The sequence below is a fragment of the Helicoverpa armigera genome, chromosome 24 (genome assembly GCF_030705265.1).
Source record: "Helicoverpa armigera isolate CAAS_96S chromosome 24, ASM3070526v1, whole genome shotgun sequence".
Lineage (NCBI taxonomy): Eukaryota > Metazoa > Arthropoda > Insecta > Lepidoptera > Noctuidae > Helicoverpa > Helicoverpa armigera.
Window position 1 is genome coordinate 3,756,999 of NC_087143.1, and position 120,058 is coordinate 3,877,056.

Consider the following 120,058-nt stretch of genomic DNA (forward strand, 5'->3'; position numbering starts at 1 on the left):
TTCTTCGGTATTTCTATGATCCTATATCCAGGTGGCACGTTGAGTGCAAATTCGTGAATAATGTGACTTGGTTCACCGTTTATAAACGAGCCGCTTACAATATCACATTCAACCCTGATCACAGTCGTAGGTAAAATGTTGACTGGAAACTGTGATACATGCCATTTATTACCTTTTAAAATCTGCTTATTAAATCCTAACAGTCTTCTGAAAGAGCTTTCTTTGCTAAAATCAATGTCTTTTGTACAGAAAATAGTAGTTTTTAACGTATTATTATTGCACAGTAGTTTTATTGTTGCATCCTTAATTTCAGATTTTAAATAATCACTGATATCTTGCAATTCATATGTACCTTCCGGTATTTCAATAACTTCGTTGGAACCGTAGTAGAACTTGTTATTCGTTTTGTCAATGTTGGGAATAGAATTAAATGTTGAAAAATGCAATAAGGCGCACTCATAAGCTCCATCTAGTTGCAACGTATTTGGATAGTATGTAGATAAATTTGACGAATTTCCAGTTATTGACAAAGTGAGTGACATTGTGGAAATGATTAAAATTAAAGAAAAACATACATTTTATATTTTTTTATTCCAAAAAGTCATCAAATACTCTAAACATAAGTGACCACAATTTACTGCATTGAATCTTTGATATCTTGTGTAGTTATAATAAACATTACAATTCTTAAAATATCGCATTAATTCTGTTGGAGGTTTTAAATCTCCATAGCTATCAAAATATTCACAATGCTTGTATAATTTAACATAAGCTACCCAATGAGTTCCTTCGTTCTTAGAATCGTCTAAGTTTACGATAGCGCATTCAATTTTTTTCGGCTTCCTTGGTAACTGATCCTTCATGTAGATTCCCCGGAAATATGGGATGTCTTTTGCATACTTTTGAATATCTACATTAGTCAGAGGACGATTGGGTAGCATACTTTTAGTTTTTGATGGTTTTATAAACAAACCTTTGCCATTTTTGTACGGCTTAATGTATAAACCCTTGCCCACCACTAAGCCTTCCATAACCTTATTGTGTCGTTCTGTTTCTCGTAAATTTTGCTGAGCTGCTTTGTAATCATTCACAGTTTTTGCAATACCAGCGGCACCACCAGCTAAAGTTCCTAAAGCTGATAAACCAGCGAAAATAGGGATTAGAGGCAAAACCCCTCCAGTCTTTGGCAAAGGTATTACTCGCGGTACTCGAATTCGATTAATTCCTGGAAACATTTTTTTTGCTGCTAAATAAGCAACTTTAATCAAAGTTTTACTATTCTTGGGTTTCATTTTTTAATTTTTGATCTAATTTTGAAACCAAGCTTCTAAATGTTTTACACCGGAACCAGACTTCAGTTTTGCTTTCATAACCTTGCTCACTAGCCATGAGCTTAACTTTTCACCTTTTCCCGCATCTTTTGATTTAAGTCTTTGTTTAACCATGTTGAGTAATTGTAAGTCAGCTTTGTGACGATGGGATAGATCTGTATGATTTGCGTAAGCAATGTCGTGGTGCATACAAGCTTCGTCTAGCTTATTCACGCCTCGATCACCTCGCAACAATCGTTTTTGAAGTTTAGTTCCTGGTCCGCAATAATTGTATCCGGGCAAATGAACTTCGAACGGTAGATTATTAATTATGTTATTTACTAGTCCACCACCTTGCATTACTTTAAGTGTACTGATACAAATATTACATCTGTATTATTTATATATTTTAACTCATTATTGCAGCTTTATCAATCCAACTGTTTTCTTCATCATTCAGACCTAACCACTTCACGAACAGTTTACGTCCTCTTCTTTTTAAAACTTTTTCTATCAAATAAACATCAGAATAATTAGATTTCTGAAGTTCTTGCTCATAAAATGCCCCAATATTATTTTTTCGCTGATCTTCTATGTGGTATGTTACTGGTATGGTTTTATTAATCTTTTTAATAGTAAATAATTCAGTTGACCAATTGGGGGTGTAACCTTTCTCGAAATTGTGTTTGTATTTACTGATGCGTACATAATCGCCTACTTTAAACTTAGGTTTCTTTGTATGGAGAGAAGATATTTTCTTTAATGTTCTGTTAATATTTTCTTTTATATCGTGTTCATTATATTTATTTACTTCAGCTGGTTTATATTTAATAGTCTGATGCTTTGTATTATTATATGTCTTCAATATTACTTCTAACGGTTGTCCTAACCATTTGTAGTTTCCGTTATAGCTAAAAGATTTATATAACTTGTTTTTAATAGTTCTTATTAGTCTTTCAACAATCGAAGCTTTTTTGGTTGAAAACGTTGAGTAATGGTTAATATTGTTCGTCTTCATAAGATTCTGAAACGTATTGTTATAAAACTCGGTCCCCATATCCGTTTGTAAATTAACAGGTCTGCGATTACTATCAATCAATATCCTTTCAAATGCATGAGTAACATCTTGTTTATTTTTTGATTTCAATGGTTCCGCCCAAGCATACTTTGAGAAGCAATCAATAACCACTAGCACATAATTGTAACTTTTATTATACTTTTTCAAGTTTTGCATGTCCATCAGATCGGCTTGCCACAAATCATCGATTCCTTTTAAAATAACTGAACGCCTCAGGAAATTTCTTCGTGCGGCTTTATGTATTTCATTAACTATTTGCTGTTTTGCCATTAGGGAAATTTTTAATTAACTTATCTACCTCTGCTTTAGTATAAAACTTGTCTTCGAAATGAGTCAAAACGTCTGATGACTTTGTTTTTAAATAAGACTTAACTGCATTTTGCCCATCTATTATAATTTGAGAACGTAATGAAGAAATCAGTCTATTGAATTCTTGTACTGTCTGAGCATTCATTCGATCTACATAATCCTTGTTCACAGCTTCGTCTCCTTCTACAGGAGATCTTATTCCTTTCAATCTAATTGTTTTTAAATCATAGTCTCCCGTTTCTGACTTGCACAGGGCGTTCTCATTAAAGTCAAGTAACTCTGTTAAACGTAATCTTTTATGAACGTGATGTCCAAATTTGTCTACGTTCATATTTAGGTGTATATTGATGAAAGGTTAACAATAAAATGAATACATTTTTTAAAATCATTTATTTATTATTTTATTTTCACGCAATTCTTCAATGATAGATATAATTTCATTGTTAACTCCAGTGTTACCAGCATCTCGAGAAGCTATCAGTAATTTTAACCTATCCACTAGTTCATTTGGATCATCCCAATATACAAAATCTGTGTTCTTTTTCCACATTTTGTCAATGACAGTCCTTTTCCCTTCGGAATACTGTCTTGGATGGTACTTTGTAGTTTAAAAGTGGCTTAATAACTTGTAAATATTTCTGCCCTTATTACTTTTATTGGTTTACCGGAATCATAGTCTCGTCGATGAGCATTTGTATCGAGTAGCATTGACTTATAATGTTGCATATCCCTGTCGGTTACCAAACTTAAATCTACATCTTTCTTTAGCAACAACTGTTTTAAACCAGGTGTATTTTGATATTTGTGACCAGACACATTAATATATTCATCGCTGATTGTTATGCGAGCTGAACCTAGCATCAAGTTCCCATCCACCACTCTGACACCATATGGGACCCCGGCAAGTGCTTCTGAGGTTATTGACCAAGATGATGTATCACCCTGTTTATTTTCAACCAATGATTGAAACGAACAATCACTGTCCTTGTCGGATTCATAGTCACCGTCGACTTTACTCAGGTTTTCTTTCTGAGAAGCTGAATCAATAAATGAAATATCTGCTTCTTCATTTCCCGTAGCATATAAACGAGGAGGTTGCATGCTTGCATTTGCAATTAGGTTGAGAGGTTCTGTTACAGGCTTGAACATTGACTCCAGTGTCTGATTATTATCAATCTCAATGTCTTTCATCTTTCGTATTTTTTTCTTAACAGCTTCTGCAGCATCAACAATTTGTTTTTAATGTTTTTCCATTTTTATATCTTGATAGGTTAAGCGTTGTTTAACGAATAATAATATTTCTGTGGTAAGATACTTAAATATTTATGATCTTAATCAAAGATTACAAAAGTGTCAAATTTATTTCTGTAACATCCTTTATTTTGGAACAATCCTTATTAATGACTATATAATTGAAAGGTTCACTCCATATTTTTGAACACATTTCACGGAATTCGCTCCATGACATATCAGTGTTGACATGTTCTTCATAAATATGTTTCAAATTAATTTCATCTTGTTTAAAAAGTATAATTAAGTTAGCATTGTCCCGAACTAACTGTTTAGGAATTTTAGTATATGTTTGGTTAAGATAAAAACAATCAATACATTTATGTCTTCCCATCGCAAAGTAATCACGCATATTGTTTTGGTTTTCGCAAGCAACATCATCAAATATGATCACAGAATTAGGTTTTGCCTCCTGGACACTCAGTACTTCCTCATTACCATGATATTTCTGGAATGATACACCAGGAACTCGTTGCAAAACTTGTTCTAAAAAAATGTATTTGGGTTGATGTAGAGTTTTCGAATAAACATAAACATTTTGAAATCTTAATCCATTCTCATGTATGAGAAGACCTATTAACAAATTAGTTTTTCCAGAATTGGAAGGCCCGCAAATAATGCAACGTACAGAGTTGGGTAGTAGGTCTCCATGACGAGAACCAGTATTTCGAGGCTCAATACAAACTGTATTCACATTTAATGATTGTGGCTGTTTGACAAACTTCATGGTTACTACATGAAACGAACAGACTAAAAATGACTCAATTAATTTGTAACATTCACATTTATAAGCAACATTACGCCAGCAAACACTAAATAGTCTGTTCTCATGCTCGTTTTAGTTTTAAACTAATAACCAATTGGAATGGCGCCCAATCCGTTTGCTGATCGATCAAGGTAATCCATTTATATTATTGGGCATTCTAATCCACCGAGAGCGACGGAGGCGAACGGAGTGAGCCGTAGGAACGGAAGGTGGATTAGAATGCCCAATAATATCCTACTCATAAATTATTCAAAATAATAAGTAGGTAGGTGCCATTTCAATTTCGAAGAAACTTTACCTGAGAATTAAAAGTTGAAAAGCAGCCACTGCTTGATATCTTAAGTTTTGAGAATTAAAATAAATTTAGACATGGTTGACGCTGTGCAAGTTTCTGAGATCACTCATATAAAAGAACAATTTAAACATTAGAAGCTCTTTCACAACATGATAAACTGCGTATACCTAAATCAAGCTCAAACCTGTTTTCTATAAAATAATAATCTAGAGAAGATTATTCCTTTTCCGTCAGAAATTGATAGAGAAAACAGAAATCAAAGTTCATTTCAAAATCCACGTGTATGAAGGTAAACCTTAAGGTGCGATTCCACCAACATTGTTCCCGCACATTTGTTCGCGAACATAACTAAAGAACTTCACATGAGTCCACTGCTAGAATGTGTTCGCACACAATTCAAAAATGTTCGCACGCAATTTGTTACTGTGTGCAACCACAAATTAGCTTCACTTGCACTGTGTAACTTTCTGAAGGATGACTTGTACGGGTCGAAAACTATTTTAAACACTTGCTTTTCTTAAAAGAGTGTTTATGGAGTGTCTTGCCAGTTCTTCTCCATGAGACCCACTCCTTAGAACCGTGGAACTAGGTACCTAAATATTTTGAAAGAGTTGTGTGCACGGTACCGTACACCGATGGGATCCCGCCTTGATATACCAAAGTTCTAATCAAAATACAAACAAAAAGTAATCCCACAACATAAACAAAACAAAACAAAGCAGGAAGCTTCATATATTTACTGAAATGGGATTATTCGAACAAGCATAATCCTTGTATGGACAATGAACACATTCTCAATTCATATGTACGGACGGACGTCTGATAGCTAAGGGTCGTATTACACTTATCTATGGATACTTCTTTGCTAACATTATAATAAAGAGTAAAAATGATTTTGTTTCTTTGTACCTACCCTAAAGGCTCCGAAACTTCTGATCCGATTTGAAGATTTCTTTCACAGTTGAAAAGCTACAGTCTTTCCGAGTAGCTTAGGCTATATTTGACTCCGGTGGTGTAAGTAGTTCCCACGGGACGCAATTAAAACCGCGGTAGTCAAAATAATGGTCCAATGTGTAGGTATTATTTTGATTACTTGCCAACCGCATCAAATATCAACAATTCAAATAGCGAAAACACTGATATTTGATCAAGATATTCAAAATAAAAATGCCAATGCAAGGGACGATCCAAAACCATTATATCCAAAAAATCTTGGACCATCATATTTGATAAGTGTAATGCGACCCTAATCTGCGTTCACATTGGGCCGACTTAATCATTTGGCTGATCCCTAATTGTGTTTTTAATATTAAATGTCGCTTTATTAGGTTGGCCACGAATTTAATGAGGTTTATAGGCCTTCTATGTTTATCCAATTTGGCTGGCTAATAGTTATTGGACAATATAATAATCTGGTTTGCAAATGAAAAGTGTGTTGTGTTAGGTATTTGAATTTGGAGTTTCACTGAACGCGTTTTATATCTATAGTCATTCAGTCATTTATTTTTTCAAAACAAAAAATACGTCTGAATTATAAGATACATACTAGACTACATTACAGTACTTAGTTGGATAAAAGTTCTCATCCAACTATTTTTAACCGACTTCAAAAAAGGATGAGTTTCTCAATTTGTCGGGTTCTCAATTTGTTTTTCACCCTTCCATTATTCCTTTATTTCGTCCATTTTTATTTGTCTATTCCAAAATATAACACTAAACCTGTCACATTTAATTTTATCCACCAATATTGTCAAATAATTTCATATTTGAACAAAAATAAATTTCATTGTTTGTGTTTATTAACTTAGCACGTGTTATAAAGTTCTGATTGATCACATAAGTATAGTTAACGTTTGACTTTAACGTCCAAATTCAATTTATGCTACACAACTCTGAACTTTTTATTCATTGGTTTAAAGTTTTAAATGCAATTAGTGAATGTTTGATATTATTTTTAATATAGCTGTCGTTATTTATTTAGCATATAATGGTGAACATTTTAATTTTCAGCTATTCAATATATTATGACGTAGCAGATCACAGGGAAAATTAAATTGTTTTGTTATACATAACATATTGTTAGCTGCCAGTGGTTACATAAAGGGCAGCAGAGACGAGCGACCATCGACACCCCACCATTCAGTCGTGTATCTCTGCTTGGAGGATTCCATTTTCGAACGTCATTGTGACAAGACGTGTTTTAATTTGACGGGAATACGATTTTGCCGCGCTTTTGAATACTTTTGTTCAATCGTAGTTGATTTTCATGTTAAAACTATTTCTTGTTATTTCCTTGTTAAATAAACCTGCTTCTGGTTCTTAAAATCAGAAGTGGGATAGTCTCACTCCCACTATAAAGTTTTTGATTTCAGTTTAGATTCATTGGCACTTTTTATTAAGTACGACGCGGTGTAAGGAAACCCGCCGACCAAAGTTTTTGCAATGGATTGCAGTGCGCTGCATAGATTGGTATATTCAAGATGCTATGCAGGCAGCGTAAGTGATACCAATAAATATGTTGGTTGGTTTACTTGTTGTGGAACAAAAACAATACGGAAAGTTTATCGTATTCTGAAGAGTTAAATGACATCAATGACCAAATAACTGGAAGAATACATGAAGGATAGCATTAATGTGGACTGTATAAATTCCATTAGTGGAAAAATCACAAAGGAATATTGGTTTTATTTATTTTTATGGAAATAACAGGTCTGGTAACTATGATTGTTTATTGAACAAAATTGATTGAACATAGTCACATGATAAATTACTAATCAAAATGTTTGTGTTATAGCCGAATTAATGATTGCTTTTGTTTTCATGAGGATATAACAATGGAATAAGTCGAGAAGTTATGATGCTTCCGATTTATAGCCCAAGCAATGTCTATTGCTTGAGTTTGGTACACTGTTGCTGTTGGGACTGTTGTGTGCTTCGGGTGGAATGAGTTTCTGCTTATTTGTTGCTCTGGTGTCTGTGAACAACATGCCTTGCTCCCACTATGCTCGAGATATTATGAGAGGTATCCTGTAATGTACCTGTATGTAAATGGTGAGATAAATCCAGTTTTATTTAGCCTTTATGCCATACATGACTTGTAATCCATCTTGGTGGCTTATTGGTTAAAAACATACTGAAAGTGTATGAGAACTTGAGTTAGATTCTCAGGTGCCACCGCTAATGACCAACGGGTTGATTTTTAATACAAAAGTTTAGATAAATGTTTTAAAGCTTGAACAAAGTGTTATACAAGCTGAAATAATAATGTGCATCTTTTGTTTGCATTTGAAATGTTTTTGTCCCATGAAATTGAATAACTAACAGGCTTATTATGTAAATGAGCTCAGTAATGTTTATTTCTAATCTTTCTGCTTAAGAGTTTCAACAAGTACACAGAAATATAAAAGTTTACAGCTGTTGAGATATAACTGCACACTGTTTTGATATTGACTTACTCATTTTTCTTACACCAAAGTGGAATAGTTCAAATTGTGCATCAGCCTCTAGATTTGTTAGTTTGAATTATTTATCTGTTTCTACTTTTGATTCTATTGAGTTGTGCAGTATTTATGATGGATATCAGGGTGACTTGGAAAAGACCCATTGGCCTGTCTGATGGCATTGAGATGACTGAAAAGAGACTGTGTAAACTCTTTGGTACAGTGGGTGTTATGCCGTTGTAGTTGTGGCCTTCGAAGGCCTGGAGAGCTCAAGAAAGGGATACAACCAATATCTAAGATCCCAATGGAAGGCAATGGCGTAATTTGCATTTTATAAATTGAAAGTCTGTTTACCTACCTTGGTTATTATTTAATTTTACTGATTATGTAATTTGGGTGCATTAATTGGTGATGTCAACAAAAGTTCAAATCTGTAACATGACAATGCATGAGTCTTTCAATTGAATGTTTGTTTGCTTTAGCCAGATGCTTACTTGCTTGTCTTTTGACTACAGGTATTGAGGATAAGCCTAAGCCAGGAAACATTATGAGATCACTATTGTGAGAACTATGCGAGGTGATGGTGTAAGCGCTGCAGGTGTTGTGCCAATTGACATACTACAAGTGCTGTGACACTTCAAGCGCCTCGGGTGCTGTGCTGCTGCACGAGCTTTGCATGCTGTATAGGGTGCCAACTGCCAGTATCTCGTTTGGCATACTCCAGTAATGATAGCCAGTGTATATCATGCATTGAGGTCAGGTGATCTGTTTTATTTTTCATATGGCATTTTGATTCCACATTGGAAGTTATTATGCTCTTAGCTCTATTAAGAGGAAAAATATGTTATAATGTACCAACCATTGGTATTGTCACTCATGTGTTTACTGTGTAGCAAAATATGAAGTGAAGTTACACGTAATTTACCAAAACGTAATGATGGTTGTGTTTTGAGTGTTGCTGACACATGATTAGTACTGACGCTATTTCTGAGACATAGTTCCAAAGTTGAGTTTGTTTGTCATGGTTATGCCTAGAATTGATTTCTTTAAAAGCGAAAAGCTTTCCAGATTTTGATGGTCAGAAGTGGCCGAGCGAAATGTATGTCGTGAGTGCTTGTTCACAGAGTTGTACACAAAAATATGTAACGGCGGTGCCGCAGCAAACCAGCGCTGTTGTACCGGTGCGGCTGGTCTTAGCACCAGCGCCGCTGTGTGGGTGCTGCTGGTCGTGGCACGAGCGCTGCTGAGCCGGTGCTGCTGGTCGCGGCACGAGCGCTGCTGAGCCGGTGCTGGTGGTCGCGGCACGAGCGCTGCTGAGCCGGTGCTGGTGGTCGCGGCACGAGCGCTGCTGAGCCGGTGCTGCTGGTGGCGGCACGAGCGCTGCTGAGCCGGTGCTGCTGGTCGCGGCACGAGCGCTGCTGAGCCGGTGCTGCTGGTCGCGGCACGAGCGCTGCTGAGCCGGTGCTGCTGGTCGCGGCACGAGCGCTGCTGAGCCGGTGCTGCTGGTCGCGGCACGAGCGCTGCTGAGCCGGTGCTGCTGGTCGCGGCACGAGCGCTGCTGAGCCGGTGCTGCTGGTTGCGGCACAAACGCTGCTGAGCCGGTGCTGCTGGTTGCGGCACGAGCGCTGCTGAGCCGGTGCTGCTGGTTGCGGCACAAACGCTGCTGAGCCGGCGCTGCCGGTCGCTGGTCAATGTGGAATTGAAAGAAGACGACTCTGGTGGTGGAGTTGCTGCCGAGTCGAGTGGACGCTGTGGTCTGCTCAGCCTTATTGAAAGTTGAGAGCACGCTAGTGGTACTGATGTGTTGGGCCACTGATTGAGGTGGTATTGTTGCGATAATCCATGTTGGATTATATATCACGTTGTTTCACAGATTCTGTCATTCACGATGCACTGAATTTTATCTATATTCGTGTAAAGTTTGAAGTATTTTGTTCTTAATAACATTTTTCTATAGACCTTTGCCCGGGGGCGCTTGAGTGCACGCTTGCACCCACGGTATAACTAACAAGTAAAAGTGAATTTTATTCCTTCTTACATTTTTCTTATGATATATGCTTCAGCCTGATACACGGTACCAAGTTAATAATTACATGATTGATATTTAATAATTTACATGATCTATACACGGATTGATATTGAATAATTGACATGATTTCTTTATATGTTGTATGTGTGTACGTGTATGAGTAAACACTGGGAGGTATGCAAACTTTGGAGCCTATGCCTACAGTGTGGAAGCCTTATACACGGTACCAAGTTAATAATTACATGATTGATATTGAATAATTTACATGATTTCTTTATATGTTGTATGTGTGTACGTGTATGAGTCACTGGGAGGTATGCAAACTTTTGAGCCTATGCCTACGGTGTGGAAATCTTGCGCGGTATGCAAACTTTTGAGCCTATGCCGGCGAGTCACTGGGAGGTATGCAAACTTTTGGAGCCTATGCCTACAGTGCGGAAACCTTGCGCGGTATGCAAACTTTTGAGCCTATGCCGGCGAGTCACTGGGAGGTATGCAAACTTTTGAGCCTATGCCTACAGTGTGGAAACCTTGCGCGGTATGCAAACTTTTGAGCCTATGCCAGCGAGTCACTGGGAGGTATGCAAACTTTTGAGCCTATGCCTACGGTGCGGAAACCTTGCGCGGTATGCAAACTTTTGAGCCTATGCCGGCTAGTCACTGGGTGGTATGCAAACTTTTGGAGCCTATGCCTACGGTGCGGAAATCTTATGCGATATACAAACTTTTGAGCTTATGTCGGCGAGTCACTGGGTGGTATACCAGTGTTTTGTTATTTATTTTGTACCAATTATTTGATTTAAAGTTGATGTTATTAATTTTCGAGTCGCTGGGTGGTATACCAGTGTTCTGTTATTAATTTTGTACCTGTTATTTGATTTAAAGTTGATGTTATTTATTTTACATTGTTTAAATGAATTAGTTCTTTGTTTGAGGTTTGTAATACCTCGAATAATGTTTATTCTGAAAGTTTCATGTGTCCACAAAAACGATGACGACCACGTTAACCAATCGAGATTCAATTATGACGAAATTGAGCCAGGTCCAACTCGCTTATTGAATGTGCAGGTGTTCCGAGACACAACCAGGCTCAGCCAGATCCTGCCGAGGACGTCAGGAGAGGCCGTGTTAGCTGCCAGTGGTTACATAAAGGGCAGCAGAGACGAGCGACCATCGACACCCCACCATTCAGTCGTGTATCTCTGCTTGGAGGATTCCATTTTCGAACGTCATTGTGACAAGACGTGTTATAGTTTGACGGGGAGACGATTTTGCCGCGCTTTTGAATACTTTTGTTCAATCATAGTTGATTTTCATGTTAAAACTATTTCTTGTTATTTTCTTGTTAAATAAACCTGCTTCTGGTTCTTAAAAATACTCATATTATAAAGAGTAAAACTTTGTTTGTTTGTTTGTTTGTTTGGTTGTAATGAATAGGCTCAAAAACTACTGGACCGTTTTTTAAAATTCTTTCACCATTCGAAAGCTACATTATCTACGAGTAACATAGGCTATACATATTTTATCCCGGTACGGGCAGTAGTTACCACGGGACGCGGGTGAAACCGCGGGAAAACGGCTAGTTTAACATAATTATAATGGTGAACATTTTCATTTTCAGCTATTCAATATATTATGGCATAGCAGGTCATGGGTAAAATTGAATCGAATTGTTATATCTGGTTGTTGTACCTACTAAACGAAAAATAATAAATGAAACAACAATATGCAGTTGGTAAGTGTACTTATTTTTCCATTATAAAATACTTAAAATAAAAATTACATTAACATTAATTATGAAAACTAAATAATATCACATATCGTCAACGACAAAACAAACCTAAACATTTTTTGAAAATGTTTCAATACTACTTTTTGGTCGATTCGTTTAAAACCAATCACAGACTTAAAATAATCTCCTGTTGTAAGTATTAATAATTGCGACGAAGCAGAGTAAAATGATGAACAATAATAAGTACTATTCGATAATACAGAAATAGGTTATAGCACAGAAATAACACAGACAACTTTATTTTGACAGGAACTTCTAAAAACAAAAGAAGAATCGTATAAACAAAAGGTTGATTTTGTTTAGAATGATGACAGCATTTTCACACCAGCGGATTTTCCGACCGACATTGCTTGATACACATGGTTTTATTACGCGCGACAAAAAGCCGCTAGTGTGATAGTAATTATATTAGATTATTCAAATTTTCACTGGGAATGGAAGAACAATATTAAATTCAAATTTTAAAACAAAATATCTTATTTTATACTCGTATACCTTTTTTGTCCGACTGCTGCGAAACATAAAAGAAAGCCTACTTTTGAAGACAGTACGTTCAGATTTGAACGGGGCAAGACAAAAACGTTGGCATAGTAAATAAAATCAACTTCACTAACATAACAGTGGCTGAGACATGACATAATATTATAAAAAAGCAATTTTTGACAAAAATATTATTTTTATCGCTTTACTACATCAACAGTTTTATCAGCTATGTCGTCATCATGTCAAAGAAATACCTAAACTAACACTTTACAAGAAATAAATAAAAATCAAGTAAGTACATGTTCCAATAGTTACCGCATACAAATTCTTAGGAAAATTGCAATTGGACTATTCACATCAACAATCTAGATTATTAACTCTTAAAATTAGACTACGATAACCAATTTAATGATGCTATCAATTTAGTAAATAATATCGCTAATACAGAAGCTTGAACATTAGTACTAGATGATGTACTATTGTTAATAAACACTACAGGCCACCAATGTGATATAGAAATTACATCATCACTCTTTGGTTTCTCTGTAGTAGCATGTTCCAACATATTGTCTGGTAAATAGCTACCACACGTTGGAAAATCTCTAGGTATCGGAGCCATATCTTTGTGTTCACCAACCTTGAATACCAAAGCCATTCCAATTTCAACGTGGAATTCTATATGACAGTGGAAAAGCCAGTATCCAGGATTATCCGCTTTGAACCTGATAACTGTATAACCACCATCGGGTACTGTTACCGTATCCTTGATTGGAGCATTCTTTAAATTCCTTTTAAGCAGACCAGCTTTGTCGTACGCTTTGATTTCATCTATAGTTATATCCTTAGCTAGTCTTCGGAGTCCAACTACTCTGAAGCTATGTCCATGTAAATGGAAGGGATGGTTAGCATCAAAAGTCACTCCTTCATCAACGATAATGATTTCGACTACTGAGTTGAGCTTGACTGCTAAGACGTGTGAACATTCGCAGTAGCCTTCAGTACAAGCTTCGTCAATGCTTGAAGAGTTGCAGAAATTGTCCGTTGATGGTCTGGCGGTGAGGAGAGGACTTGAGGGCAGCTTCATACTGATGTGGTTCAGCTGTGGTGTGTATAGACGATTTTCTTTCTTTGGGACTGTGAAAAGAAATAAGATGTTATTTTAAAAATCTCGAATCATCATTGAGGTGATTCACCTATGTAGGTATATAGAAAATTGATATCTTAGTGCTATTTTAACAAAAAAAAAACTCTATATACTATAATCTCAGTGCGTTAACAAAAGTTATATTATTTGTAAATGCTATCATTTCCCTTCGTTGACAAAACCTAGCAAAATTGAATTTATATTCTCAGTTCTTGGAATTGAATTTGGTCTATTTAATTCGTCATTTGTACAAATACAGTTAATTAGCAACACCTTGACGTGTTAAATGAAAGCTATTAATAGAAGTGTTACTATTAATGAATTATTGTTGGTTTAATTTAGCCTTTTAAAGCACATTATTATATCAATCATGTTTTGTTCAAGTTTTCAACTGTTAATTGTAATTATGTATCTTTTCTCTTCTCTTTTTCATTGTCTTTATCTAGCTGTTCTCTTTTGATTGTAAATACAAATTTTCTTTCTGGCTTCTTTTCCTCAAAACTTTAGCTATATCTTGATCTTTCGTATAAATCAGTTTTGCGATTTTCGAGTACCACACAAACTCATTTTCTAAAGTCCAGAAGAACGTTATTCAAACTCACCCTGGTAATATCCATAATAAGGTGACCTATGAAAGTGGGAATTATTCTTCGCATAGAAGTCATAAGCCACGTAGAATTGGTAATCAGCCACTTCCTTAAGACTATCGTCGTAGCCCTCCAGAGAGCGCATCTCGGCCACGCTAATGGTTTCTTCATCTTCCTCACCTTTGTTCAGGGCGTTTAGTTGCTGTGGAAGAAATTGATCGGTTAGTTTTGGCAAGTTGGCCTGAGAAACTAGAACTAGAAAATCTTCTAAGGTTTGAGTAAAACATCGGAATAATAATTTGCCTAGTTATAATTCCTGACAAGGTGTATGAAAGTGTAACGATAAATAGTCATTCGATTATAAGTCGCTTTCCAATTAACCAATAATGCACTAGGTAGTCATTTTACTCTGTGCTACAAACTGAATAAGTAATAAGCAAGGGAAAAAATTAAATTCAAAATTTTCTTTCAAAAGGTTCTTTTGGAAAGTCACAAACTAGTTAAACGGTTCCAAATAGAAGTAACTCATCACTATCGAAAAACTTTTCATTCCTTACTCCATTAATTTTCAAGTAGACATCAGAAACCACCTAAAAATACCTACACCACTGAAAAATCTTCCGCACTCGTAATACTCCAGCGACATTCACTAAGAAGCTTACCCAACTAGAACTGAACGAGGTTAATGCTACGTTCACGATGTACTCCACTTTTATAGTACCATAGCAATGTAGCTTAGTCCGTATCAGACGGTATTGATCATAATGTTAGGGTATTAGAACGATATTAAGTTTTTGAGAGGATCCTTGCGATACAGCTTGTGGGAAATGCCAATTAATATAAACTTATATTTATAGTAAAATTGCTCAACAAATTGAAATGATATTTGTAAGTTCTTTAGTCTATTGAGATGACTTAGCAAGCTACATCAAACCAATGCAAGAAAAAGCAAAAACAACCATAATATTTGTAAACCTTCTCATTAATCTCCAGAACTTCCAAAGCATACCATTAATTTAAATTACTCGTAGCCCACACAATAATTCTGACTTAGCCTAACCAAAAACATTTCTCAACGAAGAATCCAGGCCAAACGCATTACCGCAATCGATCTTCCAAAGAACTCAGATAGTAACTCCAGCATATTTTACTAGGAACCAGTACATTATTCTAATCGTTCCATGCAAAGCCTTCGAGATGGTATCTATCTGGCAGTATGCCAACTCCGTCGTTACGACGAAGGGATAATTTTACCGCATCTGCAGACTATTTGATTTTGTGACCTGCCTAATATCCTCGTTGTACAGATAAGGGAATAATCTTATAGTTTTTTCTAGCATTAGGAGCTGGTGTGCCGAAATTGATTGTGGGTTGGGAAGGGTAAGAAATTGTGTGAGGCATTTTTCTTGGGTGGGATTTTATCGGGTAAGTAAACATTGGCGAAAAGCTTGTTACTGAGAGTGATTTTGGTAGACTAATCTTGCAGCTTTGGCATATAAGTAATTTATAAAGTGGCATTTAACCTTCATCTTCTTCGAAAATGACTTAGTAAAATTGAATTAAAATAACAAAGGAGCCTTAAAATAAATCAACCATAGATAAATTAATTGTTCATAAAATTGAGTCTAAAATCCCGCGTAATATTATCCCTCACTTCTCGCCTTGTTGGAATTAGTATCAATTGATTTCTGAGGTAAAAATCAACGCTCCTACAATACCTAAACTTTTTTCAAAACAAATGAAGATCAACTCTTCAAAACTGGAATGTCATTGTCAAACCGAAATCCAAACACAGAGCACAGAGCCTTTATTCAAATCCCATGCATGCCATAAGACAAAGGAGATTATAACACGTCGTCACTTTAACAGTCGCAGTGAAAATCAGTTTTAGCAAACCGTTGCGGTTGACAGCCGGTAGTCACGCCGTGCAAACGGGAATTCCGGCCGGAATTTCAAAATATCAGGAATATGCACGCTTACTAATGAGCACACTGACATCTACGTTTAAACGGAGCTGCTATGAGACTGGGAATATGGTCTTTAGTTAGAAATGGTTGTGTTGGCTCTGATATTTCTTATTGTCATTACCCTTGTTAGGATTTCTTGTGCTTTTGGGTTTGTTTTGTGCAGTAAGTATGAAGGTGTGGAATATGGATAACAGTCTGTTATGGTCATGAAAGTTAAGTAACAAATTAATAATTTTGTATTTTTCTTCGTATGAACATTTTTTCTGCCAAATAAAACGAGACTTCAAAAAAATATGTCTACACAAGTATATATATGCCTGATGCTATTGATTAACGTTAAACCAAAAATCCTAAGAACCTACAGACTAGCAAGTTAATATGATATAAATTATGACTCGAGCAAGCATGGTCATTATTCTCTCTTCCCTGCATAAGAAGTCACGCTGACTCATTATTGAGGTAGCTCTGATAAATGATAACAAAAGATAGGATTCAATTACATAGAAGGAAACTAGAGATACTATACACTCGATACTCCAAACTCAAGTCTTTATTAGCATTCGTATATTATACAGTTTGTTGTTTAATGGTATATTTTACAGTCTAGAGACAAAGTGTTGAACTTCTTCAACTTATACTTAAATACTACTTAATAACATTTTAGTGTAGGTACCTTTATGTGAGTAGGTGTGTGAGTTTGTCTGTATATATGCACTCTATAATTCAGTCAGCATTCCACTGAAATATGATTCCCGAAGAGTCGATCTGTATACAATTTCAGAATGCGTTTTGCTAAACCTACCCGTTACAGAGCTATTTGGAGAATATCTTAGACTTGGAGAAGATGCAAGTCGGTCCGAATATTCGTCTTACAATCGATGTTAGAATTTCGTCTTACATTTCTGCGATTCTGTGGTATTAGATCGAGGGATGGGACTCCAAGATGGAATAATCCAGTTTAATAATTAACAGTTGACTGCTTTGATAAATAGTAAAATTATTGTTACGGTGTTATTTGTTTTTGTAGTGGAAAACAAAATAATTCAATAAACGGGGGTATTAGGTTTGATTCCCGGGTCGGGTTGAAAATGCTTTGTCGATTTTCACTACAAAGTCTAGCCGGAATTGACATACATTTTATTATCTTTCAAATATATGTATTTCCTTCAAGGTCATTTTATATTTTTCCAAGGTCATATTAAATCTCTTCCACTTCGGGTTAAAATGACAAGTTACCACAATTAATTACAAACTTTCGTCTGTGTTCTATTTCTTTTGAAACTTTGAACAAAACTCGACAAAAACTCTGACCTTGGAAAAGGTTAATGAATGAGATAATACGGGTTGGGTAAGAGCGTGAAATTTAGGGTTAACACTTCGAAATAATAATTATTTTAATGTTGTCTTTCGTTCTTGGAAATTATAATCATTTTTATGTTTTTACGGTACAGTAATAGTTAGAAATAAAAACTTTATATTTTTCGCAATAAACTTCACCACTAAATACTTATTTGAGTTTTCTGAACATAAAAATCTTAAAGTTTAACAACGCTTGACTACCACTAATTTGAGATTTTATTTTGCTCTCTATTACTTACTTAAAACATTGACACCCTAAATTTTTACAACAAGCCGCTACCCCTATATATTATAACCAAAAAATGCCATAAAAGAAAAAAAAAACAAGAAAGCCAGTAGATACACTCCCCTATTCAATTCGCCATAAAAACTTGGATCCCCTAAACAAGTATCCGAACCACAAAACAGATGGCTATAAATATAGCTTTATTATGCGAATCTTTGATAACCGAGGAAGCTGTCATATCAAGATAAAGTAGGTAGACCCCACTATCCTTAACTTTTTACGATACTTTTGGGAGCAAACATCGATGTATAGAAAGTGTACCCTCAACACTTTTATATAGTTAAAGCACATATTCACCAAGTTCCAAGGTCACTTATACAGGGTGTTAGTGTGAACACCGTTATCTTTGAAACCAGAGGTTTGGTTTCACTTATGTATAACGTAAATTAACTTAAATGAAGGCAAAAAAAATAACTTACATTTTCACTCGTCAAGCTACAGTAGTAGGTATTTTTGCCTGTCCTAAGCCATTAAAAGTATGAAGGGAAGTTGCATCACAGGTTATTAAAAAAAAACTTATTAAAAAATTTTTTATGAAAGAAACGTTCATGTATTTTTAAATTCAGATAAATAAAATTATAATCAAGTCAACTACCTATGGTTTCAAGGATAACGGTGTTCACACTAACACTCTGTATAGCGTAAGTGACCTTGGAAGTTGTTGAATATGCAATGATATGGCTCTTAAGGAATTTATTATTTAAATATTTGCATGGGAGGGTAGTTCAGGTGTTAAATGAAGGGTTCGAGTAATGTGTCCCTTTTTGGGAAGGTATTTACCTTTTTGTGTAGGTAGTATTACCTATGTGTTTTGTTTCTGTGTTTTTGTTTAGGAGTGAGGGCAGAAACTTAGCAGTTGAATTGTTTGAGTTTTGGTCTTCAATACAAATATTGACAATTAGATTATTGATGTTAAGATCTTTCTTTTAGCTGTTTTTATGCTTTGTATTTTACATTAAGATCAGTTATGGTTGAAACCTAAATTGCACAAAAGTAAACGACATTTGCCTCACGCCTCTTGCAATGATTGATCCTCTGTGTACCTAATGTTAAAATTTACAGGTTACGTCAGCAGTAGTACGTTGGCTATTTGGAATGCCATGAACATTGAAATATTAGATCTGTTTGTTGTTGTTACAGCCTTTTTTATCGTCCCACTGCTGGGCACCGGCCTCCTCTCACAAGAACAAGGATCTTTTTGTATAATTTTTAAAGTACATTAGCAGTAGTATCTCAATACTCAATACTTTTTTTGCTTTCCACATGTATTTTAGGTGGTAGTACTTATAAATAGTCCACAAGGACCCTGTCGGGCACAGCAAAATAAGTGGGTTAGGAGAGAGGAAGCTCTTATCTTATCTCTGCTACTATGACGTGTTAGAACTGTTGGATCGTTATATAAACTTACCAATCCCTCATTATGCAGCTCCTCCCATGTCGGGTCACCGGGCGGTTCCAGATCCATGGCGCCTTCGTAGTGTAGGACACCGACCTGCTTCGCCTTTGTGAATCTGTGGTCAAACATGATTTCATTAGAATGGGGCGTAGGTATATGAAGTAGTGACAGATTCCATGCTGTTTTGAAAATATTGACTGCTTGGTATTTTCCAAAATGGACGAAGCGCCTTTCAGGGATGGAAAAAAAACTAAATATCTCACATATTTTTTCTAGTAAAAAAGGGCGACTTAAAGGGATCGAAGAAAAAACGAAATATTTCACATACATTTTGTGTTTAAAAAGTATGTCTTAAGTAGATAAAAGATCACCTTTGTTACACGAACACAAACGTTTATTTACACCCGACATGAGTGTGCCCTGATACTGAATACTGATGGCACTATTTCAGACTTTTACTTATTTCTATGATCTATCTTCCACTCTACCATTGTCAAAAATAATGCGTAGGTTATATAACATACTTTTTGAAACACAATACTCAATAAAAGAGGCAAAAAGCTACTCACACTTCGTCACAATCCATAAGGCCGCGATATCTTATCCAGTAGTTGTCTATCTCATTGTTGGCTTCCAATATGAAGTCGTAACGCTCTCCCGCGTACGTTACTAGCGATGTAGCTGTAACAATAGATAGGGTTTAAATATAGAACTGTGGTAGTACTGTAACAAAATATTATCCGTCGTACCACAAAAATAATTAAACTATTTGTTGAACACTTGTCTAAAAAAATTACAGATTATGACGTTGAAATAAGGTCCGTTTTGCAGCCACACGCTTCTTAGACAAGTTTTCAACAGATGATTAAGTTTTTTAGTAAGGCTGTATAAGATTAAAATATAGAACTGTGGTAGGCTTTTGTTTTTACTTTTAGTGGTGGTTTTTGGTTTCATATGGGGATGAAGTGAAGAATGTTCGAAAAAGTTGTCAAAAAGTTATATGCATTCTTCTTGTTTTTTAGGGTTCCGTACCCAAAGGGGCCCTATTGTTTCCGCTCCTTTGTCCGTTTTTGCTGTATATGGGTATTAAAAAAGTGACAGTAAGTCATAGCCGTAATGTAAAAATTTAAGCACATAATCAATAGCTCATAGTTTCTATTCTACTTCTGAACACAATAATGTTTAAATCAATTTTATGTAATAGAACAACGTCAACATAAAAACCGGGAATCAAACCGTTTTTATGACCATAGTAAAGTTACTTGAATATAGGTCAGTGAGTCAGGAAACAAACTAACCCCAAACATTAATATTCCTTAAACTATAGCAACAGCATTACCCTCTATCCGACCCCAAGACGTTTGTATAATCTAAAACCATTAACAATAAGGCTAAAGCCAGCTCAAATCTCAACTAATTGAACTGGACAAGACAGCAAGAAACTGGCAGAATGGCCGCCATTTTACACTGGACACTGTTATAGATGTCCCACGACGGTAAAGTACACAGAGTAAGATGATCGGAGATACCATAATGCAGGTAGGTCAGGCACCTTCTTGTAGGTCAAATTCGTATAGTTATCGGCACGAATCTTGAACTCTGACCTACATCTGCGCAGAAGTAATTTATTAGCAAAGAACCAATCCCGAGTGAAGGCTATGACGCGATGCACTGCGGGCCAACCACAGCTTTAGCCCGCCTCACTTCATACCACAAAAAGGACCCAATAAATTACTTCTGCGCAGGCGAAGGTCAGAGCTCAAGACTCGTGCTGATAACTATACTATAGACATGACCAAAACGATCGGTTACAAGGCGTTCTGGTACTTTGAGACATCTCTCAACGATCTAATGAGGCGTTCGTGTTATTCCAGACATCTGCCTACTATTTCTGCTATTACATAAATTGGTCGGTTCCAAAAATGGCGTATAAGGACGAAAACAGTAATGTTCCTAGTACCTCTCTCTCCCGCGTTTTGGCGCGCTACTTTCTTAAGCGATTTTCCGCTATGGCACCTCCGCTGTCATTTTGTTCTCCACCACGGTAACGGATTACAGGTGCTTGTATTTCTGGAATTAAGCTGGATTGGGTAGGATTGGGTAAGATTGCGCTACGTTCCAATTGAATGTTACGCTTATCTGGAATCTGATGTACCTAATGGGGCTGTTGTGTAAGATGACCTAGGTTTTGTTGAGCTAGCCTCCACAGACATTAAAGTTAGCAACGTGGTACATTGCTTAAGAAAATGAAAATTATGCTTAGAAGATTTTTTGATGTAAATGAATATTTTAATGTTAAGTAGACATTCGTAGGTACTACGATATCGAGATATTTTTGAATTAAATCTCGCTTCTTCATATTTGAACATGCTTCACATGATTTTAAATAACTATGATCAATCTTTGCTTCGCTATAATAAGTTCAAATATTATATGGAATGTCTCATTAAAACGTACCACGTTCAAATATCAGTATGGAATGTCTTTTGAATATTGTTTCTAATTCTTTATAAAAAACGAAAACAAGGATAAAACTGTATTTCCTTTCAGTAGTGAATACATAAGATTTTTCTTTCAAGGAATAAATAAACGCCTACACACGAATCGAAAAAACTCCGAGGAAATCACAATTTTTCCGCTTTTCCTTTTTGCAAATAAGATTTCAGCACACAAGTGGCTGTTGAAGTGAATAAAAACCGCTCAGGATTTTGAGTACGATACAAAATTTTACGAATATTTTCAAAAAACATAGAAGTAAGAAGAAAAAACAAAAGAAAGTTGGTGATTATTGAAAATGTTGCCATGATATGTCAATTATGAATCACATTAGCTTAAATTTTTGTAAATCAAAATTCATATTTTTTTTTTGGATAAGCCTTTTGCTAAACAAACGGAGAAGTAATCCAAATAGCTGGATATTTAATTAAAAATTGTGGGCACATATAACAAAAATGTACACCCATAAACACAATATAAACCCAATTTGCAAAAATCCATTTGTCAAAACAAATAATGGCGTGTGTTCGAGATTTTTAATTAAACCCTATCGATTGGCGAACTAATCAAAAAGCCAGCCAATTTGCGATTTCCCGCCAATTAAAGGGTTAAAAAACTTTGATGGGTCTGTCCTTTCATATTCGTTTGCCGTTTAATTTCGATTCGATATAAGTTCGAGTCGTGCTCCACTGACTCTTCAAATATGGCGGAATTTCATAGAAGTTCAAGGAAAAGTTTATCAGGAATTATTGTGAGCTACGTTTGAACTGCGTTTCTAACTTTCTGAAGTGAGGTTATTATTTTAAATGGTATTTCCTCTGGTGTTATCTTATTTCTTTACCTTGAGTTCAGCTTAAGCTTAGTAGGAACTGTTCGAAGTTTGAGCTTGGCGGTTTCTTTTCAATCTGTTCAATCGATTGAATTCTTAATATTTTGGCACTTTTTCATATTTTATCGGTAGATTGATTTCCAGTTGAAATTCCACACATTCCAGTCTTTAAAATAGAAAGATTTTTTTAAATAGACAAACTAATCTACGTATACGAGTCTCGCCAAAAATCCGATTGCAAAAATTCAAATTCTCAAACCGCCGAAATGAAACCGACAACATTCATCTTTTTAAAATGTTTTCACTAAAACCTTTGACATCTGCGTATATTTCATTTCCTCATGCATTCCCTCGGGTAAATTGAATTGCGGTAAACTCACAACCTCGGTAGGAGGTGAGCCACGGAGAAAGAAAAGAGAATGGAGATGCAATAAAGAAGGTAGGTCAGGCGAAATATGGTAGGCCAAATAACGTACGGCAGACATATTCAGTTACTAGAACTAACGAGGCGTTCGGGTTCCTTATCAAATCAAAACGAATCTGTCAAGGATTGTTCTAGTTTAATTTAAAAAATGGCGGGTGCTAAAGAAGGCGTACGACGGTGGAGCTAGTAACGTTCCTCGTCCCCCAAACACCTGCATTTTGGCGCGCTACTTTCTTAGGAGATTTTGCATTATGACATCTCCGTTCGTCATTTCATTCTCCGTGGAGGTGAGCTTACAAACTTTGTATCGAGATGTTTACCTGAAGAAGGTAATGTTCTGAATGTGGAGTAAATATATACGGCTAATCTTGTAATGGAGTAAGATGCCTTTGGTGCAGCAAATGGAGTTAGTAAAAGACTAGATACAGATGATATTTGGTAAGTAAATTCACCTAATCGGAGTAATACGAAGATTGTTGAAACCGAGATTGTAGGTGCCGAGTTTTAGAAAATATTTATACTTAAGATATTGACGAAATAGCTTAGATTTTTATTTATTTACAACAAAAATATTTACAGAATTTTTTACACTAAAACTAAAAAGCGTCAAAAAAACTTCACGAAATATAAGCAATAATTGAAATATTTCTCCACATTACCTACAGCTAGGGCTGCCATCCGTCCGGGTTTCCCCGGATTTGTCCTCGTTTGGAGGCCGTCCGGGCGGGGTTTCAAGAAGTGTCCGGGGAAAACCCGGACATTTTTCATAGGGCCATCTTAACCTATGGTGCCTGGGTATGCGAATAACCCGGGCGCCTAATAATGCAGAAGTCAAAGTGTCCCAAAACTCAAAAATTTTCGCGCTCGCTTCGCTCGCGGCTTCTTTTCTTAGCACGTTTTTTTTTACGTTTAGCTACTTTAATATCCCAATATTAAAAAAATTTTGCGCTCGCTTCGCATGCGGCTTCTTCACTTTGCGGATTTTACAAGTTTAGGTGCTTTAGTGACCCAAAACTCAAAAATTTTCGCGCTCGCTGCGCTCGCGGCGACTTCACTTTACAGTTGTTTGTATTTTTCAACATTTTTTTGTCTAACCTATCAAGAAGGTATTAACTCCTAGTTTCCATATGAGCTTTCTTAATTATGACCTTCGAAATACATTAAGTCACAATCTTTCAATACTAGGTACTACATGAGCTAGAGACGGCCCTGACTTTTCATGTAAGGAAGGACCTCATTGAATTTAGGTAATATGGTAATAAGTATTAAAAATTAGGTCTTGTTTTGTTAAACAAAAAAAATTGGACTCGTCCGGGGAAAAAATGCGATTTACGCAAAATGTCCGGGTTTTTTTTAATATTTGTCCGGGTTTGGCGAAATTCGAAATGGCAGCCCTACCTACAGCATTTAATATCCAAAAAATATCTCTCATTTATCTAACACAGTTCAGATGTTCAACGAAACGCTTTTTAATTACCGTTTGCTAAGTCTTCATCAAACATTAATTAATATTCTCTCGAAACAAATAAATTCACTCTCCATGTTAGCAACTAAATGGAAAACCGCCGCACTAAAATTCCATTTACAGTAACAATGTAATTATTTCACTAGACTAGGCTAATACGGTACCACAAGCACTAATTGTTGTCGCAAATAAGAAGGATTCGAATTTAATTAATTCTCTAGGCGGCTGGTTGACGCTTCTCGTGACCAGAAGGCTGGCTATTACCTCGGACAAAGAATCAGCATGGCGATCCAACGAGGTAATGCTGCCAGCCTCTTGGGCACGCTCCCAGTTGACAGCGATGGGGACGAATTTTTTGACGCTTTTTAGTTGTTTGTTTTACTAGGATACTTATTAATTCGTAATTCTCTTCTCACTTTTATGTTAAGAAAATCAATTCTGTACAAAGAATTCATTTAGGACGAATAGTGATGGATGAGACTTTGCGGAGGCCGAAACTTTTACGATACCAAAATTTATCCGAAAAATTTGTACCAGGAAAATGCTGAATTAAATGACGGTAAAAATAAAATCATTCTGTGGTCATTCAATCATTTCATAATAATTATCGTTAATCTTGCATTGCATAATGCAATAATTATGTTGTAATTTGTTATTTTCAACTATTACATAAACGTTCACGTTTCTTTAAATATTCCGTTGATTACTAGGCATATTGTAACAGAAACTGAATTTAAGATCCCAGATTCGACTTAAATCCGAACTAGGATTATTGCTGACTTCAAGGAAAACAGATAAAAATCTTCTAATCAGCAATTGGAGTTTCAAATATTATTGACTGTTGATAAAAATACACAACTTGTCAAAACGACTTCACCAATCATAAAATACAATAAATATATCCTACTTGCTTGCTTGTATATCAATTGCTTAAGCCTTTTATATGCAGCCCCAATAAACAAATCCTTTTTAGCCGAAAAATAGCCGAATCGTCACGTCCCTGATACTCGGTTTCGGCGAAAGGTCCACCACTAGTATCCAGATAATCTTTTGTAGATAACACGTTCTTTGCACGAGTTTCTTTTAGCACTGATTTGATTGTTTTCTTTGTGATAGATAGAAGATGATATCTTTACTACATAGTATGAAGAAGTTTGGTGTAGTATGAAAGTAGGTATTTGTTCCAAGACAATTGTGTCCTATAAAGTTGTCTGTTTCGAGATGTTGTTTTGTTTTTTCGTGTGAAGTAGCTTTTGTTTTGGGTTATTGGTTAATTGGTACCCTATATGTGTGTATATGACTAGTCATACTACAAGTCTGTATTTTGTCCTCAAATAAAATGTTGTCCACAATTAATTTGCCTTTACATATATTTTAATTAATTATTTTTACAATTAAAATTAATAACTATTCTAGTAAAAAAACCTACATATCCTACCTAGTCCACTTATTTACAAAAGTAAAAAAGGGAAAAATAAAAATAAAATGTATTTGCCATAAAGAAACTTCTTTTTATAAACAAAGCTACAGCTGTTCATAAATCACATAAAACATAAATAAACCAATCAAAATAAAAACTAAAAAATCTTCGCAAAAGAAGCCAGCCACTTAATCACGACTTAATACAGAAAATATTTTCCCCAACTCGAAGTTTTTCAAGTCAATCGTTCCACGTTCACTAATGTCCAGATAACTTGAATTTTCCAATAAGCATTTTAAAATATCCTATCTGGTAGATTGGAAAAAGTTGGACGTGAAACGGAACGGGGAAGTAACTACATTATGTAGATGTTAGTCCGTCTGTCTGTCTGTAGAGAAATAGAGGGAATTCAAACTAAATGCGGTTGGAATTTATTCAATCTACTGACTCTGTTTACTTCTGGCTTCGGGTGTGTGGTTTTTCCTACAAATAGATCGGTCACTCATTTATTGAGAGCTTTGTGAGTTCATTTTGTAATATTCTATGGGTTTTATTAGGTGGTCTTTATGATAAAACGTCTACACGAGGTCATGAAGGAATCATTGAGGTAAGTACACAAAAAAAATGGTTTAGAAAACGATGGGCACATGTATCTATGCACAAATGCACATGTGAAATCGCTAAGCTAACACTTTCAGCGAGTGAGCATTAACAAATGTATAACCTTTATATGATTTCACATCATCATGAACATAACTCAAAAAACTATACACTACCAAACACTCAAAAGTGACCTTTTCTGGAAGGTGCCATAATATCCAGCCCATTTCTCAAATTAAATCATCTTGGTCTTACACACCTCTCAGGCTAGTACACACTTATGTTTGCATACAAAAGCTAGCCCAACATCCTCCATCAAACACCAATTACTCACAGAAACCAGTCAAAAAAACTGAACAAACATCGCAAAGGAAATTAAAATCCTATATTTGCTCACTACCCGACTACCCCGAACTAATATTAGAATTAAAATCAACATTAAATTCTAGTAGCAGCCGTTTAGTTGGACGGCTTTGCTCATCCCCTTTGAAATTTACATATTCAAATGTGGAAGCTGGATCAAAGAGGTAGAGATGTTACATAGACGTCGAATACGTTAGCCGGCCCAACGAAATTGGCAGCTAGTGTAAAAATGTTTGATAGCCCCGATACTAACGGTTTATTTGAGATATCGCTGGTTGTATTTTTTAAGATGGATTTTGTTTATGCTGGCTTTTTTGCTCGTAAGTGTGTTTAAAGTTGAGTTTGAGTTATTTTGTCCGCTTTGTGGTATCGAATTTCTCTCTGGTGTAAAACTTATAATAACAAGTCATTCTCTGCTGCTTAAGGTATAGGAAAGTATGTATGTTTTATAGATTTAGTCTGGGTATTCCTCTGTATATTATTTATTTATTTATTTATTTATTTATTTATTCTTAGAGAAGGCTTACGGACTAATCACAATATTATAAGTAACATATTATAAAACTAAATTGCCAACAACAAGCCTCCACAGATAATTTCAACCTATCAATAATTTACAACTTTAACATAGTGTTTACAGAACAGAACATTTTTTAACATACTGTTACAGTCTTTATGCCCTAGATACCTTCAGTTTGAGTACAATTGCTAGCCAGTTACATTATTTACAATTTTATTTAAAATCATTCGCAAAAGAACAATTTTGCCAAACGTCGCCTTACTACGTTAGACTTTGTGCAAAAAAGGTCTATGTCGAGATCCCGCGGTAGTGAATTAAAACTACGCGCACTACGTGAGAAGAACGCGTTACGTCTATACTTCGTGGAGGCAAAAGGTACGTGAAGCAGCGGTCGCTGTCGGAAGCCAATATGATTGGTACGCAGTTGTACTTTTCCTAGTAGTTCAGGACAGTCGACCGCTCCATTCGCGATATTTATCAAGAAACATACGTCATTTATTTCACGTCTTTTTTCCAGGGGTAAAAAGTGGTACCTCTTACAACGATGAATATAATCATCCGACCATTGCTGTGCCTTGTAATCTAAATATCTTAGAAATTTACGCTGAACCCCTTCAATGCGTGTCTTATATATTGCATATTGTGGGTTCCAAACCTGGGACGCATACTCCAAGTGACTGCGTACGAATGAGCAGTATAATATCTTAATAGGCTTTAATGATCGAAAACAGGCTGTAGTTCTGATTATGAATCCAAGGGCTCTGAATGCTTTATTCACAATAATATCAATATGTTGGTCATATAGTAACTTACTATCTTGTGTGATTCCAAGATCTTTCATTGTTTCAACTTTGCTGATGATTTCATTGTTAATCGTATACTTGGAATCTATTACATATTTTCGACGTGTGAAGGCCACATGATAACATTTTGCTACATTTAATTGGAGCTTATTGCATGTGCAGTATGCAGAAAATCTGTTAAGGTCGTCCTGTAGTTGTTGTGTATCGCTAAAATTACGTATGACTTTGTGTACCTTCATATCATCTGCATAGAGTATGATGTAAGAGTGCTTAAAACATTGCCTAATATCCGAAATGAATAAATTGAATAATAGGGGTCCCAAGATTGAGCCCTGTGGCACGCCCGAAGGGATTGTGCACCATGCTGACGTGTATCCATGAAGTACCACAGCCTGAGTCCGATTGTTAATATAAGAGGTGAACCAACGAAACAGGTCACCGTGTATACCGACTGATAGTAATTTCTCTAAAAGTACCTGATGATCTATACGGTCAAAGCACTTACTATAATCGGTATAAATCACGTCAACCTGTGCGTGCCCTTCCATACCCGAAGTTATGTATTCATGTGATAATATAAGATTAGTTGTCGTTGAACGCTTTTTAAGGAAGCCATGCTGTTCATCGCCAAAATTAAATTGTAGTGCCGAGTAAACGTCATTATATACTATTCGCTCCAGTATTTTTGAGAATAAACATATTTTGGATATAGGTCGATAATTTTTAATATCTGATTTATCCCCTTTCTTAAAGACTGGAGTGACGAATGCCGACTTCCAAATTTTTGGCACATACCCCTCACTTAAAGATCGTCTAAACAAAATACATAAAGGCTCCACTACGCTATCAGCACAATTAACTATAAAGATGGGTGGTATAAGATCAGGGCCACCTGATTTAGAGAGGTCTAATGTCTTTAACAGTTTTAACACATGTGACTTATCTACCTCAATGTTACTTATAGACATAGTCCCATCCCCACGGCAAGTACTGTTAAAAGAAATGTTTACATCTGGTTCTTGGAATGTGGAATAAAAATAATTAGCAAACAAGTTGCTAATCTCCTCACCAGAATGCGCTGTTATGTCGTTATATTGCATTACATTGGGTAACGTGCCAGATTGCATCCTACTCTTAACATACGACCAGAAAGCTTTAGGATTTTTTATTATAGATGATTCAATTTTATCCATATAAATGTTGAAACATTTTTTATCCATATCCTTTGCCCTTGTACGCAGTATAGAAAATGAGTGATAATCTGATAGGTTGCCGTATTTTTTATATTTTTGATGATATTTATATTTTTCTTTAAGAATTTTAATTAAGGCCGAGTTATACCAAGGAGGATAAGTGGAGAACTTTGTCGATTTTAATGGTATGTGCTTGTCCCTTACTTCATATAATTTATTGTAAAAATTTGCTACGGCGTCATCAATTGACGTATAACCTTTATGCAACAATGGGGTCCAGTTTACCTTGTTAAGTTCGGACGCAATGGCTGAGTAGTCACCGACCGAGTAGTGATACCGATTAGTTATATTGTGGTCTAACTTATGAATTTCTACGAACTCGGCAAGAATAAGTAATGGTTTGTGATGTGAATCAATGGGGATATCTAACGGGTCAGCATTTTCAGTAACACGCACGATATCGTTAGAAAAAACGAGGTCTAAAAGTCTGTCATTAACGTTACGTTGACCGTTATACTGCGATAAACCATAAGTCTGAACAGTATCAAAGAATTGTATAATATGCTCACCTGAACTAATCCGTGGTAATAACTCCGTATTGTTAGTCGTACTTTGACACCAATCTACATTTTTTCCAAAATTAAAATCACCCAAAATCACAAACTTATCCAATGGATGAGTTAGCAATAAATTATTGAGTTTATTTGTGTAATTAGATAACTGAATGTTGTACGAATTACCTGTGTTTTCACTGCAGAGGTACAGCCCGCATAAATGTAAACTATAGGTCACTTGAGGTCTAGATCGTTTTAGTCTAAGGGACACCCAGATATCTTCAGCAGTGCTACACCAACATTTTTTACCAATTGCCGTTATTTCACTTTTGACCGCAATCAATACACCACCACCTCGTTTTTGTGCGGTACGAGAATAATCGCGATCACGTCGCCAAACAAGATAGCGATTGTCAAATAACTCACTACTATAAATACTCTCGTCTAACCATGTTTCGGTTAAAACTATAACATCATACGACTTAGAACAAACACTACGAAAGAAATCAACCGTCTTCGTACGCAGTCCGCGCACATTTTGATAATAAATATTAAGTGGAGCCATTCCCAAGATGAACTATAGCGAAATTAATTACATATTCATAATGCAAATTTACGTAGTATTTTAAAAGGCACAGCAAAATTACATCATTTACTTCATAATCAATACTATAATAATTATAAATGTAGGTAGAAATAAGTAACCTAACAGAAAAGATTAGTAGGCACAGCAATACACAGTAAACCACAAATGAGTATTTTGAGTGCAGCTTTTGAATAGAAACAAAAGGCGATAACCGGTAGCAAGTCGACGGTGACCAGTAACATTTAGTAACAAGTGTTAATGAGCGGTGTGGGAAAAAGGACTTTATTGTGAACGCATTTACGCTGATAATGTAATGGGCCAGACTAATATTAGAGAAGTTTAACGTAAGAATATTGCATTGACGCACTGTGACACTGTGCAGCGTCAATAGGAAAACACGATTAGCACTCCGTGGGCAGTGATTCTCAAACTGAAGATAATAAACAACTAATGAATACAAATTAAACAATAAAACTAAGCGAATGTTATGTAAATATATGAAAATTATACTATTTTTGTTAGATCCTTTTCTGATTTGACCAAGATCACTGGGGTGGTATCCGATTTTCTTACGTGGATCTTTGCGTGTTTGACCCACACATACTGAAAATTCATTTCCGCCGCGGTCTTCTTTGCTTTTGACAAAAGATTTTTGTTTTTTGGGGTAAGGTGGTCATTTATAAATACTTTTTGATTACCGGACAGCCCTAATTGACTGACCGTGAGTGGCGATGTCTTCAGTTCATATCGGGCCGCAGCTATGAAGTCTTCTTTTATATATCTGTTACAAAATCCTACTATTATAGGTTTGATGTGTTCTTTTTGCTGAGATGGAACTCTAGATATAAAGTTAATTAGATTTTTAGATACCGGATAATTAATCCTAGCTCCAATCTTGGTCACAATATCAATAAGGTTTTCATTGTGAGACTGTGGAACTCCCTTTAGCTCGATGTTGTTCATGCGAAGCCACTGTTCATTCCTATTCGAACCTTCCTCTAGATTATCTATTCGTTCCTGGAGTTTATCAACTTGACATTGGACTTTTTCCATTAGGACAATGCGCTGCTCCATGTCATTAATTTTCGATCTGAATTCATTGACGACGTCGGAGAATTGAGTATTCATAGAAGATTTAAAGTCCAGAAATTCTTTTTTCAGGGCTAAAACTTCCTCTTTTAGGCCTTCTAATGGTGCAAATTTTGCCGACAGGGCACGTATCTCAATCAGAACAGCTTCGGTGCCTGTGGGGTCCGATTCTGAGTCAGGTCTAGGAGAGTTTGGTGGATGTGCAGATTCTGTTGGTTTGCACTTCACGCAACGCCAATTAAGTTTTTTGTCCTTGGAGAGCCTCTGGTAGCCCGACTTGGTGACTCCTGCACATTGGTAATGCAACCAATGCTCACATGTTGCGCAATGAGCACCTTCCGATAAATTTTCACTGCACACACCACACTTTTCCATTTTATAATGTAGTGGCTGAATAACGTATTCGAAGGGAAAAAAAAAAAATCTTTGAGAAACACTGGTTTTCTATTAGAAGCGATAGTAGTTTAAGTTAAACACGACCGAAAGCAGCGGGGCTTACGACCGAACTGGTATATATATATATATACATAGATATACTTATAGGTATATCTATGTATTTAAAAAAGTATACAAGCATATTAAACAGTTACCTATCTAGTAGCCGTAGAATAAGCTCCACTTAGTTTATGACTATATCACTTTGTTTGAATGTGTGAGGAATATTTTTCAATGTAGGAATTTCACAAAAATCACCAAGAAACGTATGCTATCCCCATAGTTGCCAGACAAATCGTTCAAACACGCATGACAACATAGAGCGAAAATCCGAAAAAATATTCAACCTTTTTCGTATGTTTGACCTCTGATTACTTTCGTTAGCCTATTTGTTTACCCCCGGGATGGTTCACCTTTTGACCTTAAAAGTTTAACCCAAGGTGTCACGGGGATATAAGTAAAAGCAAAATTTACCGTAACAAGAGCACAACAGCTTAAAAATATGCACTCATGAAAACTGTTAGGATTAATTCTAAAAAACATAATTTTAAGGAGAATAATTTTCAATTAGACGTAGTTTTTAAATAAAAGAAATACAGCCAAATAAAACAACCAAACCTAAATTCTACTGCCATTATAATCAACATTTCAAATCAAAAACCACCCTTAGCTAGGATGCCTTCACTATTCTAAATTAAATTACCATAACTACTTCACTTGGTAAATGGGGCGCGCTATTAAAAGCCTAAACTCGCACCGAAATGGAATCAATCTAAATTCGTTGTTTGTAGTTCAATCCAAAAATAACCCCAGCCAAATGTTTAGGTACAGTCTATTCTGCTTCCACTTTTCACAAAATTAAAGCTAAGCATCCAAAACAATTGGCAATCTACACAATTCCATTATATGCACCACAAAAACTCCGGAGCCAGTCACACGAGAAATTCTGCAACAATTTATTTCTAACGAACAGTGCAGCTCCACATATTTCCGAGCACAATAATAATAAAATAAAGAGCGCGTCATGTAATTCGTCGCATAACACCGACCATTCTAGTGGCAACGCCATCTACAACAGTCGTTATTTTAAAAACCCTCTGCAACTACACGGAAATATAAAATTTTGGATGTTACATAAACAAATTATAGTTTTTATATTGCTTGGAAATTCTGCACTTGCTTTGTGCGGGCTTGGTTTGAAATATTACACACGTCTTGTTTCTCGCATGTGAGAAAATCAGGGCAAATGGAGTTACTGTTGCGTACATAGAAGATGAGCTGCCAAGATACTACTATACTACAGCTTACGTAAAAGTTCATAGATATAATCTCAAAGGAGAATTTTGCAACATACAGCTACTAAAATAATAGAGTAGCTATTGGATTAAGAGAATAATATACGGTGTATACGGTTCATACACAAAGGACTTTACTAGAAGTTACAGCGAGATTTTCTTCAAGTAGTAGAAAACCTAGTATGCACACAGGTAAAATAATAAAAGACTAATCAAATGTATTAAATTAAAAATACAAGAGCAAACCTCAGCAGACTTGTTTTAATCTAAAAACCCAGATTAAAAAGTCTAATTCATCATTAAATTTTCATCAGAAATAAAACACAAAGAAAAGTTTCAAGGGAAAGCTAAGCAAACGAGACGTTAGTAGTGAATAATCAATGAATGTTTGATCTGATTTTCCTCGAGTAGGTGTTAGAGTAATCTAATAAAGCAAAAGTGGACCGCTCTTAACTGAAAATAGGGTTGCGCTTCGCTAAATGCAAATGGCTAAAGTAATAGATATTGCAGCAGCTTGAATTTCGGATATTGGAGGGAAATATCTTTAGGGTTCAGACGACATTGAAAGCAATTTTGGAATTAATCTGAACTCCTATCTAATTGCAGACACTTTACACTTAATTGTTAATGAAACGTTTAAACGGGATGATATAATCTGAAACACGGAAGATAATTACGGCTACTTATTTTTTAATATTTAAGAAGGTTAACAGTATTTAGCCTTTTCAGGGTAATCACCCAGAGTCGTTTGTGAAAGTACAGTCTCACGACTTTTTCAAAAACGTTCAAAAAAATCCAAAATTCACCAACCCTTACAAGTTTGTCTGGATAGTCAACGAATGAATATATTTTGCATTTAATAACGAGACGACAAGAGTTTCAATTTAACGTTTTTTCCTATTTTTCCCTTTTCAGCTTTTGTTAACTAGATGCATGCATTTTTCCAGTTTCTGTGTTCCCGACAATTTGTTCTACGGCCCTTTACCGAACTTACATTTTCAGTTTGCAGTTTTCGATTCGCTGTTTTCCTATTAGCCGACTGGTTTGGTCCGTCGATTGTATTATTTTAAATTTTTGATTGTGCCCCGAACGGATTATTGGAAAATGTTTTGGCGTTCAACAAATTTTCAATTTTTGAAAGTTTTTATTTTGTGTTGGCAATTTTGAAGGATTAAGAGCAGAAAAATATTATGCAGAAATGAAAATGTTAAATGCTGCTTTTGGACACTCGCAAACTATACATAACATGCAGATTAAGGTTATGGTTTTTGGCAGATTACTTTAATGATTATAAGTCATTATTTTTTTGCTAATACGCTTATCAAATCGATCATGCTAATTACAAAGCATAGCGTTAACACTGATTCACAATATAATAATCAGTATTTGACCAAGAATCTCTCAGCTCAAAGCTACACGAAGTTTCTAGAACGTATGTACGCAAACGATGCGATAGCGTATCCGGGACTGCACTAATGCGCGCGCAAATTATTCTATCTCTTGGAGTTTTGCTAGTTATGGTAATGATTACATTACATGTGAAGGATGCAGTTGATTTAACTGAGTTTGAATTTAACTTTGGATTTGCTATTGAGTAATTTATGTGTATAATGTTGTAAGTAGAAGATAAGTACAGCTAATCTACTTAATTGTTTGCTTCCTATCAGAAAAGTTAACTTAATATCGACTAAGCAGCTACACACACATTCAAATGAAACGTTCAATGCTACATTTTTACCTATGACGTCATATTTGACGATCCACCTATGACATCTACAATCTGTCAATGTACCTACTACGTGTACTACTAAGTCCCAAAGCTAAATTGATATATTCGTAAATCAGGCCATTCAAACTTCATATCACTCTACCAATAAATCAATAAGCACTTACCACACGATTTAAGCCAGTATTTCACAATCCCATCAACCTAAATCTACTCCGAACATATCTAAGCTAGCCGTCAAGCGCGAAACGTTGTTAAATCCGGTAAATTTGCACAAACGATTAAAAAGCAGTATTACTGGCACACTGGCTCGAACAAAGCCTAGGGCTATCGACGCCACAATGATGGTCCATCATGGAGATGAATACAGCAGACCAATTATTTATTATTGGGAATTTTATTAAATTGCATGTTGTGGTGAATAAACGGTGTCATATTTATAGTAGATTTTATTTCAGTTGCACTTTTTTTTTTCAATCGAAAAATGATTACGTTCCTAATATGATTCTTCATTCTGACAATGCTTCAAGAGTCATCAATAGCAATGATACAATATTCTTATCATATAATCGTGATTATATATGGCTTATGATAATGCCTAGGAAAACTCAGAATAATAAATACAAAAGATAAAGGACCCCAGACTCCCGATACGCGACGGCAAAATTTGTTGTCCCACAATTTAATTCTCATCAGTTCCAAACTTTTCTTGGATTTTCGAACGAAACTTTTGAAAGAATTTACATAGTGGCAACACCAAGAATGGAGATAGGCGGGTAATGAGGAAAAAATAGCGTAGACGACCCCGGGCCGAGCGACAAAAGAAACCTCAGATTTGAATGTAAATGAACACAAAAATGAAAAATATCAAAGCGAGAGTCCTGGAGGTTTTTTGTGCCTCCTAATGGACGTTTCAATTCATTATGTTTGATATGGCCTGTGATCGTGGGATTTCTTTAATGTTCTAAGCTTTTATGTGTGGGCTGCAATGACTTTGTATTTTTTTCTAATTTCATATATTATTCTTTGGGAGATGTTTGTTTGAGGTTGTGTTTGATGTTCAGGATTAAGGGCCATCTCTATTCTTTCCTTTGTGTACTTAATTCCAATTATTTCACTATTTTTGTCTTATGTACTTAAAATAACAATAGCAATATGTCACCAGGGAACCATATGTGTTACTAGGGAAACAATATCATATCACAAGTTCCATAGTATTAGCCCAAGATACTATCTTACTCAACACCTAATACAGTTCACAAAATGAACATCAGTTCTCTCAATATTCCCGATCCAAGCCCATTCATTTCAGCTGCACCTATTACAATAACTGTAACAATGATCACTTACTTGTAATAGGCTGCAAGTCGTAACCGTCTGAAGCAATCACCGTGATATTATGACCATCCACAGACAGCTCTATAGGGCAGTTCAGGAACTCAGCATTGATCACGCGGAAACGATACTTGTAACCCTGAAAATAAGGTTCGTTTTAAATTGCAGGTTTATAAGGCTGGGAGTGATTGCTTTGAAGGCATTGCTTGAGTGTTCGAGTTAAGTGATAAAGATTTGGTTGATGAACTGGAAGGTTTAATTTGAAATTAATCTGTTGATAGAAGTCTCGGATAAAATGAAATGGTAAGAAAACTTTTAAGGCTCATTTTAAATCTAGTTTTTTTGATAAAAACTGACACTGTAGCAAATCAAAGAGACATATAACGATTGGGTTGATTTGACATTTATAAGCTTTAGCTATTATTTTGTCTGACAATTTAACACGAGATTATATTTTTTGTGATTTTATAGTTTTCTGAAAAACGTGCAAAAATGGGTCTCCTTATTAATGGTATAAAATTCTACCTTAGTTTTTACATCGTTAGCATAATACTGTTAATTATGAGTCCATTATAAGAAGTCTCACCTGCTCAACATTGAATCTAGCAGCTGGCATATAAACAGGCTTAGCTGTATCATTGAAGAGCTTGAACCTTCCAACTCCATTGATGAGCAGCGTCGGAGGCTTGTTGTCTCCCGTAGAGTGATGGTGATCGGTGAACATGCCGATAGCCAAGTCGTGGATCCAGTCGGTCACCAGCATAACGTGCTCGGACCTGTGAAGGAAATTTTACTGTATTTGATGGGCTGTAAGGTTTAAAATTGAGCGTCTTGAAAATATTTTGTGGTATGATATAAAGAAGATGAAATATATATGTGTAGGTATAAACTATGTATACAATTAAGGACCATATTTTTTATCAATAGAACGTTTTATAAACAGTTATTTACTTGGGAGTGCTTAAAAGCATTAAACTTCCTTTGCATATATCGATATGAGAAATCTGGATTTTATGGAAACCTCCAAAAATATTTATAACGAAATAACTCCAAAAATTCAAATTAAATTCTCTCATTACTCCAATTTGACGACTAAAGACCACTATTACGTTAATAGTCCCAAGACCACTGGACATAATCCCCCTAACTCAGCTACTAAACCGGTAACCAACTAAATAGCCAAACAAGTAAAACCAACACCGACTTTTCCAGTACATTCACCAACTGTTTATTTGTCCGCACCTTTCCGTACACTCTCAATATTGACACAAGCGGATCCAGGGGCCGGAGCTACTAGCTAATACAATTTGCTCACTAAAAGATACACCCTTTACGGCAAACTATTGATTGTGTTATAGAACCCTTTGAGATATTGCTGGATTTTAAATGGGTTAAAATGAAGGGTTACTGGTTTAGTGCCAAGGTACTGTTTAAATGAATTTAGAATTTTATTTACTTTGGTACTATATAATTAAATTTTAATCTGAATTAAAGACTTATACATAAGGTTGAAGTGCAGAATATGACGCGTAAGCATTCTTACCAATTCACCAGAGTGAAACATTATTTTCTCCCTGTATTTTTCATCAGAATCTTCAAACAAAATATGAAAATGCCTCTAATGTATGTAATTTAAGCCTATAAGAATACCTTAATACTCAATATTTTATTGCACTCACTAATTTTCATAAAGGTGTTAAATAGAGGTAGGTACCTCAACCATGCTTCTTTCACTAAATGGTCTTCTAACTCACCTGTCATAATCATACAGCCTTCCATGTGGATCCTGGGACTTGGGCTTCCTGACGATGAAGACGCCGGCAGCTCCATCAGCTCGCTGCATACCAGAGTGGGAGTGCCAGAAGTGAGTGCCTGCATGAGTTGCGTTGAACTGGTACCTGGAGAGGAAGAAAAAGCATTTGAAGAATGAAAAGAAATTGAAGAGAGAAGGAGAAGAAAGTTTTTGATAATGGAAACAAAAGAATGGTTTGTAATATGTTTAACGAGATTATATTCTTGTGACATAATACGTATTATACGTAGCTTCCAAAGGTATGAACACATTTCAATGTGCTTTTATCATAAACCGAAATAAATAAATAGGTAATAATAAACTGTTCTGATTCAGAGAATCCATGGCATCATCTACATAGGCAACAGAAACAACGGGAATAAAAAAAGAATGCAAAAGCTTGGACTTTTAACATATCTTTAAAAAGAAAAATCCTTACCTGAATGTAGTCTCAGGTAATATAGGGCACTGCGTCACATATGGCGTTCCATCCATGTAAGGAGTTCCTCTCTGGTGCTGACCATGCCAATGTACTGTAGTACCTTCCGTCATCAGGTCATTTTCCACGTCCACTATCACACGGTCATGTTGGCATACCTTTAAATTAAAGGATAAAAAATATATAGGTATGTACTTTTTTAAAATCTAACGTCCTTTAGTCGTGGTGGCCTAGTGGGCAAAGAACCAACCTCTCGAGTGTGAGGGCGCGGATTCGAATCCAGGTCAGGCAAGTACCAATGCAACTTTTCTAAGTTTGTATGTACTTTCTAAGTATATCTTAGACACCAATGGCTGATACGAGTAAAAAGGTGAAGGAAAACATCTTGAGGAAACCTGGACTATATAGTCTGAAATCACCAACCCGCATTGAGCAAGCGTGGTGATTAATGCTCAATCCTTCTCCGTGTGAGAGGAGGCCTGTGCCCAGCAGTGGGACGATAAATAGGCTGTAACTAACGTCCTTTAAGCCAAAATATTTTTAAACCTCACAAAAGCTAAATCACTATGGAGCTACATATTTTAATTCGGTTTATAAACTTGCCAAAATTGGACCCATTTCGCTACCCACTAAAATATTTAGTAAAATCTCTCTGAGCCAATAAAGTAATAAACAAAACACTAGCATAAAACCAGACGACAATTCCAAAGTGTTAACTAACAATAGCTTTGCCATACTTTTATTTAACGAGGGCCAATTAAAACGAGCTCACAATTTCACCTAAAATTAAAACTACCACACTAATTGTCACAGTATGGTTTGCATTCTGAAATTGGTCCAACAACATTTTTTGTGAAACGGAATGGCATTTTTTTACTCTAAAAGTTCTCTACAAAAAATGTTGCAATATTTTATGCTCACCTCTACAGCGGGTCCTGGCATTTTTCTATTAACAACGTTCAAAGGTCTGTTCATTCCATCAGCTGGGATGCAGTCAGGGCGGGAACAATCCGTCACGTTGTACGGACAGTCGTAACAAGCTTTACTCATCGTCTGATACCATTCAAGCACAAAATGATAGTAGCAAATCATCGGTTCCTCTCCTTCCCTACATTCTCTATGACACGGGTGATCTCCATTCATCAGTTCTCCAGTAACTTCGTCATATCTTACATGTGCCCTTATTTTTGCATCTTTCACATTTCTGCTAATGGATGGCTCTCCACTCTCTTGTAGCATTCTGATTGGATGCTTAGCAGGAAGATTTGGTACTGTTTTCAGATTTGAATCCACGTTTAAATGGTTGGTGTTATTCGGCTTGGGAGCAACCAGCACTCTGGAAGCACTTTGCGGTGCATCGTGCGTAAAATCTTCTGAAATTTTGACTTCTTGTCCGTTCTGGTCGGCTATTTCTGCAAACTGGTCTGTAGTCTGTGGTTTGTAGTCGGGTTCTGTGTTTTGTGTGAAGTTGTAGTCTAATGTTGTTGTTTCATAGGTTTGTGCTGTCTCCGCTTGTGTGTTAATCCCGTGGATATCTGTAAATTTAACGAAAGAAAAATTATTAATAAAAATTACATATAGATACGTAAAAGTTCAAAACAAACATGATCGAAAAAACAGTGAAAATGAAATAATTCAGGCTAAACTTTTGGTTTTACTAAACAGTTCAAAGTTCAATAACCTTTCACTGAAGTAACAATAAATCCTATTGTTTTACAAAATTGAATAAAAACCTTAATTTCTTAAAAACACACGACTACCTCCACTGTCTTTTATATCTTCAACTCCCCGAAAAAAATGTTCCCTCTAATTTCTCACATTTTACATGATCTCAAAAATCACTCGTCAGTGCCGTAGATAAATCCCCAACCGATCACCGATCATTATAGGAGCATTTGCATTGTAAATCTGGTACCACCCAATTGACTCAACCCGTCCGTTATTCCATTAAACATTTAGCAGGTCTTTAGAAAACGATTTTGTTTTTAACCCTACAAAAGAGCGGATTATGTTAATTTAGTGCTTAGGGTTTGGCGACATTACTTTAATTCTATGAAGTACTTTTAGTGATTCAGTTTTTTTGCTGTGTGAAATTCATCTATGTGCCGGAATTTTTAGGATTTTATTTGACATGTATGTATGTTGTGCCCTATTATCTGACTGATTTTGATGCGATTTTCAGCATAGTATTTGTCAGACTTAAAAGAAGTGTTCAAGTATATTATTGAAGTCGGTTTAATTTTTTGTAAAAGGTTTTTGTAAGCAGACTAATAGTGTGAAGTTTCGACATAATTAATTAGGTCTTATTGTGATTGATGATGATTCAAAGCATCATTGTATACTGTCCAATTCTAAACACAAATTCTAATTCTAAACCAAAATATGTTCATACAAAATCGATTTCAATAATTGAACAGACATTATTCGGTAGCGTTTTCGATTCAACACCAATTTTCTAGTATCGATATTACGGAATCCTTATTTATTGGTCTGTATTTTGTTGTAAACAAGCTTATTTATCGACAGTATAGACATTTAGGAAATGAAACGTATGAACGGAATATTTATAATATCTGTTTTAGATGTTGTATTTTATAACGACACATTAATACCATTTTATTTAAAGTTTTATTTAAAGTATTCTTGGCAAAAATCGAACTTTTAACTAAATGCAGCTAGTATTTTTGTCACGTACCTATCAAATACCTACCGTACATCATCATCTGCTTAGCCTTTTCCCAACTATGTTAGTGTCGGTTTCCAGTCTACGCAGATGTAACTGTGTACCAGTGTTTTACAAGGAGCTGCTGCCGATCTGACCTCCTCAACCCAACTACCCCTGATACATGCCATACATGCATAAAGTAAATAACCACTAGAGAGCGCACTCGCCAATTTCTTCTAAGAACACGACTCACCACTGCGGGCGGGGGGACGCGGCATAATCCGCGGCTACTATTGGTCAGTTCACGGTCGCTACTAAAGGATCGTACTGATCGTAGCCTTATAGTACGCGCAAAATCACTAACTTTTGGCGAGCGTCGGGGCACTGTATGCGCAGTCAAGTGGTTTTATAGTCTTTGCATACATGTGATACATGTAGGGCTGCCATCCGTCCGGGTTTCCCCGGATTTGTCCTCGTTTGGAGGCCGTCCGGGCGGGGTTTCAAGAAGTGTCCGGGGAAAACCCGGACATTTTTCATAGGGCCATCTTAACCTATGGTGCCTGGGTATGCGAATTACCCGGGCGCCTAATAATGCAGAAGTCGAAGTGTCCCAAAACTCCAAAATTATCTTTAATATCCCAATATTAAAAAAATTTTGCGCTCGCTTCGCTTGCGGCTTCTTCACTTTGCGGATTTTTTTATTATACAAGTTTAGGTGCTTTAGTGACCCAAAACTCAAAAATTTTCGCGCTCGCTTCGCTTGCGGCGACTTCACTTTACAGTTGTTTGTATTTTTCAACATTTTTTTGTCTAACCTATCAAGAAGGTAACTCCTAGTTTCCATATGAGCTTTCTTAATTATGACCTTCGAAATACATTAAGTCACAATCTTTCAATACTAGGTAGGTACTACATGAGCTAGAGAGGCCCTGACTTTTCATGTAAGGAAGGACCTCATTGAATTTAAGTAATATGGTAATATTAAAAAATAGGTCTTGTTTTGTTAAACAAAAAAAATCGGACTCGTCCGGGGAAAAAATGCTATTTACGCCAAATTTCCGGGTTTTTTTTTAAATATTTGTCCGGGTTTGGCGAAATTCGAAATGGCAGCCCTAGATACATGGTATTTTAATGCAGTTTTTCTAGTATTGCCTAAGAAGTTTTGAGCTTGAGCGTCTGAACAAATGTGTTTTCTTTTGAATCATAAATTGAGAATAATAATTAAGAAAAACACTGCAACTAGAAGGTCATTTACAACCTCTAACCCAATGTTTCGGAACGCATTCCTCAGTCGAGCATTCCCAAAAGATTCCAAAACTCGAAGTTATAAAAACTTTTTCAGACGACTTAAACGGCCGGAAATTTTGTTTCGGGAAATTTTAATTAAATAATCCCGCTTTCGACTGTTGATTAAGTTTTAAAAGTTATACAAACATCTTAGGTGAGTTTGTTGATCGGCACTCGTGAAGCTCGACTTCAAATGCTCAACTTTTCTTAGTCGTATCTTCATACCAGAATTGACTTCAAATGCTCAACTTTTCTTAGTCCTATCTTCATACCGGAATTGAGCTATAATTGCTGAACAGGACTCCGTTTGAGCAAATAATGTTATTTGAAGATTTCGTTTGATTGTGAGTTTGTGTTAATTAAACTGTCTTTACAAATAATAGGTTGAAATTATTATTAAATAATCAGCTTTTCGAAAATTAACCTGGTTGAGTAAATACCACTAACCGCCTCTAAATTTACTGTATGACCCTGAATAAAAAAGATGATGCAAGTATTCAAAATGCAAACAATTGCAGCAAGATTTTCTACAGGCGTTAAAACTCGCTCGTTTTGTAAACTATGTTTTTATAATTCTAATTTATATTTTGTGTTTAATCTAAATAATATTCAAACGTATTATTTAATTTATTCTGAACAGATGCATCTATAATGTAAAAGAATAAAGTGGTTATACATATTTAAGTAAATAAGTAGGCACTTAGATGAAATGGGGTAGAGATACTAAATTCAGTACTTATTTTCCATAAGTACTGAATTTAGTATCTCTGGTTCAATCTGAACGGTGATTTTAAATTGGAATAATAATAATCATACTGCCTTTGTTTGTTACAATGATTATTTCGCTAATTCGCTGATTTGCTCTAGATATCAAGGGTGCTGATTTGAACATTTAGTTCATAACTGGCACTTTTTCACCCAGGCAGCAGTGGCATAAGAAAATTGCTTCGTGAACTCGATAAGATCCAGCCTATTAACTGTCCCTACTTTTCGTTCAAATCTGTTCAGTTGTTTTACTATGAAAGTGTAGCAAAGATATTTCACTTTCGTACTATATAACATACTAGCAGCTCCTGTGGTGTCCACCCACATCCCACAACCGGATAGTGTATATCCATCCTCAATAAATGGGCTACCTAACAGAGAAATCATTTTTCAAACCAGTCCATTATTTCCTGATACTAGCTTTTGCCGGCAACTTCGTTCGCGTGGAATAGTGACTACCAGCAGTTTTTTGATTTGACCAATAGATGGCGCTATATGTCCGGATTTTTTTTTTTTGTAATAAAAACTATCCTATGTCCTTTCTCAAGTTTCAAACTATGTCTGTACCAAATTTCACACAAATCGGTTCAGTAGTTTAGGCGTGAAGAAAAGACAGACAGACAGACAGACAGACCGACAGAGTTACTTTCGCATTTATAATATTAGTTTGGATTAACGCATCCAACCAAACTCTTCAGCTTTTTAGTACATAGTTTATAGCACATCTTTCAATAGTCCGCCGACTTAACATTTAAGTTACTAAAGTCAACGGCTCATCTTCAAATCCAGTTTTTGCAATGACGTCATTCTTTTATAGTCACGTGGTGGCCAGTATGGTTTTTTGGCTCGGGGAATTTATTAAGTTATGTAAAAATTATAATATTTATGATGTTGTAGGAGCTTTGAGGTTAGTAACAGACGGACAGACAAAACGATGAAGATTTGTCTTTGGTAAACTCGGTAATTCTTTGGATGGATGCTTATTTATTTCATAGGTTTCAGGGTATCTGAAAATACGTTTTACAAAAGGCAGTCTCGGAATAAAAGCTACGTAATCAATTCTTTTAAATGACCATACATCCAAGCTACAGTTTAGTATCCAAGTTACCTCTAACGAGATTCTTGAAACCTCAACAGAAGAGTGAAGATAAGGTTGAAAGTTTATATGAGCTAAATATCAATAAAGAGATCACACCTTTACATACATATTTAGGTACCATCATAAGTTTGCTTGCTTCAACGAGCTGATCTTAGAAACTACTGAAGTGTTTTGAAAAATATTTCATCGTTAGATAGTGGTCGAGGAATACAACCTTTTTTTAAATAAAAATGTGCTCGAGATGAGAACAAAACCGTGGGTGGAAGCCAGTATGTAATTAATTGAGAAAAAAAATAAACTTCTTGTGATTTACCATAAACAGGTTTTTAGTTACTCACGTGAATCAAAACGTGATACCAATAAAATAGAATTGCCATAATTTTATGTAAAAACTGCGGCTCATTAAAATTATGGGTTTATCATTAAAAAAAATATAGGTATAACACGTTTCCGATGTCTAATTCTTTAAAAATGTTCGATTCTTGGAAAATAGATTGTGTTTCTGTTAACCTGTTCAACAGTTTAAAAAAACTCAGAGGAAAAGGCTACTTTGGTTTCATTGGTTTAAAAAAAAGTGAAGAGTTATGTTGGTCATTTGTTTATTAATTAAACAAACAAATAAAATGCTTTAAAATGACCTCCATTTTAAAGAGGATGAGAGCAATCTCTTTATATCTAGTTTTTTTAAATGCCGAATATAGGTACGCGAATTTCATCAAACGCTTGCAATCAGCTGAACGAAAATTAACAATGACAACGTCAAACGCTTCTAAAGTTCATTGACCTAGGATTATCTGCAAACACAAAGGAATCTCGAATTCTACTACTACGATCCCAAAGATGAGGTGCAAATATCTTATATATTTCAGTTATACATAATATTATTATGACCTTCAAAATTGCCACATTGCTTGACCGTTCAAAACAGGTATTGATGGTACCTGGTACTTCCCCTAAAGAATTCCTTTTGTGAGAGATCGACTGCTTTACACATTTTATTCGATAATAAACAAGATATCTGTGAATCATATCTCCATAATCAGACATATATTATTGTTTGCTAGAGAACAAATCAAATCAAATATTTAGGTATATGGTTCATAAGGTGTTAGTAAGATTGTTTCAGTATTATTCAGCCAATGAAAAATGTAAATTGTCGTGCAAAAGTATTCATAAAAAGCAATGTTAATTATTCTACTTAGAAACAGCAGCATGTGTATATCGACTTTTCTTCTAAATAATTCTATATTACCTACAAAATATTCTAACACAAATAAATTCCATAGGATAGTTTTGGCCTAATCCATCCACAAATAAAAGGCACGCTTACTCGTTACTAGCCAAACAAACCACGATTTACTGCATTTAGTCGCCACTCAATCGCACGACAGTCGCGCGACTATCGTCCCCTACCAATCAAGGTTGTACCGACTCTCGAAGTAATCGCTCCATTCATCTCCGATCCGATAGTCGGACCAAACAGTTTTGATACTTGCGATCAAATGTGAAGGATTTTATGGGTTTTATTTCATCATAATGATAGTGTTAGATTAATTTTGTGCAATCGTTAAAGGTCGTATCTGATGAGTATGTTTTTAAGTTTATAATTTAAGTCGTTTTCCCGCGGTTTCACCCGCGTCACGTGGGAGCTACTACCCGCACCGGGATAAAATATAGCCTATATATATGTTACTCGCAGATAATATAGCTTTCTAATGCTGAAAGAATATTTAAAATCGGTCCAGTAGTTTTTGAGTTTATCCATTACAACCAAACAAACAAACAAACTCTTCAGCTTTATAATATTAGTATAGATTAGCTTCCGCCCGCGGCTTCGCCCGCGTAGAGTTCGGTTAAATCGCGTTTCCAAGAGAAATCTTCAAAAAGTCCGGGATAAAAACTATCCTATGTTCTTTCTCAAGGTCAACTCTATCTCTGTACCAAATTTTATTAAAATCAGTTCTGTAGTTTAGACGTGATAGCGTAACAGACAGACAGAGTTACTTTCGCATTTATAATATTAGTAGGATTAGTAGGAATAATGCTAGTGGTAGATTAGTTTTGTGCAATCATTAAAGGTCGTATGTGATGAGTAAGTATGTTTTTTAGCTTTATATTAAAAACAAGAAGTTGGTCTTTGTTAATAAAGATGTTAATTGACGTCTATTGTTAAAGTAAATATTGGAATATAATAAAGGATGTTTGCTTATTTAATTTACTTGCAAAATGTATGTGCAGTGCCTTTTGTTATTTATTTTTTGCTTGTGTCTTTCGTGGCAATGTTTCCTCATACTTCTGTTAAGTGGTTTATCGAAATCGCAAATAAATATTATGTTTTTATGCAGTTATCATCATGATATTAAAATACTTTATCTGTAATTACTTATACGACCAATAAAATATAATAAATGCTTAGATGGCGCGATTTGTAAATAATTTTTATGCAGTAAATATAATAAACCAGTTTTAGCTACCAAGTTTTATTGTTCATAAATTACTTTCATACATTATTTCATTTGAATTGGAAGTTCATTACTTTTTTTCTATTGACATTATTCTATTTCTGTGGCAGTAAAAGTGATCTTTATACTCGTAATTAACTAATTTGCTATACTTCATTTCGTCCAGTAAAACAGACTATTACTTGAGAGTACAAAGAAATTACTTTTTACACAAAGCATCGTTAAAATATTTAGTGGTAGACAACATCGTTGCAGATTACAGTGTCCTCATAAACATCTTTAACTTTTAATTATATTTTCCAAGGACTTTCAAGGTTTTACAATTTGCCACAAAGTAATTAATAAATAATAAATAAGTAATAATATTTCCAGTAAGCATCGAGAAGATATAATAATATGTTTATGATTCGACTTACTACACTATGACATACCTTGCACTATATACTATTTTGTTAACTAATTGAAAGTATCAAGCCCATCCAATCGTCGTACATAGATTTCGCAATACATTGAGAGACTCCCGCGGTGTCCGAAACGACTCCACGAGCTCACGTGTTTTGTTATTGGTACAGCCTAGTGTGTTTAGTAGACTCTCATTAGAATAGGCTTGTGAGGAAGCATGAAAACGCGACGATTGTATGTGACAAAAATAACCTTTAAACCTGAACTTAATGAGTCGCTTTCATAATAATTTATAACATCTTTGTATTTTTCGTATATTATAAAAATGTCAATCAAAAGCAGCGGGAATGTTGCTTTTATTGTATTGCAGTACTAATCATTCTTTTTTTAAAGGAATATTTAAATAGATTTGCTGCTAGTGTGATCACAGGAGCCGTGATCAGTCATATAAGTATATCAAAATGGGCTCAAACATTGACCCAAAAAAATGAATAATATAATTGGAAATGAGCTCAAAGTAAGCGCCAAGCTTATTAACTTACGACTTCCACTTCTCAATCATAAAGCTTAGATAACAGTCGCTAACTTAAACACAGAATACCTTTATGCGTCGGCAGAACATATGCATAGATCAAATTCATGCGAATACATTGGCATTCAAGCTGCTACCAATCTAGTCTTCCAGAATTGAATTTCACACTATTCTCGGATGAGCTAAAGGAATTTGAGACTTAATGTTAATGATGATAGAAGCTAATTTATATAACGTGTGTTATAAGCAGCAAGCATTTGTTTTTGTTATGATGGGGGTAGCGTGATTGTTAAAAAGAGTTATCGCGGGACTGGTACATAGAGGACTTAAGAAGGAACATGGTGGGTTTTAGTCAGTAAGAGTCTGACACTCCCTCACGCTGCACCCGTAGCGGGCCACTTAATGATTTCTGGTTAAAAAAATGTTGATCGAACCTACCTCATCCTGTTTTTATTTTTAAATTGAGATAATTTGCTTTTTCAATATAAAAAAACATGGTTAAAGGAATTCTTTTCAAACAACTAGAGGCCAGAAAAATACGATAATTTATTGTAACCAAAATTCGTAAGCTGAGCCCACACTGACATTTTAAGCTAATTTTTCGCTGAGTACCCACGTATTTGAATGGAGAATTTCTCAATATAAGTGGGGTCGAACACTTAACCCCAGCTTTAAGGAGATTTTCATAATAATTTGAGAGGCCGATACTGTGTACATTTTTTTGTATTTTTTTTTCGTTAAGGAAAATTCGGGTGAATTGTCAAATTGGGTACCATTTTCCGTTTTGTTTCCATTTAATTTAATGGGTCAACAGTATTTTTGTTTGAGTACGTTTCCCAAATTTGTGGAGGCTTTTAGTCAGAATTGTTTCAACTTATTGTTTTGGATATGAATAGTCCGTGTTATTAGAGCACGTGTAGTTTTGAACATGTCCCATTTCCCTTTAATATAATAACGAAAATTGTGGCGTTTATTTTTTTCTTTTTACTATCTAATGGGTACTAAAAACAAAAAAAAAACTGTCCCACATGCTATTTTTTATAGTCTGACCATATTTCTTCGATCATTAAGTACATGTTTTTGTCAATATATATTATTGGTATATAAAGATGATCCTGATGATCTCGATGCGTACCTTTTTTCTATTTATAAGTACTCAGGCCAATATTGATAATGGCAAACATTTACAATCCAAACTTGTTTTAAACTTTAAGAACTTTTTATTATAATTAAGTCTATACGTCAAAAAAACTTGATCAAACTTACGTCACAGTTTAATCTTTAGAAATTGCAATAAATAATATTTTCGCATTTAATAAATCATTAGCGAAAGCGAAATAGTAATGTAGAATTTCTAGAAATTATCCTCTGATCTGCGAGTAGATTATTTTTACAATATGAGGATTACGGGTAAGTACAAAATTATTAATATCTCTATACCTACTTATATTATAAAGCTGTAGAGTTTATTTGCTTGTTTGCTTGAACCTTAGGAGATACTTTTACTATTAAAACTATTTAAGTGTTACATGTCCCATCGGACTAGCAAGCGCAACGTAAAACGTCTACCAACAAGATGGACAGACGACCTTATAAAGGTTGCCGGAAGACGCTGGATGCAGGTCGCCTCCAACCGGTATCTGTGGAGACCTAAGGGGGAGGCCTATGTTCAGCAGTGGACATCCTATGGCTAAGATTATGATAATGATGATGACATGTCACATTTATCGAAGAATCTGACCTACTTTTTATACGGGTTCGTGCAGAATTCCACGGGATGCGGGTGAAGCCGCTGGCAGAAGATAGTTTTAAAATAAAATATCAGGCTTTTCAGTATTCTAGGAAATCTCAAATAAGCAGCTTATAGGTTTATGCTTTTACTATTACAGTTGTTATTTTGAATGCAAATACCAGTCGAGTGGTTGTAAATCCCCCATTTTTTTTTTATAATCGTTCCACGAAACTTGACTTTTGAATATATGTAGGTTTTGAAAAAAATGTTTGTATGTAATGCTCGGAATACAAACCTCAATATAAAATAAGCTTTTTCAAAAAACATGAAACTAGGTATTACCTTCTAAGTTTGACAAATACTATGCTGAAAACAACATGAAAATTGGTTCAGTACCTACACTTCTTTTTTGAAGTCGGTCAATTAAATATGAGTACAAAACATTTCTATATCAATTCACATAAAATGTAATAATACCTTTTTAGGTCATCAATAATTACAGTCAATTAAATATAATAGATCCATGCGACCATTATTTGATTTCAATAATTCTGATCATAGTAATATTTAATTTAGGTTAACACGATACCTCATTAGGTGTGAGTTTTAATTAACATCATAATTATTCACAACACTTTCCATAAACGCCCGCTGCTAACATGGTTACATGACAGTTTTTTAAATGGGGTGAGTAGAAATTTATAATTTGAAATTAAGATTTTTTTTTTCATAGGGTTATAATTTCATTATTGCTATTGAAAATGTTTGTGATCGGTGTGTATCCTTAACTAAGAAAATTATGGAACCGAGGTGATTTTATTCGGTGATAGCAAACAACAATTTTCTGTAGATATAAAAGAAAGTCGTGTTAGTTACACTACTTATAACTTAAGAATTACATGACCGTTTCGACTGGGAATTTATATTATTTTAGTGTATGAGGACTCCCATATTTAATCACTAACAGTAGCCCGTCACATCACTTTATTTCAACGTATCAAAAACTTCCACTTTATTTAATACCGCGTCTCAAAAGACCACAAAAATTTAGACAGCATTTATTTAACAAATCAAGGTAAACTAAGATGAATCATATTGTTAAAAAAATAAAGCTATTTTTAGAATGACCTCTCACTTTATGAACTCTATACTTTAGGAACAAGGCTGTGTTTAGATAATTATCACTATGTTGCATCAATTTGCGTGGTCACTTCACGTTATGTGAATATCGTGGTATTGTGTAATGTGGACTGTCATACAACTGTTTTATCACGTATGTACATTATCTACCGAGCCTTTTCTCAACTATGTTGAGGTCGAATTCTAGTCTAAGCAGATGCAGCTGAATATCAGTGCTTTACAAGGAGCGACTGCCCTATCTGATCTCCTCAACCCAGTTACCCGGGCAACCCAATACCCCTTGGTTAGACTGGTCAGATTTACTGGCTTCTGACTGTCCGTGTCGTATCGTATCATGTATGCACATATACATGGTATTAGAAAACGTAGTTATAACTAAATGTTTCAAAGAAATTTAATTAGTCGAAAGTAGATTGCATGCGTGAGTGGAGTATGCTCTCGCTCATTCCTTCACTGAATGAGAAGAGGCCTTTGGCCTGCAATTTGACATAAAAGGCTGATGAAGTACTTTAGGATATGTTTAAAAGACACGTAGTTTTTAGCGCATTAACTAGTTAAATAAATAGTCATAAACATAATGACAAAACAGACAGACTTTTTAGTCGTTTTAGTAGGATATATTTAAACAAGATTGTTCAATACTCTTTGGAAAATCTTAGCTTAATTTTAGCTTAGTATATTAAACAATCTAAGATTAGCTATTCAGGATATTTTTCAGATTATTAAGTCAACAGAAAAAAGATAACATTACTTACTTATAAGCGCAATAAAGAGAATCGTGGAGATGAACTGGCTAAAGCTCCGTTGATTCATCTTGGCGGAACTGAAACAAAGATACACATTCGTTATTGGATGCTGCGTCTAAACCTTAGGGATTAGAGGGGGAAGAAAATGTGAGTTGGTAAAGTATCTATAGGTACTTAGTTCTGTACGAATATCTACACTAATATAATAAAGAGGAAATACTTTTTCGTTTGACCCTAAAGGCTATATTTTATCCCGCTACGGGCAGTAGTTCCTATGGGACTAGGGTGCGTTAAGCTGAACCTAAACCTATAAGTATCTCAGAACTGTACAACCTTAACATGCAAATAAATATTTTGAGTTAGAGTTTGAAGTCGGGAAATCGGCTAGTCGTAAATATAGAAGATTATTTTCAGGGTAGGATCTGCAATTATTTGTGATCGTATAGATTGATGTAAACTTTTGAACGGGAGATTCAAGAAATAATAATAATCTTCTTTTTAAAAGGACATAGTGTTAAAAACAAGGTTATTGCAAACTGTTTTTCTATGGTATTCAGTGAGAAGATTAGTTATATTCAACATTTTATATCAATCTATTCAGCCATTTTGCAGTTAAAGTGTCACAAATTATTAAGTTAGTAGGTACCTAATTTTATTTCATCAAAAATTATATCACAGATTTGAGAATCGTTTTGTGTAAGTTATTCTGAATATTAAGAACCAATATCAGATAAATTTGCCATAACTAATATTTTCCCAGACACGAACTTTAAGCTCTATTAAATAGAACTAAAATAATAGTCAATAGTTTGGATTTTCGTAGGCAGTAAAGTGAGACCAACCATTGTTTTAATATTGAGCTATTAGTCTGGGATCAAGTAAGTTATAAAATCACCTAAAACAAGTCTCAATTATTTTTTGGTTAATAAAATATTCTAAGAGACTAGACATTATTTACACAATTTGTAGAAACTCCTCCACGCACGCAGATAACATGTAACTTATAGCCTTCCTGGGTATTTTAGAGATTAGCTCTAGTAAACAAACAAAAATATTTTCAGCTTTATATTGAGTATATAGATGCGTCGGTAAGACTATTTTGCAACTGTTGTTTCGTATAGCAACAATCAAAAATATTTATGGCAATTTCAAAATTTGGTCAATCCAGTTGCGGGGGATTTACCAAAAAAAAAACCAAAAACAGAGTTCAAAGACCCCATTATCATTTTGTCCTGTCCTGAGCCAAAGTTTACGGTATTTCACATTGGCGAACCAAAGAGGAAAAACGCTAAAATCGTAAGAATGATAAATGATAATTATTTAAGCAATTTGAAGATCTGGCTATTAGGTGTGGTCGTAAAAAAGGGTAATGAGTTTGAAATATTTTGTTTATTGTAGTATAAATTACATTGGAGCTTCTTATCGCTTTTACAGCTGTTTTCACAGGTTTCTAATTCGTAATTTTCATTTTTTTTAAAAGCAAAATATTGAAATTAATTTAGTATCTCCCCCTTTTTGGAAAGTTGGCAAAAGTTGGATGAAAGTAATAAATATTTTCAGCAGTATTCAAGCAAATCTAAATTGTGCCTTAAATTATATTATTAAGCAAGCAGTTTAATTACATTATTACACTCGTGTCCCAAGGAAAATTCCGACCCACACCCGGTAAAAATTTTCCCTTGTTACTGTGATATAGCATAGCTTTCCAACAGTGAAAGACATTTTAACATCGGTTCAGTAGTTTTTAAGATTATCTTTTACGAACATACATACACACAAAATACAAATCATTCCTCTTTACAAAATGAGTGTTGACAAATAAAAAAAACTTTACCTAGCAACAACCATGACCTAACACAACACTCCACCCACTCAATTCTGTATCCCTATAGCAACAACACACATAAAAACCATTAGTATTCCGTATGTCACAATACATTAACTAATAAAAAAACCATGTGTTTTCCTATTCTGTATCCGTTTTGTTAAAATAATCGAATCGTGATCTCGTTAACATAATATGAGTAATCCCACATACATTGGTATAATAGCAAATTATTTATGTGTTGTGTTTCTTATTGTTATTAGTTTAGCTTCTGTGCGATGTATTTTGTTTCTCACAAGACGTAGGTATATCTTTCGTCAATAACAGAAGTAGGTTTAACCTACCTACTCCTTTAGAAAGTATTGTGGCCCTTTCATACGGATAAATTTTTCTATGAATCATATGAATAATATTTTTTTTTGTGCAAAAGACCAAAACCGAATTAATATTATAAACTTTTGTATGTTTATTCCAATTTCAAGCAAAAACTACAGAATACATTTTTGATGAAATTAGGGAGTAATCAATTGTACATCATGGGTTTGCTACGTTAAAACGTCACTAACTTGAAAAAAAATGAAAATATAGTGACCTTTTAAAATTGGACCTAAAATATTCATTAATAATTTAACGAAAACATGCGTAGATTAAACACGTGATTCGTAAAGAAAACACGTGAGAAAATCAGAAGGCAGATGATTGATTAAACTGTTTTTTTCATTCCTATCATCAAGGTTTTTGTAATCTATATATTATTATCAGGTACCTATTTTCGGAGGGATCTATTTTCCACGCCCGGTTTAAAAAAGCTCACATAAATATGTTTCATAAATGGGATAATAATATAAGCCATACCTACCTGTATTTCAGCTCGAAAGCGTCCCCCTTAATTTATTCCGGAGTAATACAAATCTTCCTATAATTTAATTCATATCGCACCAAATAAATTGAAACTTTACTAATCACTTTGCATAAGTACCAAAATAATCCGTAATATTTTGACATAATCTGTGAAGGCATTTAACATAATTCTATCTATCTATTTCTTACCTACAAGAGATCGAATTTTGACACAAGCTCCATAATTACATGTGTCAAATTTCAATATTCGCTCTAAAACAACGGATGGCTTGGTTATAAAAACCGCAGTTAGGCTCACATCAAATAATAGCCGACCGCAATTAGGTAACGCATTATGAGTTATGTCATTTGCTTATGGTTCACTTTGAACTGGTTTAGTTTGTTTCTAGTTAAGCAATTATAGATAGGTGCTAAATTTTGTCATCGTTAGTCGACGTTTCGCGAAATTGATATGTTAAGGTTTAGTTCAATGTATTTTTAATTGAAGAACTCAATTTAAAACACGTGCCATTTAACGTTGCCCTTTCATCTTTATGGCTATTTTTGTACCAATCGGTATACTTATTTTCATACAGAACTGCTTTTGCGCTAACTATATAACAATAGAAAATCAATTGTGTATCGCGTATATCTGCGCTCCAAAACAGGTTAATCAATGTTTAGAAAAAATACATCGTACTTAATAATCTTAAACAAATTGGCTTTAAATAATCATCTTTTTTAAATCCCGAATTACAAATTAAATCACACCTATAATAAGCAAAAAACTCTTCCTCGTCGAGATTCGTTCTTTATTCTTAAAAATTGCACCATATTATTAAATAACATTAAACAACCAATTCGTCTTTAACTTTGGTAAATAGATTTTATTTAGCAATTTTAAATATTAAGAAGGCCGACTCATGTTAGTGACTCAATAACCTTCAATTACTAAATGCTAAAATATTAGATGAATGTCATTCATTTATTTTGCCGCATATTGAAATATGTTATGTAAATAAATAAATCAAAACAAACATTTTTTTGGTCATATTTTCAGCATTTTTAATTAATTTGATACAAAAATAGTGGCCTTCTCGTACCCTAATAAAATAAAGCCATTTGTACTCGGAAATAGAGTAGCTTTCTAACAGTGTTCATAGTCAAATCGGTTCAATAGTTTAGGAGCCTTTAAGGTTCAAACAAGCAAACAAAAAATGATTCCATTTGTTACATTAGAATATAGTAAGTAAAGAGTACAGATGAGATATGGTTTTTACTTCGAATATCTACTCCACTATCCGTTTGTGAAAAAAAATATCTACGTATGGATAACATAGACAGTATTTGTGAATCTATGCACACTATGACAGTCAAAAAACCTTCACCTAAATCACTCGCCACAATCCCATGAATGATGACTAATAAATGACAGTGACAAATTCTCATTACACATAATTTATAATCAAAAGTGCATAACGATGTGTTATTTGACGCTTCGCCGCGTTGAATGACCTTTGGGCGTATTCTGTAGTAGGTATAGTTTAAATATTTGCCTAGCCTTTTCCTATCTATTTTGGGGCCGGCTTCCAGTCTCGTAACATACAGCTAAACACCAATGTTTTAAAAGGACCGACTGTTTATAATGACCTTCTCAACCCAGTTACCCGGAAAACCAAGTACTACAAAGATTCATTGGTTCTCATTCTCACATTCTTGCTATCATCTTCCGAGCCTTTTGGGGTCGGATTCCATTTTAACCAGATGCAACTAAGAACCAGTATTTTAACATGGAGTACCTGTTGGTCTAACCTCCTCAATGTGCCCGAGCAATCAAACATCCTTAGTAACACTGGTAGTCAGACTTTCTGGCTTCTGACTTCCCACTATCAAAGATGTTCAAATGACAGCTGGGGACCCACAATTAACGTGCTTTCAGAAAAACAAATGTACTCAACATGATATAGATAGATGGTCACCCATCCAAGGACTGTTACTTAGCTATAAACTGCTCTCAGTATGCTTTAAAAAACAATTAATTAAAATATCCGTGGTATGCGGAGGTCCAGTACGAATAGATAAACTATACACTTCCTGTGACTATCGTAAGTGGCAGCTAAGGGGTCATAAAAAAGGATGGACACATTCAAATGCTGGTCACACAAACAGTATTGATCGAAATTTGTAAGAATGAGAGATTCGTCCGGATAGAAGAACCAAAATTTTCTTTATTCGTCCTTTGATTATTAATATAAAAAATAGTAGTAGTTTAATCACACGTCAATTATTTTTTAAGGTTTTGAAGGCCACTATTATTTATTACGCGTAATAAGAACTGCCAAGACCTTTTGGTCACGAAAAATAATCGAATGATCCAAACATTATTGTGAGTGTCCTTGCCTATAATTGCTACTATTATTGATACTAAAAGAAATATAGGTAATTGCTTAAACATTAAAACAGAAGATAATCTTCATCAATTAACATCAATGTTAAAAAGAGTTATAAAATAAATTAATTTGAATATTAAAATTGATATCTTTCAATATTCAATGCTATTTCTAGGACTCATGCATTTTCATTTCTTTATGATTTACGTTATAATTTCAATCGCGTTATTCAGAGAATTTATCAGAAAAAAACCGTATTAATAAATTATTGAAAAAACTTATCATTAACATTCGTTTTTGAACTAGAAAACATAATTTTGGCTTCCACGAATTGTTTGCTCCAGTTCATTAAAATATGAACGTTATTTTTCAAGAGTAGGTAATGTGTAGGTATATTTAGAAAGTTATTATGCATGAGCTTCTTACACATTAAGATAAATGCGTTTTTAGTCTAGGATTAACTACAATAATCTTCATATATAACTAGATATTATTATAGAGCTATAACTAGTTTTATGGCTAAAAGCCTACCTATGTAGCCCATGACAAACATATTCAACAAACTGAGTCGGTTTTACCCATTTAGAAAGAGCTGCATATTTTATTGGACTACATATATTCATTATTTTAAAAAAGATACAAAATTCCATCTGCATTTAAAACGTCATTGCTATAACATCGTCACTAGAATCCAGAATAAAGTCACATCGGAATTACGTCAAACAAATGTATGTCAATGACGTTTCCAACGAGTTACTGTTTTGTCAATCGTCAAACAATGTTTATGCAGAAGGTGCATTACGGCTATTTATCTAATAATTGACAGATGCAAAGTTGAAGGTCTTTATTGCATATTGGAAGGTTAACTACTCATCATTTATTTAGTTAGTTACAAAGATTTTTTTAAATTATATTTATATTTGACGTTTACTTTTGAACGGCAAATGGGCAAGATGTACCAATGTTGTGGTTTTGCATTAATCAATAACAAATTAAAATCTAAGGCCAAATTACCTCATCTTTTAAACACATAGTAAGATAGACGACAATATAATTCTAATAACTCAAAATTCGGTCTACAAAAGTAATTACATACAAATAAATAAATAAGAAAAAAAACATCATTTTTCTGCATTTGCATAAATTATTTTTATTCTAAAGAAAAAAAATCATCTGGTCTGGCCTGGCATCACAACACAACAGTGTTTTATAATATTTTAGATTTTTTTAATGAAAAAGATTTTTGTTTTTCCTAATTTTAATTCTTAATTCTATGCTCAACATTTTTTTTTTATATATTTATTTATATTTATATTGCATGCCAATCGGTAAAATATGGCGGATCATTTAGATACCCATAATCTAAATGCAATTATGGGTATGCATAATTGCAGAAATAAATGTCTTTGTCTTAACATTACTTGAACTAACCTTCGAATAATCCCACAGTCATTTGAACTAGACCTTCGTACATACACTTGTTCAACAACAGAACTACGCTACTCCGATATACAATAGAAAGTGATTCATTTTGACATTGAACTGATGGGCAGAGATTACTCGTGTAACGGCTGTCCCAATATACTATCTACGTTTTGCTTGAGCTTACTAGAGATAGGAATTTGTTATAACTTGTATGGGGTTAATGTCAAAATAAATAAATACAGTCGTGGTGGCCTAGTGGGTAAAGAAAGAACCAACCTCTCGAATATGAGGATGTGGGTTCGATTCCAGTTGAGACAAGTACCTACCAATGCAACTTTTCTAAGTTTGTATGTACTTTCTAAGTATATCTTGAACACCAATGGCTGATAAAAAGATGAAGGAAAACATCTTGAGGAAACCTGGACTATTAGTCTGAAATCACCAACCCGCATTGAGCAAGCGTGGTGATTAATGCTCAATCCTTGTCCGTGTGAGAGGAGGCCTGTGCCCAGCTGCAGGCCAATAAAAAGGCTGTATCAGAAATAGATAAAATTCTATCTCTTGTAAGCAAAGTTGTAAGTAGTAGAAGGTCGTGGTGGCCTAGTGGGTAAGGACCAACCTCTCAAGTATGAGGGCGCGGGTTCGATCCCAGGTCAGGCAAGTACCAATGCAACTTTTCTAAGTTAGTATGTACTTTCTAAGTATATCTTAGACACCATTGACTGTGTTTCGGATGGCACGTTAAACTGTAGGTCCCGGCTGTCATTGAACATCCTTGGCAGTCGTTACGGGTAGTCAGAAGCCAGTAAGTCTGACACCAGTCTAACCAAGGGGTATCGGGTTGCCCGGGTAACTGGGTTGAGGAGGTCAGATAGGCAGTCGCTTCTTGTAAAGCACTGGTACTCAGCTGAATCCGGTTAGACTGGAAGCCGACCCCAACAAGATTGGGAAAAGGCTCGGAGGATGATGTAAGCAAAGTACCTAATAGATAGATTCAATATTGGGATCGGCCGTCAGTGTGTATAAAGCCTACTGCGAGTCAATGAAGTACGTGAGATGTTTTGGAATTACGCTTCAATGAAGTTATTTTTAGATCAAAGTTTTAAGGAAAGGATAATAACGTTATGATGCTGATGTAAATATGAGGTTGCATCCTTGAAGTATTATGTCACGTAGAAATTTAAGTGGGTTTGTAAGTCGATATAAGTTTGAACATTTTGATCTTTTGGTTCCAAAGTTATCCAAAAAAGTCTATTACCTAATATGCGATTTGTATTGCCTTCATTATTAATTCGATTAGACAGAAAAATTGCTAAGTTAGGGTATAAACATGTAAGTAAATAGAGTTACAAAAAAATTGTTAAGTTAATTAGGGTACAAATAAATATGAAGACAGTTGAGAAAAGACAAGAAGTTTTGGTCCAATTCAAATCATGAAGAAAATCCCATTCGAAAACAAATATTACCACGGTAAGCTAAGATAAATTAATGCAGATCATCGTAACGACGGAAGAAACGCCAAACCAAGATAAGAAACAAATAATTCTTAACGGAAATTAATGGGTTCATAAAACCAGAAAACAATGAAAATATATCTATCTATCTTTACGTTTCCGTGATAATAAAATTGAAAAGCAAATCATTTTAATAGATCACTTGGTTAATATTCCGTGTCTTCCGTTAAACCGGGGTTTTGTTTAGCAGGTATATTTATTTCTAACTTATCTATAATAAGTTATTATTATTTATGATACACATTAAATAAAGCAAAACAGTAAAATTTTCTTTAATTGTTGGTTTTCTACATCTATCTTTGGTACTTATAACTCACGCCATCATCCTCATCATCATGCTCCGAGCCTTTTTCCCAACTATGTTAGGGTAGGCTTCCAGTCTAACTGGGTGCAGCTGAATACCAGTGCTTTACAAGGAGCGACTGCCCTATCTGACCCCTTCAACCCAGTTACCCGGTTACGTATAAGTCATACCGATAACTGAAAATAATATTCTTGTATCTTTAAGTATATACATATAATATTATTTAAATCTTTCGACCCGTAATCCCCATATATTATCTCTTTAAGTTCCTTTAATAAAGTCAAATTATTTGCCCCTGATGGACATTGAAGCAGTTCATAAAAGTAATCTTTAGTTTAAGTTAGTAACACATACCTACATCCAATTTCGTGTCAAAGGATCAACAATTGTCATTCCATTTGTCACAACTCGAAAGCACTAGAATGGGTACTAAAGTACCTTAACTGTCATTTTAATTTTAAATGGCGAACTCTATGGAAAATTATAGCCAACATCTTTCAGTGCATTGGTCACGTATGTTTCAGTCCTTAATGCCTTTACGTGCTTCATATAAAAGAATATTAAATTATTGTCTAAGAGCCTTTTAGTTATTTCATACCTATTGAATGTCTTGAAGACATTAATAATATCTATTTAAGGTGGTTAAGATTAACAATGCATTTTAATATAGCGTGTGTGTAAATGCAAGCGTTTTATGATAGTTGTGTTTAATGAATAGTGTCAGGTTGTTACCTATTGGTACTTGATCTTCTTGAATTTTATTTGAAGTTAAAAGAGACGATTGTGATCAGTTTGAATTTTTTGTTTCAGTGTCTTTTCTTTTATTTTTGTGCATGTTTATAGGTACATTATTTGAAACACTCTTTCACTATCTATGGTTTTGTTGGGTCATTCGTCATCTCGACACACTTAACTCACCACGAATGTGTCCACTTAGTAATTTAACTGCCTGAATTCAAATTAAGGTGTTATATAGAGTGTCTGACAAGGTCCATGTGCAGATAGAAACTTAGTCTATCTTAAATTTTTATTTTGTAGTCTTCACGTAGGTACAGATAATACTTGAAAAAACACCCTGTTCACTTTTATGGCTTATCATATCTCTTTACTTCAGTCACGGCAATCAAGTTAACTTCGTCCTAAACGTTAGTACGCTTCAATTACCTCGGTGCATGCGCATACATAAAATTAGACACGTTTGAGAAATTACTGGCAGTTTTCCTTTTGTTTTACTTGTTTATTTAAATTTAATAATTGTTGCTAAAATTAGCCTGTGTATGAGAGTTTTTGAATAACGTCTACGTCATTTATTGACTGTAGTCACGTAGGTTGTTTGTTACTTCAAAAATAGTATCTTTTGACTGCCTTTTTAACGGTAGCACCGTCATGAAACTAAGTATTTTCTGAAGTATAGACCGAGTTCCTTGGGATATCTGTATTAATATTTTAAAGTTGATGAGGTTGTCTGTGTATTTTCTTAAACGTGCAAATCTCAGGAATTATTTTACTGTTAGATTTATTAAGGAAGACTTTTTATGCATGTGCGCGGAGTAGGTCCCATGGGATGCAGATTGAAACCACAGGCGGAAACTAGTTCTTCATATTTTTAAATACCCATAATAAGCCGACCCCAACATACTTGGGAAAAAGGCTCGGAGGATGATGATGAATAATGTGAATAGTCATTACCAAGAAGATGAGACCAAGAAAATAGAAATAAAAACATAGGCATTTTTACGATATGCTAATTATTATCTCATAAGGAAGTTTTCATTATACCACTCAATGTCAGACTTAGTAACAATACCTTAGGTTTTCAGATGCTATCTAAGCTAATAATGGCAGAATGTTAATTTTGTAAGAAAATGTTATCTTCACTAATTGTTTTAACCTGAGCCTTCGCAATGACATAAAAGAGACCTCTAAAATATTCAAAAAGTATTTTTCGAAAATCCTTGTGGGACGCCGAATTTATTTTGACTATCAATGGGCTTTCCTTTGAGAAGCGATGGTTAAGGAAAATATTCAAGGTTGAGACCTTGTCATAGACATTGGTAAAAGGAATGAGCGATCACGTGTAACGGTCATTGTTTTAAATTGTGAATGACTGTATCGAAGGCCTGTCTAAAATCTAAAATTACGTAAAGTTCGAATTGATGTTTTGTTGTGTTTAAATCTGATTTATCTTGTTTCTGTTACTTCAGTTTAATAGCAAGTTATTTTCTCTGTTTCTAACCGACTTCAAAAAAGGAGGTTCCTAATTTGACTGGATGAATACATATTTTTACTATCGAAATTAGATGGTTGATTCAAATGACATCAGGATCGAAGAACAATTTTGACCATAAGGACCATTTTGACCATTAGGACGATTTTGACTATACCTAAGGACCAATATTGAAATAAACATCAATTTTTTCCGTAAATGCTAAAAATGCAACGTCATCTTACCAAAAAAATAACTAGTTAATAAAATCGAAGGTTTTATTCCACCACAGTAATTTCGTAAACAACTGCATTAGGTATTTGTTTAACACTTTAACGAAGATGGCTCAACGCTTCAATGGAGCCGACTCGAGGTTAAGGTCAGTTGGTTATTGGTACCATTTGGTGCCATATTAACGTGAGACAATCATAGCAAGGGTTTGGAAATCTTCCTTAGACTTCCTGCGATAGGGGAACTGCGAACAGTAATGCCTATTATTATTAAAAAGAGTAACCATGCAGTTTCTTGCCTGTTCTTCTCCATAGGAAGCTACTTGTGGAATGAGCATTTAGAATCAAACTTATTTATATTTTTGTCGTTTATAAGTTTAGTTTTAAAGGGCTAAATGAAATAAAATGACTTGACTTTGACTGGGTTTAATACGAGCGAGGAAACATGATGCTTTTATGAAAAGTTTGAATACAGGATAAAATAGAGTGATTTGTTCAGGCATTTTTGAGTTACTTTCTATAAGTGGAATATTAACATAAACGCAAACAAAGTAAAATATGAAGTTCTACTACTTGAACATTTCATTTGTTTTAGCAATAAATTACCATAACGATTGTTTGGATAAAACACACAATTAAGATAGAAGTTATTGTGAAAACAGCACTTTAAAACAATGTAAACAATTTGTTTTACCTGCAAATTTACTTTGAAAGACAAAATATTGTAAATAAATAAATATACACCTTCACACACGGTCGGTAAGCCCCATGGTAAGTTATTTATTAGCTTGTGTTATGGGTGCTAACACAACTGATAAAGTACATAAATACTTTACATTTGCAATGTACTTATATAAATACATATCTACTACTAACTAACAAAACTCCGTTAATGTTCAAGACCGTTGATTTCTTAAAACATTGAAAGCATTAGCAACGTAACAAGATGCATCTATCAATTGCTATGCAGCTCTCCTCACCCAAGACCGAACCTAACTGTGCCCAGTGGGCCGATCACACACGTGCGTGGAAAAAATTATATAAAAAATTACACAGCACTGCACACTGCACAGTCTGCTGACGACTAACTGTTATAATTAATCAAGTTGAAGGCTGATATTTTTGCTCCTCATTGTGATTATTTTTTGTCTAGATAACACGATGATTGTAACACTGGGTATTTTGAGTATTTAATGATGACGCGAACAATTATTGGGAAGTATATAAGTACTAATACAATGACGTATTCAACATCGTAAATTCGATGCTATTTAGAATTGTGATCAAGTAGTTTATTCGTATGTTCTATCTAAGATATTATAATAAAACTCCTCCAAGTAAATCAAATTATTTTCAACTCAACGTAATACCTACTTCAAGCAAATGATCCAGGAGTGAGACCCGCAGAATAGATTCCCACGGCATTTTAAATTAGTTCAACATAAAAAAGAAACATTAAAATCATAATCATTAAAATAATAGAATAACGAGGTGTGAGACCAAAGTTTACTTATATCGCCTTAATTACAATTAGAGGCCAATTATAAAGCAATCGAAATGATTTTTTGTAACCAAAACACTCAAGATCGCGCAACTGATAAAAATAAGAATCATGCTACATCTGAGATTTATTTATTTAATTTGATAACACCAAAAAACTGTCAATGAAGTTACACGTAATTTGGCAAAAAAATCATACTTAATGATAATTTAATTATAGTTATCTTACTATGAAGCAATAGTTCGCAATACCTTGTGCTGAAACACAGGTGCTTAAAATATTTTAAGACTTAAAACTGGTCTTTCATTTCTCGGAAAAAAAGGACCAACTTTTAATACATAAGGACCAAATTTCCGCATTCATAAGCTAGTCAGACAACAAAATTCACACAACGTCTACTAAGACTGGTTCAAAAAGTCGTTTTGTCTTCAATTAAGACGCTCTCACAGGGACTTTCCTTGCTAAGGAGAATTCAAAATACAAGGAAAATTAACGTTTTGTACAAATGTCGTGTATTTTTGGCTTTTTTCGTCTTTTTTCCCCGTTTTTAAGACGAATGTTAAGCTTGAGAGAGCACAATTAAATCAAGCACTTTGCGTGTTTTTTTTTCTCAGATCAAATAATAAGAACGTTTGGTTTCGTAAAAGAAAAAGGTCCTTTACAATAACTCTCAATTTACATATACATTACGTTTTGTAAACCGCTTTTGTTTTTGTTACGTGTGTGAATGTTAGATACTTTGTTATAGAAAATATTGTCTTAGAAATGTTTAGTATAAGTTTCGTATTAAAATGAAAGTACTTATTTATTTGGTATGTTAAATAAATACAATTATGTTATTGGTATTAATGACTATTCCTAGTATTTATGAAGTCCTAGTAAGAACAAAAATTGCACTCTAAACTTTATCTACTCTGAAGCTGTTGGTACCTAAACCCTTTAATAAATAAATAATGATACATGAAATGAAATAGGTTCTTCAAAAGAAGCCGTTATATATGAATTGATACATAAATTAACAATTGAATAAACTTAAAAGCTAGAACCGTGAGATTTTTTCAGTTACCAAGTAATTGACGTTTAGCGAAAATACCACTTAATTAATATCTCGATACTACCCGATAATCGATTGTAATAGAATCGATACTACACGCAATCGAGTGCTATCAGTTCATCACTGTTTTGTAATTACACTCGAGTGCAAAGAATCCGGGTTAGTAACAAAGTGCTAACGTTATAATCTTTTTTATAAAAAGTATCAGACACAAAAGGTTTGTATCGCGTTAAGTTTTTTGCTTATTTCAAAACATAGGAGATTTAGGCACAATTCGTTAAAAATAAAAGCGTTTACGATAAATTACTAAAGAGGTAACCGAGTTCAACTATTACAAACACAATGGTAATCTTCATTACATTACAAAACACAGGTTTATTACATAAATATATTATTTGTATGTAGGTATGTATCATCAAAGAAAAACGTTGTAATAAAAAATGCAGGGCAGTGCTTAAGGTCAGTATGTTACCCATAGTGTTCTCAAATTATATTACGTCATTCATACGAAATTATTGGATTTGCGGTTGCTAATGCTAGTTATGATGAAGATTGTAATGATTAAAAATGTTAAAAGGTGAGGAGGTAAATACGAAATTAATATTTATTTTTAATGAGTTGCATTTTTTGCACTAAAGTGTAACTTAATGTCTTTATAAAAAAACTTGTTGGAAAAGTCACAAAAAAACAATATAAAAAAATAAGAAGTTATAAAAACTAAGAGATCAGATGAAAACCACACATTTAAGTATAATAAAATAACACTTTGTAATAAATCATCATAGGTAACGTTAATGGGATGGTAAAACCTTATTACTGTTATAAAACCACAAAAATACCCCCAGGTAATTTACTTTTTACAAGAAGATGACTAACTATTAGAAATACCTATAGTTTTCAATCACACGGAATCTACGCTAGGTAATAATTAGGATACCTATAGATAATACCTAAATATAGAATCTGCACCGACATGATAGAAATAACGCTTCTTAGTTTGTTTATACGCGCTAATTTTGAATACTACTTGACATATTTGAAAAAATATGTCAGTGTTAGATAGCCCATTTATAGAAGAAGTCTATAGGATACTTTTTATCCGAGTGCGTAGGGTAGTTTATATGGGAAGCGAATAAAAGAAGTTTGTTAATTTGGTTGAACGAGCTAATCTTAGGAACTACTAAGCCTATTTGATAAAATATACTTTCAGTGTTAGATACTTGATCTACGGAGGAAGATTATACTTTTTATCCGGGTACGCGAAGAAGTTCCCACGAACTCGAACAAAGTCGCGAATAAAAGCTAGTATCCAAATACAGGATACAATAATAAATTCCTCGTTAGATAACGCCCGCATTTCCAAGACAAATAAATGCGTTTGAAACTATTCTAGTCAAACTATTTCAAAGTCTTTGTTGTGTTAGGATGGGCTCGTCTAGCCTCATCATCATCCTCCGAGCCTTTTTCCCAACTATATTGGGTTCGGCTTCCAGTCTAACCGGATTCAGCTGTGTACCAGTGCTTTACAAGAAGCGACTGCCCTATCTGACCTTCTCAACCCAGTTTACCCGGGCAACCCAATGCCCCTTGGTTAGACTGGTATCAGACTTACTGGCTTCTGACTACCCGTAACGACTGCCAAGGATATTAAATGACAGCCGGGACCTACAGTTTAACGGGCTTGTATAGCCTATTGAATATATTACTAGGACCGCCATCTTGACCTTGACAGCCCAATTACAAAGAAATATCCATATCCTGGACTTGGTCGTTAGATGAGCCGAATCATGATTGGTAGAAAAAATCTACGACCATTAGTTTTTGCAATGGTAGAAAAATCCCAATAGATTTATAAGTAAGTATAAACAACCATGGGTATTATTCAATTCTATGCCATAATTCTTACTTAATTATTATAAATGTGAAAGTAATTTTCCATCTATCTATCTATTACGCTGTCTTAGTTAAGCAAGAGAACCGATCCAGACGATTTTTATTTACATTAATTGAAATAATTAAGGGTTTTTATATTACGTTCCCAATATCTTACGTATATATGTACTGTTTTGCTTACTAGAAGGAGGTATCATTTAGAATCTGTGGTATGGGCTAGATGTTAAAATCCTAGCTATCCCTAAATAGACTAATCAATCTATGGATTGAATATTGGACACGGCCGTTAGACGTACTAACATCTGCTTAACATACTATAACAATTTTCAATTGGTCCTGCGATCCGGAACAACTGTAATACCTACTACTAAAGCCAATTTGATGATGAATGATATCATTACAACATACCGATATAATTCTCAAGTGAGTAACATTTTAATACTGCATACTAATCATCTAAAGCGGATCCTGGGAAAACACAACATATATACCAGATAAATCTATACTAATAAAAAATCTGTAAAAAAACTTTTAAGTTAAACGGTTTTATCTTATGTGCACTGAAAACTAGAAAATAAAAAAAACTGTTACTTACCTATAAACCTACATAGGTGGTCCCGGTCATATTAGACTAAAATAAAAACGTGGGGCCCATTACCTAACTATTGCTGTAATACTTTCTTCTGAGGTAAAATAGGTGTGGATTTCTACTTACTATAATCGTAACTGGAGATTTTGACAATCAATAAATCAGCCGTAGCGGCTTCACCAGCGAACGCCGAGCTCACGATCTACCAAAGTATAAAGATATGCTTTGCCATAGGTAGGATTTCAAAGGGCCCCCACGTTTTTATTTTAGTCTAATATGACCGGGACCACCTATGTAGGTTTATAGGTAAGTAACAGTTTTTTTTATTTTCTAGTTTTCAGTGCACATAAGATAAAACCGTTTAACTTAAAAGTTTTTTTACAGATTTTTTATTTTCTAGTTTTTAGTATTTAATGAAAATGCCTACCGAATATTCCTCATTCTATATTTGGGTCAGCAGCGGTGAGGGAGTGCCAGACTCTTATTGACTAAAAACCGTTGTGTTTCGTCGTAGGCCTTTTATGTACCAGGACAATCCCGCAGCCCAGGCAGGCCTTGGCCCTGTTGGGCCCCGCTGGGGTTGCTGACAGTATTCTACTTGAGTTGCCCTTTCATTTGATACCCATATTGAGGGGGTTGTGGAAAAAATATGTAATCCGCCATTTTGTACCGGCGGCCATCTTGGATTTACAATGTTATTGATATTAGTATATTGTATTGTCATCGGAATTAAAGGTGTGTACCGAATTTCAGATCAATCTGACAACAGCAAGGTACTTAAATTTGAATTACTAAATTTGACCCAAGAAAGAATAAATAAAACAAACAGGGTAAGCTAAATAAAACCGTTTAATTATAAAGCTGAAGAGTTTGTTTGTTAGTTTGTTTATTTGAACGCGCTAATCTCAGGAACTACTGGTCCGATTTGAAAATTTCTTTCAGTGTTAGATAGCCCATTTATCGAGGAAGGCTATAGGCTACTTTTTATCCCGGTACGGGAAGTAGTTCCCACGGGATGCGGGTGAAACCGCTGGCAGAAGCTAGTCTACCATATAGGTACCAGGATATAAGGAAACTATGCATTGGTGTCACGCCGATCGAATGTAGGTTGCTTTGGCATTTTAATTCGCAAACGGATCTCGGAATTGAAGACGTTTTTGAAGGCTACTACAGTTTTATGATTGCCTGGTAACGTGCCTCTTAGGACCAACTTTTATGGTCGGGTTTGACCTCGAGCAGGACAATGTTTTTTTTTTGTTTTTTTTTTTATCTCATAACCATGTATAGTGTATTCGAAGTGATACCATTATAATGTTATATCGCTTGATATACCAATCTATCGTAGTCATATTAATTAGCCAGCTTAATAGCGGATTGCTATAGCATATCTTTCCTCGTGCTGGAGCTTATGTCAAAATTCATCCATCACAAATCAAGGGTTAGATAATAAACCACCGTTAGTCGTTCGTTAGTTAGTAGATTTATAATGCTTATTACATAGAACTATATAATATTTTGAAGCAAGCATTTTTTGTCGCAAGACTTATCGAAGGCAGTGCAGATAATGTTATTTTTTTTTATTTTGCAATTAATTTATGTGAGCCAGGTGTTATATTAGAAATATCTTTTGGAACACAAAATTTTATTGTTGTTTTATTTATGAATTTTGTATATTCAGATTTGATATTTATGGCATCACAACAAACAATTTTGGTTTGGGTTGGTTGAAATAGGATGACATATATCACAATTTTTTTAAATGTTTTGTCTTTATACAAGTTATACGACATTTCAGCTAACTTTTAAAATGCCTTTTAAAATCAGAAATCATTAACGTTAAGATTAAGTTTTTTAAAGAAAACATTTAAAAGGAAGAACAAGAATGAGCTTGACTTTATGCACTTGAAAATTTTCGTGATGTAACGCATTCTTGTAACAACTGATAAACTAATAATTGACTGATTAATAAATTGCAACACTTATGTAAATAAAATTCTTATTGTAATTGCTTTATTTCCAGTGGAATATTTTTTAACGTATCACATCGCACTAACATTAATTATTACAAAGGAAAAAGTTTGTGACTGCGTAGGTAAGTATTTTTGTCACTTCTTCACGCGCAAACGGCTGAACTTATTTCTATGAAATATAGGTAACACATCAGAATATACACGACAATAGGTGTAGGTACTAGACAATTTTTTATCCGGTTGCAGGATGTAGTTTTTTTAAGTTTTTCTACAACAATGAAACGCCAAGTAAGCATTGTATCTACCGAATTTCAAACCGTTATTAGGCTCAAAAACATACGAAACAACCGAGTATACCCCACAAAATTCGCAAATCTCAATCAAGACTAATAAAAAGCAGACGATCTTTATACAGAGCGATGAATCAAAAGGAAGTTCGCACTCTGCGTAGGTTCCGTAATAACGTATTAAAAGGAGATTGGGCAAGAATGTATGAAGTTTGGTCCAAATGTCCACCACGAACGAGACCTATATAATTAAATAGTCCACTTAATTTAGAGTAACTTTTACTAAGAAAGTAAAAAAAAAACAATGTCAAAAAAAAGTTATAGCCAAAAATGCATTCTTAATTTTCGGTAGTTTTTGTATGTTATCATTAAAATAAAAAAATATTATTTTATTCCACTTCCATTTCCGCACTTTATCTCAAACTTAGATAAGTAAGACACATTTGCATATAAACAGCCCATATTTTTGCCCGATGGATGTACGAATCACTAACCAATTGAGGCGCCAGAAGTGCTTGAATATACTCAGCGGTTCCTGGATCTAAGAAAGTTCGATGTAACTGGTGGTGTCTTCTCTCTAATAATGAACAATTCTATTTTGTCAGAAGTTACAGAAAGTACGAAAATCGAACATCACGAAAAGTAATTGAAAAAATGAAATAGAAAAATCTGTAAAATGTTGTATTTGATTTTGCTATAACTTTTTTTTGGCATTATATTTTTTTTTACTTTCATAACAAAAAATGTTCTACATTTAACGGGCTATCTAGCCATATAGGTCTCGTTCGTGGTGGACATTTGGACCGGAATCGCCCATTGTCCTTTATTGAGGCGATGGCTTAAACTGAAAATTATCATCTGCCTAGCCTTTTCTTAAGTTGGAGTCAGTTTCCAGTCTGATGCAGCTGAGTACCACTGCTTTACAAGGAGCGACTACTTTTCCCAACTATGTTAGGGTCGGCTTCCAGTCTAGCTAGATGCAGCTGAGTACCAGTGTTTTACAAGGAGCGATGGCCTATCTGACCTCCACAACCTAGTTACCCGAGAAATCCCTAAGTAAGACTGGTTGTCAGACTTACTGGCTTCTGCCTACCAATAATGTTCAAATGACAATCAAAACCTCAGGCACGGTGGAGTGATGACTTGCGCAAGGCGGCTGGCAGGAGCTGGATGCGAGAAGCCGAAAATCGATCTCAGTGGCGTGCACTTGGAGAGGCCTATGTCCAGCAGTGGACTGCGATAGGCTGATGATGACAGTCAAAACTAACAGTTTATCGTGCCATCCGAAACACTATAATATGTAGGTACATAAACTAAACATTAAACCGGCTAAGAATTTGCTGCAACCCGCTTAACCTGGTTCATATACGGTCAAGGTAATATGTATTGAGCAAGATACTTACCGCTTAGAATATTTGGACGGAAGGACCAGTATATCTGTGTAGATAGAATGTGTGTAATTGGTGTGTTTTTTGGACTGGTATGAAGTGTCAAATTATACTGGACTGTTTATGAGATGGTTTAGTTAATTGTAAAAGTGAGAGTAATTATATATCTATATTGTTGTTGTTATCACGAATCTGCGTTTGTTTAGTATTTATTTATTTTTTGCGTTTTTATGGTCCTATTTGTTAATATTGCAAAGTTGGGAAATAGTATTAATTTTTAATAATATTGGCACTAAATATTTCTGCTTAATTTAAATTAAATGAGATAATTTGATTAAAATAAATAAATAAAAATGATTTCAATAAATAAATTCTTTAGAGGATCATGCCTAATTAAAACTAAAAAAATAAAGAAATAAAACTTACAAAAAAAATATCTCCAAAACAACCGAAAAAATCACAAAAAGAAACAATCACTCACATTTGCAACAAAAAAAAAAAACAAAAAACACTAATTAAATTCCAAATTCAAATAAATTGGAACGTTTATTTATTTTTTATTTTCGCAACCGCCACTACTCGTAGAACACTTTGAATTTCAAACCGCGTTCGCGAACGCTACATATGGTTGGTAGTCGGTAAATGACCATTGAGCCGTTCTATATCACCTGTTGAACTAGGGTTGGCACTGGCTGGCTAATATATAAAGACTGCCCAACGAGTGTGTTTACGCACAACTTTTGAGAGGACGGTTTATGATTGTGACGAATCCGTGACGTGAATGACGAAATGACGTAATGACGTATGACCGCAACGATTCATTGCTAAGGGCATGCGGGTGGGAAATTGTTGCTTTCCCGATTTAATTGCGTTGGTACTGTTATTTGCGTTAAGTAAACAACTACGTGACAGTAAGGACCAAAATTATTGTATGGTGTCTGATACTCTTAGGTAACAATTTTTGTTAAAATCTATGATACTCTTAAGTAACTATTTTTGTTATAATCGATTTTAAAAAAGGACCTTTATGTATGTATGTTTATACGCGATTATCTCAGGTATTTTATTATATTAGTACTTAGTTTATTATGTGAGTTTTAGTATTTGTTAGATTTAGGATAACGTTTTAGATGTATTATTAAAGTCTGTTTTATTTTTTTTCTAAAAAGTTGTTTAGGTTCACAATTAGGGATTAAAATTATTTATAAAAAAATACATTATTAATTAAATTACAAATATTCTTTGAGTTCTTTCAACCTATTCCTTTCAATTATGGGCTCTGTAGCATCCCCTGTTTTGAAAACTGGTTTAGCCCTTACACTTATGTGAAGTGTAAGGTCAGGAACAATAGATACTAAAATCTATTTTTGTTCACGTAACAGGTCATCGCCATTTTGTTTTGGTCACAAAACAATTGTTTATGATTTAATTGTATGAACTCAGGTGTACCTAATTAAAATGTATTGATCTTAGTTTATCAAGATCTTTTTTTTTTATTAGTACATTTAACCTGTATTGATGTATTAAAATCTCTTACTTTATTTATGTTGCATCTTACCTGTAGAAGTAGAAGATACAATTTGTTAAAGATTTTACTCCCTCAAATTAAGTCCTTGTAATATTTAGATAATCCGTGTAAGAATTAGGATACACTCAAATGAGTTTGATATATAATTAAATTAAAGAGAAAGTACCTAAAATAAAAATTGACAAAGAAATAAAATTGTGTAATAGTTTATTTTCTGTAGGTCAGAGGAGCATATTCAATACATTTGCCGGAGTTGCAATTATCGAAAGAGTTACCGAGTTGATAAAAGGCTCCAGAAGGAACATGGTGGGTTTTAGTCAGTAGGTCCGATACTCAACACGCTGCACCTATAGAGGAATTATCTGATAATTTATTAAGAAAATGTAGTTATTTATAATAATTTTTGTACTTTGGTGTCATCTCCTTTTGACCCGATGACTGGTGATGCCTCGTCGGATTAAGTCCGTCAATGTACCATTTTTTCTACATTATGCATAAAATAAATAAACAATAATTGCAGCCTGACATAATTAAACCTTATTTTTACTCTGGTAACCCTAACCAGTGCATCTCCGTTTAAGCCGCGCGTACACTCGCGACCTTGCGGCGTGAGAGGCGATTTTTGGCGCCAACTATAGCTTGCATCTATCACGTGTGTACTTAGCTTTCTGATAGGGCACTGGTTTGAATAGTACCTACCAAGGGCACGTCTATGTTGGCCAATGAAGATACTTATTTCTTAGCCTTGTGAACTGAGACTAAAGTAATGAGGGATCTTTACGTATAGAATCATTTAAAACATATTAAGATTGGAACTGTTAGAAATAGGTATTTTCAATGGCAAAAATTGAATGTTGTCTCACTGCTGGGCAAGGGCCTCCCCATATTGATACCACACGTTCCAATCCTTTGAGCCCACCAATCTCGAAGGTAAGAATTCAAAATAATAAGTGAGTATATCTTGGACCAACACTCGGCTGTCCTTGAAAATCTTTAGCTCCTCCAAAGATCCTCCATCTTTGAAGGGGCAGGCATGGAAGTCAGATAGGCAGTCCTTCCTTGTTAAAAACTGGTTAGACTTTTAACCGATCTCAACATAAGTACTTGGGAAAAAGGCGCGGGCGATGATGACAAGGAATCCAAAAAACCGATTTATGGTTTGTTTCTTTTAGAAAGTTTTATAGCATGATTCTCGGAACAAACCATTTCTTCTTATTGTTGCCAAATAGGCTTTTGTAGACACGTTATGTCATTGCCTCACACAAATAAATCTTCGAAACCAATAATTTAAACAAGACTACAATAAATAACACTTTCTTTCTAATAACATTAATCTAATTTACATAATTAGGTAACGATTGATAAATTACACTGCGTTACAAATTTAAAAAAAATTTGAGTACCTACCCGTTTTGAAATGTCATGATTTTTTATTTATACGTATCGTTTAATAAACATACATACAAATTATCTTTCCATCACGTGTCATTTTTTTTCCGCAAGAAAGTGCCAGATTATATTAGAAATTAAAACGTCAAAACATATTTGAAAGAAATCTTATAAAATCAACCAAATTTTTTTATATTAATGAAGTCTAATTTTATCATTTAAGTTAAAAAAAGTCAACAAAAATATTACCTATGAATTTTTTTAAAAAAATATCGTGAAACTTCAACTCTTTCTTTTGTGCTTCGAATGATCTTCTCGTTTTAAACGCCAACAGTAATCACCTAACATAGTTGTGTCCCAACGGCCTTGAAATCGTTCTTCAAGCTTCTTTACATCCTGGTGAAACCTCTCACCATGCTCATCACTGACCGCACCAAGATTAGATGGAAAAAAAGAAAAATGAGAATGAAGAAAGTGAATTTTTAATGACATTCTGCAACCCAACTTTTCGTATGCTTTTAACATGTCGTTCACTAGCTGCTCCGCATTTTCGGCTCTGTGGTTCCCTAAAAACCCTTTTATAACTGCTTTCAGTGACAACCAGGCGTCAAGTTCCGTATTAGTAAGCTTTTCGTCAAAATTTGGGTCTTTCATCAAAGTACGTGTTTGTGGTCCCACAAATATTCCTTCTTTGGGTTTGGCATCACTTAACTTTGAAAATACTGTCTTCTAATATAAAAAGCCATCTCCCTCTTTATTCATAGCCTTCACAAAATTTTTCATCAAACCAAGTTTTATGTGGAGTGGTGGTAAAATGACATTTTTAGGATCTATCAATGGTACATGTTTCACATCAGATTTTCCGCATACAAACTCTGACCTTTCTGGCCATACTTTTGTAATGTAGTGTTTTTCTGTGGCTCTGCTGTCCCACATACAAAGAAAACAATTTGAACAAGAATTTTTGTTTGTGATTTCACTATTTACTGTCCGCAAACGTAACAAAACTTACTTGGTACATTTAAGCAGTTGCGACGACCAGTTAGTCCAGTATCCATATTGGTTTTTAAAAAAAATATGTGCAAAGATGTTGGCGTTATCGAATATAAACGATTACTAAACAAAACAAAACAATAAAAAAGTACAATACATCAAAAACGGTAACGGTCTTTTACGCCTAAAGTGAGGGTAGTAGAAAATAATAATTGACATGTACCTCGAAAACTAGACGTGATGGACACCACATATGTTTGGAACATTTAATCTATGACTCATTACCTATTAATTCCAGCTAACAGTTAAGAGGGTACCAAAATCGTGTAACGCAGTGTTATTATTTGTTTTAATATGCCAAACACGCCGAAATAGTCAAAAAACATTTCTAACCGCGCTATTCATTTCCTTAATTTATGAATTTCCATGCAAGTTTGCATTGCAAACACATTTTTATTTCGTGTAAGTTCCCGGGCCATATAGTGCACGTGTTGCACTCATAATACGAAAAAACTAAGATAAACTTTAGTACTAGTAGGTATTGTTTATTTAAATATCAAAAAAATCTTGTTCATCATCTCCCGAGCCTTTTTCCCAACTATGTTGGGGTCAACTTCCAGTCTAACCGGATTCAGCTGAGTACCAGTGCTTTACAAGAAGCGACTGCCTATCTGACCTCCTCAACACATTTAACCGGGCAAGCCGATACCCCTTTTTTTTTTTTTTAGCGACGTAAAATCATCAAATGACCCCTCCCGCTGTGGGTTAGCAGCGGTGAGGGAGTGTCAGACTCTTACTGACTAAAATCGTCGTGTTCCGTCATAGGCCTTTTATGTACCAGGGCCGCGGTATCTCTTTCGAACAACCCGCAGCCCCGGCAGGCCTTGGCCCTGCTGGGCCCCGCTGGGGCCGACATCTCTTGAGACATCTCTTTGAGGAGAGCGTGGAACAACGCGCGCCGTCGACACGGGTCTGTCGTCTAGAGAGACAGAGGGACGATGAGCCACCCGAACTCACCGCCCACAGACCCACGCCTACGGTGGCCGGGAGTCATCTCGCGACACCCGGCGCCCATGGTGTCTACCTGGTCCAGCACGGCGGCCGGGATGAGAGGTGCGAACTCTCTGGCGTTCCGCCTCCTCCTTCTCGAGCATGACAGCTTCGCAGAAGGAGGCGACGGCATCCCATTCCCTCTCGCCCCGGACCATGGCCTGAACCAGGGCCGGACGCGAGAGGTCGCCGCCGCCCAAAGCCTCGACGAGGACCCGGCGGTGCCCTTCCCATGCGGGGCACACCTGGACTGTGTGGTCCACCGTGTCCTCGGGGCTCGTACCTCCCGAAACAACCGTGTCCGGTGAGGACCTGCGTCATGCGGTACGTGAGGGCGCCGTGACTCCTCCCGAGCCACTCCTCAAAGAGGGGACTTACCGCCACGATGGTGGCGTGCCCTAAGCCGATACCCCTTGGTTAGACTAGCGTCAGACTTACTGGCTCAAAATAAGTATTTGCAGGTAAAGACGAAATATTTATTTCAGAACTAAGTAGGTTATGCAGTAACGGTATTAGCATTTTATTGAATTTTCACAGACCTGGCACCGAAATTAGAATTGAACTAGTTTATCTAAATACGTATACAAGCTGTTGATTTGCATCCGTGCCATAGTCAAGGACGTAATTATACTAATGATTCTCAACCCAAATCAACAAAAAAATTGATACGAAAATTTTTGATTTTAATTTTTTTTCGGAAATTTGTCAATGCCAACTACCCGTTTTCAAACTCGGCGCGTGTGTTACTGGCCTCAAAACTGTGCTGCGCCCTCAGACAAACGCAAACACAAAGCATTCGCAACGATCACTCATGAATTTCATTCATAAAATTGGATTATTTCTGAAATACTATGACATTACAATGACATAAAAAGCAGCGAATATTAACTATTTCCCGTTAACTGTAATTCCAATCGATTATTTACGTATTTTATGTCCTCCTCCTGAAGTATGGCACAAATGCAAATCAACACCTTGTATAATCTAAATAAGTTAGTTGTATGTTTTATATATATATATTTATTATTAAGTTATTGTAAAAATACGTATTAGATATGATAGTCCAAATTCAGGAGCATAAACAAACTTCAGTGAAATAAATTTCTGAAATAATGTTTTTCATCTTTCAAGACATTGTATACAAAGACATACTAGGTATACCTATTTATGTGGCGATAATGATTAAAAAGCATTTTTTCCTTATATTACTGTTGCTAAGGATAAATAAACTAACTTTACCCTAATAAATTACGACCAAATAGGTAATCTTTAACTAAAGGAAAAACATCTTCTATCTTTTTTACATTTACTTATTTATTTTATAGTTTTCTCACGTCATACATCCTTAGTTTGATCTTGATTTTTTAAGCACCACTAATTATGTCAGGTCAACTTCTCAGCCATCGAGCCAAACGCCAAAATCTTGAATGTCTAAGAACTTTGTGTTGTTTCCTATCTCGCAAATGTTTTTTGAAATTTTAATGACTTTATATAGACGTACCTATATACTCATCCCCATATTGCTGCCGCTATCCCAATTTTGTCCTTCTACTAAATCCATCAACGTTCATGCAAAAATCCTACATACTACTACTAAAAAGGAATTTGTATAGAGGTAGATTGAAGCCCGCATAGCAATTGATTAAGCAACGTTTATCTATAAATATACATATCTAAGGACCATCCTACTACATTTCATTAAATACAAAGGGTGAGCAAAGACGTCAGCTCAATACAGTTTTACGGCCCACATTACAAGTAAAATTGTGAAATTCTTTAAGTACCCAGTTTACCTTTTAGCTTTACCTACGTCATATCTTTTATTTTCCAAGTAGTATTTTCCTCTTATTTCTTATCGTTATTATTTATTTGTATGAATACCTGGTCCTTACCCATGTATTTTAGGAATTTGTGACTGACTAGCTAGATAATTATTTTCCTCAAGCCGTCTGAAATTAGCCAGTTGACAGGCTTCGCGCGTGCACAGAAGCATTTTGGTTCGTTATCGTGAAATGAATAGTTATAGATGTTTTAATTCAGGAAAGCGGGTGAATCATATTTGTGTGTGTACCTAAATGTGCGTGCATACACCAGTCTTTGTATGCGTTATCTCACGAGCACTCAGTAGTTTCCGAATTACCGATAATGTTTTACATTATTGCATGTTTTCTTCTACCATATCCTCTATCTGCAATCATCTTACAAGGAACATTCTTTCTAACCATATCGACTTTCACACAATCCATCCATCGTTCTTTTGGTCGTCTTCTTCCCTAAATCCACATTCATGCTCATCACCTTCCTCACAACATGACTCTCATTCCTCAGTATCACATGCCCATACCAATTCACTTAAAACTATTCTACTTGAACTGTTGAACAAGTCTTAATATCTACAACGAAAGTAAAAGTACCTAAGTAATCTTATACTGTGAGTCTAGACATTGATAATCCGCACTAACAATAGTTGAAGCCTTGACTCTGAGACAGTAGTTAACAAGGAGTTAAATTAAGCAGTAACCTATCACGACCCTACTAGGCTACTTCACATTTCATAACTATGAAGTAAGAGTATCTTATTAGATCATCATTATCTGACTAACCTTTTCCTAACTAAGTACTATATTGGGGACGGCTTCCAGTTTTATCTGATGCAGCTGAGTACCAGTGTTTTACATGGAGCGATTGCCTATGCTACTCCTCAACCCAGTTAACAGGGTAAGACTATAGGTACTCTTTGGTAAGACTGGTTGTCAGAATTTCTGGCTTCTGAATACCCACGACAACTATTCAAATGACAGCCAAGACTCACAAACGCAGCGTGCCATCCGAAACACGGAGGAACTCGTCATGACACAAGATGGTCTCCCATTCACGAACAGTTTATAGTTGTTCCCAAGGTTTGTCAAGGTGAACATGAAGATAGATATAAAATCAGTAACTATCATACTCTAGGTTATATTCCTAGCTTACTTAAGACCTAGAAACTATTCACAAAACAGTCACGATGCTGAAACACTAACATATCAGTTACGAAATCGCTACGTCTCGGCGCCGGATTTAATTAAAACAAGTTTAGCTACAAGTACATACGGAGTTTACGAAACAGGTCACATTCTTGAAGTATTTATTACACGCTATATCTGTTACTTTACATGTAAATATAGTCGTTTTAAATAAGATTATTTAAAGCGCTCCAAAAAGTGTCTTAACACTAAAAAAAATATGCATGTAGGTAGGTACATTATAAACATACAAGCACGGTTCACGCAAGATATAAATCTCTAACAGCCTTACTACAAAAACTTAAACATATGTTGAACACTTGTCTAAAAAAAGTATGGCTGCAAAACGAACCTTATTTCAACGGCATAATCGGTCTTTTTTTAAACAAGTGTTCAACAGATGTTTAAAAGTTTTTATGGTACGACGGTAAGTTTCTCGATACACCTCAAAGTCAAAATGTTTTGTTTTTCAAATAGGTCTTTGCAGGCTCCTATGAAACGTCACACTAGTTGCACGGTTCCAAAAAGTTGGTCTCATGGAGAAGAGCCAGCAAGAAACTGCATATCCTAGTAAGAAGGTTATTAAACTTCATTTGGTTTTAGACTCGTTGGTCTGTGACTAGCCTTAACTAATACCAAGAATGTTCAAAAAAACAGGAAATTAAGATGACTTCCGAAAACTTTGTGGCTTTTGTATGAGGACAATTTTTTCGGTGGGATCATATGTTGACGATGATGATAACCCTAGGCTGTTCTCATATCAGGAGATCAGCCAGCTACTCAGGACATACTATATATAGTGCACGAGCATTTGCGCAGATAAAGGTACCTACACTCTCTATTCCTTCACTCACGTAGCCCGATGATCATACACCTATATGCTGTGACACACCTACTATATATGCCTCAATGATACATATTTTCTAAAACCACAGAAAAACAACTATTTGCCTAATTCATTTAAACTAAAGAAGAGGGTGACGCCTATTAATCCTTTTTAGGTAAACGTTATTCACTCCAATAGTAGGTAATTATTAGGATATAATGTGTTTTTAATTATCCTTGGATATAGAGGTAAAACAAAACCACATGTGTTGCTCTGAAAGAGTGGAGGTTTATTTATTAAAACACTTCTTAACAAAACTTTTAGGTACATAACATACTTATCACTAAACACTTATTTAACTTACCTGAAAGAGAAACAACATTTAAAGCTATTGCTTTACCTCACGTTTCTTAAAAATTAAATAATGAACTTAACCTTAAACAGCCTTAACCATTTATCTCACAAGCTTCCACAGATTAAAAATAGGTCACAGATTAAACATATGTCACAGATAAATCATATATACGGTACAGACCAAACGAAGTGTACACGCACTTTGTTTACATCTCCCCCCCCGCAATAAATTACAAGATTATTACTTGACTACTGGAATAAGTTTAGTAATATGGAAAAGATTTGACTCTAACTTTTTGTGACCCGTGTTTACTTTGTAAATGGAATTGGATATTTTATCTACTATTTGATAAGGTCCTATTTTCAATTCATCTAATTTTTTTCGGTTTAACCTATTTCCGTTTTCAACATATACTGAATCTCCAACTTTTAATTGATATAGTTTCCTATGTTTATCAAATCTTTGTTTATTGTAATTATGTGATTTTATACTATTTTCCAAGGCAATTTTTCGGTCTCGCAATAGATGATCATGTGTTATATTTTGTTTCAGTTCATTTGGTAAAATATCAACATTTTTTCCTTCTAATAAATATTTTGGAGAAAATCCTGTTACACTATGTTCAGTTTCATTATATTTTTCAGTGCATTCGTGAGCAATAGTTGTCCAGGCAATTTTATCCCTTCTTTCATTAATTTTACAACGAATTTTATTAACCAACGTCTGGTTTAACCTTTCGTTCAATCCATTAGAAAATGGCGCATTTACCGCTGTGAAAATTATAGGTATATCTTCTTTTTCTAAATAAAATTTGAAATCTTTTGAGTTTATGCCTGGATATTGATCTGATAGGATCAATCCAATTTTATAATCTTGTGTTACCTTTTTAACAAGTTTTATAAAATCACTTGCAGTTTGAGTTTTGGATGTCAAAATATAGGCGAAACGAGTGAAGTGATCAACTAAAAGGTGTAAATATGTTTTGGTCGAACGGGCACCACCAAATCCCCTATCGTGTCTATAGACACTATTTCGAATGGATAGGTGGCGGGGCCTAAATGGGACATTAGTCCAAACTTGTTCTTTCCTCTAGATTTATTTTTTATACAGGTATCACAGTTTTCGCACATTTTTTTTATATTTTCCAATAAATTTTTAGCATAATAAAAGCGTTTAATCTTTTTTTCCATCTGTTGTTTTCCTATATGACAGTAGTAGTGATGTACTTTTTTTATAATCTCTTTACTAAACTCCTCAGTTATTACAATTTTCTCATTTTTATTTATCTTTTTGTAGTATATACTATGTTTAAAAATAAGTTTATTCATATTTTGTTTTATATTTTTATTATTATCTTGATCATTTTGTATATCTTCCAATTTAATTAAATTCACTACTCTTAAACTACTATCTTTATTTTCGTATGATTCTAACACAGGGTTTCTGCTTAACGTATCAGCCTCTATATTATATTTTCCCGGGGCATATATTATTTCAAAATTGAACTGCGACAAATAATATGTTAAATCTCCCAGTTCTTCGTCTGTTCTGGCTTTAATATTCATCTTCTCTAATGGTTTGTGATCTGAATAAACCGTGAATGTTTTGCCTATAAGCCAGTGTTGCCAGTACTTTACTGCCTCTTTTATTGCCAAGCACTCAAGATATATGGCTTTTTTCTTTTTCTGGGTATCATTTAGTTTTTTTGAGAAATATGCACATGGCTTTTCATCGCCATTAGGTTGAATTTGTTTTAAAATTGCTCCTATACCTTGAATGCTTGCATCTGTGTAAATATTTATTGGCAAGTCTGGGTCAAAGATAGCTAAAATCGGTTTTGAGCAAAGTAGTTTTTTTATAGTGTCGAAGGATTCTTGACATCTATCAGACCAAATGAATTTTTCTCCCTTTCTTAATAAATTATGTAAAGGGTCCAGTATAATTGAAATATTTGGCACATATTTTCCATAAAAGTTAATTTTTCCTAAAAATTGACGGACATTTTTTTGGGTTTTTGGAATTGGAAATTCTTTTATCGCAATCAAATTATCTTTTAATGGGGTGACAGTATTGTTCTGAATTATGTGTCCTAGATATTTGACCGATTCCTGTGCAAAGTTACATTTGGTAAATTTTAATTTAAAACCTTCTTTTAATATTGCTTCTAATAACAAAGATATATGCTCAACGTGTTCTTCAAATGTCTCAGAAAATACTAAAATATCGTCGATATAATTGACAGTAAAATTTGAGAGTTTATGTTTCCTTATAATACTGCTCAATATTCTTTGGAAAATTGCGGGAGAAGTTTTTAAACCAAAAGGTAAACACGTCCACTGAAAGTGTGACTCTTGGGTAACAAAGGCAGTTTTGTGTCTGTCTTCAATTCTTAAAGGTATGGACCAGAACGCTGAGTTTACATCAAATGTTGAAAAAAATTTACATTTCCTTGTTTTAACCATTAGATCCTCGATTAAAGGAAACGGTTGCGCTTGGGGAACTACAATTTTATTTAATTCGCGAAAGTCTATACAGAGCCTTGATCTCCTGCCATCTTCTTTTTTAAATGCCAGTGTTACCGGAGCAGCAAAAGGGCTATATGATTCCTCAATTAAGTTATTTTTAAGTAATTTTGAAATTTGATCTTCAATTTCTTTCATATCCTCAATAGAGCACCTGTATGGCCTTTTGCTACAGTATTTGTCTATCAACAAATCAATATGAGCTTCATATCCTTTTACAGTACCTATATCATATTTGTCTTTAGCAAAGACTGAATTGTATTTGCATATTAATTTATCAATGACAGATTTCTCCTGATGATTCAAATTATTAACTGAAACATCAAAATTATCAACCATTATGTTTTCATTAAAGTTTATTTTATATTCATTATCTGTCTTTATAGTATCCACACCTTTTTTTTCATAATACATATCTTGTTTATTTCCTATGTCACTACCTGAACTGCCAGGAATTTCTTTAGTGTTTATAGGTTGCTTTTCTTTATTTTCTATATATTCTTTATTATTATTATTATTGGTAGGGATACTCTGTGTGATACTTAAATTCTCATTTTGAGTTAAACGAAATTTTTGTATACAGTCTAACCCAATTAAGAAGTCATAGTCAAAGTTGTCTTCATCTATTACAAATATATTAATCTGTTTTTCTATTTCGAAAATCTTAATTTTTAGAGTTACCATTCCTATCGACTTTTTAACGCCATTAATTGTTTTTAAGCCTGCTTTTTTATCATATGTAGGTATTTTTGTTAAAGATAGTAACCTTGAATTTATTAAAGACACATTAGATCCTGAATCATAGATTCCTGTTGTTTCCAAAGTGTCATTTATTAATATTTTAATTTTTATTAATGGCGGCACTATTAGTTTTTTGGATCAATTTCATTTAATTCAATCTCCAATTCCGAATTATTAACACTTCTTATCTGGTCTTTTTTTGGCTTATCATTAGTTTTAATTTTGAACCAGCACTGGGATTCAGGATGGTAGCGTACACCTTTATTCTCTCTTTCACAAATTTTACATGGACTAACCGACAGCTTAACATTTTTGTCTTTAATTTTACTTTCCAAAGTCCCTATCTTTTTATCAAAATTTTTTTTGTTTACCATATGCTCTAAACACCTTAAATTTTTAAACAAGTCTTCAGTTTCTTTTAAACTATTCCTATCAATCTTATCAGCAATAAAGTTTGGTAATCCTGTTGCAATTAAATCAATAAGGGTGACTTTATCAATAGTCTTATTTATTTCTAAGAGTAGTCTCTCTTTTTTTATTGCGTATTCTAATAACGAACCCTGTTTATATTTAAATAACATTGCATACCTGATCGGTGACCAACCTTTATCTGCGAATGTTTCACAAAAGTTTTTTTTCCATATTGTCCATTCCGAATTTATTGAGTGCTTTATGAGCATAGAGCTATGCCAGTCTAAACACGAATCTTCTATAAATAACCTAAGAACTTCAATTTTCTTGACATCTTCTTCGATTTCCAAACGTGCACATTCTGCTTCAAAAATAGTCATCCACTGCGACACATTAGTAATCTTGCTATTGAATTTGTCTATAACAAATTTTTCTGCAACTTTCGCCATATTAAAAGATTTTGGTGAATCTTTCTTTACTTTAGAAAGATTCTCCATGATTCTTACAAGAGATTCTTCTGACAATTCTGTAGTAGAGCTTTGAAGTTTTGTTTGTTCCTCCAATAGGTATCCCATAAATTGTTTATTTCCATCTTCATCACAATAAATAGCCTTCATCTCTGGCTTCATAGATATCCACACCTGTCGCTTTTCATGTCGTTTTTGTAATGTAGTTTTTACTTTCTGAAAGATCTGGGTTTGTGTTATCTTATCATGTAATTTAACAGGTTGTAACTTTTCTGGGATCGCATAGGTGTGGCCTTCTATATCCGTGATTGACGTTACGCAGATGATATTCGTTTTTACATCGTCACTGGCTTTCACCACGAACTCGAATCTCAATTTTTCCATTATTCTTTGTAACCAGCTATAAAAATGTTGTTTTATAATGTGTTTTTAATTATCCTTGGATATAGAGGTAAAACAAAACCACATGTGTTGCTCTGAAAGAGTGGAGGTTTATTTATTAAAACACTTCTTAACAAAACTTTTAGGTACATAACATACTTATCACTAAACACTTATTTAACTTACCTGAAAGAGAAACAACATTTAAAGCTATTGCTTTACCTCACGTTTCTTAAAAATTAAATAATGAACTTAACCTTAAACAGCCTTAACCATTTATCTCACAAGCTTCCACAGATTAAAAATAGGTCACAGATTAAACATATGTCACAGATAAATCATATATACGGTACAGACCAAACGAAGTGTACACGCACTTTGTTTTTTTCAAAACAATACGCGTACCTATAGGTATGTATTACCAAGTGCGCAAATCTATTATAAAAATAAGCAGAAATCACTTTTATGATTACCTAAATATTTTTTCCCAATTAATCATAGTACTTTAGACTGCACATCAGTGGTAACTGTCATGCACCGTAACTCAATAGTAATAAGTACGATTTTCCTATAAAACTGTTACCACTGACCTGAAGTTGACTGTACTTACCTATAATTTAACAATATTTAAAATAAATTGACGTGAATACAATGGTTTTTCTAATAACGTAATGATATCAAAATGTGTGCATAAACCTACATTATTTGACGCATAAATAAATAAAATACTTTCCTTAAAATAAATAAATATTGTCCTAATTGACTTCTGTTTGCATTTATATTTAGTGTAATTTAAATAAGTCAAATGCACTTTATTCTCGGTACATATGAACTATGTACTTGCATAATTATTAATAATGGAAATTACTAATATTTATTCACATGCCTAGCTACGTTCCACAAAGTTATTGATTTAACTCGTTATATTTCAGACTAGCCATTTTCCGGTGGTTTTCCGAAGAAACTACTGCCCGTACCAGGATAATATAGCTCATGTTACTCGGGAACAGTGTAGCTTTCCAACAGTTAAAAAAAATCCAAATCGTTTCAGTAGTTTCGGAGCCTTTCGCGTAAAATCAAGCAAACAAACAAAAATATTGTTTAATTTAATAAAGATTAAATTATTTTACTTATAGAAGTATTAGTTAAAATAAATTATCAAATATAAATAAACCAAAACAAACAGTATAATCTTCTCAAATAAATTACTCAATAAAATTAATGGTATCCATACAAAGAGCGTTATGGTATTTCCTATGATTTCATAAGGATAAAACAAGGTAAAAAACTAACTATGACTTCACCGCGTGTAATCGCCAAGACGTTTTGTAATAAAGAAATGATGAGCAGGTATTAATATGTACGGGTAATGTACTGAGCTGCTTAACAAAGTATTCATGTTAATACAAAGTGTATCTAATATTGCAATTATTAATACATACATTGTACCAGATATGGATATGTTATAATTTATTGTACTTCAAGTAAGAAAAACAATGTTCTTCACGTTATAAAAATTGTTACTAGCTTTAGACTGTGGTTTCAACCGCGTCCCGGGATAATTACTTTTATACTGTTATATAAAAAAAACTTTCAGCAAACCACCCAGCACGTTAATTGGCTTATCTTTTTCAGCGTTATTAAATAATGTTAAGTGAAGTAACTTTCGTATTTATAATATTTTAGTACCTACTTATGAAAAAAATGAGTGCTCTGATCAAACTGCAAAAAATCGACGGTAGTTAAGGTACATTCCACTAACTAATCCTAGTAATCAGACATTGTTTTTAACAAATATTACGTCATAAAAATCTTCGACCAACAAAATCAATGAGTTTGTCCATTAGGGAAAATAGTAAATAGAAAAACAATGGAGTCATATGAATTTCGTAATTGGTAAAATATTCTATCATTTCATTGTTCTGTAATATACCTTCCAATTAGTACTTACCAAATTGTGAGTAAGTCTGTGTCACAAGTTCTTAAACATGAATGACATGTACCTTGATAACTTACTACATACCTGAATTAAGTCATCCTAACTAAACAAATAGTGATTCCATATTTTTTCACAAAAGGTATTTCCGCAACAAAGTATTCGTTAAAACAGACAATAATTTTCCATAAAGAAGATTAGAAGATACGATAACACCAACAAACATAAGATGTCGATATGAAAGTAATTAGGAACTAGCTATAAAGAAAATGCCATATTTTCTTTATGCTGAAAACTTTCCTCACGAATTCCTCTACCTATTGTCCAGAACCACACGAAAATCGTCAATAGGCTCGCGTTTGACCACTATCACACCTGATGGTAGAGAAGATGTGGTATTATCCTATATCTATCCTATTCACTCTTGACTTAAAGACTCTTAGGTTATAGTAGTAGTATACTTTTTGATTTTATCGCGAACATACTGATATAGACTAAGCGGAGGCCTTTGTTTTATAACAAGTGACGTCTTCTCCATACCTCAAAACGTATAGCTCATAGATTTAAATTTAATAAAGCCTTCATCTAGCGAGAAAATTATTCAAATTCTTCATAACTGGCGGTATAAAAAATACAAAACAGACTTACCACAATATCTTTATTTCAGGAAATGACAAAACAGACTTAAGGTGTGCTTAAGGCTTTGACCAGAGCATTGTCACATGTAGGCGCACGCGTGTACAATGTACTGTATCTCGCATTATTAGACTTTTAAATGTTTGCCGTTAGCTCTTTTAGTTAAGGGAAAGCATCTTCGAAAGATTTTGCAAAAAAAAAAAACTTTTTGGTACCAACTTGTAAAAAAAGTGCAAAAGTCTAATGACCCCCTAAAAATTTCTACCTGAGTGCCAAGAAAAAAAAAACATTTTTTAATAAAAAAACAAGGTTTTTTAAAAAAAAAATGTTTTTGGATAAAAATAACACTTTTTCGGATTGATCGAAATCGGATAATTTGTCAGACTTTAATGACTAAACTAAACACGTTGTTCTTCCGAAGCCCTTTTTATTACATGACCGTGGTAACTCTTTTCAATAGTCCTACACGTGCAAAAATTACCTAATTTAATAGTCTAATAATAGTTGTTCCTCCTATATCTTTATCCTTAAATAATTATAGACGGGAAATAACTTGATTTCGAATTATGTCAAATCAACAGGTAATAGCAACAATACAGCTATTATTTAAATATTTGTTACACAAAAGGTTAATCCAATTAAAATCACGTAGTTTCCAACGGGGTTGTGTCATTAAGGAAAGCCAAAAATAGTATCGAAATATGTAGTACAAGAACTTCCCTACGTACGTCAGAAAACTATGCTTTTAGGGATAATAGTTAATTTTAACCTGATTTGTTTTGACAAAAACTATTAGTACGTAGTTAATTATTGCATTGCGTAAATGGAATTAATTGGTTAAAAGACGTCATCTTTAGGTTATATCCAAGGCCATTTTTTATCTATGAATAATGTAATGAGTATTATAAGTAAATGTTAGTATACCGCATTGTTTAAGCAGATTAAGAATAGCCACCTTTTGAATTCACAAGAAAACAAGTTCTTAGATATTTCTTTTTTTTATGTTAAACGGAATTAATCTGATATTATAAAGCTGAGTTTGTTTTGTTTCAACTCGCTAATCTTACGAGGTAATGGTCAGATTTTAGAAGAATATCTCCGTATTAGACAACCCATTTATCAAGGAAGGCTATGGGTAGGGACTACACATACTGAGGTAGTTCCCTCAGGAATCTATTATAACCACCGGCGGAAACTAGATTTTTGATATTCCACAATTTAAAGAAAAGTCATAGATAAAAATTCTGATAACATAAAAAAGGCAAACTTAAATAATATAGGCCTTAACACTTGGCAAAAGAGCGTAACTCTAAAACACAAAAATCTATCACGCTCATTAGACGAGCTTGCTAACAATGCAGTTAAACTCTTAACTAATTTGACACGTGATTTTACGGATAGAACAGGGATATAACATGTGTTCTTTTTGCAAAGAAAATTTGATTCGCATACATTTTTTTTGGGTATTTTATGTATAGAATGTAGGAATTTTAATATGTGTCTCGTAGAACACTGGTACAGCTACATCCATTTAGAGAACATGCAAACTGCAAACTTTAGTTATAACTTAAGCTATAGTTTTATTGGGCTCGTAAATCAGTATGAAGATAAATGATATTACGCACATGACACAGATCAGGTATTTAGCCTGTGTCAGATCGACTGAAAACTTTGATTAGAATCAAGGCTTCTTTAGAAAAAAAATTGCCGAACATCGGGACAACTGTCTGCTAGGCAGATCAAAGTCAAAAGTCAAAGTCAAGTCTGATCAACATATGCAGTAAGTAAAAGGTGACAAAACAGGAGAGGAAAATTTTACTTGATGATTAATGCTAAAAATAATCATGTAATACACATACCTATGTATAAAGTTCGGTTACAAAATATTTTGTTAAACTAATACTGCTGCATTCTGCGGTTCAGAGACATTATTATTTATCATGAATCATAACAATCAACACTACCTACTGCTATAGTTTTCGAAACCTAAAATAATATAGCAAGATGAACTCTTAAGTCTTTTTACTGACTAACTGCAGATTTCTATATCCGATCTGTACTTTGTAAGGCGATTAGAGATTGAAAGACATAATCGCATATGTGCTTCTTTGCTAAGTTATAAAATATATGATAGTCTTGAAGAAAGTCATGGTGGACAGAACGAAGTGGACGAAAATTATAAAAAAAAACTGACTCACCACTATGGGAGCCGCACATAAAGCAGGAAAACAAACCGAGAACAAATTAATGAGATCATCATCTTCTCCCGAGCCTTTTCCCAACTATGTCGGGGTCGGCTTCCAGTCTAACCGGATGCAGCTGTGTACCAGTGTTTTACAAGGAGCGACTGCCTAACTGACCCTCTCAACCCAGTTATCCGGTAACCCTAGGTTAGACTAGTGTCAGACTTACTGGCGTCTGACTACCAGTATCAATTGCCAAGGATGTTCAATGACAGCCGGGACCTACAGTTTAAAGTGCCATCCGAAACACAGTCAATGGTGTCTAAGATATACTTAGAAAGTACATACAAACTTAGAAAAGTTGCATTGGTACTTGCCTGACCTGGGATCGACCCCGCGCCCTCATACTTGAGGTTGGTTCTTTACCCACTAGGCCACCACGACTTTCCTTTTTTGCTAAGTTATAAAATAAATGATAGTCATGAATCTAACTCACCACTATGTGAGACACACATATAGCAGGAAAAGAAATCGAGAACAAATTAATGAGATCATCATCATCATCATCTCCCAAGCCTTTTCCCAACTATGTTGGGGTCGGCTTCCAGTCTATCCGGAGCTGAGTACCAGTGTTTTATAAGGAGCGACTACCTATCTGACCTCCTCAACCCAGTTACTCGGGCAATCCAATAATACCCCTGGGTTAGACTGATTTCTGACTATCAGTAATGACTGCCAAGGATGTTCAATGACAGCCGGGATCTACATAAAATACAGTCCGAAACGCTGCCATTGGTGCCCAAAATGTACTTAGAAAAAACTGAACTTCAAGATCACAAGACCCTGTCATTGACATCCTACCTACAATAAACAAACGTGATACATAAAATATTTCTAACGATTCACCTCGGTACGGCATTGTGTCCCAATCAGAATAGCAGGCAATTGGCTTATTGTCGACAGACGTAGCCGTGCAAATGTCTAGCTGACGGGAAGGTAGCTTTGTTAACTCAGGTGATAGTTCGAGTCGGAGAATTGATTTTGTGATGGTTTTAATCTCTGTAAAATAGTTACGCATGAGTCTTCAAATAAAGGGTTTAGTGTGACTTCTAATTGTGATGGCTAAGATAATTCTATCTCAAGTCACTATCTCAGATGGTTTTCTCAAGACACACAACAGTCATTCATGATGAAAATTTCCTTTTACGTTCTTAAGATAATTTGAATCTTTTATAATACAGCTGCAGACAGCGGTTTCGCTTGCGTCCCATGGGAACACCTTCACGTGCGCAGATAAAGAGTATGTACCTATAGACTTCTTCGATAACTGATCTAAGGTTTCCAGTACTGAAAGATTTTTTCAAATCGGTGCGGCAGTTCCTGAGATAAGCTTGTTCAAGCACAACAAACTCTTCAGTCTTATTATTTTCGTATTATTAGTACCGATTATATAGACAATTATTACATTATCAGTTCTAACTATTTGACACAGGTCTAACAATGTGTCTAACAGTATCACAAATAAAAACCTCGTGAACTAAACAAATGTAGAATAATTACACACAAATGCAAATAAGCATTATTACATTAACATATGTACCTAAACAAATGAGAATGATATGTTTTTTTCTTCTGTAAACACATGTTAATGTCACGTGCTGAAGTTTTTTTACCCGTCGAGACCGGACGTCCCATATATATATTGTTTTATTTCCATTGACACTTCGTATGAATTCAACGAACTGGGGAACGCCAGTCACTTGTTTGTATGTTAATGTAAGAACTTTTATAAGTCCCAGTTTATAGGTAAGTATTTCTACCTAGATATGGAACTAGGTACGTAACTTAATGAACATTTTATATAAAATGTTTTGGTCCTTTGATCCGCTGATTAATTTTTGCGACCCACTTTTTCGTATAAGAAGGATTGTGGCTTTGCTATATATCTTTTTATATTATACTAGCCTCCGCCAGTGGCTTCGCCCGTGTGGTGTGTTGATAAAAAGTAGCCTATGTGTTAATCCAGGGTATCATCTATCTACATACAAAATTTCAATAAAATCGGTCTAGCCGTTTTTGCGTGAAATAATAACAAACATACATCCGCACATTAGTAGGGGAAGCCGGGGTTCAAAGTGCCGGGGGTAGGTTGTTCCGATCCAAATAACTCCATAACGAAAAGAGATAGCAATAAGTGTGAAGTGCGCCGCGAAACGTCAAATCATCCCGCTATTGCGTCAGCCATTTTAGTGACGCTGTGTCGGCGTGTGAGAGTGATAGTGGATTAGTGACCAAAAACATCACGTAAGTAAATTTTTTCGTCTTTAAACTTTTTGGTCTATTTCAATAAATTTTCAAGCTATTCGTTTGTTACTTGCTAGTATCAGTTGGACAAACTATGGTGATTATCTTTTTAATATAATTGTTAGCTTTTTATAACCTATTTCATTATAATGTTAGGTTAGATTGAAAACGGGATTTGGGGTTCAAAGTTCCTTTGTCGAGGGGCTAGTTGTTCCGCGGAACAACGTGCTCCCTAATGAAATACGTAAATAATAAAATTAAATCTTTGTTTTAGGATGAGAAACTATAAACGAAAAACCGAACGGGGCAAGGTTTTAATTGAGCTTTTGCAGCGGAAGAATTTTCTATTTTTGTTAATTAAACGTTTTGTCAAAGTTGATAAATGTTAGAGCTGGTTACTAATCTTAAGCTGTTTTTTAATATTTGTTATTATTTTTTATAGTTTCTTTTTCAATAAATACTTTAAATTGTATGCCGTGATGTTGATTTTTCAAAAACTTTTAAAATTTTGTGCTATTATAAGTAAGAAACATTAAAATTGTGTACTTTTATAAATAAAACTTTCATAAATATTCAGTAAGATTTGCCTAATTTTTTTATACATACCTTTTCAACTAATCTTATATTATTAATGATTAGATTAGACAAGCGGAACAACTTACCTCAGCTGAGGAACAACCAGCCCCTTCGTGGGGCTAGTTGTTCCTTGTCCACTTGCTACAGAAAAATGATACTGCGCTAAAATATATTATTATTTCAATGAATTGGACTATATAATTTGAAACTAGGATACATTCTGCATCTATTTATGCAGGATTCATAGATTTTAGATCTATTTATTACGTTCATATTGCTTCCTACTCCAAAATCGGAACGTCGAACCCCGCCCTCCCCTAGGATATCATTTCAGATCTATTACTCTATAATAATAGTGGACTTTTTTCAGCTATGACAAAAAATATTTTTTTACCAGTTGTTTCCCTCGGTACCCCTCGCACCTTTATTCATTTAGGTACAGTCGTAGCCTTTCATAACCAGCTTGTCCTTTAGTCCTTTTTGATTTTCACTTGACTTACAAAATTAATTTCCTTAAACCTTCCTATAATATTAATTTTGGTTTTCCCTTTTACCTATTACTCGTCATACATGAACAGTTTAGTAAGATAATCATCCTTTAGTTATTGACACAAATGGGTAAACTTCATAGTAATTTTTCCTTGTAGGTATATTATATGATTGAATACACTCACGACTCACTGTTCTTACTTGATTAGTTTCTGAGAATAAGGATGTGAGATATAACGGTTAATATCATAAACTGTAGTTTGCTTTATCTTTTTTCCGTTGATTTACATTGTTGTGACATAAACCTCTACATAGAATCACTTTTGTGGGTGCATCAAGGGTGATTTCACCCCAACCTAGGAGGAGCATTTTCCGCAACCGGATAAAAATGTCTATTATAATCTATATAATATTAATAATTTTGTCACGAAAGCTCGACCTCGATATAAACCAAAACAAAGTTACTTGCATATTTAAAATATTAGTAAGGATGTTCATATACACATATAGCCATCGAGTATATTTTTATTCGAAGCAAAAAAACTCACGTGTTGCATTTGTACGGGGAATCACGCGAGAAGTTAAACGTATAATAAAATCATTAACATTCGATGAGATATTGTATTGTGATGATTTGTTGTTGTATTATGTTATGAGTGTCTTAATTATTTTACAAGTCATATCTATTTCTGGAGATATACTTCTTGATATGTTTTACCAGTAGGTAATAAAAGAATTTTGATCCACCAATGGCTGTGTTTCGGATGGCACGTTAAACTGTAGATCCCGGCTGTCATTGAGCATCCTTGGCAGTCGTTACGGGTAGTCGGAAGCCAGTAAGTCTGACACTAGTCCAACTAAGGGGTATTGGGTTGCCCGGGTAACTGGGTTGAGGGGGTCAGATAGGGCAGTCGCTCCTTGTAAAGCACTCGTACTCAGCTGAATCCGATTAGACTGGAAGCCGACCCCATCATAGTTGGGAAAAAGGCTCGGAAGATGAAAAGAATTTTGATCATATTTCGAATCAGCTGTTCAAAGCGGTTTCAAGTTAGTCCCGAGCAAATTACTTTTCGCATTCAAATAAAGGTTAGCGTATAGGCAGTTTATTCTGATACATGATTCTGATGCAGTTTGAATGTGATAGAATAGGTAACAAATAAGTATCTACACATCCAAAATATTACCTTTAACCTACTATGTCTATAATATTACCTATTATGATGAGATGAACTTTTCAACAGTCCTTGATAACATCGACCTTTGTACTTTGATCCTGTACGTGTTCATACGAAGTAAGACCATAACTTAAGTTCTGCGAAAAAGCCCAAGTTCCGGAATGATAAAGGCAACGTCATCTTAGATACATTAAGAGTCGTCACACACTGTAAGCTTTTAGTCGGCCGATAGTTTAAACGGGCTTATTTAGCGCGCAGCGCGCGCGTAGTTAATAGGTAACCGTCTGGTATAACACAGACAAAAAAAATGATAACCCACCTAATTGTGCAACTAAACACCTGAAACAATTTATCTCTGATCATCATCATCAGCTTTTTTATTGTTCCATTATTGGGTACACAATTCTCCTTCTATTGTTCTCCTTAAATTATTGGGCACAGGCCTCCTCTCGCACAGAGAAGGACGCTCAATTCTTCGAGGCCTGTGTCTCTTCCAAATAAACTGTCAGCTTACCAACGGCCATCTATCGGGCGACTAAAAGTTTGCAGTATGCTGTTGCTCTTACCTTAACACGCAGGAACTCAACTTATTTTTTTTGTAACTAACGCAAGAGCTTTTTGCTCATCTAAGCTATAAGTATTTATTTAATGAATTAAGTATATTATTAGGAAGTTATTTTATTTTTTTGGAAGTTTATGTAGCCTTGTTGTTGCACCTTGGACCTTTGGTGAGTGGTAAACTTTAACTTAAAAAAACCGGCCAAGTGCGAGTCAGAATCGCACACGAAGGGTTCCGTACCATTAATTAGAAAAGGAGCAAAAAATCACGTTTGTTGTAGATATGGAAGCCCCCAAAATATTTATTTTATTCTAGTTTTCAGTATTTGTTGTTATAGCGGCGACATAAATACATCATCTGTGAAAATTTCAAATCTCTAACTATCACTGTTCATGAGATACAGCCTGGTGATAGACGGACGGACAGAGGAGCTGAAACTATAGGGTCCCGTATTACCCTTTGGGTACGGAACCCTAAAAAGCTTAACAATGTGTAAATAAAGAAAAATTGAAAATAATCAAAAAAAGTGTTTGCCCTTTGTGATTTAACTACCTATATAAGACCATATCTTCTCCGTTCATTAGAAAATCCTTGGTTTTCAGTGTGCATGTGCTCATTTTTCCCGTGCAACTAATCTACGGATACCTACGATACCGGGAATTAATCCGCGCACTCGGGTAAAAAGTAGCCCATAATCTGTGTTCAAATGAATCCAGTCAGTAGTTCCTGATATTATTAGCTCTTTGGGGTTAAATTTTTAAGCAAAGATTTTGCCTCATCTTGACGGCGTTGAATACTTTTCTTAACCTTTATTACGTGGTTGGGTAGTTAGCAAGTTTAATTTTCCCTAAACTCCCTTACTCATAATCCATTTGATCATCGGTATTTCTCAAACATCAATTATTGTGTACCACTTAATCACGACCGTTTCGTCCTTCCTCATCACGTACTCAGTTAGGTAAATGAGACGTAAGTGGAAAATAGTAAAACAGACTATCCTTTCACCTTCATAATGATCGAACAAAAGACGAACTTTAATGTTATTTATTCACAAAATATTTACATTAATTGAAAATAAAATAAACTTATATATATATACTAAAAAAAATAACTTAAAATTAATACAGTGCATCAACAGACGAACTATGTATATTATATTTACTGAAATACCTAATTGAATGCACAAATATAATAAATTCTTTCTGCCATGTCCGTCATCACTTTACAATGATCCCTACACAGTCGTTCTCATTATCTATAAGATATCTCTTGATTTGCTTAATAAATAGATATAGGAAGTCGTGGTGGCCTTGTTCAGGCAAATACCAATGCAACTTTTCTAAGTTTGTATGTACTTTCTAAGTATATCTTGGACAAAAATGGCTGATAAAAAGGTAAAGGTAAATAACCTGGACTATACTGGACTATAAAGTCTGAAATCACCAACCCGCATTGAGCAAGCGTGGTGATTAACGCGCAATCCTTCTCCGTGTGAGAGGAGGCCTGTGCCCAGCAGTGGGACGATAAAAAGGCTGTAACAGTTAACAGTATATAGGAATTTGACATAACTTGTATGGGGCTAATGTCAAACTTCTATCTCTAATTAGCAAATCCACAGATAGATAAGTAATTGAAGTCTGCAGTAAGCTGATTAAGACAAACTTTTTTTACATGAAGATAGATCGATAACTAGAGAGGGCAACTGAACAATTTTAATCAAGGCTCACAAACTCTTTCTTTGAGCACGTAAGCCAAACCGCGAAAAACTACAACTTACCTGTACTATCCTTATTTGCCTTACTAAGTAATCTACCCAACTCTGTATGCCTATCTATCGGGTTTTTAGTACAAAACTACTAACACTAGTACACACTGTACATGTGTACACAAGTCATAAGAAGCCTGAGAAAGGACATACCTAGACTAATTTTTACCTGGTTTTAGAAAATATTTTTACTGGGACGCGGATGTAAAGCACCGGTACTCGAGCCTCGGTTAGACTGGAAGCCGACCCCAACATAGTTGGGAAAAAAGGCTCGGAGGATGATCATTTTACCGGGACGCGGATGAAACTACGGGGAAAAGCTAGTTAAACATACACTACAAAGGGGATATTAATAAATTATTTACTCACACATACACACTCAAAGGCAAATATGGCTTCAATTAAGTAATTACCGATCATTGTAATAATAGGATCCTATCAGGAGATCAGATCTACACGCGATTAGCATAATCCGATAACATTACAAGCTAATTACAAACACTTAATGATATATTATTCCCACGCTGATTTGTGGACCGAATACCTATGTTGTATATACCTAGTATTTACTGTTTTGCCATTTAGATAACAGATAATTATTATCTAGGTAGTTAATTGTTCGGCCTGGCTGCGGGATTGGTCGAAAGAGTTACCGCGGCCCTGGTACATAAAGGGTTCCAAGAGGAACAAAAGTGGGTTTTGATCAGTGAAAGTCTGGTCATTTGATGAAATCCCAGCTCAAAAAAATAAAGACTTAATCCATGATCCTTTCTCAGATGAAAAATATCCTTTATCCGTAACCGGAGAAAATATAGAAATAAATAGTCTATATAACCCAGGGATACTGCAGCTCCCCAACAATGTAAGAATTTTTCAAATCGGTTCAGTAGTTTGGTGGTTTGGCAACATACAAACAAAAATTATCTTCATTATTATAACGCCTGACACATTTTTAATATCAATTCTACAGATTAGCAATAAAGTTTAGTTTCTACATTATTTTATTAGGTACCTACTTTAGAAATCTCTTCACTTTTATTCATGTAGCAAGCAGTTCAACGAATATTTTTAACTACAGAATTATATTCCAAAAATTGGTTTAATAAATGAATACACAGCCTGTATACCTAGTCGTTGAATACCGGCAAACATTTCACAAAACTCCAACTTCAATAAATGGAAACAATTGAAAATATAACTTTCGATCGTATACTTTTCAATGCATATGAAATTGAAAAAGTATTCGCTATGTTAAGCAAGTTAAATTATAGGTAATAATCGGGCCAAAATATAATCTTGAAAGCGTACTCTTAAAATTTAACTTTCTAAAAGAAAATTAGATCTTTCAGAATAAAAAAATTAATCAAAAATTATTTCTATCTGTTGCTAACGCATATCTGATAGATAACTTAGATAGGTAAAGAAAACACGAAGATTTTCCCCTTAATATGTCACCTTTTCCTTAGCAATGAAAACATGACTATTTATATTTTAGTACTTTAAAAGATTAAATGTATTATTGACATGAACCACGAGGCTTTCAATCTATATCTATAAATGTCTATAGTGAATGATAACTCTGTTATCAGATCCCTCAAGTGTTGTCATTAGAGAAATTATCATATCCGTAAAAACATGTTATTTATAAGTGTTTGTATTGTACCGAAAAAGTTTATTATCGTTTTCCTTGTTAACTTATTCTAATTTAGAAAGATACAATATTTTGATTATATTCAGTAAAGTAAGGTTTCATAAAAAATAATATGAAATTTTTTTTTTCTTTATATCACTATAACTATTCTGTGTAAGACTGCGAAATAAATTGACAGAGAAATGATAAAATTAATACCTTTAAATAAATGCTAACAAAGCAGGGCTTGGAAAAGTTTATTTACCTTATCATGACGTCAAAGAATTAGAAGTTACTACTCGTATGAGGCAAAAGACAAATTGGTGTAATGACAAGATTCTCTCTCATTTTGTTCACAAACAATGTTTGGTGCTAGCCCTAGCCATACTGTACTGGCCGCATAAAGGTTGCAAATTCGCGGACATTTTAGAATTGTTCGCATGCTAACTTTAACAGTTTTGATATATGAGTAGACCAGAAGAAATATTTTCTGTCCGTCGCAGTACACCGGTGGAATCGCACGTTAATATCTAAAAGATACTAGCATCCGCCCACGTTTCCGCATCCCGTGGGAACTGCTTCTGGCATTCGGATAGAAAGAAGCCTTCCTCCATAGTTATTATATGATCTTACAAAAACACATTTTCAAATAGCACGTAGTTCTATGTTTGACCGCCATTGACCTTTTTTTTTTTTCGCTGGGCTAAAAATGCTATTACGCATCCCCTTCCCGTCGGGGGACGAGAGAGGGGTATGTGGGACTCCCCGGTAAAGACGTTCCCGGTATACCCACTAAAAAGGCCCAGCGGCACTCCGACCTCGCCTGAGTGGAGGGGGTCTGGGAATCTATGGCGTCCAGTCCCCCTCCGGCGATTGCCCGCCTCACGGCAGGCCCCTCATGCCTCCCCCCAGTGAGGAGGGGTCCCTATGATGGCCGGAGCACAAGGGGCGATCCTTGTACTGCAGGCGGTGGCACCCCCGCGCCTGTCGCCCGCTGATCACCCCCCAGGGCGGATGGGGACGGGCGTTGTGTTCGCCGTCTTCCACCCCTTCTTCGTCTGCGGTGCGGCGCCGCGAGAGGGTCGCTCTCCCGCACGCGCTCCGCTGACTCCTTCTGTGACATGACGTCCTCACAGAAGGAGGCCACCGCTTCCCATGCCTCCTCACTTCGCAGCATGGCAGAAATCACGCTGGGAAGTGAGAGGTCGTCCCCGACTACTGCCACCAGGGTGCGGCGGGGTTCAGTCCACGATGGGCACACCTCGAGTGTGTGCTCTGCCGTATCCACCTCGGCTTCGCAGTGATGGCACTGTGGAGTCTCCTCCCTCCCAATCCGTTGCAGGTACGATCCGAAGCAGCCATGCCCGGACAGCACCTGCACCAGACGCATCGAGAGGCACCCATGCCGCCGATCGAGCCAGCCGTTCAGGACAGGCCCGATGGCATCCAACGTCCGGCGACCGAATGTTGCCGACGCAAGATCTTCGGCCCAGTGGCCAGTTATTGCCTCCCTCGCTTCCTCCCGAACTTCTTCCCGTTCTATTGGGTCCGGGTGCCGGTCTAGTGCCCTCTGCGCCGCCTTCCAGTCGTACACTCTGGCGAGCACCCAAGCCTCGAGCTCCCAAGGAGGGGTTCCCGCCAGAACGCACGCCGCCGCAAAGCTCACTGTACGGTACGCCCTCGCCACCCGCTGCGCAATGACCCTCTGTGGCCTTCGGATGGCGGCGGCGTTTCTCCGTCTGCACAGTGAGTCTGCCCAGATTGGGGCCCCGTACAGGGCCATACTCTTGAGTATGCCGGCGTATAGACGACGGCATTGGTCGCCGGGCCTCCCGATGTTTGGGAGGAGCCATGAGAGGGCGCCCGCGGTCTTCATTAAGCGCGTCGACAACCCGCTGAAGTGGGCGCTGAAGTGCCACTTGCTGTCGAGGACTATGCCCAGATATTTCATCTGGGGCTGCACCCCAATGCGGACACCCTCCACATGAATATGAGCGTCGGGCGGTTGGTGCTGCCGAGGCCCGTGGAAGAACACGGCTTCGGTCTTTTGCAGCGCCACCGTCAGCCCTAGGCGGGAGATTCTGTCCACCACTAGTGAACCGCCCGCCGAGGCCAAGCTGGCCGCCTCTGCAAAACTTCTCCCCCGGGCAGTCAGAAGGGTGTCGTCTGCATAGCAGATGACAGACGTGCCACGGGGGAGGTTTTCCCAAGAGCCAGTCGAATCCGATGTTCCACAGGAGTGGCCCCAGAACAGAGCCCTGTGGGACACCGGACTCGACGCCGTAACGTCGGAGCTGGCCCGTCTTGTCCACAAGGAGGACTGTGCGGTCCCTCAGGTAGTCCGCCAAAAGTCCCCGCAAATACAGAGGCAGCCCATGGAAGCGGAGGGCCTCCAGTATGGTGGAGTGGGGAATAGAGTTGAAGGCGTTGGCTATGTCGAATGACACAGCCAACAGTCCATCCCCCGCATCCATCGCCTCCTTCACCTGAGTCTTGAGTCGGGATAGTGCATCAACTGTCGAACGCTCAGCTCGAAAACCGAACTGGGCGTCCGACAGATCTGGGCCGATTGTACTCAAATGCCTGTTGATTCGGGCGGCGAGGATCCTCTCGAACATTTTACCGACTTCATCCAGTAAAACGATGGGTCGGTATGCCGATGGGGAGTCCGCCGGCCGCCCTTCCTTACGAAGAAGGCACAATTGGCCCTCCTTCCATGGCTTCGGGAACCTCTCAGACGTGAGGCACTCACTGAAGAGGTCCCGAAACCTTTCTTCCATCTGGGAGGTGGCAATGGCTATCACCTTTGCGGGGACGCCGTCCGGACCTGGGGCCGTCTTTTTCCCCCTGAGGCAGGAAGCTGCCCTTTCCACCTCGTTCTCCGTAACCAGCGGGACCTCCTCGGCTGACGGAGCTGCACCCCGCGGAGCGCTCATCACTGGTGGTGTGAAGTTGTCCCTGCGTGGAAACAGGGACTGGACCACCCCATCCAGCAAAGATGGCTCGAGGGTTTCGGCAACTGGGGGACCGTACGGGCGCAGTTTGTTGCATGCGGCCTTGTACGGCCTCCCAAAGGGGTCAATGTCCAAACCCTCAAACATTTCCGCCCTCGCGCGATCCTGGGCTGTGCCCATTCGCGCCGTCAGTGTCGATTTAGCCTCTATGTAGGCTGCATAGAGGCGGTCCTCGTCGTCGAGGTCGCGAAGGCGCCGCCGCCGGCTTCTTGTGTAGGCCCGCCTGGCTGCCACACAGGCGGCCCGTAGATCCCCCAATTCCTCCGACCACCAATAAACGGCACGTCTAGGTGGCGGACGATGAGACCGAGGCATGCTAGAGTTGCACACCTCGGTCAGGGATACACTTAACTGGACCGCTGTGGCGTCCACATCACGGACTCCGACAGAAGGGGAAAGCCAGTCCTGGACGAACGCCGCCTCTACGGCGGCCTCCCTATCTAGGCGAGAGAGCGCCCACCGTGGGAAGTGCGACCGACCCTCCTGGGTCCCCTGGGGGCCCGGGGTGGAAACATCAAACCGCACGTATCGGTGGTCGGACAGCGTCTCCACCAGCTCCACCCGCCAGTCCACTACACAGGCCGCCAAAGAAGGGGATGCAAAGGCGAGGTCCACGATGGAGCCCCCCTGCCGCCGCACGCAGGTGTGTACTGTTCCTCTATTCAGGAGGGACAGACCGGATGACACGGACCAGGTTTCAACCTCTCGTCCTCGTGCATTGGTGGTCGGGTTACCCCATATTATCGACTTGGCGTTAAAGTCGCCCAAGACCAACACCCGGTGCTGTACCATTCCGCCTGCCACCCTGGCCAGGACCTGTAGAAAGTTCTCGAAGTCCGTGAGAGGGCGGTTTGGTGAGAAATACACCCCTATAAGGGCTATGTCACCCCACGCAGCGGCCACGTATCCCGGTCCCCTCTCTAAGAGCGAGAGGGGAGGAGAGTCCGTGGAAGATCGCGCCATCAATGCAACCGAGCCGTTGTCGTCTCCCAGCCAGCTGCCAGGGACAGAGTACGGCTCGGCGATTACCGCCACGTCCACCAACCACTCTGCAAAGGTTTGGACCAGCAGGCTCTGGGCTGCTCTGCAGTGGTTGATGTTCGCTTGAAGAACACGTCGTCTTTGTCCAGCCATCAGTCGGTGTTCATAGCACTACCCTCGGTGGCCGGCACTGGAACTGGAGTTACAGTGGCAGCGACAGCGGCAGGCCGCAACGGCGCCTGCGGTTTGCCCTTCTTTAGTGGCGGTCGGCATTCCCTGCCCGCCATCACGTGGTTGGCTGGACGACCACTGGCAGCGCATACTGCGCAATGCGTGGTGGCAGCATCGCAGGTGGCCACCCTGTGCCCCTCTTTCCCGCAGCGGAAGCATAGTTCCCCACGATCGGCAGTGGACGGGCAGAGAGGCCGGGTGTGTCCGATGCCGAGGCACTTGAAACAGCGCATCGGCGCATCCTCGAGCACTCGGACCCCACCCGAGCTAAGTCCGACCGGGAGGCGACCCTTTGCCAGGACCGCCTTGGCAACTACGACCGGGCACTCTACTCTCGTAGTGCCCATGCCCCTGCGGCCAGGTCTAATGGCTCGGGCCTTGATAGATTCGACGGTGCAACCCCCCGCCGCCGCAACCGCTGCCACCACCTCCTCTTGCGTGACTGAGTCGTCGAGGTCGGTCACCTCAAGAGTCACACTCTTGACGGCTCTCACGACCTTGGCCGTGTCCGAGATAGCCTCTCGGAGCTTCGTCGCGAAGAGGTCCGCCTTGGTGCCGCGTTGAGCCCCCGAGAACTGGAAGATTCGGGCCCCTGTTTGGGTCTTCCGGCACGTGACTCTGCCAGCCCCTAGTTCAGCAGGGTCGACATTTGTACGAGCCCGCCGTAACACGGACTCATATGTCTCCCCTCGTTCCGCTGCCTCTGGGGTCAGTGTGACCACGACGGCTGCAGTTCTTGGAGGAGGAGCGAGCTTCCTCCTCTTGTCCGCTAGAGCTGCAGGCTTGACTGCAGGGGGCTCAGGAGCCGACCTTTTCCCTTTCTGCTTCCTTTTTACCACCTTAATCCAAGGCTGGTTGGAAGGGGTGGTGGAGGGCAGCAGTACGTCTTCCCTCACCGGTTCGGGAGGGAACGTCTGAGTAGTCGGGACCGGTGACGTCTTCTTGCCCTTGGTGGTCTTTAGCACCTGGGGCTCCGCCTGGGCTGGAGCCGTTGAGGGCCCCGGTGCGATGGGCATCCGTCCGGGCGCCTTATCTGCCGCGAGTGGAGGGCGAAGCCGCGTCTCCGGCAGGAGCCGGTCTTCAATGCCGGCGAAACAGGCTCTGGTGAAGGCCCTCTCCTCCATAACGACCTTGCGGATAATATCCTCAAGGATGGAGGAGGGAGGCAACGGTGTTGGACCTTCTGACGTCCCCTCTTGCCGAGTCGTGGGCGCGGCAACACGCGCGTGCAGCTCAGACACCTCTTTCTGCAGGCGATCCACCTTCGCCTGCAGTTGCCGCGTCTCCTCGGTGGTGGTGCGCTGCGCCAGTTCTTTAACAATGCCGAGCAAGCTCGCTGCCCGGCATTTCAGGGCCTTCTGTAAGGTCCCCTTCAAGTTGGAGGACTTGGAGGCCACCTCGAGGATCTCCATCTGATCCTCCAGGGCCATGCGCTCCATTTCCTCCACTGTGTAGTCCGCGTAGAGGACATCAGAGGCGCCGTGGCTGGCCTTGGCTCGGCTTCTTCGCGCCGGCTGTTCCTCCAAGTCGGCTTGTAAAACCGCCCGCTTCGCCGGCTTCTCAGCTGCGTCTGAAGAGCCTCCGGAGCCCCGCTTGAGGAATGCCCTCTTCCTGGTCTGGCGGGTTGCAACGCCGCTCGTGCCACTTATTTGTGACTCCGTGTCGGACAAATCGGTGGACACGACGTCACTATCTCGCATGCGACTAGCCGCGGATGGTGCGCGGCTGGTCTCTGATGCCGAAACATCTCGAGCCATGGTTTGGCCCTGATAAGGGCCTTTGGTTTGGCCCTGAGAAGGGCCTTTGGTTTGGCCCTGAGAAGGGCCTTTTGGGAGACAGCGCCCGGAGGCGGCCCTCGGCAGACGTGGCATTGCCACCGACAATTTTGAAACACAAGACTTTATCGTTTCGACGCACAGCGTTCGTTAGCCGCCGGCCTGCCACTCCGTTACGGTGGTCAGGCGCGGCGTTGCCCAGGGGTCACTACGTGGAAGTCAACGCTGTGGGGGGACCCCCGACCGCCATTGACCTGGTGAAAAAGTATTCGCTATGTTAAGCAAGTTAAATTATAGGTAATAATCGGGCCAAAATATAATCTTGAAAGCGTACTCTTAAAATTTAACTTTCTAAAAGAAAATTAGATCTTTCAGAATAAAAAAATTAATCAAAAATTATTTCTATCTGTTGCTAACGCATATCTGATAGATAACTTAGATAGGTAAAGAAAACACGAAGATTTTCCCCTTAATATGTCACCTTTTCCTTAGCAATGAAAACATGACTATTTATATTTTAGTACTTTAAAAGATTAAATGTATTATTGACATGAACCACGAGGCTTTCAATCTATATCTATAAATGTCTATAGTGAATGATAACTCTGTTATCAGATCCCTCAAGTGTTGTCATTAGAGAAATTATCATATCCGTAAAAACATGTTATTTATAAGTGTTTGTATTGTACCGAAAAAGTTTATTATCGTTTTCCTTGTTAACTTATTCTAATTTAGAAAGATACAATATTTTGATTATATTCAGTAAAGTAAGGTTTCATAAAAAATAATATGAAATTTTTTTTTTCTTTATATCACTATAACTATTCTGTGTAAGACTGCGAAATAAATTGACAGAGAAATGATAAAAATTAATACCTTTAAATAAATGCTAACAAAGCAGGGCTTGGAAAAGTTTATTTACCTTATCATGACGTCAAAGAATTAGAAGTTACTACTCGTATGAGGCAAAAGACAAATTGGTGTAATGACAAGATTCTCTCTCATTTTGTTCACAAACAATGTTTGGTGCTAGCCCTAGCCATACTGTACTGGCCGCATAAAGGTTGCAAATTCGCGGACATTTTAGAATTGTTCGCATGCTAACTTTAACAGTTTTGATATATGAGTAGACCAGAAGAAATATTTTCTGTCCGTCGCAGTACACCGGTGGAATCGCACGTTAATATCTAAAAGATACTAGCATCCGCCCACGTTTCCGCATCCCGTGGGAACTGCTTCTGGCATTCGGATAGAAAGAAGCCTTCCTCCATAGTTATTATATGATCTTACAAAAACACATTTTCAAATAGCACGTAGTTCTATGTTTGACCGCCATTGATCTGGTGGTCAAACATCGAAAGAGATCTTAAGAAAGCCCAATTGCCAAAACTGACCACCCAGGATAGACCAACCTGGCGCCGTAGTGAGGAGACCCGACCCCAGATAACAGGAACAGGGACGGAAGAAGAAGAAGAAGAGAAATAGGACGTAGTTATATGCAAGAAAAAACTCAACAGCTTTGTACCTTTAAAATATAAACGCAAGCTACTTAATATATAGGCAAATGGACAACGGATATGGATAGCAAGTTAATCCTTCAAATGTAGGTACGGTAGACTGCACATCAGTGGTATTTCATGCACCTTGACTCAATAGTAATAAGTACGATTTTCCTATAAAACTGTTACCACTGACCTGAAGTTGACTGTACCTAGGAAGTAACCTTTCTCTTCCTTTAAGGCGTGGCTTTCAGTAGTTCTTGTCATACCCGTCTGTTTAAACTAACCACTGAAACGCGCTTTTGTGTCTGATGTTCTTATCGATCTAGTAATTACCGTACTTTATTCATTATCATAGGTCTTTTTATTCATTATTTGTTGTCTCTATTTCGTTATAGAAGAACATGTTAATTAACATTCTCCTTAAATCGAAAGCAATAAGTAACATGCATGAAAATTAAATAGAAGTGCTTACAACTGTTCGAAAAATAGGCAAAAGAAAAGGATATTCATAAATTTTCTTATCTTAAGAATAGTTAGATAATAAAAAATATTACCTTCAATAAAAACTCCGAAAACAAGAAGTTGTCGCAGCTGATATGTGAAATCTTCTAACTTTTCTAGTCAGTAAATTTCAAAAAGTCTAAACGTAACTCGAAGCTATCGAAAAACGCAGCTTCTTCTTGAAAATTTTCATTTTTCTCTTCACAAACGGATCCACTGTGACAATCTTCAGAATGTTCAACCGAATTATTAAAAAAAAAAGTTCACTGAATAAAACCTTTTTAGAAAAAAAGTCACTGGCTGAAGTCGCGACCCGCGCCAATCGATGAAGCCATTAGATTGAACTTTCGCGGCAAAATTCAAAAATAGTACACGAATACGCGTCACTTAACAAAAATGGCGGCGACTACCGTACGGAAATAGTTAAGTGGTAGCTATTTTGACCGTTCCTCTGCTGTACATTATTTATTTCTATTGGAAAATTAGTCTTTAATGGTGTGATTGGTGCGTAGCATATCGTAGAGCATCTGTGCCCACGCGGGATTCGTGAACGACTGAGGCCCATACGTCTGAGTCGACAAATATTCAGTTTAATAATTTAAGACCAGTGTATATAATATGGGATTCTGTACATTGCGTTCTCGTATGACACTTGAGTACATGTGTGACGCACTGAGAATGATATTGAGGGGATGAAACGATCCAGAAATTAATTTTCTCCACTGCAAAAAGAGTCCTTTATTTGAAGCCCGTCGGTAGTAGATAGAGAGTATTTCTTTATAAGCAAAGGCAAAAATCAATGATCAGTATTACAATTGAAGAGCCACAGACTCCGCAGAGATTGGGCCCACGAAGTGAATTACAGTCCATTTCTTGTCACTGGAAGAAATCCTTAGTCCCGCGAGGAAAATTATAGACTCACCGTACATAAATTCACACCTTTATTAAGAGAAAAGAATGGCTTATTTAGAAAAACTGCGTAGGCCCAGGTTCCTTTTATTCTCGTTTTCTCCGTGTACGTTCATATATCTTGTCCTGCGGGCCTCTTCTAGTGAATCTATATATCAGGGATGTCAAATTGGACTCCATGACAAATGTCCTTACTATCGTAGTCATAGTTCAATGACTGCGGATATTATATAATTTCGTTTCATGTGGTACGGTTAGCCTATTGCTCTATTTTAGTCTATTGAGTAGAACTAAGCTAAGGAACAATCCTTAGGTAAAGACTAAAACCTAATTTATATTTTCTAGATAAATGTGGCTGAAATGTGGAAGACCGAGAATGCTAACTCGAGATGATAGACAATATTACAAGGTAAGATTACACTGTATAAATCAATAAGACTTACCCTATAATTAGGGCTGCCATTTCGAATTTCGCGAAACCCGGACAAATATTAAAAAAACCCGGACATTTGACGTAAATCGCATTTTTACCCCGGACGAGTTCGAATTTTTTTTTTAACAAAACAAGACCTAGTTTTTAATATTACTATTACTACTATTATATACTTAAATTCAATGAGGTGCTTCCTTACATGTAACGTCAGGGCCAATATCTAGCTCAAGTAGTAGGTACCTAGTATTAAAAGATTATGACTTAATATTTCGAAGGTCATAAATAAGAAAGCTCATATGGAAACTAGGAGTTAGCTTCTTGTTAGTAATAGGACTTAAAACGGCGCTACCTTTTTGATAGGTTACTTGATGGTGATTAGGCACTAAAGCACCTAAACTTGTATAATAAAAAAAATCCGCAAAGTGAAGAAGCCGCGAGCGAAGCGACAACATTTTTTGAATATTGGGATATTAAAGTAGCTAAACGTAAAAAAAGATAGTGTCAAAAAAGGAAGCCGCGAGCGAAGCGAGCTCGAAATTTTTGAGTTTTGAGACACTTCGACTTCTGCAGTCTGTGTGTCGATTGTAATTCAACTCGTAAGAAAAATGTCCGGGTTTTCCCCGGACACTTCTTGAAACCCCGCCCGGACGTCCCCCGGACGGCCTAAAAACGAGGACAAATCCGGGGAAACCCGGACGGATGGCAGCCCTACCTATAATAAGTCTTTTATCAATAACTGGCATTGACCTAATAGAACGTTGTTCCTTGATTGACCAAAAATCAATCAAAACTAGACCATAATGCAAAGAATAAAGATAAGTAGTCAAGGCTAGGAAACTTAAACAACCTTCATAGTAGTCCAAAACAGTGAAAACCCGACAATATTAAAGATTTCCTCTATTTACATCATATTACATGAGAATATTATCAGAAAGATAATAAAGAATATCTTATCCGGAATTGAAACTCATACATACAGACTTTTTATTGCATAAGTCTGTAAATAAACTACGTAGTAAGATGTGGAGATAAAATTCGGTACGTCTTATGTCAAGGGTAATGTTACACCTATTGAGAGAATTGAACATAGTAGTCGCAAAACTTGATGGTGGTTCACAACTAACTTCCTATCATGGGTACACGCATTTGGCCCATATCATGCACCTCTGCCACCCATGGATACCTTCATAAAATTGGTTGCTGCATACCGACCCGCGCAAACTTTTGCGATGACAAAAATGTGAGAACTATACAACTCTTTCTTCTTCCCAGTAAGAAGAATCTAGTAGACGCTGTTGGCTAATCATCAACATGATTTGTATCCTCTGTGAATACTTAAAGTAAGAGTGTCAGAGAGTCAAAGAGTTTATTGAAATTCAAAAAACTTAAAGCAGTAGGTACAGAGCACAATGGCGAACCTTGGGGAGGCCTTTATCTGGACGTCTTGCGGCTTTGTTGACTAAGCTACTCTTACTCTCAATACTCAATATCTGATTGCTAAAAATAAGCTAAAATACTTAGCAACATATACCTAATCAGCTGATGCAACTTTCCAAAGATTTTCTCCTCTGAACTTGACATTCCTTAATCTTTTTAAGTCCCCGACAGTGGCATGACTACTTATTTTTATATCCAATCTTATCATGTTCTACTGCTATTAGTTTTATTCAGTATTTTTGACAGACTGTACCTAAAGATATGAAAGCCACATTGAGAGACAGATTTGGGTATTCACGTATTTTTTGCATCATCATCGCGTTCTTATTCTACGTATACCTACAATCTTCAAAGAGATGTCGACCATAATCAAAGGGGCCCCTTGGTACTCGAGCCTGCTGGGGCTGCGGGATTGTTCGAAAGAGTTACAGAGGTCCTGGTACTCAAAGTACTCCAGAAGGAACATTTGTTAGTAGAATAAGTTAGAGTCTGACAGTCCCTTTCGCTCTACCCACAGCAGGGAAAGGCAAAAAGGTGATTGTCAAAACAAAAGAAGCTTGCTTTATAGGGTTCCGTACCCAAAGGGTAAAACGGGACCCTTCGTGATGATTTTTTTGTAAGTTTTATAAATAAAGGCACGGAACCCTTCGTGCGCAAGTCCGACTTGCACTTGGCCGGTTTTTTTTGTCGCTTAGGTTCTAATCTACCAATGTACCTACGACATACATGTGTAAGTAGGTACCTACATACATCTTTCGATACAAACATTACAAGATATGAATCTTATCAGATATGTATCACCCCCTGTATTTTGACAGGCTGAAGCATACCTCTAGATAGAGGGGTATTTATAATTGATGAGGCCTTGTTTAATAACAATGAATGAAAAGCTAGAGAAATGATTGATGGATTGTATGGGGGAAATATTCATATCGGTAAAATGGGTGTCGGTTTCCTGACCATTAAAGAGGGGAAGAATTTAAAAGAAAATACAACAAAAGCTGTATAATGAGATTTACAATTTCATTTTCATCATCATCCTCCGACTCTTTTTCCCAACTATGTTGGGGTCGGCTTCCAGTCTAACCGGATTCAGCTGAGTACCAGTGCTTTACAAGGGGCGACTGCCCTATCTAACCCCCTCAACCCAGTTACCGGGGCAACCCAATACCCCTTAGTTGGACTGGTGTCAGACTTTCTGCAATTTCATTTTCTGCTCATTTAATCAAAGAAGATTTTAAAAGAAATTAATAATAATCACAGGTGGTAACAATTACTCTATACCATATTAACAAGAGCCTTGTTTCAATAATTTTATTGTACTTAGAACGAGCGACGCCTACGGGTACGCCTTAGAATGTACCGTCGGCAGAACAGATGTGTACTGTCAACAATACAGATGAAGATAAACCGACGATTAAACATTACAAAGAAGATTAACGTCAGGTAATGTTAGCAAAAAGGGGAGATTAATTTTGGGAATTCAAAGAGTAGATTATGAAGTGCACTTTGAGTTGGTTAATCTTTGTAAATACGTGATGGGCCATACGAAACGCTTTACAGTAACCACCTTTGTTCTTTCAATATTCTATCCAAACAAATCTAATCAATAAAACCGTTCATTTAAACCTCCTTTCTTCCTAGCCAGACCAAACTAAGACAAATACTCTTTTCATCCCACCATCTCGGAAAGAGTAGTTTTACCCTTAGATATCTGAGCGCAAAAGCCGTTTTTATCCTCTAGAGCGGCAAAGTGATTTGAATTTAGAACATCGTGTGCAATACTCCATTTGTGACAATCTTGATAAGACTTTTCAAACAAATACATATTAAACAAATAAAATACTGCTTAAAATAATTGTTCAATTGATTTTTGACCTCGTTCCATTTTTAAACTGAGTTTTCAAATAAGTGAACTTTAATAGGTACTTCTTTTTAATTTGATACTCATATGTGCGCGCCATTTTGTTTTTAAATTTCCTCGATGAGGTGGGATGAAAAGTTACGTGTTGCACTCGAGTGCAAAGATTTTTCACCTTGTGCTCTTTTGATTCCCTCGCTATCGCTCAGGATTCTAATTATTAGAATCCTTCGCTTGCTCGGTCATCAAAATTGAGCTCGCGGTTAAAAAGCAACTTTGCACTCTTGTATAACAAATAACTATTTCACACTTCTCACCCACACATATACACTTCAGAGGACATAATACACTTCACTATTCAAATCCCAGACGTTCCACTCACACAAGCACAAGTCATGACGTCACATTTCATGAACCCGGTCCGTGACGTCACCGTCTCAATGTCGTTAGCGGACATTCTGTAGAAGGGACGTTGAATGCTTGTCAGTCACAATCAGGATATTTTTAAATGGATTAAACATGTGAATCAGTGTGGCATGCTTTTGTTCTGCGTTAGAAAATGTGGTTTGTTCGTTCCAGGAAGGGTATCTGGGACCCTTGGATGTTTCCTCTGTGCGAATAGGACATTGAATCAGGGAGGACATCGTGGGAACCAATTGTTTGCAGGACTAGTCAGCCCGGTGTCTATTAATTAAGCACTCACTTGTTTAAACACTTGTTTTAATTAAGACTAATTTACAAAGCTGAAAAGTTTGTTTGTTTGAACGCACTTCGCTCAGGAAACCTATTTGAAAAAATCTTTCAGTGTCTGTTTCCTTATCGATTAAATAAAAATACGGGCTCCTTTTTATCCGGGTGTATAGAGTAGTTTGCACTGGGTGCTGGTGAAACCACTGGTGTTACCTAAATGTAACATAATTCCTGACCTTCATACTCAACAAACTGCGATGATTTTTGGCAGATAATAGCCATTACTATTCGTGATACGAAGTCAGAAATGTGAATCCAACATCTTTTTGAAGCCTTCTCACTCAAATATCTTAATCGATTGAAATATAACTCGATTCACAAATAGTTCACATATTACAAAAAACCATTAAGAAGAAAAAAAACCTTTTCCTACATGTCTTTCATCCACTAGCATGCATAAACTTCACGCTTTACTAAGAGCCTCATTTGTCAGCGTTTCAAAGGCCAACATATGCGATTGTACCAATGCGCTTTCGATACGCATGAACGAACTCACAGACTATCAAACGTTACACAGTTTATAGTTTCCTAGAATTACGCCTTTCATGTATAACATTAAACGGTAATAGTGAAGCTTAGGTAAAGTTTTTGAGAAGGATAGTAGAGTTAAGCCTGATTTCGCCAGTTTGGGTAAAATAATAGGAAGTTACAGGCTGTAATTGAGGCTGGAATCCAAATTCTGAAAAGCTATTGGCCGTTTCACAAGAATTGCAAAACTAATAATATTTTCTAGTAATTGAACTCAATTTGCGTTTCAGGGGTGCTGTCCTTTTGTAAATTTAACGTGAACAAAAACTATAAGAGATACTTTGATCAAACCAAAAATCGTTGAAAGAGTTAATTAGCATGCATCACCTCTATTTTTTTTAGAATTTTATACCCCGTAGTTATAAAAATAGAGGGGGGGGGGACATACTTTTTACGACTTTGAGAGCTGATATCTCAAAAACCGTTCACTTTAAGAAAAATGTTTTTTAGAAAACTTTATATCATTTTAAAAGACCTTTCCATTGATACCCCACACGGGTATGTACATCGAAAAAAAAAATTTCATCCCTCAGTTACATGTATGGGGGGCCCCACCCCCAATTCTTTTTTTTACTATTTAGTGTCATATTTTTGTAGCGGTTCATACAACACATATTCCCATCAAATTTCATCACTGTAGTACTTATAGTTTCGAGTAAATCGGCTGTGACAGACGGACAGACGGACAGACGGACAGACGGACATGACGAAACTATAAGGGTTCCGTTTTTGCCATTTTGGCTACGGAACCCTAAAAAGTGCTAAAAATTAGCCTACTTTCAATAAACGTTTTTGACTTTGACAATAGCCTCAAAAGTTGTATTGCAGATAAAAGCCAAAAGAAACAAAAATACATAAAGAAAACTCATCGTTTACCTACTTTTCTAAGCATATGTATAAGCTGACCTCCCTCCAGATTTATCGGTAGCTGCTGAATACTAATGCTAAACGCTAAAACTTATACCTAGTCATTCTGACTGACCGATCTCCAAATGACAGATTCAAAATAATCTCTTCCAGCTAAACTGCTTTCAAGACCTCGTAAAGCACACAACATTACCACCACACTATCTTAGCCATTAAACCACTATCTCCCCTCCCTACCCCCCTCTATGGCCCTAGTAGGGTGTTACCCCTCATCACGATAACCACCCCAGTTTTTACTGAGCCATAATATGCAAACAGTATACGAGTATTCGCGATAGCACCATAAACGGATCTATTACCTTAAAAGTGAACACTGGATTTTTATGCCGAAACTTTTGGAGAACAGTTTAAGTTTGGAGCTATTTTTACTGAAATTCTGGTAACCAGTTTTAGCTGGAAATTCATAAATTGGGTAGGTATATACCTAACATACATTTGTCTTCATGGCCCTAAAATTACATACGAAATAAGGCATACATACTTATTAGATTCAGGCCTACCAAGAGTTGGATGGTTTGCGTTCTTTGGGGAAGGCCTACATCCTACAGTGGATGGTAATGGACTGATGATGATGATGTATACTTGCCTAATACAATACTACAAAGATGATTATAAAGTTTAGGTCTTAGGAAATAAATCGATGCTTTCTACTTTAGATTGGCGATGGTCTGAATTACGCAAGATGCAGATTGAAACCACAAATATCAAAATCCAAGAACTATAAATCAAACCGCAAAGAAAGTCCAAACCCTTAACTACCCAATTAATTTCTCTAAACCGCTCTCAGCTTTGGCAACAAATCACAATATTGATCTTGCCTGGTCCATTTCCTCTCAACATCAAAACAAGCTACGAAAATAATTCTCATTAAGAATCAGTTTACTAACTTAAAATTTTATTGTGGGAACTCTGGAAAGCTGTTAAAGACATTTCAATGTGCCACTTTATGGTTCGCGAGGCTGAAATGGCTTTATCATAGGGATAATTTGAAGGCTGACGTCATTTTATGGCCTCGTTAATTATACGGCCTCTTTTTGACGGGGTGCGAAGAAATAATAAAGTAATTGGTGGTCCAAAGTGCTATTAATGGGCACTGAAGTTTTTATCGGAGTTTCAAAATGTTCTGGTGTCATATTTTTGGGAATTTTATTTGATTTGTGATCTGGTTCGTGTATGAAAAAGTCGTTTTAAAGTAGGTACTTGCTTCATATACCAGCTCATAGACGAGTTATTCCCAATTTGTCATTAGTACCGATTGGTCACCAACTATTTTTTCCATACACCAAGTCCCAATTGGTCATTCGAGCAAAATAAATAATTTAATATTTAAATTTTGAGTTCCGATTCGTCCCCCGCATAAAATTTCACGTATCAGAGTACCGTCAGAAATAAAAGTGTTAGAAGAAATTTTAAATGAAAAACTTCGATGTAGGTAAAGGTATAGCTCTCATATAAATATAATAAAATTTACATTAAAACACAGGTGAAGACAACTTGGGCATTTTATAAACCCGAAAGTGTGGCTCGATACTTTTTGTGCCGGTAACAAAAGTACCAGGGGCCCATAACTGCAAAGAGATTGTATACATAAAAATGATGAATGATGGTGTAAATTGGTATGTTTATCTACAATTAGGAAAAAAAAACGTAAAATCCTGACACCCTTGACTGCTATACTCCTGTAAGTTATGCGGTCCTAGTACACGGTGGGCAGTTCCATGGACACTCGTTGATTGGTATATTACTCATCTGATTTATGCGATCCTGGTATTTTGGTTTTGGCCGTGCGTTGTGTGACGCCGTTGAAATCGCAATTTTATTAATAGCGTCTTGCCATATTCGGAAAAAACATAACCAAAATAAATAAAAAAAAAAACATATTACAATATTGTAAAGCTTATCTTGTTGACAGTACTTTTTACAAAATAAAGTACGGATGACCAATTAGGACTAAGCAAAATAAAATATTTTATTGAATGACCAACTGGGACACGTTTTTTATGGATGCCAAATCACTAAAATGACGAATCGGGCATAACTCGACTGACCAACCAAAATACATATGATATGATGGGACTACCTTGCATTGGTTATTCGAAAACTGTTTTTCCTCAAATTACCACTGGTATACACGCTTTTACATGTTCATACTTGTTGATGATAAATAAATTATTTTTTTCCTGTTACCGTCTGCCTAAGGTACCTAATGAAAAAATCCGATATTAGAAAAGAGCACTCACCTTACGTCCAAAACACTCAAAAAAAACTAAATTTCACAAACAAATTAATTTAACAAAGTCAAAGTCACCACAACATTAACATATGCAAACGGCAACACAGGTTATACTGAAACTAAACATCTAGATTATGTTTGAGTTTCAGATAAGATAGGATGAATCTTGTCATATACATCGATATGTCTTGATCATGACTTTGTAGGTACATAACACTTGAGGAAATACTTCAACTTTCAAGGGGCTTATTTTCTCTTAGATATATCAATAATCAATAACCTAAGTACAGTGATGACTCATTTTTTTTACACGCTTCAACCTGTATGTAACTTACTATGTAAAGAAATCTAAGGTAACTAATTGATGGTTCAATCTACTAATTGATCTTCCAAGGACCGTAGCTTCGTGAAAATTGTCAGCTGTACCTACAGCTCTTTCGAAGTTCTGATGGTGAAGCCAGAAGATATGAACTGCAACTTCGTGACGAAACATGGTAGGTAGGTGTCCCCCGCGCGCCGCTTCCGCGTACGGTTGTGCGTCAACACACCTGTACTACTTACCCGCCTAATTAATGAAATAGTATAATGTCGAATCGGTGCAATAACCTAGTTATCAACGAACTACTGTGCTTCTTACAATGTAAAATTGATATTATGGACGAAATAAGTTTGGTGCAGATTTGTGAATCTAACTTTAAAGAGGCTGATATTACTACCGCAAAAACCATCATTTTCGAAGCAGCAAACTGTCGCTCAACAAGAAAAGGGGACGGCAAGAACAAACGATTACTAAGTACAGGATATTATTAAAGTTCTAAAAGAAACAGAGCCCGCTTCACTGCCCACCTTCGTGGCAAAAGATCTACACCATAACGAGCCTACTTTTAAAGACATTTTAGTGCTTAAACAAAACATCCACTGTATCCAAACGATCCAAAAGATTACGTAAAAGCATCGGAATTATTTCAATTACAGCAAGAGACAGAAAACATTAAAAGTAGACAATATCAGGCACAAAGTGAGCAAAATATTGGCGCAAAATTTAGCAACGGCTTAGCCAAGCGCGTCCCGAGTGCGTCGTCTTCGCGGCAGCAAGCAGCGACCAGCGCGCATGCGCCCTGCGTGCCGTCGTCGACACCGTTGCCGCTCCTCACGCCCGCGCAGAGCGGCACCGCTGCGCCGGCCACTGCTTCGGCACAAGAGCCGCCCCCCGCGCCCGCAACACCGTCGCTCCCCGCGCGCTCGCTCGCGCCTCACCGCGTGACCCCATCAGCTGATTGCACCGAGAACGATATAACTTTAACTCCTACTCCTAAACCTACCGAGTTGCAAAGTTGCCTTGTGAAAACGACAGAACTTAATTTAGTTCTGTCGTAGATAGATAGATAACACCTTTGATGAAATACAGTTTGATGATAGTTTTACTACTGTCGTGAACAAGAAGAAGAAAAAGGCCTATACAGGCAACAGGATCCCCAATCAGCAGGGAAAAACACTGGACAACTTTCCTTTAAAAAGGTCAATAAACTCGTGTTTCATAAATGGAGAGGTCAGACGAACGAACGTTCTAATCATTTAAATGAAATAAACCGGCCAAGTGCGAGTCGGACTCGCGCACCGAGGGTTCCGTACAAACCGTGCAGTTTAGAACAATCATAGTTATGATTATTTTGTGAGACCAAAATAGTTAATATTTTTTATTTTGTAATATAACTAAAATAGTAGGCCAGTACCTTGTAAAAGTTATTTTATTAAAGTTATTTATATACAACATTTTGTAGTCATCATTCAGAAATCTGATTGAAGATAGCTAATTAAGGTCATTGGGCATTTCTGACCCATTTTGTAAAAACTGGCGGACATGAATCAAAGTAGTTTTAAATCGTGGAGAATGGTATGACGTTTCTTTGAATATAAATATTTTATCAAAATTCCATGGAGACGAATGTCCAGGAGCGTTTGAAAAATATAAAAGACAAGCAGTTTCAGAGGATTGTACAGGTTGCAATGCTAGTTTTTATTGTTTAAGACTTTTCATAAAGAAGGAGGATGTCAATTCGGATGACCAGGATCTGATGAGGATCTGGAAACCCTGAGAAATCGAGGGCAACTCTTGAATATTGTAGGCACGCATCGAGTCAAAACCAGACATGTGAGTGTATTTTTGAGGGTACTGGTAAACAGTGAAGGTTTTTAGCTGATTTGATAATGGAGACTACAGAGAGTCGAGGGAACTCCTGAATGGTATGTTGCAACTACCACGTGTTTGGGCTTATTTTATTCGTATTGGCGAAGACTTTCCACATAGATAAGTTTGACTGCCATTGTGGGATCGATAGCAAAGATCAGATATAGTTATGGGAACTCCTTTACAATTTATAACGTAACCTTGTGTTGGAGCTTATTTTATTTTAGGTGATGAGAATTCAGTACTAATGGGATCTTTTATTTTTAAGGGATTAATCACCTAACGAGCCCCAGTTTCAGGTTTTTTTCGAAACTGCCTGACGACTTGTAACTGTCGAATTGTAACAACGACTGCTAAAGTGTAGGATTCGGGGCTGCTGGCTTTACGTTTCTAGAGCCTTGACAAAAGTGTAATTCTGTCCTTTTCTTTGTTTTATAAAGCCGGCTTTATTTTATTTTGTAGCATTTTACAAACAAATCCAACTTCAAACATATAAAAAGCAACAAGAAAACAAAAGCAAGAAAGAAATTAAAAAAATGATAGGTGCATCGGTCTAGAAGTCGGTGTCTAGAGAATGCATCTATATTAATTTAACCACCGAGATCTAGACCGATGCATATAAACAGTTTTCTTGTTGTTTTTTGAAGTTGTTTTTATTTTTAACTTTTGTGAAAAGTTCTCGTCAATACGAATAATATAAGCCCAAACACGACGTTACTAAAACATACCGTTGAGGAGTTCTCTCGACTTTCTCACGTCTCCATCATCAGGTAAGCTCTAAACCTTCACTGTTTGATAGTATCACCAGACATACATCTGAGAATCAAGTTTTAATCCTATGCATGCCTACAATTTCTGATAGTTGCCCTCGATTTCTCAGGATTTCCATCATCAGATCCTGACCTGATGACAATGGAAATAAACGGCGAGTATACTCTTTTACTACAAAGAAATGTTTTCTCAAATCCGTCAAACTTGGTCGTTTAAATTCCCCGTTGAAATGAGGAAAATATTTAATTTGATTTGATAATATTTTAATATTTTATGTAACTTCAAATTTATCATTTTCGCAATTTTTCCTTTATCTGTACTATACAACGGTGCTTCTTGCCGAATTTCAAGATTCTGAGTTCACGGGAAGTACCTTGTAGGTTTTGATTCCCTAGCGTGTGACGGAAATTCGTCTAAGGTGTCGGTATAACTACTGTATCTTTTGATCGCGTTAACTTAGAAGTTTGATTTTTTCACTGCCTAAAGGGACAATAGACCTAGGTATTTGGTATAAATTTCAATTTGATACCTTTATTCGTTTGTGAGAAATAAGGTAGTAAGTTTCATTTTATTAAAATATTTTTTTTTACATTATATAACTAAAAAAATGAGATTTTCGTAATTTTTCCTATATTTGCATTATATGACAATGCTTCATGCCAAATTTCAAGACTCTGAGTTTACGGGAAGTATCCTGTAGGTTTTGATTCCTTTGCGAGTGTCGAAAATTTGTTGAAAATATCGACATAATCGGCTGTATCTTTTGATTGGCTTGGCTTAGAAGTTTGATATTTTCACAGCTTAAAGGGACAATAGACTTGAATATTTCATGTGAATTTCAGCTTGATACGTCCACGCGTTCTTGAGATAAAGGGTCTTGACAGACAGACAGACAGACAGACAGACAGACAGACAGACAGACAGACGGACAACAAAGTGATCCTATAAGGGTTCCGTTTTTTCCTTTTGAGGTACGGAACCCTAAAAAGAAATATATGAATTAGGAAAAGTGGCTATTATGTAAATAATTTGAAAAGCATAAGTTGCGAAGATGAAAAAGTATTGAGACCGACTTTCGGCTCTAATTTGTTAAAATTAGGATGGTCGCTATACAATATGGTTAAAATTAGGATGCTTCTAACTCTGACCACTCATTGAAAGCATGATTTATATAAAGTAGCGAGTGTTCTAATTCTTGTCAATCAAGTTGTAATTTCATCTTCCAGGATTTAGTTTCCACGGGCTAGTAATTTGAATGTGTGTATAATATGCCTATGTAGGGTGCGCCGTTTTGATCAGTTTGGGTAGCATACCTAACTGTTTATTAAGTACCTAATCTGTAGTTTGGCATAACAACACAAGCAAGGAAAATGTTGATGGCGAGTAATTTGTGCAGAGTCATTCTGATTCATAGACCAACACAAATGGCGTCTCAGGACTTACATAAAGCCTTGATTAATATCCTCGTTGCGTGCGAGTTTTGATTAGGTGTTCGCGGTTTGCGCAATCGTCCAATAAGTGACATATAATTTTTAAATACAGGCATACATTACCTATCATGCCTTCGCAACATGCAATGCTCCTCATTCTCATTTATTTTTATTACAATTAAATCCAAGGCCTTTTCCATAATAGATCACGTATTGTAAATAAAGATAATGCTAACGATTTTACTGTTAATACCCACGTAACTAAGTCCATAGAAAAGTAATAATTTAGGTAACTGCTACAGTTTACCAGCTGAGAACCTCTAAAACGTGTCTAGAACCCAGTATTATTTTTATCATATGAATGCACCGTGCTAACCAGAGTACAAGTGCAACCTGCCTTGTTTTTAAATCCATATAATTCCAAATGTAATCCCGTAGGTAGCTATCTAGAAAGATAAATCTACAATGTAATCAAATGTGAAAAGAAATAATTATTAAAACACTTTCTAAAAATAAATAAATCAA

General features: G+C 36.1%; 2 protein-coding genes across 6 annotated transcripts; both read right to left on the reverse strand.

The window, feature by feature from the left end:
• Nucleotides 1-12,244: 12,244 nt before the first annotated feature.
• LOC110379296 (uncharacterized) lies at nt 12,245-115,309 on the reverse strand. 5 transcript variants are annotated; one of them, XM_049850278.2, is made up of 11 exons: nt 115,152-115,309; nt 51,735-51,802; nt 39,817-40,430; nt 38,896-39,053; nt 38,419-38,562; nt 37,251-37,440; nt 36,680-36,803; nt 20,101-20,212; nt 19,544-19,646; nt 14,539-14,725; nt 12,245-13,926 (listed from the first exon to the last, which is right to left on the reverse strand). In XM_049850278.2, the coding sequence occupies exons 2-11, from the start codon at nt 51,790-51,792 to the stop codon at nt 13,184-13,186; spliced, it is 2,433 nt and encodes an 810-aa protein (XP_049706235.2). In that variant the 5' UTR covers nt 51,793-51,802; nt 115,152-115,309; the 3' UTR covers nt 12,245-13,183. The 5 variants fall into 5 exon arrangements, with proteins under 5 accessions (XP_049706235.2, XP_049706236.2, XP_063897116.1 ...); XM_049850279.2 differs by lacking the exon at nt 115,152-115,309 and adding an exon at nt 106,120-106,625; XM_064041046.1 differs by lacking the exon at nt 115,152-115,309 and adding an exon at nt 82,717-82,727 and having other exon boundaries at nt 51,735-51,801.
• On the reverse strand, nt 82,887-85,175 carry LOC135118607 (uncharacterized). Its single transcript, XM_064041048.1, has 2 exons — nt 84,996-85,175; nt 82,887-84,904 (listed from the first exon to the last, which is right to left on the reverse strand). The coding sequence occupies exon 2, from the start codon at nt 84,810-84,812 to the stop codon at nt 83,676-83,678; it is 1,137 nt and encodes a 378-aa protein (XP_063897118.1). The 5' UTR covers nt 84,813-84,904; nt 84,996-85,175; the 3' UTR covers nt 82,887-83,675.
• Nucleotides 115,310-120,058: the final 4,749 nt, after the last annotated feature.

Bases quoted from the DNA above. Each gene is read 5' to 3' on its own strand.
- LOC110379296 (XM_049850278.2), bottom strand. From the start codon at position 51,792: ATGAATCAACGGAGCTTTAGCCAGTTCATCTCCACGATTCTCTTTATT. The intron at 19,647-20,100 runs GTGAGTAGCTTT...GTTTGACCACAG, and splicing joins CTTATGGATTGTGACGAAGT to ATTCACAAAGGCGAAGCAGG. The intron at 13,927-14,538 runs GTGAGTTTGAAT...TTCTTTTCACAG, and splicing joins TTATTATGGATATTACCAGG to TCCCAAAGAAAGAAAATCGT.
- LOC135118607 (XM_064041048.1), bottom strand. From the start codon at position 84,812: ATGGAAAAATTGAGATTCGAGTTCGTGGTGAAAGCCAGTGACGATGTA.